Below are 144,179 nucleotides of genomic sequence, written 5' to 3'. Positions count from 1 at the left end.
GAGCTAACTCACTGCTGGAACTTTGACTCACCACCATCCAGAGCAGCAAGCATGAGTCCCTCTTGCGATTGTCTGATTTCAGCTTGTGAAATGAGCCAAGAGGCAATGAACCTAATTTTCCTTTCTGAAAGCAGGAAGGATACGAATAAAATTTTTTTTCAAAGCAAACATTTTTTTTTTAAAAGGAAAGTCTCAACCCGAGGCCCACCTTCTGTGGTCTATGGGTAGATCTCATTATTGGGCAAGATTTTTTTTTTTCTCTGCTTTTCTTATTTATTTTTTTTTAATGTTTTTTATTGATTACATTGTTACAACAGTTCCAATTTTCTCCCCCCTGCTCCCCTCCCCCCAGCACCCCCCTCCCCCAGCAATCGCCCCCAAGTCCATACCCCTGGTTCGTAAAAATCAACCATCCCCCCCCTCTCAAACACTAGGACCCTTTGCAATCTTGTAAAGGACAATGGGCGAAGGTCTCCAGCTCCTCCAGCTGCTCCAAGCTGGACATGGTCGTTGCTTTTCTTATTTATTTATTTATTTTTCATTTTTGGTTTTTCAATTACAGTTGTCCCTTTTTCCCCCAATTTCTCTCCCCCACCCAACCCACCCCCTCTCCCGCAATCATATCCCTCCCCGTTGTCCATGTCCATGAGTCATTTATACAGGTTCTTTGACTAAACCCTTCCCCTACTTATCCCCCTTCTCTCCCTCCCCCCTCCCCCCATTGACTGCTATTCTACTCTTTGTTCTATTTAGTTCTGTTGTGTTGTTCTTTAGTTTCCTGCATTAGGTGATATCATATGGTATTTTTCTTTCTTTGCCTGGCTTATTTCACTAAGCATAATTCTCTCTAGTTCCATCCATGTTGTTGCAAATGGCAGGAGTTCCTTCTTTCTTTCTGCTGCATAGTATTCCATTGTGTAAATGTACCACAGTTTTTTGATCCACTCATCTACAGATGGGCACTTAGGTTGTTTCCAGCACTTAGCTATTGTAAACAGTGCTGCAATGAACATAGGAGTGCATAAGTTCTTTTGAATTGGTGTTTCAAGATTCTTTGGGTATAATCCTAGTAGTGGAGTCGCTGGTTCAAAAGGCAGTTCCATTTTTAATCTTTTGAGGTAATTCCATACTGTTTTCCATAGTGGCTGCACCGGTCTGCATTCCCACCAACAGTGCAGTAGGGTTCCCATTTCTCCACATCCTCGCCAGCACTTGTTGTTTGTTGATTTGTTGATGATGGCCATTCTGACTGGTGTAAAATGGTATCTCATTGTGGTTTTTATTTGCATCTCCCTGATGGCCAATGATGTTGAGCATTTTTTCATGTGTCTATGGACCTTCTGTATGTCCTCTTCGGAGAAGTATTTGTTCAGGTCCTTTGCCCATTTTTTAATTGGGTTGTTTGTTTTCTTGATGTTGAGTCGTATAAGCTCTTTATATATTTTGGAAACCAGTCCCCTGTCTGTGATGTCATTGGCAAATATTTTTTCCCATATGGTTGGTTTCCTTTTCATCTTGCTGATGTTTTCTTTTGCTGAGCAGAAACTCTTTAGTTTGATGTAATCCCATTTATTTATTTTTTCCTTTATTTCTTTTGCTTTAGGAGATGTATCCGTGAAGAAATTGTTACATGAGATATCTGATATTTTCCTGCCTATGTTTTCCTCTAGGACTTTTATGGTGTCACAGCTTACATTTAAGTCTTTGATCCATCTTGAGTTTATTCTCGTGTGTGGTGTAAGCTGGTGGTCTAGTTTCATTTTTTTGCAGGTCCCTATTCAGTTCTCCCAGCACCATTTGTTAAAGAGGCTCTTCTCACTCCATTTTATGTTCCTTCCTTCTTTATCAAATATTAGTTGACCATAGAGGCCTGGGTTTATTTCTGGATTCTCTATTCTGTTCCACTGATCTGTATGTCTGTTCTTATGCCAGTACCAGACTATTTTGATTACAGTGGCCCTGTAGTATTGTTTGATATCTGGTGTTGTGATTCCTCCTGCTGTGTTCTTCTGTCTCAAGATTGCTTTTGCTATTCGGGGTCTTTTTTGGTTCCATATGAATTTATGGAGTATTTGTTCTAGGTCTGTGAAATATGTCATTGGTATTTTAATAGGGATTGCATTGAATCTGTAAATTGCTTTGGGTAGTATGGCCATTTTGATGATGTTGAGTCTTCCCATCCAAGAACATGGTATTTGCTTCCATTTATTTGTATCTTCCTTAATTTCTTTCTTCAATGTTATGTAATTTTCAGAGTACAGGTCTTTTATCTCTTTGGTTAAGTTTACTCCTAGGTACTTTATTTTTCTTGTTGCTATAGTAAGTGGTATTTTCTTTTTTGTCCCTGTCTCTGATATTTTATTGTTGGTGTACAGAAATGCCTTAGATTTCTGTATATTTATTTTGTACCCTGCTATTTTGCCAAATTCACTTATATCGAGTAGTCTTTTAGTGGAGTTTATAGGGTTTTCTAGGTATACTATCTTGTCATCTGCATATAATGAACGTTTTACTTCCTCTTTCCCAATTTGGATGCCTTTTATTTCTTTTTCTTGTCTGATTGCTGTGGCTAGGACTTCCAATACTATGTTGAATAGGAGTGGAGAGAGTGGACAACCTTGTCTAGTTCCTGAATTCAGGGGGAATGCTTTTAGTTTTTGTCCATTGAATATGATGTTGGCCTCAGGCTTCTCATATATAGCCTTAATTATGTTAAGGTATGCTCCCTCTATTCCCATTTTGCTGAGTGTTTTCATCATAAATGGGTGCTGTACTTTATCAAATGCTTTTTCTACATCTATTGATATGATCATGTGATTTTTGTCTTTCATTTTGTTTAGGTGATGTATTATATTTATTGATTTGCGAATATTAAACCATCCTTGCATCCCTGGAATGAAGCCCACTTGATCATGACATATGATCTTTTTGATGTATTGCTGGATCCTGTTTGCCAATATTTTATTGAGGATTTTAGCATCTGTGTTCATCAGTGATATTGGCCTGTAGTTTTCTTTCTTTGTTGTGTCTTGACCTGGTTTGGGGATTAGGATAATACTGGCTTCATAGAAAGAGTTTGGGATTTTCCCCTCTTCTTGGATTTTTTGGAACAGTTTGAGGAGGATAGGAGTTAGTTCTTTCCTGAATGTTTTGTAGAATTCGCCTGTGAAGCCATCCGGTCCACGGCTTTGGGCAACATTAAACACACTGGGTTTCGTAGCTGTCTATTCATGTGGCCAGATTTCTTTGAAGACGATGAGAAAATTTTATTTTATTTTGGCCAAAGTCAATCATTATTTTTGAAGTGAACCTTTATATTTACTGCTTTTAAAAAATTCCAGCAAGCTCAAAATTTAGGTGTTAAAGATGCCAATGATTTAAAAATCTACCCTTTGAAAGCATCGTGTCTCTGCATTACTGTAGATTCTGCCTCACTGCATTCTAGTTATAGCGCAGCCCAGGAAGTGTGAGCCGAACACAATCCCTCTTGCCACAAAACCTCCGGCTAACATAGAACCAAGATGATTGAAAAGTAGGCATGCACTGTTTGCATTATAAATGTGTTTATACACCATTAGAACATTTGATCTACTGTGTCAGTTTGGTGGAGAGATCAACTGGTATCATATGTAAAAATCAACAGTTTAATTGACCAAACTTTTCCAGCTCTCAATTGGTTGTATGGAATCAAGTAGACATGATAGGACAATCAGGATAAAGTATGAATGACCTTAACCACATTTAAGGAAAGATACAAATGTTTAGTGTAAGTTTTCTTATATACTTCTTTACTCAAGAGGGGTGAAATTTTATTTTCATGATTTCCTCTAAATAAATAATGATAAGATTTAATAAACTAGCATAGTTCAACTTATTAAGTTATAAATGTAACATTCTAATGTATTTCAACCTATGGCAGACATTATATATACATAAGAGAGCTGAAGTCTTCTGTACCTCCATTATACTATATTTTTGATTCAGAAATAATGCTTAGAAGGTAGAACCCAACAGTTTTTGGTTAGTTATAAACGCTGCCAAAAGAAGAAATGTTTATCAGATGTCAAATGACACAGTTATAAATTGGCAGCTGTCAGGTTTCAATGTAAAACTCCATCTTAGTAAGAGAAACTTGATTTAGAGTCAAACTAGCTGAGGAAAATTATTTCATTTATTGACTTTCTTTTATAGCGTCTTCCTTCTTTGTTGAGGTGAAAGATTGCTGCAATCCTCTGGTGTGGCACTCCTACACGTTAGTCTTTTGAAGCAGTGAATTTGGGGTTTGGAGATAATGAACTCATTGAAACAAAGGATTCCCTTTTCTGTTTGGGAGACATTTATTTTTATGAAAGATAACGTTCCTTTGGATTTGCTACCAGTTTTGACCACTGGTTTGCCTTTTCTAAATGTGAAAGACGGTTATCATACAGGCTGAGTGTCATCTTCGATGTCTCCAAGGAGGCTCAAATTCTGACTCCAAAGTTTCTATGACCAGATATTTTTCTGATTATTGATTTAGCTGCCCTTACTACTCCATCCAACAACTTCCCATTGATTACTATTGCCTGTTGATCAACCCCTGCATGTCTCCAATAATTCTCCAATTCTCACTATCCTCCATCCCTCCATATCTTGCATTTTCTGAAAGATGTTGAAATATGAAGATGGTAATATTTATGCAACTCATCGTGGAATTTCTTGAAGAATTGAGGAGTAACCCCTTTTGTTGTCTCCTGCCAATGGAGACACTTTTGAGCTTGTTGGTGTGCCTTTCTGACATCTACTTTTAAAAATATTTATGTCAGCATCGTTTTCTGAAAATACTTCTGTGCTTTGTCGGTCTTTTTGCAATCCCTCCCAAGCCTTATTTTACTTGATTTAAGGTGCAAGTATCTATGGGTGATGCTTTGTGCCTCATGAAAGGACGATTTCCATTCCTGCTCAGGTCTAAACGTAGCCCACTAACTCCACAGTGATCTGTGAGGTCAAGTTCTCAAAGATAAGATCATGCTGCGCACTGTGGTCGCTCATTGTGTTCCCAGGGTGTTAAAGCTTTACATGATGTATTCCTGTCTTCTTCCTCCGAGTTCCTTTTAGACTGGTGTTGTCTTGCATAGCAGAGTTCAATCTCTGTGCGTTTCTTGACTGACGAATGTGATGTGTTTCTTAAGAATACCAATTTCCCACTATGTGTGTTTTCCTCAGACAAACTGATCCTGGAGCTCACTGGCCCAGTACAGCGAGAAAGACGCCCAGCGTGGCAGGCGCGGCTCTGGCGGGTCCCCTCCTCTGCCATCCCTCCGCCTCCCGCACTCCTCGCGACCTCTGCCCCAGTCTCATCAGCTGACCCTCCTCCCTGTCGCTCTGCAGCAAAACGGCCCGAGGAGCTGGCCCCCGCGCCCTGTGTGCTTTAATTTGTAAATGACCAGGATATTTGCCCAACTCCAGAAGCGCACACTAGTGCGTTCTTCCTGGGGCCTCGCGCACAGGCCTGGGAGTGCTACAGTCGGAGTATGGACGTCGGCTGCCAAAGCCGGGGCCCGACGCCCAGCACAGAGCCGCCACTGAGAGGCCCCCGCCGCGGCGGCTGACCGCTAGCCCCAGCAATAGATCTCCCCGGGAAGGAGCCTGAGTCCCGGCCCCAAGGATGGAGCAACCGGGGAAAGGAGCCCAACTAGACCCGGGATGCAGCGCCCCAGGCTTGGAGCACCCTTGGGAGGAACCTGGGAGTCCAAGAGGCCCTCTCATATAAGCAGGGAGGCGGCCCATGGACTGTTCCAGAGCGCTTATGGTAACAGGACTCCAGGGCCACTAATGGGTCTTCTCCTGGCACCTCAGCCTGACTTCCCTTTGCCGCCTCATTCCTTTCTCTCTTGGTCACCCATACAGTAGACTGGACCCTCCCAACCTCCTTGCCCCTTTCCTAGTAGAAGTGGACCATATGACAAAATATGTTAAACCAATGCTAAGGACGAAACGGAATAATACCATCATTGGATAATTAACTTCAACAATCTAACATTTTATGTTTCAAACTTTAGCCAAAATTTTAGAGCTATAAAGTATGGTGGGGACAATATCTCAGAAGTGTCAGGTGTAGATTGCTCCTGTGGTATATACATTTGCCACATAAACAAGGGGCTCATGTTCACAGGTATATGTATTGATACTAACCTTAGTTCAGGAAGATTTTTCAATAAAATTTTCTAGAAGGAGCTTTGTTCCCAGGATTTATAGGATGAATAGAACAACAACAAAAACAAATAACAAACAAACAAAAATAGTTTGTGCCCTGGCTGGCGAGGCTCAGTTGGTTGGAGCAATGTCTGGTACCCCAAAAGGTTGGCTATTTGATTCCAGTCAGGGCATTTACCTGGGTTTTGGTTTGGTCCTGCTCCCTCAGAGTGGGTGTATATGAGGCAACCCATCAATGTTTTTCTCCCTCCCTTCCTCTTTTTCTAAAAATAAATAAAATCTTAAAAAAATAATAAGCACTAAAGGATAAATTAATGAGGTAAGAAACAAGACAGTAGAAATAAATCAAAATGCTGGTTCCTTGGAAAAATTAGCAAGATCAACAAGCCAATAGCTAAACTAATAAAGAAAAAAAGGAAAGAAAGCATAAAAATAAAAAATAAGAAGCATGGGGAAATACCATTGGAACACAGGAAATTAAAAAATATGAGATTATTTTGTACAACTTATGTGAATAAATTTCAAAACACAGATTAAAATGAATAATTTAAGAGGAAAATATAGTTTACCAAAATTGACCCCAGTAGAGGTTGAAAGCATTAACAGGCCAATCTCCATAAAATAATAAACTGACTATGTAAATATACCATAAATAAGGGAAATCTAGAAAACCTTTATCAGATAATGCCAATACTACATAAACTGCTCGAGACTAAAAAAAGAAGGAAAATTGCCAAATCCTTTTGTAAATCAAGTACAAAATTAGTATATAAATCTGAAGTAGCTAGCATTAAAATGAGAACTATAAATCAATTTCTCTTGAGTTAAATAAAAGATTATATTCCTAATCTAATAGCTCAAGTGGGTTGTGGAGAAAAGCAGAAATAGTTCAATATCTGGAAATCCATTGGTATAACTTGCTATATATTATCCAGGTATGCTTTAAAAAAAGCTTTTTGACAATTTAACATTTATTCTTGATCAAAACATCCAATAAAATAGTAATTAGTGGATTTTAAAAGCATGATTATATATCTATATGTCAGTTCTAGATTTAGCATCTTAGTGAGGATCATAAACAAGGCAAGGATTCCATAATCTTTACTACTATTTACTATTGTATTGGAATTACTAGCCAGTGCAATTAGACAGAAAGACAATTAGAGCATAAGAATTGGAAAAAAAAGAGGTAAAATTATTTCTATATGCAGATGACATAGCATATCTGAAAATCCCAAAAGTATTTATTTATTTATTTATTTCTCTCTGTGTTTTTTTAAGTATATTTTATTGATTATGCTAGTACAGTTGCCCCAACTTTTCCCACTTAGCCCTCCTCTCCTCGATAGCCCCCTTCCCACTAGCAATTCCCACACCTTAGTTCATGTCCATGGGTCGTGCATATAACTTCTTCAGCTTCTCCATTTCCTATATTTTTCTTAACATCCCCCTGTCTATTTTGTACCGATCAATTATGCTTCTTAGTTCTTGCACCATTTCCCCATTTCTCCCCCTCCCCCTTACCAGCTGATAACCCTCCAAATGATCCCCATACCTATGATTCTGTTCCTATTCTGGTTTACTTACTTGGATTTTGTTTTTATTTTTTAGATTCAGTTGTTGATAATTGTGAGTTTGTTGTCATTTTAGTGTTCATAGTTTTGATCTTCTTTTTCTTAAGTAAGTCCCTTTGACATTTCAGGTAATAATAGCTTGGTGATGATGAACTCCTTTAGCTTCGCTTTATCTGGGAAACACTTCATCTGCCCTTCCATTCCAAATGACAGCTTTGCTGGATAGAGTAATCTTGGTTGTAGGTTGCCTTTCATCACATTGAATACTGCTTGGCCAGTCCCTTCTTGCCTGCAAAGTTTCTTTTGGAAATCAGTTGATAGTCTTATGGGAACTCCTTTGTAGGTAACTCTTTGCTTTTTTCTTGCTGCTTTTGAAATTCTCTCTTTATCTTTAACCTTTGTCATTTTAATTATGATGTGTCTTGGTGTGGTCCTCTTTGAGCCCAATTTGGTTGGGGCTCTGTGCTTCCTGGACTTGTATGTCTATTTCCTTAGCCAAATTATGGAAGTTCTTTTTCATTGTTTTTTCAAATAAGTTTTCAATTTCTTGCTCTTTCTCTTCTCCTCTGGTATTCCTATGATTCAGATGTTGGCATGTTTGGAGGTGTCCCGAGTCTTCTTATACTATGCTCACTCTTTGTTTTGTTTTTTAAATTCTTGTTTCTTCTTTCTGTTCTGGTTGAATGTTTATTTTTTCCTTATGTTTCAAATTGTTGATTTGAATCCCAGCTTTCTTCCCTTCACTGTTGGTTCCCTATAGATTTTTCTTTATTTCACTTAGTGTAACCTTCATTTTTTCCTTCATGTTGTTGCCATACTCAGTGAGCTCTTTGAGCATCCTGATCACCAGCGTTTTGAACTCTGCATCTAATTGGTTGGCTTTCTCTGTTTTGCTTAGTTGTTTTTCTGGGGCTTTGTTCTGTTCTTTCATTTGGGTCATATTTCTTTGTCTCCTTAATTTGGCAGCCTCCCTGTGTTTGTTTCTGTGTATTAGGTAGAGCTGCTTTGATTCCCTGTTAAAGGCACCTGTAAGTTGTATGGGGTGGAGCCTTAGGTAATCGCCATGATGGGGCAACCCACTTTACCCCTTTGTGGCTTTGTGTGTGAAGGTGGGGTCAGAGATGGGACTGTGCCACTGCCTGGCTTCTAGGGGTTTTCCCAGCATTTGCCCTGTTTCCAGTCACTTGACCCACTCCCCGTATGTGACTGGCACCCATCCAGCTGTTGCCCTGGTGTGGAATCCCAGTGTATGGGTGGGTTTGTGTATGTTTTAAGACTGTGTGGCCCCTTAAAATGGAGTTTCCTGAAAACCTGGCAGTTTCTTCCACTGCACCAACACTAACTGCTTTTTACAGTCAGAAGCTATGGGGATTTATCTTCCCAGTGTTCGCACCCTGGGCTGTGTCGTCTGGCCTGGGGCTGAAATTGCTTGCTCCCAAGGCATCCCTCTCGATTTTTATCCACCTTACATGAATGGGAGATTACCTGTGCTTGTCCTGCTGCTGTAGCCGCTGCTTCTCCATGCCACACTGCATCTCCTCTTCTTTCTGCCCCGTCTCCACATCTCTGCCCCTCCTACCCATCTGGATGAATGTGGCTTCTTTAAATCTTCATTGTCTGACTCCCATACAGTTCAATTTTCTGACAGTTTGAGATTTAATTGTAATTGTTTTTGTGGTTGTGCAAGGAGGTGAAGCATATCTTGACCAAGTCTCCAAAATAATGCAATTTAAAGTTAAATCAAATAATGAAAGAATTCAGTAAAATAGCAATATACAAAATTAACACAGAAAAATCAATAGCCTTTACATATAAAAACAATAACCAGTTACAAGACAAAATGAAAGTGAAAGCCCCATTTAAAATGTAACAAGAGAAGATATTATATGTAGGAATAAACTTAACAAGAAATCTATATGAGGAAAACTTTAAAGCATCCCAAAAGATACAGAAGCAGACTTGGACAAATGGAAAATGTAGTCTTATTTTTGTATAGAGGCACTCAACAACATAAAAATATCAGTTCCAAGAAACTAAATTTAAATAAAAGTATCGACAATTTTTTGGGGGGGGCACTAGACAAGTTTATTCTAAAGTTCATATTGACCCCAAAGGCAAAGGAAGTAAAGGCAAAAATAAATTAATGGGACTATATCAAACTAAAAAGCTCTGCACAGCAAAAGAAACAGACAACAAAACCAAAAGGCAACTAATCAATGGGAGATGATATTTGCAAACAACAGCTCCAACAAGAGGTTAATATGCATTAATATAAAGAAATAATACAACTCAACTCCAAACAAACAAACAAACAAACAATCCAGTTTAAAAAATGACCAGAGTAGCCCTAGTTAAGTGGCTTAATTGGTTGGAGCATCGTTCTATGCACCAAAAAAAGGTTGAGGGTTCTTCCTTGCTGAAGACACATACCTAGGTTGTGGGTTCGATTCCCAGTTAAGGCGTGTAAGGGAGGCAATGGATCAATGTTTCTCTCTCACATTGATGTTTCTCTCTCTCTCCCTTCCTCTCTCTCTAAAATCAAAAAACATATCCTCAGGTGAAGATTAAAAAAAAATTGGGCAGAAGACCTGAACAGACTCTTCTGCCAAGAAGACATACAAATGCAAAACAGACATATGAAATGATGCTCAACTTCACTAGCTATTAGGAAAATGCAAATCAAAACTACAATCAGATACCACCTCACACCTTTTAGAATTTATCATCAACAAGACAGGTAATAACAAGTGTTGGAGAGGTTGGGGAGAAAAAGGAACCCTCATTCACTGCTGGTGGGAATGTAAATTGCAGTCTCTATGGAAAACAGTATGGTGGGTCCTAAAAAAATTAACCATAGAGTTTTCATAGGACCTAGCAAGCCTTCTTCTGGGCATCTACTGGAAAAACTCAAAAACATTTATTCTCAAAGAGATATGCACCCCTGTGTTCATTACAGCATCATTCACAGTGATCAAGACATGGAGACAACCAAAGTGTTCTTCAATAGAGGATTAGATAAAGAAGATGTAATACATATACACAGTGTAATAATACTCAGCCATAAGAAAAGATGAACTACTGCCATTCACAACGACAGGGATGGGCCTTGAGAATATTAGGCTAAGCAAAGTAAGTCAGTCAAAAAAAGCTCAGAACTCATATGTGAGATATAAAACTGAAATGCATAGACACAGACAACAGTATGGTGGTTACCAGAGGGAAGGGGGTGGGGAGATAGCAAAGGGTAAAGAAGGGAAAATATATGGTGACAGAAGATGGTTTGACTTTGGTTGGTGGGAACACAATACAACATACACACCATGTATTACAGAAATGTACACTTGAAACCTATATGACCTTATTAACCAATGTCACCCCAATAAATTTAATTTAAAAAATAAAGTTCATATAGATAAAAAAAACATAAGAGAATAGCCAGGAAACTCCCAAAAAGATCAATGAGGGTACACTAGCCCTACAGGATGTTAAAATACACTATAAATATTAATATTAAAATATACTATAAATATAAATTATTATACTATTAAAACAGTGAGGTACTGGCACATGAATAGACTAACCAGACTAGAGAGACAGAGTATGGAAATTTAATATATAACAAGGTGGCATCTCAACTTACTGGGGGAAAGATAGACATTTTTAAAAAGATTTTATTTACTTATTTTTAGAGAGAGGGGAAGGGAGGGAGAAAGAGAGAGAAACATCAATGCGTGGTTGCCTCTCATGTACCGGGGACCCAACCCACAGCCCAGGCACGTGCCATGACTGGGAATCAAACCAGCAACTCTTTGGTTTGCAGGTTGGCACTCAATCCAATGAATCACATCAGACAGGGCTAGACATTTTTAATTAATGGGTTTGAGACAACTAGAGATCGTCGTCGTCGTCGGCAGCCGTCCGTCTCGAGAGACGATGGCGTAGCTTCTTGAGAGTCTATCTGCACCGCCGAGAATGGCTGTGCAGTCCGATTCGGGAGTGACAATCCCTGCCGCACTTGTTACAGGTGAAGGCAGATGGCCGTTGTTGCTGCTGTTGACGCTGCTTCCGCCTCGATCTTTTCTGGGCCGCCTCCTCGTTGCGCGCAGCCTCCGCGCGTGACGTACCTTGCCTGACCGCGAGCCTCCAGGCTAGGCGGTCGTCTGCTTGAACTTCCCATGTGTTGAGATTGATGGAGCATTGTGTCATGTCCTTTTTGCAGATGTCTTTGAACCGCAGTTTTGGGCGCCCTGTCATCCTCTTGCCTTCTGCTAGCTCGCCGTAGAGGAGGTCTTTGGGGATACGGCCTGCATCCATTCTTTTGACATGGCCGAGCCACCTGAGGCGTCTCTCGCTAAGAACTGCATGCAAACTGCTCATATTGGCTCGCTTCAGCACCTCGGTGTTGGGGACCTTATCTTGCCAGGCGACATGCAGGACGCGTCGCAGGCACCTCATGTGGAAGCTGTTGAGTTTCCTTTCGTGCCTTGCGTAGGTGGTCCACGTCTCGCTGCCATAGAGGAGAGTGCTGAGTACGCAGGCTTGGTAGATGCGCAGTCTGGTTTTCTCAGTGAGGCTGGAATTGTTCCACGCTCGCCGGTTCAGTCTGGCCATAACTGTGGCTGCCCTGGCGATTCTCCGGTTGACCTCCAAGTCGACTGACAGAGAGCTCGAGATGGTGGACCCGAGGTAAGTGAAGTCGTTGACAACCTCCAGGGTGTATCCGTCGATGGTGATGCATGGGGGAGTCCCCGTGCCTTGAGCCATAACATTCGTCTTCGTCAGGCTGATGGCTAGTCCGAACTCCTTGCATGCGTGGGAAAGGCAAGTGACTAGCTGCTGGAGTCCCTCTTCGGAGTGTGATGTCAAAGCTGCGTCGTCGGCGAAGAGCATCTCACGGATGAGCACCTCTTTGACTTTGGTCTTGGCTCGTAGACGGGCCAGGTTGTAGAGCTTGCCATCGGATCTGGTGTGAATGAAGACACCCTCGCTGCAGTCCTTAAAGGCGTATTGGAGGAGCATGGAGAAGAAGATTCCGAACAGCGTAGGCGCGAGGACGCAGCCCTGCTTTACTCCGCTGCTGACTGGGAAGGCCTCAGAGGTTGCGCCGTTGTAGGACACCGTGCTGTGCATGTTGTCGTGAAAGGACATGACCACAGCAAGCAGATGTGGTGGGCAGCCAATCTTCCGTAGCAAGCTGAAGAGTCCGCTTCGACTGACCAGGTCAAACGCCTTCGTGAGGTCAATAAAGGCGAGGTAGAGTGGTTTATGCTGCTCGTGACACTTCTCCTGCAGCTGGCGTAGGGAGAAGATCATGTCCACTGTTGATCGGCCAGCTCTGAAGCCACACTGGGACTCTGGGTAGACGCGGGAAGCAAGGGTCTGCAGGCGGGCAAGAGCGACCCGGGCGAATACTTTGCCGACGACGCTGAGGAGAGAGATGCCCCGGTAGTTGTTGCAGTCGCTGCGGTCTCCTTTGTTCTTGTACATGGTGATAATGTTGGCATCTCTCATATCCTGGGGGATGTAACCCTCCTTCCAGCAGAGACAGAGTAGATGGTGGAGCGGCTGTAGCAGGACTGGTTTCCCGCTCTTTAGGATTTCTGGAGGGATTCCGTCGCTTCCTGGTGCTTTCCCGCAAGCGAGGCGGTCGATGGCTTTGCCGAGCTCTGCCGCAGTAGGTGGGGTGTCTAGCTCCTCCATGACTGGTAGGTCTGGGATGGCGTTAAGAGCAGTGTCTGTTACGGTGTTCCTCGTCGCGTACAGCTCGAGGTAGTGCTCGGTCCACCGCCGCATTTGCTGTTCCTGGTCAGTGATGACCTCACCTGTCTTGGACTTAAGGGGGGCGATCTTGGAGGGGATTGGGCCTGTTGCCTTCTTGATACCCTCATACATTCCTCGTGCGTTGCCTATATCGGCGGCTTCCTGAATGCTTCTGCACAGGTTTAGCCAATAGGTGTTGGCACAGTGGCGGGCGGTCTTCTGGACTTTGTTCCTGGCAGCCCGTAGAGCTTGAAGTGTACTGGGAGTGGGCGTGGCCTTGTAAGCCAGTAGGGCCTTCCTCTTAGCCTCGATCACGGGTTCCATTTCTTCCCAGTGAGCCTCGTACCAGTCAGCGTTCTTCCGCTCTTTCTTCCCGTAAGCAATAATGGCGGAGTTGTATATGGCGTCGCGGAGACGTGGCCAATTGGATTCGATAATGTCATCTGCCGCCACTCCCTCGCCGAGTGCATCTTCCATCTTGTTGATGAATTGCTGGGTCTTAACTGGGTTGCTGGCACAACTGGTGTTGATGCGTGGGCGACCCTTCATCTTGGAGTGGTGCAACCTCTTCGGCATTATGCGTACCTTGCTTACCACGAGGGCATGGTCCGTGTCGCAGTCTGCACTGTGGTAGCTGCGGGTGAGGAGGGTGCTGCCAATATCCGTTCTTCTGGTGATGACGAGGTCAAGCTGGTGCCAGTGACGGGAGCGGGGGTGCCTCCATGACACCTGGTGGATCTCTTTGCACTTGAAGAATGTGTTTGTCACGCACAGGCCGTGGTGACACAAAAGCTCAAGCAGTCGCTGACCATTCTCATTGATCTTTCCTCTCCCAAAGTTTCCAAGGCAGGTGGGCCAGGCCATGTGGTCGGCTCCTACTCTTGCGTTGAAGTCTCCAAGGAGATAGAGAGCGTTACTTCTGGGAATCTTGGATAACGCTTCGTCCAGTGCATGGTAGAACTGTTCTTTCTCTTCGGTGGTGGCGCAGAGGGTTGGGGCATACGCGCTAAGAATGCTGACTGGGCCGAAAGTTGTTGACAATCGGAGGGTAAGTAATCTCTCTGTGCCTCCTGTGGGTGGCTCTATGGAGTTAACAAGCGTGTTCTTCACAGCGAACCCAACACCGTGCTGTCTTGGTTGGTCCGGAGACTTCCCTTGCCAGTAGAAGGTGTAGTTGGTTTCTCTGATAGTTCCGTTGTCGGCCAACCGGGTCTCCTGTAGAGCCGCAATGTCGATGTTTAGTCGTGCCAGTTCCCTATCGATGACAGCGGTTTTCCTGGCACCCTTGATCCACGGAAGGTCTGCAGTAAGTCCGGGGCACATGGTCCTGATGTTCCAGCTAGCGAGGCGAAGAGCCGGAGGCTTCTTTCTTGTTGTTTGCTTGGAATTAACTGGTGCGGGTGTTTTGTGGCCCACTTTTCGAGAGGCGCCTCTCTGATCCCCACGCACCCAGTGGGGCAGGCGAGCCATGGCGAGACGGTAGCTGTCCAGTGAGGTGCGATGACCTCTCCCACCGTCAGAGGAGACCCCTGGCGCTCGTTTCCTTCGCCAATCGGATGAGCTTATAACCGGTATCTGTCTCCTCCCGTGTTGAGTCGACATCTTGTGATGACGCTGGAGTGTCCTCTCCAGTGAAGCTACAAAGCCTGGGCAGGGTGATATGGAGGGCCAGCTGTTGCCCATGCAGCAGACCCCCCCTCTCTTCGCAGCTGAAGGGTCCAAGGGAAAGACAAAGTCAATACAGCTTGGCTTCAGGTGCGCCGCAGGAGTTGCCGGTGTTGACTACAATGTCAAACCGCCTTAGGGACTCCGGCTCCGGATTTTCTGTCGGGGTTTACTCCCTTAGCCTTTCCCCTGAAGAGGTATGCCGCAAGGCAGCGGAGGTTTTTTGGAGTCAGAGTTTTCCTTCTCTGATTTTAGAGATGTCCTTCCTCTTTCCTCCTTTACAGTCTTGAGGGCAGCATTTACAGGCTAAAATAGAAAACTGGCAGTGTAACCTTCTAAGCAGATACTACCAATACCCTGCTTGGGTATACTCACCCAACAATAAACATCTCTTCAATGTCCTCCAAGTGCCATGCCTCGAATTAGTAAATGGCAGTGCAATGGCAGCCAAACATTTGGATCAGTTTCACTAAGTAAACCACCAACACAAGTAGGTTTTTAAAACAATAGAATAGTGTCTCATTTTATTAAAAATAATAACTATTTTTAAGCAACTTACCAGCAACACTGAATAAAAACCTGGCTGTGTTTCCCACTGTTTCAACTGCTCCTCAGCTGGCTTTAACACAGCAGTATCCTGACTGGTGGCCTGAGTTAAGACTTGAAGAACAACAGTGCTGGCACTATTGAGATCCATGGAAACCAATTGGCTCAGTCCGAATAGCCCGGCTCTCCAGCTTCCACTGTCCAACACGAAGTGGCGTCGGTTGGTCCCGCGCCCCACGCTTGCAAGTCCACGCGCCGCCGCCCACTGATGCCGAAAGCGGCTTCTAGGAACGCGCCATGTTCTGAGTCGCAGCTCTAAACGATGCGGACGCTAGAATATCGCGTCACAGACATCCACAGCAATAAAAAAGATCAAAATACTGATACACAAAACAACACAAATGAATCTCAAAAAGCATTACGCTAAGTGAAAGAAGCAAAGCATAAAAGTCTACATGAAGTTCTAGAAAATGCAAAATTATAGAGACAGAAAGTAGATCACTGGTTGCCTTGGGCTATGGGGCAGAGGAAAGGATGATACAACAAGACACAGGATAATTTTTAGGGAGATGGAAATGCTTTAATCTTGATTCAATAGTAGTTATGCTACCGAAAAGCAATTTGGGGTCCTGCTGCCTGCCGCCACCCTCTAGGCAAAATTCCAGAAGCAAAGGTTTGGTGATAAAGAAAGTCTATCCAGACAACTAGAGAACAATTTGGAAAAATATAAAATTTGATCTATTTTTACACCATAAACAAGAAAAATAGGCAGATGTATAAGAAATTTAAATATTAAAAAGGTAATCACACAAATAGTAGATGAAAGCATATATAAAAAAAATTCAGCCCAGGCTGGTGTAGCTCAGTGGATTGAGCACTGGCCTGTGAACTGAAAAGTTGCTAGTTTGATTCCTGGTCAAGGCACATGCCTGGGTTATAGGCCAGGTCCCCATTTGGGGGCATGCAAGAGGCAACCAGTCAATGTTTTTCTTGCACATCAATGTTTCTCTTCTTCTCTTTGACTCTCCCTCCCCTTTCTCTAAAAATAAATAAAATCTTTTAAAAAGAGAGAGAGAGAGAAATAATTCATACAACTCAATAATAAAGACAAAAGAAAAAAAAACCAATTTAAAAATAGGCAAAAGATTTTTTTCCCTTGAGACAAACATCTTTATTATAGATACTACCAAAATTTTGGCAAACATTTCAAAACAGATCTGTAAACATAATGCTTCCCTTTTTAACTGACAGCACTTTGAAAAGACAATATGGTAAGACAACACAACTTGAGTCAACATTAGTTGAAAATCCTTATATTTTTGACAAAAACTTATGTTCCCATATGATAAAATAAGTAATAGTTTAAATCAATGTCATCAGATAAACTCCATGAAATGGTAGTTTGTGCTGTTTGATGAATCACAGTATGTTATGGTTAAATATATCCGTTCTTTTTTATATTCCTGGCACCCAGGATGAAGAAAATAATCTTTGAATATATATCTCATGTAGGTACTAACTTCATAGCAATTGGAATGAGACTGCTTGATCTTCTGGTATTCTTCTAAGACTTCTTCATGAACATTCTGATACTCTTTTGAGCCTGGAGAAAGTCACTTTCATTTTGCGTCTGGTTTGATAAATCTTTTAGCTACAGTCTCTTTTCAGTGTTCAAGGCCCAGTACTCATTAAATTCTAAGTTGAAGTCATCCTTGTCATTCTGGTGTTGCCCATAGGAGACAACAGAATACATTTTATCAAGTAATCTGGGAGTTCAAGTGTTAAAGAAGACTCTGTGGAGGCAATGCAACCCTCTTTAACTCCTTCACTGTAATCCGGATGGGAGTTGCTCAGTTTGGCAATATCCTCATCTCTTTTAAGGTCCTCAGTCATCTCAATGCTGTGTTTCTTTCTTTCTTTTATTTTTTTAATAATTTATTTACTTATTTGTTTATTTTATTTTTAGAGAGAGGGGAAAGGAGAAAGAGAGGGAGAGAAAGAAACATCACTGTGTGGTTGCCTCTCACTTGCACCCCCAACTGGGGACCTGATGTGCAACCTAGTCATGTGCCCTGACTGGGAATTGAACCAGAAACACTTGGCTCACAGGCTGACGCTCAATCCACTGAGCCACAGCAGCCAGGGCTAATGTTGTGTTTCTTTATTTGGTCCTTTTCCTCATGTTTTTCAGACTTCTTTTTGGACTTTTGGTGGGACATTGCATGGTTTTCTCCCATAGGTTTAGGACTGAATCAGAGGGTAAGGTCTCCAGAGAAGTCCTCATTTGTCTTGCTGGTCCTCACAGATACTACTGTTTTGACTAAAACAGGTTGGTCTTGAGTCCTCTAGTCTTCTGAAGTGCTAGGGGAAATGGAGTTAGAATGTACAGTATGTGCAGGATTGGAGCTGGGCAGGTGACTTGAAGGAAGTGGTGGAGCGGTGGGGATGGCAGCAGCTGCAGGGGTGGCAGGCGGCCTGGCAGATTTTTCACTGGTGGAATTGATAATGACCATTTAATGTTGGTGGCATTCTGTTTGTCAGGTAAGATATTGAAGCGTTTTATTTATTTTTTAACCCAAACTCAAGGGTATGCTGACTTGGGGTGGTGGGGAGAGAAAGAGAGAAACATTGATGTGAGAGAAAAACATGGATCGGTTGTCTCCCATTTGTGCCCTGACCAGGAATCGAACCTGCAACCTTATGGTGTATGGGACAACACTGAGCCATCTGGCCAGGGCTCGAGCTTTTTTATTCATTAAAGGCTCAGTGAAATCTGAATCTAAAAGCTGTTTCTGAAGAGAAGATGCACTGTCTCTATTAAAACATACAGGAGATTTTGAATGGCTGGTGCCGGCAGCATTGAGGCAGATTTAATTTTCTGATTCTAATGGCCCTCTGTCAGTTTGTATCCTGGCCAGTCTCTGAAGTTATCTGAAAACATAACCTTTTAAGATTTAGCCTAAGGTCTTTAGGATTCAGATTGGCTACCTGTTGCAAAATTGCTCTGAGGGAGTCCTTTTTGTGTGTGATTGACACTATCTTTCTGCAGTTGAGCCAGCAGCTCAGGTTTCTTGCTGGACTTCAGGGCCAGTACATGAACCATCCTGTTCCCCTATGGTTGCTGAGAAACACTGCTGCTGCCATGGTTCATGGGGGTTCATGGGGGTTGACCTTTTCCTCTCAGGCTCTGCATCTGTTATGGAGCATTTACGAGCAAAGAGGACACGAGGCAATTTAGAAACAAATTTATGGCGTTTATTTACCTGGCCAAGGACGGTTCTTCCCACCTTCAGAAGCAGAAGATGGGAGAGCCGCCCCGCCTTACAGACTAAAAGGGTTTTTAAAGGCAAAAGAACTATACTCATGTCCTTGGGGTAGCCAGATAACAACAAAAGAAAAAAACTACACAGGCGTGAGAAACTACATATACACACACTTTCTAGTTTAGAAGGGGCTTCAGCAGATAAACACTTGGTGCAAAACTATACTCATGTCCTTGGGGTAGCCAGATAACAGCCAGGGTCAGCTAGCAAAGGGGCCTCAGGGTTGCTAGGATATGTGAGCAAAAAATAACCTGCCACTGGGGTAAAACGCAAAAATGGCAAAGAGTAAAAAAATGACCCATTACACATCTGAAACAGCTTGAGGTGCTTTCCGAGTCTGCACGCTTTTCCCACCGATGGTCCTCCAGGTGTGATAACTTTTGTGCTTGGGTTGTAGGATTCCTCCTCTGCCTGGGTCATTCTTTCTCATGCGGTCTGATAATAGGACAGCAGTCGTTTGTGGCTCTCACTGTAATATTATCTTGTATAATCCCCAGAGAAGGAAAACCCTGACTCCAAAAAACCTCCGCTGCCTTGCGGCATACCTCTTCAGGGGAAAGGCTAAGGGAGTAAACCCCGACAGAAAATCCGGAGCCGGAGTCCCTAAGGCGGTTTGACGTTGTAGTCAACACCGGCAACTCCTGGGGCGCACCTGAAGCCAAGCTGTATTGACTCCGTCTTTCCCTTGGACCCTTCAGCTGCGAAGAGAGGGGGGGTCTGCTGCATGGGCAACAGCAGACCCTCCATATCACCCTGCCCAGGCTCTGTAGCTTCAGCTTCACTGGAGAGGACACTCCAGCGTCATCACAAGATGTCGATTCAACACGGGAGGAGACAGATACCGTGTCACTCCCGAGTCGGACTGCACAGCCATTCTCGGCGGTGCAGATAGACTCTTAAGAAGCTACACCATCGTCTCTCGAGACGGACGGCTGCCGCCGCCGCCGAATCCCCAGGCAACTGAGCTGGGAGGCTCCAGAGCTGGAGAACCTCTGAGCTGGAGGCAGTCAAAGCTGCTCTGAGGCTTGTCTTTACCCACATTTGATAAATAGAAGTTAAACGTATGCACTTCATTGTCGGGATTATTTTTGAGAGTTTTGTCAAGCCCTTGGAACCCTTGGAACTGAATTAAAAGTCGAAAAGGAATTACATTCTTGTGGCGCTCGTAGGTCAAAATCGCCGTCTTGAGCTTCAGGTGCAGTACCGGGTTGTTGTTTTGCCCCCGCCGCCGGCAGGCCGGCCCATAGCGCTGTTCTTCCCGTGGGTCCGCCTCCACAGCCCCTTCGGCTGCCAGCCTAAACCCTGGGGCGACGCTGCTCAGGCAGCGAGGTAAAAAATTTGAGTAGGTATTTCACCAAAGAAATATGTAAATGACCAAAGCGCACATGAAAAGCTTCTCAATAAAAGTAGCCATCAGGAAAATGAGGATCAAAACTACAATGAGATAGCACTTCACAACTACTAGTATTGCTAGAATCAAAACATGAACAACAAGTTTGGAGAGAATATGGAGAAATTGAAACTCTTATGTATGTTGGTCAGGCAGCTCCTTTGGAAAACAGTCTGACAGTTTCTCAAAAGGTTAAACATAGAGTTACCATAGGACCCAGCAATTTCACTCTTAGGTATCTGCCCAAGAAAGGGCAACCACATGTCTACACAAAAACTTGTGTTTGAATGTTCATAGCTTTGTTCATAATAGCCAAAAGTGGAAGTGATATAAAAGTTCATAAGCTGCTGAATGGGTAAATAAAATGTGGTATATTCATACAATAAAATATTATAAGGCTATAAGTAGAAACGCAATACTGATACATGCTACAGTGTGGGTGAACCTTGAAAATATTATGTCCAGTGAAAGAAGCCAGACACAAAAGACAATCTATTATATTATCCCATTTACATCAAATGTCTAAAATATACAAATCCTTAGACAAAGGAAGTAAATAAGGTTAGGGATAGGGTGTGACTGCTAATGGGTATGGAGTTTGTGGGGTGAGGAAAATATTTTAAAATTATAAAGTGTTGATTCATGCACAATTTTATGAATATACTAAAAATCATTGAATTGTACACTTTAAAAGGGTGAATTTTATGCTTTGTGAATTATATGCCCCCAAAAGCTGTTATGTGAAAAAGTTAATAAAAGTGGAGGGAAAAAAGGAAAAAAGGACTCATGGACATGGCCAACAGTGTGGTGATTGCAGAGTAGGGGTATAAGGAGGATAATTGGTAATGGAAAAAATATAATAAAAACAAATCCACGATGAAAAAAAGTAGAGGGAAGAGAACAAGACTCTATAAGCTGATAAGGAATTCTTTCCAGTTTATATTGTTAAGATAAAAGTAAAATGCAGTCAACTGGAAGCAATTCAAATGTCCATGAACTGGAAGAGGAATAAACAAACCCTTCTGGCCACAGGACAGAATAGGATACAGCAATAAAAGGAAAGGAACGTCAGTACTTTGAACAACAATGAATGCATTACGGTCTCTGATTGGTCAGTGCTGCAGGGAGTCATTAGTCAGTACATCTGGTTCTGATGTCAGCCATGGCATTGCTGCTTTTCTGGGCCTGGAGCTGAAACACAGCTGAGGCCTAGATGTTACCTGTAGGGAGGAAAGGTCAGGGGGTCCAAACCAAATGACCAGTGATATGCTAGGGGGGGAGAAGTTACCCTAGGAGCAACTTTCTTGTTTTCCCAGTTTTGCCCCTTGCTAGGCACTGGGGCTCTCCCTTCTGATGTGTTCTGTACCTCGCCCACCATTCTTGCTCTGCTCATGTCTATTTAACTGCCTATCACAGTATGATTTCGCTTATATGAAGTACAGAAGTAATCAAAAGCATAGAGACAGAAAGGAAGGTGGTAGTGAGGGGCTGGAAGAGAGGAGAATGAGGAGTTGGTGTTTAGTGGGTATAGAATTTGTATTGGGGATGGTAAAAGTGTTCTGGAGATGGATGGTGGTGATTGCACAATGTGAATGTATTTGATGCCACTGCACTGTAAACTAGTAAGTAATTAAAACAGTAAGTTTTATGGAATGTACATTTTACAATAAAAAATAAATTTAAAAAATTGCCAAGTAAACAAAGCCAAGGGAAAATGCCACTTCAAACCAAACAACAGTAATAATTTTTCTGAAAAGCATGTGGCTGAGTCCATGTGTCAGAGGCTGACTTAGGATCCATTTGCCTACAGAAGATACTGTTTATTAAAGAGGAAGTCATTTAAAAATGTGCTACTCTGAGGAATACATATATTGTTAAAATGGTAACCGAAGCAATTGAGAGAATTTAGACCAAAACAAGTTTGCCTTCCCAAGGAGGCAGTCTGTCTGGAAGCACCCCGCTAAAAGCAGAGACCCGGGCTGCCGGGCTCTGACTTCATGTTCCCTGTTTCTGGGCAATGCTTCTCACCACTGACTCAGCAGCCAGAGTGGTGCCGCCAAAACACAGATCCCATCAGGTCACTCTCCTCCCCTTCCATTACCCTTCTTGCCCCATCTTCTCCACGTCCCAACCCCTTTTTCCCACCCAGTTGGCCCTGTCCCCCTCCTCACCTGGGCCAGGACGGCTTCTCAGGCTTGGTGCTGACAGCTCCGCCCACATGACACACTGTGCCGGGACCACCCACAGAAACCCCGCTCTTCCTTCTACAGAACACGTTAATGCAATTTAAGTGTTAATACCAGTGATAAAAAGAAATGAGCTATCACTCCATGAAAACATATGGAGGTAACTTAAATGCACATTGTTAAGTGAAAGAAGCCAACCTGAAAAGGCTACATACTGTGTGATTTTAACTGTGACATTCTGGAAAAGGCAAACTATGGAGACAGTGAAAAAAGATCAGTGGTTGCCAGGGGTTGGAGGGGAGGAAGAGATGCATAGTTGGAGCACAGAGGATTTTGAGGCGGTGAAATTACTCTATATGATACTATAATGGTGAATACATGTTATTATACATTTGTTAAAATCCATAGGATGTATGATACAAAGAGTGATCCCTACTGTAAAGGTAGACTTTAGTTTATAATTTTGTATCAATATTGGCTCATCAATCATAACAAATGTAGCACGCTAATACAGGACGTTAATAACAGGTGAAATTGGGAGCATGAGATCGTTATATAGGAACACTCAACTGTTCAATTTTTCAATAAACCTAAAACTGTTCTAAAATAAAGTTTATTAACTTAAAAACAAAAACACAAGTAACTTGGCAAATGAAAACATCTTTCCATATGCTGAGAACAAGAGAATAGATAATAAAGTATGACCCAGCAATTCCACTTCTGGGAATTTATTCAAAGAAGCCCAAAACACTAATTTGAAAGAATATAAGCACCCCTATGTTCACTGCAGCATTATTTACAATACCCAATATTTGGAAGCAGCCCAAGTGTCCATAAGTAGATGAGAGGATAAGACAACTATGGGACATTTACACAATGGGATACTACTCGGCCATTAAAAAAAATAATAATAAATTACCCTTTGTGACAGCATGGATGAACCCAGAGAGCATTATGTTAAGTGAAATAAGCCAGTCAGAGAACAACAAATACCATATGATTTCACTTATATGTGGAATCTAATGAATAGACTGAACTAAGAAGCAAAATAGAGACAGACTCATAGATAGAGAGCAGTCTGACAGCTGGGGGCTGGGGGGGATTGAGCAAAAAAGAAAAAGGACTCATGGACACGGACAACAGTGTGGTGATTGTGGGGAGAAGGGGGTGGGAGGAGGTGGAAGAGGGTATAAAGGGGATAAATGGTAATGGAAAAAGTACAATACAAATAAATTTTAAAAATAAAAAAAAAACCCACAAACAAAAGCAAAAATGTGTTAATTCACTATTTCTTTTTTGCACCATAGTATTTATTTCATGTATTCCCGTAGCAATGATATTGTTTAGAATTGCCTGTGCATAGGGATAATAATAAAATAAATAAACCAGCTGACTTTTAGCGTGGCCCTCTGCTCTGAACTGCCCGATGTCTGGGCGTGGTCCCTGTACCCAGAGCAGTGTCTGCTGAGAGCAGGGCACTCAGTGCTGGTTGTGGAGTGAGTGGATCTGAGACCTGTGGGCCATGGGCTGAGCTTTTGCTCAGGGATCCAAATGACAACATGACTTAAGAGTCCAGATGTATTTGCAGAAATGCTTCCCAGCTCATTAGGAGAGAGATAATTTCCAGGACTCTCAGTTCTTGATGAAATGGACCACAGCCTGCAATGCCGTGGAGGTATCAGTTCTCATTTGACCTTGGCCAGAACATTTTTTCCCCAACAGACTTTGATTACTAATTCAGAACTATATATTCTGTGTATTTTATTGGGAGTTCCCAGTATTCCCAAGAGGCATTTCAGTGCTCTAGTCTTCTGGTCTTTTGTGGCCTGGTGTAGCTTTCTCTATATCCTTTCATGTTAAATAGTTGTTTCCTGATTTTCTTTTGTTATTCTATTCTCTGCGCAGCAATTGTGCTTTTGGCATAGATACTAGTCTGTTTTCTAGTAATCTCCCTTTTGTTGAGTAGGTGAGATGTTCTTTTTAATCTTTTTGAAAATAGATTGCAATTACTGTCTAACTTCTTACTTCTTGCAAAGGAGTCATTGCTAGTCTTTGAATTCCTAATGTTTGTTGTTCATTATACAGTAAATGATTCTCTTTGGTGTCAGATAACTTGGCTTCCTGTTTACTCCTACTCCTTTGAGTAAAATCTTGTTGATCTTTTCGTTTTTATTGATAATTTATTTGGAGTTGTTTTATAGTTTTGTAAATATTTTAATGGATTTTAAAAGGAGTGAATTCTTGCCCTGACTGGCATGGCTCAGTGGGCTGGACATGGCTCTGCAAAATGAAAGGGCATTGGTTCTATTCCTGGTCAAAGCACATGCCTGGGTTGAGGGCCAGGTCCCAGGTTGGGGGCGTTCGAGAGGCAGCCGATTGATGTTTCTCTTACACATTGATGTTTCTCTCCCTCTCTATGTTCCTCCCTTCCCCTCTCTCTAAAAATAAATAAATAAAATATTTAAAAAAATAAAAGGAGTTCTTGCACTACCATTAGCTGGAAAGCCATTGCATATTTGAGAAGCCACTTGCCGGGGGCAGGGGCACTGAGATAATCAGAGAAAGACACCAAGTAGCCTACAGTGGTGTTAGAGGTCCAAGTAGGGGCCAGGTCCTGCAAGGCCCTATGACAAAGTTAAAATTGTACCTGATAGCGGTACCCAAAAGGAACAACTGAGGAGTGTTATAGTGACAGAGTATCATCCTGTCTGGTTTGTAGGAAGAATAGCTAGATAAGGAGAGATTGGCATTGGTGAGATGAGCAGGGAGATCAAATGGGGAGTAGAATACAGACTTCAAATATTGATGGCTGTTGCAAAAGCTCCAAAGAGCACACATCTCCTTGCCCTTCCACCTTGTTGTAACCAGTGTCTCTTGTGTCTGCAGACCTCCATGCTGCTGGCTATGCCCTAAGCCCTGCTTGTGGGTAGATTCCTGCTAGTGAGGACAATGTGTCCTTCAGGGGCAAGGCACTAAGATGCAGAAACATGGCACCAAGATGCCCTGTTTGGACAGGGCATGGGCCTTGCTGCCAGACACACCCAGGTTTGAGTGTGGGCTCTGCCATTTCTTAGCTGGATGGTCTTGAGCAAGTCACTTAATTTTTCTGAAAGGTCTCATTTTTAATTCAGTATGAGAGGCTTCTGCCTTGGGCCTCCAGCTTGCCCCTGCTCATGGGGGAGGAGAAAATGCCAATGATCAAAGCTCACATGGTGGTCTGTATGAATGGTGCCCATCCAGACTTGCGCAGTGAACAGCCTGTGAAAATGCACAGTGGGGATTCCTAATAATAGTGGCAAGGAAAGCAGGATTGAAGACATTGAGGGGATAGAATCCAGAATCAGCAGGCATCAGGATGTGACCAGAATGACGAGGCCATCAACGGCCAGAGGGAAATTTGGCAGAGTTAAGCAGTTTTAGGTGTGTTAAGACTTTGGCCCTGTCACATAGCCACCCAGAGATGTCTAGCAGCTGGAACACATGCAGGAGGTCAGGGATAGACACAGTTTTTGGAATAATCAGCACTGGGGTCATCGTCGAGGCCTGGTGGCTGAATGAGGCCTCTGAGGGGAAGCCTATAGGCCATGGCGAAGACTGAGCTGATTCTCTTGAGGGCATTTGTATAAAGGACATAAATGCACAAAGGGGCCATGAGAGGGGCAGAGTGCTTTAGGGCCCTGGGACAATGCAATGCTACTGGTGGTAGAGCCCAGGAATGGAGGGTTTCAGGGGTCCTCAGAGTCAAGGCTTTGGTGGGGGTGGCGGGGGGGTTCAGTGAGAACAGGATCCTTGGCCTAGAAGACAGCTCTTTCTGGAGAGACAAGGGCACGGTAAGTGATTGCTGTGGAAGTTGAAGCCAGGAGGTTGTCCACACCTGCAGAAATGTGGTACCAATAGGAAGGCTTGAGGAAGGTGGTGAGCATGAGAATCTCAGAGCAGGATCAGGCCCGGGGACCTGAGAGTCTCGTGAGGGGAGAGGCTTCAGAAAGCAGATGGTGGATGAAGCCCATTCCAAAGGAGACGCAAAGGGTGCAAACCAAGAGAAAACATGGGGGTTGGGGGACGTTAGCCCAGAGGAGTAAGGATCAGTGTGTGTGAAAAAATGATGAAAATATGGGAATATGTTTGAAGTGTAGGGAAGGGAAATAGGGCAACTCACTGGGTCTGAGATCGGGCTTCTTGGTAGAGTAGAGCAGGTATCTGCCAGGGTTTTCCGAGGTAGGAGTAGGGATGGGGTTGGAAGGACCTAGACTTCAATGAGCTTCAATGGTGCTCTCTGTGTGGTCCTCTTGTGTTTTCTATGGTGCTCGTGGCTTTGATGTGTGCCCTGGGTTATATGTGTTGAACGTATTTTCGCTGGAACCATCACACCTCAGGGGTATGAAAAGATTCATTTCCTCTTTACAGGATGGTGAGTGCCCATTATTTTCAGAGTTCATGGGAGACACGAAGATGATTACCAGCTCTCTGAGGTTAAGCCTACAAGAGCATCAGCAGAAGAACCTGGGATAAGGTTGTTGAGCTGGGTAGGAACAACCAATGCTGACAAAATTAGGATTCAAAACAGGAGAGGGGATGGTTAAATTTCAAGTGCTGTGTGTAGAATTAAAAACAAGATGAATTGCATAAAGGCTGGGGTTGGGGCACCTGACTTGGCAGTAGTTCACCTAAGAGGTCACTACATGTTTACAACTAGTCTTGGACACTTTAGTGCCCTAAAGTTTTCTCTGTCCTCAGTAATCACGATAGCATCTATTACCTGCTATGTCCCAAATACCTGGTACTTTTACTGCAGGTTATTATTTTTGATTGTCATGTCAATCTTATGTGGTTTCTATTAGCCTGTTTATAGGCAAAGAAAATGACATGGCCAGACGAAATGGCTCACCTCACATGACACTAAGAAGTGAGGGAGCTGTGTCCTTTCCACGGAGCCCAACAGCCCTCAACACTGACTCTGCTGCTTAAAAAGTGAAACCTTGGTATATGTTTGTAAAAATGGCATGTCTAGATTGTAGGATTCCTTGGTGTCTCTGTGCTTGGCTTAGGCCAGGCAGATCCCACCTGGAACAAATCCCTGGCTAGTGTGGCTCAGGATTGAGTGCCGAAGGGGTGCTGGTTTGATTCCCAGTCAGGGCACATGCCTGGGTTGCAGGCCCGGTCCCCTGTTGGGGGTGTGCAAGAGGCAACCAACTGATGTATGTCTCACATACTGATGTTTCTCTCCCTCTTGTTTCTCCATCCCTTCCCCTCTCTAGAAAAATAATATCTTAAAAAAAAAAAAGAGTTCATTTCTAGAAATCCCAAGATGCTCTAGGTATTAAAGCTAGGGGAATGGGGGTGGGGTCAGATAGGGTCTGGAGCTATGTCACAGAAAGGTTCAGGGAATTAAGGATGTGGCCATGTGGCTGAGGGAGTAATTGGTGTGCTTTTTAAAGTAGAAAGAAATTCAGTGGGTGGGACTCAGATGGAAGCAGATATTAGATTGGTTCAACTTATAACTGGAACAAGTTGGGATTTCAAAGTTCAGTAATGTTATGAATTAAATACTTCCATATCCATACAATGAAATATTTGGCAACTCTTTAAAAAGATGCAGTTCTAGCCCTGGCCGAGTAGCTGTTAGAGCATCGAACCAATATGCCAAGGTTGTGAGTTCGATCCCTGGCCAGGACACATAGAATGAACTAATGAATGCATAAATAAGTGGAACAACAAATAAATATTTCCTTCTCTCTCTCTCTCAAAAAAAAAAATTAATAAAAAGATGTAGTTCTGTATCACTGGTATTTACAGATATATGAAATGAAAAAAAGATTACAAAAAAGTATTATTCCATTTTAAAATGTATGTACACATATGGTTATATTTACACACTCAGAAAATGTTTGCAACCAATATGTGGTTCTCTTGTAGTGGAATTTCAAACTTTTAAAAAACTTGGACGTCCTAATTCTTCTATCTTTAACATGGAATTTGTGTAAGAAAATAAAGTGTATTTATAGTTGCCCAAGAAATGGGGACTAGTGCTCTTTCAACTCAGAGGTGTCAAAGAAGCAGTTTACCATACACAGCATGACCCCACTTTGTATAGATCTGTATGAGGATCCTGGATAGCCACATGTGCTCAGGCATTTCCAGGGGTTCCATTGCAAGGGACACAAAATGCAGATGAAAGCCTAGGAGCCTGTCATCTGATGCCCTGTTAGGATTGTGGGGTTTTCACTCCAACGCACTCAGAGAGGCACTCTCCTGTCTAGTGACCTAACAAGATGTTGACATCAACTAGAAAGAATGCTGAGGTCTTCATGGATGGCTGGGTGGCTTGTCTCTGAGATGCTGAGTCCATTTCAGCCCCATGTTTTGAGTAGGAGGGGATGGTTCCCTCTCTCAAGTATCTTCCTCTCTTTTGCTTTCCTTGATTTATAGTCCCTTTTCAAGACCAGCCACCACAATTGGCAATCTGAACGAAGAGTGGCAGCCCCAAGTGTGGGACCTTATGGGAAAGCTCCTCGCCCCAAGGACAGCAGAAACTAGGCCCCATATTCTCACCCCACCCCACCCCACCCCTGCCCCCAGACATGAGTTCAGGCCATCAGACTGGAACAGGATCAGCGACCCTATAGCAAACACCAGAAGTGAACAACTTGAATAGGGGGAGGGGGGAGCTTTGGTCTCCAAATTCAATGAAAGAAAGAGAACAAAGATAAAAGGGAAAGAAAGTAAAAGGAGGAACACATGAGAAAAAGGCCACCTCTGTTTCCCCCTTGATGGCCAGTTTTAACAGCTGATAGCCTTTGAACATTACTTTTTGCAGGTGGCAGAACGGGACAAGGATAGGCTCAATCACTGCTATTATTAGTAAGGGCTTCGTCTGTCCACCTACAATCTACAGATGAGAGGGGGTTTAGGGTGAATACTAACTACCCCAGTCGGGGCCTGCCTCAAGAGGGGGTGTGGAAAGAAGGACCCACACTGAATTTGAGTGCAAAAAATAAATATAAAATTTATTAAAACACCCACAATATTTTAAAGATACCAGGAGTAATACAGTTCACAAACCCAGTTGTTTGTGTAAATTATAATAAAATACAAATCAAAAAAGATACATACTTGCAATTTCTAGGCACCCTAAATTAAATTTACTGAAACACTGGGGAGAAGGGAGGGTCAGGAGGGGTAGCTCAGGAGGCAAACCAATAGAGTGGGAGGAGAAATATTAACAGAAAGGTAAAAATTATACAAAATAAAATTATCAGCATAAATTTACTGTACTAAGAATATCTACAGTTTAATAATACACATCCTATTGCCTTGAGACATTGCAAAAATCTACCATTCATCCATCAACCCCAGATAAACTTCATTTCAAGTAGCCACAGTTACAAAGTCAAGACGGAATATTCAAGTATGGTTGTTAAGTTCACCTCCATTGGAAGCCAAGTAACCAAACAGGAATTCAAAGAGAGAAGAAATAAAACACATCAAAAAGCTACAGGGGTTTGAGATTAAATCTAATGCATTTATATGCCACAATACGACCTGCCCTTGTTTCTTTTTAAATTGGAGTACATGAAAAAGAAACATCACTCCTGTTTTTCTCCTTGGGGGAAAAAAGAAGTATTGGAACCAAGAAAATATGGATGTTCAAATCAGTCAAATGGTATTTTTTAAATCCCCACATGAATAGTGACAAGTTATCCCTGAATGACGGGTAGTCGAAATAAGAAGAGAGCAAATAATACCGCTACAAAAAGCATCCCTGATATCAGAATAGAAGCAAATGAGGAAGTAGGCCAAATCACTCACTGATTCTTAGGCTAAAAGCAACGTTAGACCTTGCATTTCTGTGCTGCAGTCTCTGCTCAGGAGAGAAGCCTATTGCTTTGCTCTTGCCAGCAGCTCTGCGGGAAGAAGGGCAGAGAGTGCCAAGACAGGGGCCTCACCCATAGGAAAAACCTTTGCAGGTGAAGAGTGTGGGACTGTATAACCTATGCTGGGAGTACGCACCTCAAAAAGTGTTCGTTTTGGTCCAGGGTATGTTGAAATGGGCCATGAGCTACCACAGAGGCAGCTGGCTAATAAAACTAGGTTTTGAGGGAGTCATTTCGAATGACAGCAACAATGACTGAAAAAGCTCAATGAGATGGACACAGGAAATTCACATTCTGTTGAAGAGCAAAACTTAAGAAGAAAATGAAATTAAGTCAACCATGCTCCTTTCTTTAGGTGGTCTGTCATTTGCTGAATGAAAAATTAAGTGACCCCAAGATTCTTCAAGGTCAAGTACATCATCAAATGAACAAGCTGTAGGTATCAGACCCACACGGAATCTACTTTACCGAAGTTGTCATAATGTCCTGTTTTTGAGGTATTAAAAAAAATTATTGTGACAGTGGATGAAACAAATGGAGCTTTCCTGTTGAGTTTTTAAAACATCAACTTTTGTGGACCCAAGAAGAAATTTAGAATAGCACCAACTAAAAAGCAGCCTCAGTGGCACTGAGTGAGCAAAGAAAGCCCCTTCCATTCATTTGAACACGAGTGGTTACCAATGAAGGGCCGAAGCAACACTGAGGCAAAGGCTGTGAGGAGCCAAGGAAGGAGCCCCTGCCCACCATGGCCCTGGCCAGTGCCAGTGAGGAAGGAGATCCTGTGGTCCACCTTGGTATGCAGAGCACCTTTGGGACTCTCAAGAGAGGTCTACTTGGCACCCTGGGCTGCAGGAGAACGTGTGTCCTTGGCTATGAGAATGCCTGCCATGTTAGAAGAGGCAGGAGAACCTGACTCCCCTTCCTAACACAAACAAACAAACAAAATCTCCCAAAACCCTTCACCCTTCCTTTCTCACTAGGCCTGAGACAACACATAAGATAACAAGAGCACCAGCCACTCCCAGCAGCACCACTCCCATTTACATCCTGAGAGCCAGCTGCCTTTGTGACTTGCCTTTCTGCGTTTGGCCACCAAGGGAAGAACAATAAAACAAAACGGAAACACTGCTCAGAGCAGGTGACAGCACGGTAAACAAGGGTCTAAGGAGACAGCACCAAAATGGGGGGGGGGGGCAAGAGAGATGGGAGTCCACCTTGTTTTTGGTTGGTTGTGGTTTCAGAACCTCAATAGCACCTCAGCAGGAACAGGATCAAGGACAGTCACATTAAAACACCATAGCACCATTTGATTTAGACTATTTCAATTCGTAAAAATGCTTCCTAGTCCATGAAACACACTTCAGTAACAAAAGGAAAGAAATTGGTCGAGGCACGTCAGGGATGTCATTGTAACTCCACCAGCTTTGTCTTGGTTTGCGACCTGGACATGGTTAACTGTCACAAAGCCTGGCTGGATTTCTCTCAATGAAATCAGATTACTATCTAGTCATTCTCAACCGTCCTACTTGCTGCTAAGTACCAAACAATTAAGCCCTGCTGCTTCATTCCTTGCTGTAGCACTTGAAAAACCCCTTGCTGTGCACAGTATGGTACCCAAGAGAGGCTGATGGAAGGACCAGGTTGGGGCAGGGTATACCTCTCTCCACGCACACCACTGTCATCTCAGTGAGAAGGCAAAGCAGTGCCCATGAAGCCGGTGAGTGGGAAACCGAGGCCCTACCAAAAAACAAGCCAAACAACAATGAAAACAAAACACCTCAAAATCCATGAAACACCTTTAGTCAAGATTTCTGATGTGTAGATAATGGTTTCTTAAGCTAGCACCAGTTATTTTGTGAGAACCTGCCAAGAAGCAATTTTTACTTTAAAAATCTCTTAGCACGGAACTTTGCAAGCACTTCCCTTGCACACGAAAGGCAGGGAAAACAGAACAAAACAAGAGGAACCAATTGTCAGCGCTGCATGTGGACGGTGTCTGTGGGCGGGCACACTGGGGAGATGACTATATGACTCCATCGTTTCTGTTGCTATAATAATATTACTCTTAAAACTTGGTCATGCTGTTAGGTTCTTTAGTTGCAATGGCTTTATTTTTCTTCTCATGATAAAAATGTCTGTTAACCATCTTTAGGACTTAAAAAATGATAGTGCCAGTAAAAAATAAAAATTTGATTTTTCTCTTTAAGAAACCTTCAGCAGCAAGGGGGAGATAAAGAGCTGTGCATAGTTACTTTTTAAATATATGTCTAAAGCATGCTAATTTTAATGACTGAGATTTGAGGTAGGTTATACATGTAGTGTGTACAAATCCGCATGGGCTTGAGCATGGCAACAGCACCACCTAACTTCTGCAACACCATTCTGAGGGGATGGGGATGTTCGATGGAGTCTGCCTCCTGACTCTCCTTTCAGCAGCCTGTTTTCTAATCCAGAAATTTATGCACCAAAGGCTGTTTGAGCTTGGGGGTAGGGGGGACAGATACCACATGCTTTGAGCTTGTATTGGATTCTCTTTTCATCTAATGGCTTTGCTACCATAGGGTGATGAGGGAAAGAGTATATTTAACACACATCAGGAAGACTCACACACGCCAAGTATCAGAATCACCTGGGTTACACTCGGGACCTTCCAAACCAACAGTCAACCTGGGGCTTTCCCACGCCATACAGACGGTCACATTCTCCAAATGTTTCGTAAAATATTGTATTTCTTGCTTAAGATCATTTAAAATGAAGTTTTCAAGGCACCCCCGTATCTACCTAAGCACGGAGTCAAATGAGACCTGCATAAAAGTACTGATGCGATAAGCAAAATAGCATTTAAAGGACCCAACTTTTCCTCAAAACTAGAAAATTCGCATGCTCTTAAAGACTCTGCTTCCTTTAGCTTGTCAAACTGAAGGTCAGAGGTTTTCCTATAATTCTGAGTTCTGAATAATTCTAAATCCTGATAAGCTCTTGGGTATTTATTTCAAAAGCAATAATATTTCATTTTTGTCCTGTAAAATAAATGCAACTTTACAGAATATGGTAAAAGTGAAGGATAGACAAAGCACGTTAAATATTCAGCTACTATTTACAATTTCTCCCACAATTACATGTTAAAACATACTTTATTTTTTCAAGTTGCTGTTTAAATCTAGGCAAAAGTGCTTAAAAAAATCTTTCACTATTTACAGTTAAAACCAGACCACACAAATGCTCAGGACATCTCACAGCGACCCTCCGCCAGTGCTTCTGGACCAGTTACAGTAAACAACCAGCGGGGCGGTTCTCAGCTCTTACACAAGGCACCTGGAAGCTCAGGAACTTGCCTTCAGCATCATCATCTGATTGTTAAACTCGGTTTAGGAAGACCCACATCTGAATAAAACTGCTCAATAAATATCTGACGTTAATCTCAGGGCTTGGTGTGACATCCCCCTCTGCGTGTCCCACTGAGGCCTCCCGTTTACCACAACATCCACGCGGCCAGCATTGCTGCTAATACCACAGGGAAAACAAACACGCCAAGAAGTGTGATTTACTGTCCATGAATGCTGCTCCCACCTGTCAGGCCCAACTTCTCTTGACAATGTTGTGAAAATTAAGCACCACATTCTTATTTCAAAGAACTGAACGAATGCACCAGAATTTTTGAACGAGTGTGTTGAAGTGGGTGGAGAGGAGAGGGAGGAAGGAAAAGAGAAAATGACCGAATAGAGAAATGGCACCAATTAGGAAGGAAAATCATAGCTACCAGCTGAAAACGTTTGACTCTTGCATTTTATAATTGTTTTAAGTGTAGGCCCACTCTCCAAATGATAGCATAGAGGGGGTGGGCTCAAGTGTGAGGCATGCACCATTATCCAATGCGAAAATCCAGGAATAAGCAGAGATGCGCTAACTGCTGTTACACTGGTGTGCGGGGCTCCTGCAGGAGGCGACCTGCCGGAAAGTCAAGGAGTCCCAGCACAATACTACAGCACCAGGCTCTGCACAGCGCTGCACACGGGGCAATGCTGGCTTTTCACAGCTTGGGTTCAACTTCTTGTTTTTAAAGATACAGTAGCCCTTTCGATATCAGCATGGACTTAGGGGCATTTTTAAAAAATTGCCAATAAGACAAATTCCTTAAGCCCAGTATCATTCATTGGCTTGTTGACTTGGTGGAAAGAGGCTCCTAAAGAGCCTCTCAACTCCAGCTCCATCACGCGGTGCTGCCTAGGGAACCATGACATCACGGGGCTTGATAAATAATGGACAGAGAGGATTCAGTGTGGAGACTAGCAAGCTTGAAGCTGCCTACTTCCAGCCTGGGTTCTGGGGAAATCTACGTCAGCCTCCCAGGTGCCTGGCCTGTGGTGCACCTGCCCCCTCCCCCCAAGTCCAAGCGGTGCCTGGAAAAGGGATCCCAGATGTTCTACAGATGCTTCCATCCTTTCGGAGAGGACAAAAGCCATCCTGAGGGCTCCCTCCCCTGAAGGGAAGGTGAATCTGTCCAGAGGGATGGACTGGGTAGCTACACTCCGCTCTTGGCTCATGAGGGGCAGGTGGCTGAGAGAACCTCGTCAGCTCCCAAGAGGGCCAGGCTCGCCGGGCCCAGCAAGACTGGGCAGGATTGAGCACTTGCGGCCTATCCTGACCATCCTTTACCATTACTATTGTCGCTTTAAAAAAATCCAATAAATACACATTTTTAAATGGAATTTAAAACTACTCCTTTGTGAAAGGACACTATAAACTTTCTTTCCATTATTGTGATATACAAGGATAAAGTTTTAAAAACAAGAGAAAATAAAAGTCCCCCCTAACAAGGGGGGAAAAAAGCCAATGTGGAGATATAAATATTAAATTCCCGAAAAAAATCACCCGACAGCCGTAGCTTCTTCTTCAAAGTGCTGGGGAAGTGGGGGGAAGAGAGGGGCGGGTCAGTTCTGAGGTTTGGACCATAAATACATATATATGCATATCTATATATGTATATATAAAAAGACTTCTGCACCCCCAACCCGCCCCCAGGTGTGAGGGCAAAAGCACCACAGAGGCAGCTCGGGCCGGGCCCGACGCTGAGGTACGCTGGCACCCTGGCACCTAGATCCAGCGGCTGTAGGGACCAGTGACCTTCGTGTAGGCGTAGGAGGACACGGTGACCGCTGAGTCTGTGGGCACAGCCAGCGCCTGCCGGGTCGGGACAATCCCCTTCTCCTTATGCTGGGACTCGGTGACCACGGCACCCCCCCACTTGCGCTTCTTCCCATAGAGCTTGGCCTCCTGCTGGCCCAGGCCCAGCCTGGCAGCCTCCTCCTGCCGCGCCCGCGCCCTCTCTGCCAGCTGCTTCATCTTGGCCTCCCAAAGGGCCAGCCCGTGGTTGGGCTGGTTGAGGTTCTTGTGCTGGTAGAAGACCAGCGAGATGCGGGTGGGGTGGCAGCGATTGGGTTTCTTGAGGGGTGTGGTGGCGTGCAGCTCCCGTCGGGCACACTCGATAAGGATGGAGCCGTGGGCGGGCGCCACAGCCACGCCGCCGATGTTCTCGTCCAGGAAGTTGTGTTCACTGTCAGACCACAGCTCCTCCTCTTCCTCCTCCACACCGCCCTTCTCCTCCTTCACCACTCCCTTGCTGGGGGGCTCCTCAGCTGTCCCCTCCTCCAGGCCGAAGGGATCCCACAGCTTCTCCTCGGATTTCAGGGCCCCAAACAGCTTCTCACTGGAGCCCAGGGGCATGCCGAAGGACTGCCAGGCTTTGTCCAACTGGCTTGCCCCTGGGGTTGAAATCCGTCCCTCCTCCCCTTTCAGGGGGCTCCACAACTTGTCTTGGAACCCAGCACCGCCTTTCAGGGCAGAATTGAAATCCCCTGCCCCCAGCCCCCATGGCTTCTCAGTCAGGCTGGGCCTGGCCAAGGCCGAGGTGCTGTTCCCAAACTTGCAGGGGCTCCATGGTTTGCCTTGCAGCCGTCCTCCAGTCTGGGAAGCTGGCTGCTGCCCCTCACCAGGGAACAGCCCCCACTGGCCATCTGGGAAGGGGGAGGGAGTCAGGCAGCCAGCTCCAAAGGAACCGATCTTATCGGGGATGATGGCAGGGCTCTCCCCTGGAGGGAACACACCCCAGCTGCCACCCACACTGTTAGTCCTCTTGGGGGACATGCTTGGTCCTCCTGAGTACTGTCCCCATAGGTGATTGGGTCCCCCATTCTGAGCTGCCTCGGGCAAAGGTGTTTTGCCCATCTTACCAGGGTCTCTAGGTACAGATTCAGCCTGGACCAGTGGGTCTACTGGCTCTTGTTTGATGGATCTGTTGTAGCAGTTGGAGCTCTGTGCAAAGGGAGAGGGGTCCCTGGACACTGGGTGGATCTGGGGGGCCTTGGGAAGCAGATACTCCTTGGGGCCTGGATAAGCAGGCTGCTGGTGGTGAGGAGTGGGGTGGTGGGTGTCTGTGGAAACAGCCTGGCCAGGCAGCTCGGCAAACTCAGCACCACCGTAGGCCGGGCTCAGGCTGTTGTGCAGAGCGTGAAGGTCTGGCTTCTTCTCGAAACTGCAGCTGCTGCCACTGTGTCCCCAGGTGCCAGGCCCCAGGAACTGAGAGGGGAAGATGGGGTTGCTGGATGGAAAGCTGTAGTAGCCGAATGACGGAAGAGCGTACTTGGAGTGGAAGCCATTGACGGAGGTCAGGCTGGGCTGTGCATAGTAGGAGTGGTAGGAGTACACGCTGTTCATGCTATACGGGTCCGAAGGTCGGCAGTTGCCCAGCACTGAGTAGCTCTCCACCACCGTGTTGCTGTTGTACTTGAAGGAGCTAAAGTGGTTCTGCGGCTCTACCTTGAGTGAGGGCTTCAGGCTCTGCTGGGACAACCCGCCCTTCAGAGACAGGCCTGGGGAGAACAGGAGGCAAGGCAGAGAAGAAGCAGATAGAACCACAGCTGACTAAGGCCCTGGGCAGGAGGACTGGGGATGGAACCCTCCCCCTGCCTGAGGTTCCCTCTGCAAGTGAGGCTGCACTTGCTCTGGGTGCTGCTCATCACGCCCCCCACACCCAGACCCACTGAAGCCCTCCGAGAAATGGCTCATAGAGCCCACAGTCCCCTCTGCGTCACTCCTCCTCCCTACCCCTTTGAATGCACAAGTCCTCACTGAAGCCCCTCCCCTCCTGTTGGCCACTGCAGGGACAAGGGCCAGGAGAAAGGAGAGCTGGCCCACTCTGCTGCCCCACTGTAGCCCATGCGCCTGAAGCCATGGTACCCTCCACAGACTCTCAGGGAGGGAGCAGGCAAGCTGGAGGCGAAGCCCAGCTCCTCTTTGGGAAGATAAGACAAGCCCCTTGCACTGGCTCCCCAGGTATCTCCTACCAGGTTTGGTGTTCTGGGACTGCTGTGGCTAGCACCCTGACTGGTGAAATTAAGACAATGGAATGGTCCAGGTGGCTGAGAGGGACCCCAGGACTTTACTGTCTGGACTTTGGTCTTGAGGCAGGAAGGGGGTAGTGAGGGAGATGTCCAGGTCCCCCACCCAATAATACCAATGCCACCCCCGGTGCATGCCGGCTCCCCACACACCTGAGTCAGTGGGGATGCCAGCCAGCTCCAGGGCCTCCTGTTTGATCTTCTCTGGGGTGCTTAGCTTCTCCTTCTGAATCTTCTTCTTCTCAGCCGCCGCCCTTCTGGCTTCCAGCTGCCGCTGGCGGCAGGACTTGGCTGGTTCGGGCAGGCGCCGGACCTCGCGGGGAAAGGCGGTGAGCACCTGGATGGCCCCACTGCCCACCTTGGCATTCTGGTTCTCCTCACTGCCGAACTCATCTGTGGTGGCCATCTTGTACAGGGGTAGCACGTGTAACTGCTCGTCCTCGGGAATCTTGCCCACGCAGCGATTGTCTTCCTTGGTCAGGGTGCAGACCTGCCTCAGCAGAGGGAGGGGCACGGAGTTGGGGGCGCCCAGCACTGGAAGGAGGGGCTAAGCACCCCTTCCCCACGCAGCCCCAGCACCAGCCATCCACTCGGCCCTAATGCTTCCTCTTACCCCTTGGAGTGTCTAAAGAGCACTTCTTTCCTGATTCACAGAGTACAGTAGTCCCTCTCTATATTGCAGTTCACTTATCGCGGCCTCACTGTATCGCGGGATTTTAAAAAATATTATATTTAATTATTTATTGCGGATTTTTCGCTATATCATGGGATTTTGTGGGACTGTATATGTATGATGGTAAAGTTACGTAGGTTTAAGAGTGTAGAATATGTTTAAGAACATAAGTAGTGTTTATAAAAGTGGGCAAAAGGTTAATAAGGGAGTGGAAAAGGTTAATAAGGGACTGGGAACAGTTTTTAAGGGTGTGGGAAGGGTTTATAAAGCCTTAAAATATATATAAATACTAAAGTAAATGTAAGGCTCCTACTTTGTGGATTTTCACCTATCGCGTGGGGGTCTAGAACATAATACTCACGATAAGTGAGGGAATACTGTAACAGTATCACTAACATTTAGTCTGCATGTCCATTCACACTGTCTCATGTGATCTTAATAAGGCTGAGAGAGGGAGAGGCGATTAGCCCTGGGTCACATGGCTGGCAGAGGACCAGGTCAGGGTTAGGAGACAGGCTCCGCCCTCCAGACGGTGTTACTGCCCTTGTACTAAATCTCGTAACCTCAGACCTCCCACCATTATCCTTTGTGCCCTGAACACTCCACCTCTTTTGGTTCTTAAAATAATTTTCCTTTTTATTAAAAACTGCATATGCTGGTTGTATAAAACTTAGGCCAGCAAAAAGGAAATAAAAATTATCTCCCTAATCCCACCACCCAATATAATCACTGTGAACACTTTCATATTATGCATGTGGTTCTATAACTACATTTAAAAAATGTAGTACACCCTGGCTCGTGTTGCTCAGTGGATTGAGTGCCGGCCTGTGAACCAAAAGGTCTCTGGTTTGACTCCCAGTCAGGGCACATGCCTGGGTTGCTGGCCAGGCGCCCAGTTGGGGGTGCACAAGAGGCAACCATTCATTGATGTTTCTCTCACTCTCTTTCTCTCTCCCTTCCCCTTTCTCTAAAAATAAATAAAATTAAAAAAAATATATATGTGTGTATATATATGCTCCTTTAATATGATTTAAGAGCTGATTCTATTGTATCAACGCATTAATTTCTTTAGCCTTCATTACCATTTAAACTTGTTTCCATTTTTTCCCTATCATAAATAATACCTTATCCTTTGGCTAAAAATTTTAAGATACTTAAGTCCTTAGTTAAGTAGAACTGCCACATACTGCTAAACTACCCAAAATAATTGTCATCAGTGTTTAACCAATATTGGCAGAATGTGTTTCAATATTCCTATACTTTTGCTGATAATTTTGCCATCAATTTCTTAAACTTTTTGTTATCAGAATGTATCTCGTTAGTTTACATTCCTCTGATCACTAGTAAGATTCAATTTTCTCCCTCAAATTTACTTTTTTTTCTTTCATAATTAAGATTTTAAAAAAAATCTTGAACCTTTTGACATTTTAATTATGATGTGTCTTGGTGTGGTCCTTTTTGGATCTAGCTTGTTTGGGACTCTCTATGCTTCCTGGACTTGTATGTCTATCTCCTTCACCAAATTTGGGAAGTTTTCCTTCATTATTTTCTCACATAAGCTTTTAATTTCTTGCTCTTCCTCTTCTCCTTCTGGCACTCCTATGATTTGGATGTTGGCACATTTAAAGTTGTTCCAAAGGTTCCTAAGCCTCTCCTCATTTTTTTCAATTCTTGTTTCCTCATTCTGTACTGGTTGACTGTTTATTTCCTCCTTATATTCCAAATCATTGATTTGAACCCTGGTTTCCTTCCCTTCACCATTGGTTTCATGTGGATTTTCCTTCGTTTCACTTACTATAGCCTTCACTTCTTCGCTTTTGCATTTTCCATATTCAATCACATCTTTGAGGTCTGGGAGCATTATTATCACCAGTGTTTTAAATTCCGCGTCTGTTAGGTTGGTTATCTCCTCATTACTTATTTCTCCCACTGGTACCTTGATCTGTTCCCTCCTTTGGGCCATACTTCTTTGTCTCAATTTGACAGGCTTCTGTGTTTGCCTCTGTGTCTTAGGTAGAGCTGTCACATCTGTAAGGGGCGGAGCCTTAGGTATTCGTCAGTGTAGGGTGACCCATTTCCCCACTCTGTGGTGGCGCTGTATGTGGGGGAGGGGTCCAAGAGGGAACAATGTCACTTGCTCAGCACTTGCCCCTTCTCCAATTACTTCACCCACTTCCCATATGGGACTGGTGCCTCTCTAGCTATTGCCCTGGCCGTGGTTTCCTGAGTGAAATGTTCTAGGACCATTGAGCCTCTAAACAAATGGACTCTGCTGAGAGACCGACAGTTTCCTCCTCTGCTCCAACCCCCACTGGTTTGCACAGTCAGAAGCAATGAGGCTTTATTTTCCCTGGCGCTGAAACTGTGAGCTGCACAGTCTGGTCTGGTGCTGGGAGCGCTCCCCAGGTGTCCCTCCCTACTTTTTAAAATGTGTTTCTGCATTTTCCGCTGGCCAGCCACAGCCACTGTTACCGCCATTGCCGCCGTTGCCTCCACACTGCCTCCTCTCTGCCCCAGCTCCGCCCCTCCTACCTGTCTGGATGAGTATTTCTCTTCTTTATATCTTTGTCTGCTGGACTTACATGCAGCTCCATTTCTGGAACTTCTGATTGTCTCCAATTTTGAGGTAGTTGTATTCCTTCTTAGTTGTGGAGGGAGATGTGGCATGTCTACCTATGCCTCCATCTTGGCAGGAAGTCCCTCTAATTTGTACAAAACTCTTTTCAACATCGGTCGGTTGCCTCTTGTATGCACCCTGACTGGGGATCGAACCTGCAACCTAGGCATGTGCCCTGACTGGGAATTAAACCCATTACCTTTTGGTTTGCTGCAACCAATTGAGCCACACTGACCAGGGCTCAATTTGTGCACAATTCTTTTTTTATTTTTAAACTTTATTTATTCATTTATTTTTATTTAGACAGGAGAATGGAGGGAGAAAGAGGATCCCATTTGTGTGAAATTTCTATAGCTGTATGTGCACACACACACACACACCAGACACACACTCAGGTGTCTGAATAGCCATCAAAATGTTAACACTGGTTATTTCTATGGGATTTCAGACAATTTTTACTTTATAATTTCTTATGTTATTTAAATGTTTTTACAATGAATAGTTGTTCAATTAGTAAAATATACTATTCAGTTTAGAAAAAGTTTACCTTTTTCCACTCCAAACTCTAGAGGCTCTGAGATCCAAATAACCTCCTTTTGCTTCTTTCTCATGGTGCCCTGTCCTCCTCTCCACCCCTCTCCTAATCCTGGAGGGCCCTTCCTTTCTCTCTCTTTCAGCTAGAAACCCCCACAATAGAGTGTAGACAGAAGCCTGCCCCATCTTGCTTCTGGGCCTTCAACATGGAGAAGGAAGACAGGTGGTGAAATGAAATCCTAGGGCTGGCTCATCAGTCTCCATGGGGCCACAAGGTACACCAGATCTGGGAGCCCCTTTTTAGATGAATATGCCAGTGCCCTTGCCTCTTGCTCAGCTGCTCAGGAGCCCTGTCTGCCCAGGACCTAGTTAAAACACAGAGAAGAGAGCTGCTCTCACCCCTTTGAGGGTGTCCCACCCAAGTCCAAACCTCCTCTCTACACTCACTCTCCTGTTGACTGCATCTAGCCTTGTGTCTCTAACCATGAACTATACGCTCTCCAGTCCCAAATTCATTTCTCCAGATTCTTCCTCTCCCCTATTCCACATCTCCACCCAACATCTATCAAGTATCTCAAAACAGAATTCTTGACTTTTTCACCCCCAAACTGGTCTTCCTCCATTATTCTATATCTCGTTAAATAACACCAACACGTGTCCAGTTGTTCACACTAAAAACCTTGGAGTGGTCCTCCAGTCTTTTCTCTTTCTCATCCTATATCCAGTCCATCAGCAAATCCTCTCAGCCGTATCTTCGAAATCATCTAAAATCTGTCTACTTATTCCCCACTCCCCACCCTCATTCCTGCCCAAGCCCTGTCACGTCTGGCCTAGACTATTGTCCCAGCCTCCTACATGATCTTCTTCCTGATTCTCTCTCACCCTCCCCTCCCCCAACCCTACCTGCAGGAGCAAGAGAAGGTGTCTAACTTTATAAATGAGATCTTACCACTCCCAGCTGAAGAGCCCTCCACGGACTTCCCATCACACTTGGAGCACAACCCACAGCCCTGCCGGGCCTCCTGGGCTCCCTGCCTGCCCCTCTCCCCTCACTCCCCCAAGCCTTGGCCTGCGCGGCTCCTTCTGCCTGGAGCACTCCATCCTCCCCAGACATTCAGTTCCTTTACTCTCTCACTTCATTCACATCTTCGCTCAGGTGCCTCTCCTCAGAGAGGCCCCTCTGCCTGTAAAATATCTCCTTCACTTCATTCCTTGCCTGTCTTTTCCTCATAGCCTTCATCCCTACTGGACAGTAGATCATAAACCTGGGAAGGACTTTGTAAACCTCATTCTCTGGCACCTAAAGCCGTACTTGGGCACAGTCAACATTTGCTCAGTTAATGAATTGAGAGGGTATTTGGATTTAAGTCAAGGTTCACAGAGATGTGGGGCGGCTCTGTGCCCAAGGGGCTGCATTCTGTAGCAATCACCTAATCACGGAAAACAAGGCGAGCCCGGTATATGGGTTTGGTGAGTGTTTTCTCAGAAAGGTGGGCAGCAGCAGGCAATCTGGCAAGGCAGTCCGAGTGTCTGAGAATCTGTCTCGGTCTCTCCCTGCTCAAGCCCACCTATCCACACAGACTAGTCAGCCCATCCCAGGATGGTCCCATGGGTGAGGCTGTTGACAGGACTCAGGCTTCCTTACCACTGTGCAGCCATTGTAGAGGTTATGCTGGTCCTTGTGGGCGTGGGCACAGAAGTCCATGCAGGCTGTGACCCCCGAGAAGGGCCGCCCTTCCTTCAGCCCCAGGCGGCAGTCGATCGCTATTTCCTCATTGGTCACCTGTGTGGAGGACCAAGGAGAGCTGCTCACGTGAATTGGGGTAAGTGGCCCTGATTATTTACCTGGGTAGGTCAGGTCTTGGGCAAGGGAAGTTAAGGATCACAGTCGCCTTCCCTTTGGGCTGCGGAATGGAGGTTTTCTGGCTGAGGCCCCTATAGGAATTACTTCCTCCTGGGTTGTCTCAAGCTCCCCTCGCCTCGTCTGGAGGGGGACTTGATGTGCCACTCAGATACATAAAAACGGTTCTTGCTTTTGAGTGCTCCACACCCTAGGTTAGAGGTGTGGTACAAGTGACAGGGAAGAGAAACTCAAGCCTCACCAACAGAAACCAGACCAGAGGTGGAGGAGGGGGCTGAAGACCAGAGACGGAGGAGAGAGAGACTGGGAGGCAGTCAATGTGGTGTGAAGCAGGGGTCTTATCAAAGAACTACATCCCTGCTGCATCTCTGGCTGGGCCTTTCCTGTAAGGAGAATGGAGGAGGAGCTCACCCCCCAGTTTCCTATCTTGGGGAGCATGGGCAGAGGAAAGCCCAGGACTCAGTACCTGGTTCTGGTAGGCCTGGGGGGCCAGTTGCTTGTACAGGGGAGCAACTTCAGTAGCCAGGTCCTGGAAACTCTTCCGGAGCACTTCTTCCTGTGGAGAGAAGAGCAGTGACATGTCCAGAGCAGCCCAGCTGGCCAACTCTACATGCTGGAAATCAGCCACCACTCCAGAACCACCCTGGGTTTCCACCGGGGAGACAGGAAGCAAGGTGCCACCAGATGTTTTTACAGCGTTCCTTCTGTGAGGCGTATGTTGTGCCATGTCTGATTTAAAGTTAGAGACACAAGTGCACCAGGAAAAGCCCCTGGCAGTCATCCTGCCTGCTAAGCTACTGTTCTTCCAGCACAGTGCTGCTCAGACCACCTCAGAACAGCTAGCTCCTGCTTGCAAGAGCCCCGCATCCTGGGTCAGAGGGTGGTATGGCAGCGGGCAAAGGTATAAGTGGTGAGTGTGGATTCTCCTTCCCATGTTACAGACAGGTGAATACCGGCTGAGAGGTGTGGTCAAGGTCTAGGCTAGAAGTTCCACAGCTACCCAGGCCCAGAGCCTGTCCTGAGCCAGGTACAGACAGATTTCAAAGCTCCATTCTCTATACCCACACCATTGGTGTGTTAGTCACAAGCCACATGTGGCTATTGAAATATAAATGAGTTTTAATTCAAATTATGTAAAATTAAAATTCAGGCCCCATTCAAATGCCCAAGAGCTACATGTGTTTCCTGTGGCTACTGTACTAGATAGCAGAGAACATTTCTATCACTGCAGAAAGTTGCAGTGGACAAGGCTGCCCTAAACGAAGCAGCAGCCCCTCCCACCCCCAGCGACATTTGGTGAAGTTTCAGGCATCCACAGCCCACTTCTGGCCCTCCAAGGGTAGTACTCAGGGTTGTAGAAGCTCCTAGTGGGCCTCTACAACCAGAGAAGGCATGAGGAGTTTCATAAAAGACTGCAAGAGAAAGAGGGAAGAAAAAAAGAAACAAGTTCACAGGATTAGAATGGAAGGAGCGAGATCGATGGCAGCCACCCACGACTGCACCTCCCTGGCTGCCACCCCGATGCAGCCTCCAGCACCACAGGCCCAAAGTCAGGACAGCACAAAGGGAGGCTCCTGCACTCTGGGGAGACACAGGCCTGAACTTAAGCCGTGGCTTCACCATTACTGCCATATGGCCTTGGGCAAGCCATGTGCCTCACCTGGAAAGTAAGGAGTAATGTGCCTAGGTCATAAGGGTGTCATGAATTAACTGAGATACCTGTGAGGCACTGGGCAGAGTACCCAGCACTTAGTAAGTGCACAGGAAATGGCAGCTGATGGAACAAGGGAAGTGTTTGTAAGACATTCAACCAATGCATTTTCATTCCTGGTAACTCCTTGCTCTTGGTGGCCCTGAGGCTCCTGCATTCATTGAAGCAACTGCATTTGCTGTTTCAGGGAGAGCAGATGCTGTCCTAAATAAAATTCCAGTGTCAAACCAGGCTATTAGACTAGCTCACACAACAGTTTAACAGTCAGGCTTTGGGGGAAAAAAGGACTCTAGATTTGAAGATGCTTCCTTGTACTTCTGAAAAGCAGAGCTGGAAGTATGAGCATAGAAGTTTACTTGTGTAGTACAAGTGTGCCCCAGAGAAGTCTCTGCATGTGTAAAAGGAGGAAGCTCCTCTGGTTTGAGGAGCTTGGAGAGATTTGAGACATGGTGGCTGGGGTCAAGATGTTGCCTGGAACCTAGCAAAGGGGCCCAGGATACCCTCCTTGCAGGAGCTCAGGCAGGAGAGAGGCAGGGAGGCGGGAGGGAAAATGACAGGCAGCTGAGACAGACCTGCACCTTCTTTGCATTTGGAACTCCAAGTGGAGACTGAATCCCAGATGGCCACCATCACATGGGCAACAGAGGGGAACTAGAAGAGTGGGAGGTGGCCTGACCTGATGCTCCTGGTTGCCACAGCCTGAGCAAGGCCAGCAGTGTAGACCCAGAGGACTCTTGTCCTATTGTTCACTGGGTTGGGAAGGAGGCCTGGCCTCCAATGAGGAGACTGCAGAGAGGAGGCCTCGGACCTAGAGGCCATACCTTGTGGACAACAGCTCAGTGCCCCAGAGGCAGGCCAGGCCCCTCGTAAGAAGAAAACCAGACAACTGCACAGAGACGTCCTCCCAGCAACCAGACAGGATGAGGGATGCCTTGGGAAGTCCGGCACTGGCCCAGAGCCTGGGCCAAGGACCAGGGGCCCTCTTCCTGACACCTCCCAAACCCAGAAGGAGGTCTTGGGAAGAATGGAGGAAAGAAATTACCCTTTAAAATCACAACTATCAACAACAGAAGCTAAAAAATAAAAACAAAAACAAAAACAAACTAAAAGCAGACAACCAGAGTGGGAACAGAATCATAGGTATGGGGAGTATGTGGAAGGTTATCAGCTAGGAAGGGGAAGAGGGGAGAAGGAGGGAAATGGTGCAGGAATTAAGAAGCATAGTAAGAGGGTGCAGAACAGAAGGGGATGTTAATATCATAGGAAAGGGTAAAGTCAAGGAACTTATATGCATGAACCATGGACATGAACTAAGGGCTGTGGGACTGATGTGGGGGGGTTGAGCTGGGTGGAGGGGAGCAAAGGGAAAAGAAATTGGGACAACTGTAACAGCATAATCAATAAAACATACCAAAAAAAAAAAAAAAGGAAAAAAGAAAAAAAATTACCCTTTAAAAGGGTCAAATTCTGATGAGAAATTTAAATATTTACTTTAAAGAGATGGTTTTAAACTGAAAGAGCCTAAAGTACTTGTAATTGGGAAGCCTAATTTTTCACTCACTCCCCTCCTCCACGTATTTCCCACATAAACTTATTTCGCAATAAGGTCAGTTAAGAAAAATAAAGCAAGCTCCATTTTCTGTTCATCTGAGTTGTGGTGTGTCCACCACCCAACTTAGACAAGTAAAGACACCAGGTGCAATAGGATGAGTGGAAGGGTCCTGCTGCTCCCATGGGTTCCTCACCTCTTTGGGGTTGTCCCCTGCAAGGCGGAACTTGCGAGGTGTCTTGCTTCGAGCATATTTGCAGCCGTTGAAGTACATGCTCCAGGAACAACCAAAGGAGAAGGAGGCGCCACAGGTGTTGGGGTCTTTGCCTTGGCAAGCACAGGTCCGGCTGCAACACACATCACGTGTTAGGCATAGATACATTTTTTTTTTCTGTTCTAGGATCTTCCTCCTCCCTCAGAGGTAGGCCCTGCTGAGGTCTGGCATCCAGTGGACTCCCAGTGATGGGGCCATCCCTTCTCACTCTCAACTCCTTTCTCAAATTTCCTTGAGAGGCAGCTCTCTGAAGCCTGTTCTGTTCCCACTCCTGAGCCTGGAGGTCTGAGAGTCTGTTGTTGGGTGGAGCTCACTGGTTGTCTGAGACAGGTGGGAAGAATGTACTAAAAATCCAATAAGGTCTTTGCCTTAATCTAGTATCTTGACCAGCTCTTAACACAGACCACACAGACAGGGGAATGACATGAACCACAGGGTGTGAACACACCTGCTTCCTGCAGGCCTACGTACTGACAGACTTTTAAACAAACACCGACATTACAATTCAACCCTGAATGAAATCCAGAAACAACTGATATGCTCCTCAACAGGGGGAATGGACAAACTGTGATACAACCATGCAGTGGTATACTACTCAGCAGTGAAAAGGGATTGGCTATTGATGCACATCCACAGATGATGTTTGGAAATACTGTGCTCAGGGAAAGAAGAGAGACTCCAAAGGCTACACACTGTAAGGGTCCATTTATATAACATTCTTGAAAAGGACAGGAAACAAGATTGGTGGTTGCTGCGGTGGAGGAGACAGCCTGTCTATAAAGGGGTATAGGGAATATTTTTAGATGTTCTATATCTTGGTTATGATGGTCAATGCTACATGACTGTAAACATTTGCCAAACTCTTCAAACTGTGTACCTCAAAGGATAAATTTTATGGTAAGTAAAAATACCTTAATTTAAAAAATGGAAAAAAAAAAGAAAAAGAAAAACCTCTCAGGGTAGGTTTTGTGTGTACCATTGATGCCCTATATTAGTGGGACACTTACACACACTTTTCCACATTTGTTACCATCATTAGAGCCTCAGATTTGATTGGGGCACAACAGCAAAGCTGAGTCACATCAATAGACCCTCCCCAGCCAGGTCCAGAACCCAGGTCAGGGTCCATGGGGAAGCATTCTTTTCACCCCAGGCAAAGAGGGCCCTGGATGGGACAAGTGCTTTTCCCAGACTGCCCAGAGTCCCTGCATCTGCTGCCCAGGGCCCTGCCCACGTACTCGTCATTGAGGCCACATCTCCGGCTGGTTGGGTTCCCATACTTCCGGAGGGTGTCAGTGAGCTCCTGGTAAAGGGTGTCTCCAAGGCTGCGGGGGATGCCCTCCCAAGCCAGGATGAGGATGACGATCACGGCGTTCTGGCAGTGGTGGCCCGCCCGGTGCCGCACCAGGCAGAGCAGCTTCTCCTCCAGGGTGTGCCTGCGGATCACCTGCAGGGATGCAGGGCAGGGTGGGTGCCTTTAACCACAGGGAGCTAGGCATCCACGTTCCTCTGCACAAGAGGCCACACACCCCTCACCTCTGCACCTGGGGTGCAGGTCTTTAGGGCAGTGTCCTGAGGGTGTCACCGCCACAGAGGCTGAGACCGTTATAATTAGGGAATGAAAAACACAAAAGTTACCTTTTTTAAGAGGAAAATAATTATTACAAAAGCTAAGCTATTAATGATTTATGTAGACACAGGAATACAAATAGAGATAAAATTGTAAGCCAACATATATCTGGAGAACTTTATGTTGTCCTAAAACACCTGCAGAGACAATGCTGCACATCTGTGTGTTTTTGGTTAAAAAGCAAGGACCTTGGTGCCACGGAAATGAGTTTCTGGCAGTTCCTCAAAAAGCTAAATATACAATTACCATACACCTAGTCAAGTCCTCTCTTAGGAATATAACCAAGGGAACTGAGGGCAGGGGCTCCAGCAGATACTTGTAGCCTCATGCTCTGAGCAGCATTATTTGCAACAGCCAGTATCCATCAACTGATGAATGTAAAAGCACAATGTGGCACATCTGTACAATAGAATATTAATCTATCTTAAAAAGGAATGAAATTCTGACACATGACACAGCATGGATGAATCTTGAGAACGTTATGCTAAGTGAAAGAAGCCAGACACAGCAGGGCAAATATTCTATGGTTCCACTTAAATGAGGTACCTAGAACAGGTAAATTCTACAGAGTAGAGAATGGTAGTTGCCAGGTGCTGAGAGAGAAGAGGGGATGTGGGGTGCTTGTTCTTTTTCTTATTTTAAGTATATTTTATTGATTACACTATTTCAGTTGTCCCAATTTTATTTACCCCTTTGCCGTCCTCCCCCCAGTAAGTCCTTTCCCTCCAGCAACCCCTGCCCCCTTAGTTCATGTCCACGGGTCATGCATATAAGTTCTTAGGCTTCTCCATTTACTTTATTATTCTTAATGTCCCCACTCTGTTTCGTACCTACCAATTATGCTTTAAAAAAAAAAGTGCTTTATTGATTATGCTGTTACAGTTGTCCCAATTTCCTTTTGTTCCCCTCCATCCAGTGACCCCCCCTCCCTCCAGTTGTCCCCTCCTTAGTCCATGCCCATTGGTTGTGCAGATAGTTCTTCTCAACATCTTCCTGTCTACTCCACTACCTCCTACTACGCTTCTTAATTCCTGTACTATCAACCTTTCTCCCCTTCCCCCTCCCTGCTGACCTCCCCTCATAATGTTCCCCATACCTATAATTCTTTTCCCACTCTCGTTACCTACTTAGTTTGCCTTTGTTTCAATTCCCTAGCTTCTATTGTTGGTTGTTGTGATACAGTTTTCATTTTAATATTCATAGTTTTGATCCTCTTTCTCCTAAACAAGTCCCTTTAACATTTCATATAACAGTGGTTTGGATCTGATGAACTCCTTCACTTTACTTTGTCCTGGAAGCACCTTCTCTGCCCTTCTATTCTGAATGACAGCTTCACTGGATAGAGTTATCGTGGTTGTAGGGTTTTGCTTTTCATTACTTTGAATATTTCTTGCCAGTCCCTTCTTGCCTGCAGTGTTTCTTTTGAGAAATCAGCTGACAGTCTTATTGGGACCCCTTTGTATGTAATTCTCTTCTCTCTTGCTGCTTTTAAGATTCTCTCTTTATCCTTAATTTTTGACATTTTGATGATAATGTGTCTTGGTGTGGTTCTCCCTGGGTCCAGTTATTTTGGAACTCTCTGTTCTTCCTGGACCTGTAAGTCTATTTCCTTCCCCAAGTTAGGGAAGTTCTGCTTCATTATTTTTTCACATAATTTTTCAATTTCTAGTTCTTTTTCACCTTCTGGTGAAGCGGATGTTGGCCCGCTTACAGCTATCCCATAGGTTTCTGAGCCTCTCCTCATTTTCCTCACTTTTTGTTTCCTCTTTCTGCACTGGTTGACTGTTTGTTCCTTCCCTATGTTCCGATTTGTTGATTTGATCCCTGGTTTTCTTTTCCTCACCACTTGTTTCATATGTGTTTTCATTCATTTCAGCAGGACTAGACTTCGTTCCTTCCCTGTCTTGTTTAAGATCTGCTGTCAGGTCTGTAAGCTTTCTTATAACCAGAGCTCTGAAATGTGCCTCCGAAAAATTTCCTACCTGCTGATCCGTTAGATCAGAGATTTGCTGGCTGGTCAGCTGCGTGATTGGGATCTCTATCATGATCTATGCCATCCTGACAGTTTTATGTTTACCTTTGCTTCCTGGGCGGGGCTGTCACACCTCCTACGCAATAGTGGGCAGAGTCCCATACACTTGTCACTACCTGGCAACCCTTCTCACCATGCTGTGGTGTTTTGTGGGAGGGCAGGGGTCCAAGAAGGATTCTTGCCATTTACTCTCCGCTGAGAGACCAGGAGCTTCCTTCTCTGTCCCCACCCCCTCCGGCCTTCACAGTCTGAGGCAACGGGGAGGTCTGCCTTCCCAGCATTGGAATTGCGAGCTGATGGGTCTGGTCTGCAGCTGGGCGTGCTCCCCACGTGTTTCTCACCTCTTTTTAAATACGGGTGTCTGTGCTTACCGCTGTCCCACTGCTGTCACCGTAGCTGTCACAGCTTGACCTCTCTGTCCCGGCTTTACCCCTCTTACCTGTCCTGATGAGCACCACTTCCTTATAACTTCATACATTGGACTTCCATGTAGCTTTATTTTCTGGAACTTCTGGTTATTTCTGGTTTTGAGGTAGATGTATCCCTTCTTAGTTGTGGAGGGAGACAGAGTGTGTCAGTCTAGGCCTCCATCTTGGCTAGAAGTTCCAATTATGCTTCTTGATCTCTGCAACTTCCTCTCCTACTTTCACTCTTCCCCCTCCCTGTTGATAATCCTCCATATGAGCTCCATATCTATGGCTCTGTTCCTGTTCTAGCTGTTTGCTTAGTTTGGTTTTGTTTTTTAGATTCATTTGTTGATAGCTGTGAGTCTGTTGTCATTTTAATGTTCATCGTTTTGATCTTTTCCTTTTTCTTAAGTAAGTCCCTTTAACATTTCATACAATAAGGGCTTGGTGATGATGAACTCCTTTAGCTTTACCTTGTCTTGGAAGCACTTTATCTGCCCTTCCATTCTACATGATAGCTTTGCTGGGTAGAGTCAATCTAGGTTCTAGGTCCTTGCTTTTCATCACATTGAATACTTCTTGCCAGCCTCTTCTTGCCTGCAAAGCTTCTTTTGAGAAATCAGCTGACTGTCTTATGGGAACTCCTTTGTAGGCAATTCTCTTTTTGTTTCTTGCTGCTTTTAAGATTCTCTCTTTATCTTTCACCTTTGGCATTTTAATTATGATGTGTCTTGGTGTAGTCCTCTTTACATCCAACTTGTTTGGGACTCTCTGTGCTTCCTGGATTTGTATGTCTATTTCCTTCACCCAATCTGGGGAGTTTTCCTTCGTTATTTTTTCAAATAAGTTTTCAATTTCTTGCTCTTCCTCTTCTCCATCTGATATCCCTATGATTTGGATGCTGGTATGTTTAAAGTTGTTTTAGAGGTTCCTAAGCCTCTCCTCACTTTTTTTCAATTCTTGTTTCTTCATTCTGTATTGGCTGACTGTTTATTTCTTCCTTATGTTGTAATATGTTGATTTGAACCCTAGCTTCCTTCCCTTCACTATTTGTTTCATGTGGATTTGCCTTAATTTCACTCAGTGTAGCCTTCACTTCTTCCCTTATGCATTTACTGTACTCAATCATTTCTGTGAGCATTGTTATCACCAGTATTTTGAACTCTGTGTCTATTAAGTTGGCTACTTCCTCATCACTTAGTTCTCCCTCTGGAGCCTTGATCTGCTCCCTCTTTTGGGCCATACTTCTTTGTCTCCTCTGCTTGACAGCCTCCTGTGTTTGTCCTTGTGTCTTAGTTAGAGCTGCTGCACCTGTTACATTGTAAGTGGTGGAGCCTTAGGTACTTGTCAGTGCTGGGTGACCCACTTCACTGTTTTGTGGTGCTGAGTGTGGGGAAGGGGTCAGAGAGGGAACAGTGCTGCCTGCTTGACACTTGCTCCTTTTCCAGTCACTTCCCTTGCTTCCTGTATGCAACTGGAGCCCCACTAGCTGTTGTCCTGGTGATGGTTTCAGAGTGGGTAGGCTTGTGGATGTTCTGGGACCATGGGTCCCTCTAAACAGACTCTCCTGAGAGACAGGCAGTTCCTACTGTCACCCCAACCTCCACTGGTTTTCACAGCCAGGAGCAATGAGGCTTTTATTTTCCTGGTGCTAGAACTGTGAGCTGTGCCGTCTGTCCTGGCGCTGGGATTGCTCTCCAGCTGTCCCTCCCAGCTTTTATTATGTGTGATCACTTGTTCCATCACAGGATGCAGCCGCTGCCTTGCCACTACCACCTATGCCACCACACCGTGTCCTCTCTGCCCCAGGTCCCTGGCTCTGCCCTTCCTACCCATCTGGATGAGTATTACTACTTTATATCTTTGTCTGTTGGACTTACATAGTTAGATTTTCTAGCAGTTCTGGTTGTTTTTTTATTTTGTTTTGTGGCAGTTGTAACCCTTATGATTGTGCACGAAGGCAAAGAATGTCTACCTATACCTCATCTTGGCAGGAAAAAGGGGAGTACTTGTTTAATGGACAGAGTTTCAGTATGGGACAATGGAAAAGTTTTGGAACTAGATTGTGGTGATAGTTGCATCACAATGTGCATGCACTTGATGTCATTGAACTGTATACTTAAAAATGGCAAAAATGGATCAACTTCCGGCCAAGATGGATACCTAGACAGACACACTGTGTCTCACTCCACACCTAAGAAGGAATACAACTACCTCAAAACTAGAGACAACCAGAAGTTCCAGAATATCGAGCTGTGTGGAAGTCCAACAAAGAAAGATATAAAAAAGAAATACTCATCCAGACCAGGTAGGAGGGGCAGACCTAGGGCAGAAAGGACGGGGTGTGGTGGCGGCAGCAGGAGGCCAGCAGAAAGCACAGTCAAACATTTTAAAAAGTTGAGAGGAGAGGGAAACCTGGGGAGTGCTCCCAGCACCAGACCAGCCAGCACAACTCACAGTTCCAGCACCGAGGATAATAAAGCCTCATTGCTTCTGACTGTGCAAACCAGTGGGGGTTGGGGTGGAGGCAGAAACTACCAGTCTCTCAGCAGAGTCCATTTGTTTAAAGGGCCCCCACAGTCCTAGAACGTCCGCGGACCCACCCACTCTGGGAACAATGGCCAGGGCAATAAAATATACTTAGAAAAAATAAATGGCAAAAATGGCAAATTTTATGTTCTATCTATTTTAATACAATTAAAAAATTAGTACTGTAATAAACCAAAACCCACTGAATTATGTACTTTAAATGGCTCAGTAGTATATGAGTTATACCTCAATCAAGCTGCTGATTCAAAAGCAAGGGCCTTGACCCTATGCTGCTCTGCTTCTCAGGATCTGGCCATTTCCCCCCCCAGGTTCTCCCCTCACTCCTCAAACACTGGGCTGGCTCACAAGGCATAGGGTCCTGGGAGCTGGAGAATGATCCCGTGTAATTCTGTAACTAGGTAAGATGGTGTGGATGAAGGGGGGAAATTGGGAAGGGCTCTCAGCGGCAGACTGAGGGACAAGGACTCAAGTAGGGGGTTCTAAGGACTATAAGCAGGGGGCTTACTTATGTAAATGGCTTCATGCTATAGAATGGGGGGGGCAGATGGCTGAAAGACCAGACATGACACAAGCACAAAGTCCTGAACTAGGTCAGTGGGGAATGAAATAGGAAAAGAAATGAATTCTGAGATATTTAGGAGAAAGGTGATTTGGGGACGACCTGAATATAGGAATTGAGGGACAGGGAAAAGTCTTAAGTGACTTCCACATTTTGTGCTGTAAACGCGTGAGTAGTCGTGTTTACTGGTTGTGTCACTGGTCAGTGTTGTTAACGGGAACATGCAGGACTGAGGCCCTTTGCAACACCCAAGTGCCTGTTTCCAGTAGGCCCAAGAGAGGGGTTTGGGGGATAGGAGACATCAGAGCTGGGGACAAACTTGGTCACGAGTATGTCAGTGTCAAAGGGGTATCCAGGCAGGTGACAGGCCTGCTGTGAGACTAGGGAGTGGCGTGGACCACAGTACAGTGAAAAGCACTTGCATCTTCAAAAGGAAGAAACAAGTCCTCTTCATCAACTGCTGCTTACAGGAAATTCCAGCCTAATGTAGCTATCTCTTGCAATTTTGCAAGAAGAAAATAGAAATTCAGATTATTACTTGTAATCTCCCCTTAAAAATATGTGAGCACAAAATTCAATTTCTTTTATTGTGGTAAAATATACCTGACATAAAATTTACCATTTTAGCTCTTTTTAAGTGTACAGTTCAGAGGCACTAAGTACATTCACATCGTTGTGCAACCATCACCAGAATTTTTCCATCTCCAGAACTTTTCCATCTCCAGAACTTTTCCAGCTTCCAAAACAAACTCTGTATCGTTAAACACGAACTTTCCACTGTCCCCCAAATGCAGCCCCTGGTAACTGCTCCTACCTTCTCTCCCCATGAATTTGACTACTTTGGGGACTCATGTAAGTGGAATCATATAATATTTGTCCTTTTATGACTGGCTTATTTCATTTAGCATAATGTGTTCAAGGTTCATCCCTGTTGTGGCATGTGTCAGAATTTCCTTCAAAATTTTAAAGGAAACCTTACATGCTAAACAAAACCCATTGCTGGGCCATGAGTTCCTTCTTTGAACCTTCATTAAATACAAAGGTGTGAAGGCATGGGTTAGATACCAGATAAGAACAGGCATGTGCACAGATAGACACAGGCTGACAAAGGTCATTTACCACTGTACCTCACTCTGAGTGAGCCATGTGTGCGTTCACTCTGCCTTTCTGTCTTAGCCCACATGACTCTCCTCACCAGGAATGCTTCTGCTCTCTCTTCTGCCCGTTTGATATGGCCCTGTACTCACAACCCCATGCACGTCCACATTCTCTGGGAGGCCTGGCCTGACATTCCTCTCGTCACTCATGTCCCTGCCCCTGAACCCTGCAGCACCAAGTCTGCCTCTCCATGTGAAAACATGATTATTCATGCCTCTGTGATGTTATTTTGTGTGTCTCGACATCATAAGCCGCTGGAACATAGGGACAGAGTTTTCTTTCCATTTTCTCTGCATGTCCCCCTTCCGTGTGCCCAGCACAGCCACCCAATGACCTTGCTGCTGCTGCTGTTCATGCTGCAGTGGTTCTAGAAATCTCTTTGTGGACTGGACGTAGAAGGTCAGAAAACTGTTTGGGTGAAATTGGGGTCTGAGTCACTGCCAGCTCCCTGCTGAGACACCTAGGATGCCCTATAAGAAACTGGTTCAAAAGCAAGGCAGGGGCAAGGCTGTCCCTGACCCTGCCTAACCTAGCCCTTTCCAGATAGGAGACAAAAACATCAGAAACTCTGGGCACACAGAGCGTGCAGTGGAGTCTCTCTGCAGTTGGCCACAGTGGGGCCCAGACTTCAGTTAGAGGTCTTCTCTGGCCTCAAACACGAGGACAGTATGAGCTGGGCATAATGACTTGAGTAGTTCCAGGGCCCGCCTAAGATGCCAGGGGCTGGCATTTAAGCAAAAGGAGGTCAAATAGCTGAGACTAGGGGAAAAGGACCCTAACTAAGCACCAGAGGCCAGCTCCAAGGTTCCCTAGACAGGGAATGTGTCTGCTCCCTCCACACAGCCCAGCCCTGGAGAGTGAGGCACAGCCCAGGCTGCAGAGCCACAACACTCACCCACTTCGCGATGGGGCAGCCGCGTGAGCTCTTCCCCTCCTTCCCGGTGTAGATGACCTTCTCGATTCGGATGGCTTTCCCCTTCTCTCCATACCTGGAGAGGGAGACAGAAGCACCCTTCGCTCAGAGGGACCCAAAGGAGAGCAACTTACAGTAAGAAGGCAAGCCTCAGTGGGTTTCTAGTTACTGTGGGGGCAACAGAGAAGAAAGAGAAAAGTGTAAATGTTTATTCTGTGCTAAGAGCTTCTGGGGCACAGTGGCCACTTCCCGGTTCTTGGGGCCTCTGGTCCATCTGGCCCAACTCTGCCCCAGGGAGAAGTCCAGCAGAATGTCCCTGTTTATTGCCTCTGAGCCTCCAGGAAGGTGGTCAAATCAAAGGCCAAACACAAGCATTTATGTCTAGTCCTGTTAGCTGAGTCACCCTGGGAGCTACTTATAAATTCAATTAAATAAAGAAAATAGATGGGGAAATCCTTATTGTTCTCTTTCAACCATCCCCAGCTGACATTTGAACATGATAAGGGCAGCTGAGGCCAGGGAGAAGTGACCCTACAAAGCACAAACTGGCTCCGAGATTCCATTGGATAGCAAACACATCTGGTTCCCACACCATACTTCTGCCCTGGCCCACAGACATGTGCACACACCCAGGGATCCTGAGATCAGATAATTAACCAAAGTACTTCTGGGTGATGAAACTACAGCCCCCAGAGCTGAAGTGGCCTGCTCAAGGCCACACAACTACCTGGGGGTAATGATGCTTAAAGTCCAGCCCAGTGGACAAGGACTGTAGCCAAATGACTGAACTTTTCCAAGCCTCAGTTTCCTCATCTGTAAAATGGAGATAAAAACGATTTCTTCCTCCTAGCCTTGGAAAAAAGATCAAATGAAGTAATCCACATGGAGTGCATTATTTAAAGTGCTTTGAAGTTCTTGGCATGAGGGAAGAGTCCAACAGACATTAATTATTCTTAGTAACATAAACAGTCATCTTACTGAACTATCTTATTTTTAATAGCTTTTTACTTTCATGTACAGTACCAGATCACCTGCGAATAATGGTCGTTTGCCACCTCCCCCTTTTTAACTCTTTATGCCTCTATTTCAGCCTCTTGTCTCTGTACTGACCAGCGCTGCCAAAGTACTACCAGGCATCTTGGCTTACTTCCTGACTTAACCGGAAATGTTCCCAACTACTCATCACTGAGCATGAAGCTCACTGACTTTGGGATAGTTACTTTGAAAGGGTCTCCTGTTCTAAGGATTTTTAATCAAGAATTGACTAACTTTATTAACCAGGGTCACCCCAATAAATGTAATACATTTTTTTTAATGTTAAAAAATTGATGACTTTTATCAAATACATTTTTAGCATCTAAGGAGACAGATAAGTGAATGATTTTTCTCAATTGGTCAATTAACATGATATGCTATTTTAACAGACTTTCTAAAGATAAACTATCCTTGGATTTCTAGAGTGAATCCAATTTGGTCTCAGCATATTATTTTAATAGACTATTTAATAGAGGGTAATGTTATCATAGCTATTACAGTTATACATGTTAGCATACGTATACAGTTACACAAATGCTCTCTCTCACTCCACTTCTGGAAATCTCTACCTGAAATAACTGTGTAAATACACCAAGATTTAGGAACAAGATATGCATTGTTGCATCAATAACAGAAAAATCAGAAACGACTTAAGTGTCCAGCATAGGACTGGCTAAATAAAATATAATACATTTTCATAAATGAAAAACATGTAGCCATCTAAAAGGATTCGACAGAATTACATGTACTGACATGGATGAAATTAAGGGGGAGGAAAGCAGTTGCAAACAGTGGGTAGAGGTGACTGATCCCATTTGGTTCAAAATTTCTTTATAACCATATGTAGATCTTTGTAAATGCTTACAAAAAATTTAAAGGTAAGCACGGTTTTTCTTAAAGTTTCTTCTGCGAAGGTGAATTGCTACAGAGCTTTATTCACTCTAAACTTCTTTGAAAAGGCCTCTTGTAGAAATGTTTTATTTTTGTAATTGGAAAAGAGAACTAATATTTTTTAAATGCTGATCTAAGGTTTCTCCGAGTTCTCTGTTTCACTCAAGGTCTCAGTGAAGAGGTGCAAACTGTTTCTGATAATTAGCACATTAAAATTCTAAGGCTGTGTGAGTCCCGTATAGAATGTGCTTGCAGACAGCACCCTGGGAGTTTCCACAGCATGGTTTGGCTCAAGGGGACAAGACCAGATAGTGCTGCTTTTGTCTGGGTCCCGGAAAACATGCAATTCTACAAGATTTATCAGGAAGTGGCCCATGAGGGCAGAGGCTGGGCACTTTGTGAGTGCTGGCGTTGCTGTGGGAAGAACAGCCGGAGGTGACTGCACCGCTTTCACTTGAACGGACAGGATATCGTGTTCCCCACAGGAGGGTGAGCTGAGGACACTGACTCGGGCTTCCTGAGTAGGACCTTCACCACCATCCCACCCTTGAGAGAAAAGCTTCCTGCAGTGAACTTCATATTCCAGAGCAAATAAAAGGGCCAAGCCCTGAATGATCAGCTAGACATTGCTTGTTAAACCAGAACTCAGTGTTTAAAGACAACCAGCCAACTCAAGATTTCTTTTTTCTTAAATGTCTTACTTTCTGGCCTATCATTAAGAATCTCTTTTAGAACACAGATGAATTCCTAGACCCTAAACTAAGTCTGCAAGAATGGACTGATACCTTATCCGCAAGGGTAACCTAATCATCCTAGCCAGTGGTTCTTCAAGGGTGGTGACAGGGCCAGCGTCACCTAGAAACCTGGGAGGAGTGCACACTCCAGGTCACCCCCAGACCGGCTAGGTCACAGACTCGGGGCTGTGGGCCCATAATCTGTGCCGTCACAAGCCCTCCAGGAGACTGAAGCACACTCACGTTTGAGAACCACTGATCTAAAGTGGTGCTTCTTTGGGTTTACCTCTATCAAACAGTAATGAGACCAGCTCCCCAACACTCAGAGGAACAGTGCTGGTTCTTCATGTCTAGAATGAACTTTTAATGCACTCCTCATAGGCAGAGAATCCTCTTCCAGCTAGAGGCCACATGGCTCTGAGCAGCACATCATTCTCAGATATGCCTTAGAACAACTGATTCTAATTAAAAGTGTCAATGAGGAGGTGGGTCACCAGGAGGGATGGAACACCTAATAAATTGGGATGATATTTTAGGATTCCGTTTCAACTACTCTTCCTTTCTCCAAATCTTTCCCAGGTAAGCTAAAAGCACCAGTGTCTCCTTGATTTGTTTGCTTCCCCTCCTGCCTTTAGCCAACTCCTGAGAGTGGAGTGGTCCTGCATTGGAAGGGGCAGGTCTAGGGAAAGAGACAGCCTGAATCACTCACAAACTAGACGCCCAGCCGGGTTCTTTTCATCAATTGTTCATTCCCCTTCTTGTTCCAAAAGGAACTTAAAGACATGTCTATGATAAAAATGGCAGGTGATGGAATCAGAGAAAAAGTGGAAACAGAGAGACATGATGTTGGTACACAAAAGGCAAACAGTAGGGTCTTGGGTGTATTTTGAGATGAACCTGCAACATTTCATCATATAAGAAATCAAGGAAGCTAATGGAGACTCCTTAGGGTCACGTCAAAAGGGATCAGGAGTGAACCTGAATAGGCTCTCATTGGCTGAAGAAGAAAAATTACATTCCTCCTAACGGGGGGTACACAAATCTGGCTCTAAGCTTACAAGCAGCCAACAAAGATGCAAACGCAATCTGTTACATGATTTACAAGTTCCTCAAGGTAAAAATAGATCAGTCACTGAGGAAAAACACAAGTATTCCTGGTCTTGAGAGAAACTCCTTCCTTGATTCAGTTTCTGAAGAATCTATATTTGGCTATTATTTTTAAAGCAATGAGGAAGAGAGAGATGAAACCTCAACTTTATTATTATCTCTTCATCCTTGTTTAAAAACATAGTCTTCTATAACTAGAAGTTATTTAGACAGCTATCTAGATATCTCATAAAACTGTGACCAAGAAACACACACACACACACACACACACACACACACAGTATCCCAGATCATACATTTGACTCCCCAACAGCCCTCAATCTGCAAATATTAGTGAGAATCCCTAACAAAAATCAATGGCCAAAATGATGCCCCTCCCAACCTTGGAACTGCAACACCCAGGCATGCACGTACAACACACACCCTGTTTTAAATATGTTGCATTCTCATTGACTCAGAGGTGCCCCTTCAACCAGGCTTGAATGTACAGACTGGGTCTTTGATCAACTGTTTTTCTGATGGGCTACTTTGAATACACATGTTTCCAGATGGTACAGGAGAATGAAGAGTGATTACAGCAGATCCCTGTCTTCCATCCACCTTACCTTTTATTCATTCAGGGGTGCTCTGAGTTATTCAGTTAAAAATCATGTTTCCTGCTACATTAATGAAAGGGTTAGTCTGATTCCCCCAGTCAGACAAAATCTGGTTCCCAAATTCGTGGAAACTTGGAGCCACTCAGCCTTCCACACATGTATGAACAAACATGTTTATGTCTATATAATCTTTGCCTTTACTATTAAAATACTAATGCTTATTATAAAATAATGCAGTCATTACACGGGTATATGAGGTAGACACTCTCTATGTAGTAGATACTAGTAAACACTAAGTGTTTTACACATAATCAATTCAGTTTATCCTCACAACTCTCCTATAATGTGTGCACTTCTATCACTCCATTTTGCAGATAAGAAAACTGAGTCACAGAGAATCTGAGTGGCTCAGCAGTAAGTGGGTAGACCAGGACTGACTGGACCTTAGTTTAGCTTCAGTGTCCATGTGCTCTCAGCCACTGAGCTATTTTACCTCTCCATATACTGGAATTCATAGCATTTAATAGCTGCTGTGGACATATATACAGGTTTTAAAATCTCTATCATACAAACTGCTTTAAAAAACCAAAAGAGAGCTATTAAGTAAATTGAGTTTGAATTAAAGTGTCAATATAAACTCACAATGTATTTAATCACTAAATAATAACAAAAATAAAAAACCTACACACACATTTTCGCTCTTTCTACTTAAATGGTCTAGAAACAATGAGCGACCCAATGGCAATCAGCATGCCCAGCACCCAGAGTCTGTTTTCTAAATGCTTTTTCCCATAATAAAAGGAACCAGGACTTCTTGGATAAGTGTACAATGTGAGCCCAGAACACTGTGTCATGAGAAATCAAGAAGCTAGTATAGATTCCTAGGGTCATGTAAAAAGGATTCAGGAGGCAACCACTGGCCAAAGATGAGACAATGCAATCCTCCCAGATGAAGTACAAAATATCACCTATAAAGTAGTTTTGAAAAAAAAAGAAAGGAAAAACAATCTGATTCTTATCAAGTGTTCAGCTCAAACTAAAAAAAGAAAAAAAAATCTGATTCTGATCAAGCCTTTAGATCTAACTACCAATTTATAGGATGTAGGGCAGAAGACATGTTAAACATACTACAGGAAATCTAGCAACAAAATTCACACCATGAGAAACTCTATAGGATATATAACCATTTAACCACATTTGGCAGACCTACAGATTGAAAGAACCCCAGAAACAACAGGAGTAAGAATCCCACATTCAACAGTCTGAATATTAATATTTCTTTCTGTATGTTGTCAGGTACAAGGCAGTAAGAACGAGAGGTGTTTAAAATCCCTGTTCTAATAACAACTTGTCCATTTCTCCTTGAACATCTGTGCATCACTCACCGCTCCTCCATGAGTTCCCGGATAGAGGCTACGGTGGGGCCAGATCCCAGGTGAGTGTAATACGGACCTTCATCTTTCTCCACTATTTGTTCTGCAGAAATACAGAGGAAACATTAATTGGAGAAGGCAATTCATCAACATTCATTTGGAAAGGCAAACCAATAGGAAAATTAATGGGCGCAGTATAAAACAGAAAATTCAAATGGCTTATAAACATGTGACAATGTGTTCAACCCCATTAGAAATCAGGAAATACAGGGGACTTCCGCCCAAGATGGAGACCTAGACAGACATGCTGTGTCTCCCTCCACAACTAAGAAGGAATACAACTACCGCAAAACTAGAGACAACCAGAAGTTCCAGAAAATCAAGCTGCATGGAAGTCCAACAAGCAAAGATATAAAGAAGAAATACTCATCCAGACAGGTAGGAGGGGTGGAGCCAGGGCAGACAGGATGCGGTACGGCAGTAGCAGGCCAGCAGAAAGTGCAGCCACACGTTTTAAAAAGTAGGGAGGGACACCTGGGGAGCACTCCCAGCACCAGACCAGACCGCACAGCTCACGGTCCCAGCACTGGGGAAAATAAAGTCTCATTGCTTCTGACTGTGCAAACCAGTGGGGCTGGGGCGGAGGAAAAAACTGCAGGTCTCTCAGCAGAGTCCATTTGTTTAAAGGGTCCCCAAAGTCCCAGAACATCTGCAGACCCACCCACTCTGGGAACAATGGCCAGGGCAACAGCTAGAGAGGTGCCAGTCTCATACGAAAGTGGAAAAGGGGGTGAGTGCTGAGCAAGCGGTATTATTCCCTCTCAGACTGCTCCCTCACATAATGTGCCATAACGTGGTGAACTGGGTCATCCATACTGATGAATACCTAAGGCTCTGCCCCTTACAACATAACAGGTGCAACTGCTCTGCCTAAGACACAGAAGTAAACAAACACAGGAGCCTGTCAAGATGCGTAGACAGAGAAGTATGGCCCCAAATGGGGAATGCATCGAGGTTCCAGTGGGAAAACAAAGCGATGAGGAGACAGCCATCCTAACAGACGAAGAGACAGACAACCTAACAGATGCAGAGCTCAAAACACTGGTGATAGAGATGCTCACAGGGTTGACAGATATGCTTGAGTACAGCAAACGCATAAGGAAAGAAGTGAAGCCTATGGTAAATGAAATGAAGGAAGATTCACACAAAATCAATGGTGAGGGGAAGGACACTGGGGTTCAAATCAATGATTTGAAACATAAGGAAGAAAAAAACAGTCAACCAATACAGAATGAGGAAACAAGAATGGAAAAAAATGAGGAGAGGCTTAGGAACCTCTGGGACAACTTTAAACGTGCCAACATCCAAATCATAGGGGTGCCATAAGGAGAAGAGGAAGAGCAAGAAATTGAAAGCTTATGTGAAAAAATAACGATGGAAAGCTTCCATAATTTGGTGAAGGAAATAGACAGACAAGTCTAGGAAGCACAGAGAGTCCCAAACAAGCTAGACCCAAGGAGGATCACACCAAGACACATCATATTAAAATGCTAAAGTTTCAAGCTAAAGAGAGAATCTTAAAAGCAGCAAGAGAAAAGCAGGGAGTTACCTACAAAGAAGTGCCAGTAAGATTATCAGCTGATTTCTCAAAAGAAAATTTGCAGGCAAGAAGAGATTGGCAAGAAGTTTTGAATGTGATGAAAAACAAGAACCTCCAACCAAGATTACTCTACCCAGCAAAGCTATCATTTAGAATGGAAGGGCAGAGAAAGTGGTTCCCAGACAACGTAAAGCAAAAGGAGTTCATCATCACCAAGCCCTTATTATATGAAATGGTAAAGGGACTTATTTAAGAAAAGGAAGATCAAAACTATGAACACTAAAATTACAACAAACTCACAACTATCAACATCTGAATCTAAAAAATAAAGACAAAATCCAACTATCTGAATCTAAAAAATAAAAACAAAATCCAACTAAGCAAACCAGAATAGGAACAGAATCATAGGCATGGGGATCATTTGGAGGCTTATCAGCTGGGAGGGGGGAGAGGAAGAAATGGGGATATGGTGCAGGGATTAAGAAGCATAATCAGTTGGTACAAAATAGACAGGGGGAAGTTAAGAATAATATAGGAAAGGGTGAAGCCAAAGAACTTATATGCATGACCCATGGACATGAACTAAGTGGGGTGGGATTGCTGGAGGGAAGTGGGGTACTGGGCAGAGGGGAGAAAAGGGGAAAAAACTTGGAACTACTGTAACAACATAATCAATAAAATATACTTAAAAGAAATCAGGAAATACAAATTGAATGAAATACCATTACATATAAGCAAAATTGGCAAAATTTTAAAAATATAATAAAACCATGTGTTGTCAAGACTGTGGTCCAACTACACTGGGACTTAATTTATCATCATACATATTATAGACCAGGGGTCGGCGAACAACTCCATTCCAGGTATCCACACAAATGGACTGAAAACTAGGACTCAACAGTACTTGTATGCTCATGTTCATAGCAGCATTATTTATAAGAGCCAAAGGTGAAAACAACACAAGTGCCCAGCAACAAACAAATAAAATGTGGTCCAGCCATGCAATGTTAGTCTACCCCCCAAAAAATATCAAGTCTGGCACCTGTTACAACATAGATGAACCTTGAAAATATTAGGCTAAGTGAAATAAGTCAGACGCAGAAGGACAAATATTGCATGATTCCACTTATATGAATTATCTAGAATAGGCACATTTTTTGAGATAAAAATTATAGAGATTATCAGGCCTGGGAGGATTGGAGAAATGGAGTTATTACTTAATGGATGCAGAGTTTCTGTTTAGGGTGATGAAAAGGTTTTGGAAATAGAAAGTGGTGATTACTGCACAATATTGTAAATGTAATTAACACTACTTCCCCCTGGCTGGTTTGGCTCAGTGGATTGAGCGTCGGCCTGCGAGCTAAGTGTCGCTGGTTCGATCTTCCAGTCAGGGCACATCAGAGAAGGAAAACTCTGATTTCAAAAACCTCCGCTGCCTTGCTGCATACCTCTTCGGGGGAAAGGCTAAGGGAGTAAACCCCGACAGAAAATCCGGAGCCGGAGTCCCTAAGGCGGTTTGACGTTGTAGTCAACACCGGCAACTCCTGCGGCGCACCTGAAGCCAAGCTGTATTGACTCCGTCTTTCCCTTGGACCCTTCAGCTGCGAAGAGAGGGGGGGTCTGCTGCATGGGCAACAGCAGACCCTCCATATCACCCTGCCCAGGCTCTGTAGCTTCAGCTTCACTGGAGAGGACACTCCAGCGTCATCGTAAGATGTCGATTCAACACGGGAGGAGACAGATACCGTGTCACTCCCGAGTCGGACTGCACAGCCATTCTCGGCGGTGCAGATAGACTCTTAAGAAGCTACACCATCGTCTCTCGAGACGGACGGCTGCCGCTGCCGCCGCCACCGCCGCCACCGACGAATTAACACTACTACACTGTACAATTAAAAATGGTGAAAATGCAAATTTTATGTGATATATATTTTACTATAATTTTAAAAAGAAAGGAATGATGTACTGATTCATACTACAATGTGGCTGACCCTCAAAAACATTATACTAAGTCAAAGAATCCAGACATAAAAGATCACATATTGTATGATTCGATTCATATAAAATATCCAGAATAAGTAAATTCATAGAAACAGGAAGCAGATTGGTGGTTGCCAGAGGCCAGGAGGAGAGAGAAGCAGAAAGTAACTACTTAATGGGTTTTATTTTGGAGTGATGAAAACTTTTTTGGAACTAGACAGGTGGTGGTTGCACAACATCGTGAATGTACTAAATGCCATTGAATTATTCACTTTAAAATGATTAATTTTATGTTATGTATAATTTCCTAAAACCTTTTAAGAAAGGGGGCAACTACCGATTCACATAACTACATGGATAGGTTTTAAAAAACTTTATACAAATACTGTACTACAGGTTGAAAGTTTGTTTCATGCCTAAGAAGGCATGACAACTAAAAGCAATGTGGTGTCCTGCACTGGGTCTCAGAACAGAAAAGAGACATTAGTGGAAAAAGGTTTTTAAATGTACCATAATTGTGTAAGACATTTATGTTAGGGGAAGCTGGGTAAAGAGAATACAGGAACTCTCTCTACCAACTTTATAACTCTACTATAAATGTAAAGTTATTTCAAAATAAAAAGTTAAAAAATTTTTTAAAAGACAAAAACAAAAAACTACACAGGGGGTCCTAACTTGCTGATCCTGTCTGTCCTAGGTGAAATCTTGGCCACATGTATCGAAATATATACAAGAATTTTCATAGCAACATTATTTGCCGTTGTCAAACATGGCAACAACACACAACCCAGTAACAGTGGCACAGGTAAATGCAATGTAGCAGAGTCATATAATGGCATACATCCAGCCTGAGAACTGACACCCTGCAGGAGCACAGTGAATACTACACCATGGTGAGTGGAAGAAGAACAGCAGAGAATAAATAAAGCAAGATTACATTGAAATAATGTTCAAAATCAGGCTCAACTGAACTATATTGTTTAGAGAGCCACAGGTGGTAAAATTACTAGGCTGACATCTAAAATTGCAGATATTCAACAATTTTTTTCCTACCAAAAAAAAAAAAAAAAGGCTATTTCATATGGTTCAACCTCTAGCTAAAGAAAAACAAGGAGATCATTGTCACAAGTTAAGAGAACGATTACCTCTGAAGGATGGGAGAGGAATGTGTTCAGAAAAGCATATAGGGGACATCTGGGAAACTAAAAATGGTCTACTTCTTGGTCTAGGTGGTGGTTACACAAGTGTTTATCTTATATATTTTCATTATACAGTGTATGAGTGTTTTGTGTATTTTTCTATATAGTATTGCAATTCACTATTTTTTAAATGTAAAAAGAATTTATGTATCTATTCTGTTCAGAACAGAATGCTCAGCTTTATGGGGGCAACAAAACAGGATAATAACCAACTGAGCCCTGATAAAGTCTACCATGTGGCTGGGTAGATAAGACCCACACATAAGAAGGTATCTTATGGCATTTCAAGTCAATAGGCAAGATCAATTTTTTAATGCATGGTTTTGGGATAACTGGGGGAAAAGTCTGATCCATACTTAACACCCTATCCCAAAACAATTCCAAATGGTTGAAAGGTTTACATTAAAAAAATAAATAAATAAATAAATAAATAAAACTATTCAAATATCTGGAAGAAATAAAAGATTTAAAAAAATAATCATGAAGTGGTATACATAGAGATGTATAACATGAAGTTCAGAAGCCACATACATTCAACAAAAATACCCTGATAGATTTAACCAAAAAAAAATTAATATAAGATGGAGACATAGGTAGACACATTTCGCCTGCTCAAACAACCATAAAAAGGATTACAACTATTTCAAAACAAAGGGCAACCAGAACTGCCAGAAAATTGAATTGTACGGAAGTCTGACACCAAGGATTTAAGAAGACATATTTATCCAGATGGGTAGGAGGGGCAGAGACAAGGAGCAGGGTGGAGAGGACACGGTGTGGCAGAGGTGAGGCAGCGGTAGCAAGGCAGCAGCTGTGGCTGGGGGGAACAAGTAGTCACCCATTCATATGTGGTGGATAAACACTGGGAGGGACACCTGGGAAGCGATCCCAGCCCCACGCTAGACCACACAGCTGACAGTTCCAGTGCCAGGAAAATAAAGCCTCGTTGCTTCTGGCTGTGAAAACCAGCGTTGGTTGGGGTGGCAGAAGAAAACTGCTGATCTCTCAACAGAGTCTGTTTAGAGGACGCCCCACTGTCCTTAAACGTACACACAGCCAGCCACTCTGGGAACCATCATAAGGGCAGGAGCTAGAAGGGTGCCAGTTGTATACTGGAAGTGGGTGTAGTGACTGGAAAAGGGGCAAGTGCTGAGTCAGACAGCATTATTCCCCTCTGACCCCTCCCTCATATACAGGGGCACAAAGCAGTGAAACGGGTCGCCCCGCACTGATGAATACCTAAGACTCCGCCCTTTACAACATAACAGGTGCTCCAAGACTGGGAATCAAAGCAGCTCTACCTAACACACAGAAGCAAACATGGGGAGGCTGTCAAATTGAAGAGTCAAAGAAGTATGATTCAAATGAAAGGACAGATCAAAACTCCAGAAAAAGAACTAAGTGGAAAGAAGACAGTCAACCCGTGAGGTGCAGAGCTCAAAACACTGGTGATAAGGATGCTCCAAGACATGTGAGTATGGCAAACGCATAAGGGAAGAAATGAAGGCTACATTAAGTGAAATAAAGAAAAATCCACAGGAAACTAACAGTGAAGGGAAAGAAGCCAGGGTTCAAATCACTTAATTGGGACATAAGAAAGACATAAACAGTCAACCACTACAGAATGAAGAAACAAGAATTCAAAAAAACAAGAGGAGAATAAGACTCTGGGACATCTAAAAAGTGCCAACATCTGAATCACAGGGATGCCAGAGGGAGAAGAGGAAGAGCAAGAAATTGAAAACTTATCTGAAAAAATAGTGAAAGAAAACTTTCATAATTTGGTGAAGGAAATAAACATACAAGTCCAGGAAGCACAGAGAGTCCCAAACAAGATGGACCCAAAGATGACTACACCAAGACATATCATAATTAAAATGCCAAACATTAAAGATAAAGTGAGAATCTTAAAAGAAGCAAGAGAAAAGAAGAAAGTTACCAACAAACGGGTGCCTATAAGACTATCAGCAGATTTCTCAAAAGAAACTTTGCAGGCAAGAAGGAACTGGCAAGAAGTATTCAAAGGGATGAAAAGCAAGGACCTACAACCAAGACTACTCTACCCAGCAAAGCTATATTTAGAATGGAAGGGCAGATAAAGTGCTTCCCAGACAAGATAAAGCTAAAGGAGTTCATCATCACCAAGCCCTTATTATATTAAATGCTAAAGGGACTTATTTAAGAAACAGAAGATCAAAACTATGAGCATTAAAATGACAGCAAACTCACAACTGTCCACAACTGAATCTAAAAAATAAAAACAAAAATAAACTAAGCAAACAACTAGAACAGAATCAGAATCATAGATATGGAGCTCATATAAAGGGTTATCAGTTGGGAGGGGAAAGGGTAGGAATGGAGGAAAAGGTATAGGGATGAAGCATTAATTGGGATGTACAAAATAGACAGGGGGATGTTAAGAATAGTAAAAGGGAGAAGCCAAAGAACTTGCATGCATGGCCCATGGACATGAACTAAAGGGGCAGGGATTGCTGAAGGGAAGGGGCTACCAGTCTGAGGGAGGCAATGGGGGACAAACTGGGACAACTGTAATAACATAATCAATAAAATATACTTAAAAAAAGAAAATTTTATAGTAATTACTACCAAAAGTCAAGCCAAAAGATAAATACCACAATGGGAAGAAATATCTGAAACTCACACCAGACAAAAGGGTAATTTCCTTACTATATCAAGAGCTCCTGTAGCTAAATAAGGTCAATAATACAACAGAAAAATGAAAATAAGATAAAAAATGGTTCTTTAAAACAGAAATGAGCCCTGGCTGGTGTGGCTCAGTGGATTGAGCACTGGCCTGTGAACCAAAGGGTCACTGGTTCGATTCCCAGTTAGGGGACATGCCTGGGTTGCAGGCCAGGTCCCAAGTTTGGGGTGCATGAAAGGCAACCACACACTGATGTTTCTCTCCCTCTCTTTCTTCCTTTAATTCTCTCTAAAAATAAATAAATATTTAAATAAATAAATAAATATAAAGGGTAATGTAATATATAAATTAAATGAAATAAATGAATAAAACAAAAAAACATTTTTAAAGGAAATGAAAATGGCTCTAACACATGTAAAGGTACCAGTTTTACCTTTCAGATAAGTTACCATCAAAGTCTGATAACTCCTTGTGTTGGTGAGGGTATAGGAAAACAGGGAGTATGGAATGTAATTTAGCAACATAGTAAAAGTACAACTGCCCAATCCATTTGACTCAGCAATTTCAAAGAAGTCAAATCCTTTTAAGAATTTATTTCTAGGAACCTGGATATACTTTCAGATGTGCAAAATATGTACATATAAGAATACTCAATGCATCATTTGTAATGACACAATATCAGAAATGTAAATGTCCATCATAATACATTGTGTTATAAAAACATTACGGCACATCCATATAATAAAACACTAAGGAGTTATCAAAAGGAATCAGGTGGCTCCAGATTTACTGATAAAAATAACTTCCAAGTATTTTAAGTGGGAAAACAAGCAAGTTTCGGTACAGCATGTATAATATGCTAGTGAGTGTACACACAATCATAAATACATCAGCATATATGCACACACATGTAAGCATGAAGGTGTATTAAGCCATTACACACACTAACAATAAGTGTAAGAGCAAGTCTGGCAATAGTGTGTGCAGCCCAAATTGATGGAAGTTGCCTAATACTTAGGGCTTCTGCTCATGGAGGCTCTTCATCACCCCCTAAGGTCCTGGGTCAGGCTCTTGCCTGAATTATTGTCATAGTCTCCTAGCTGGTCTCAGTCCTCCTAGGTCATCCTACCCAACAGCACCATGTATATACTCCCCCAAACAGAAATCCAATCATGTCACTTCCTGCTGATGACTCCATGCTAAACAGAAGACAGAACCTAAATTCCAGAGCACAGTCCCCAAGGCCCCGTGGAGGCATTTCCACATATGGCCACCACAGCCTTACATCCTGCAACGGCCACCACAGCTCCTTCCACAACCCTGTGTCTTTAAATATGTCTTTTCATTGACAAGTGTCTTCCTTTCTTTCTCTCTTTGGAAAACTCATCTTTTTTCAATGCCTCTTTTTCTGTGAAATCCTACTGGACCTCTTAGGTTCATTTTTCCTCTGGATTTCCAGAGCACATTGCATACAACAAAAATATCAAAGCACGTATAACAGTTCATTTTAATTGTTAACATGGAACAGCAGAATGAATATGTATTTTGCAGAGACCTGGGCAACTGTGAAGAGTTACCTTCCCAGCCTCTAATCCTCATGTCTTTCAAGTCTAAGTGCAGTGCCTGATGCATTACATGAACTCAATAGGTAGCTGCTGTCCAGACTCTGCCAAACAAATCGTGTGACTGTAGTCAGGTTACTACAACCCTTATGATCCTCAATGCAGTCAACTAATGCCTCTACGTTACATTTAGGATTGTTGATTATTAGATGAGATATAAGGTACCTAGTATAGTTCAACCTATCAATGCTTAAATAGTTCATGAATATTCTCAACTAGAGGATTAAAAATGACTCACTCCAAACAGACACCATTTTGAACAGTGAGACAGAGAACTACAGAGGAAGCATGTGAAGCGGGAGCGGGGAGGAGACGAGGGGGTTGGGGAAAGAGAACGCAAGAATGCGTATGTTGGAAGTAGTGGTCTGAAAGCTTTTTACAGGCGCTAAGATATCACACGGCACACAGAAAATAAAACATGGGAACATGCCAGAACTTCTGGGCCCTATTCCAGTGTCTGTTGTCTTGAGAAAAGTTGAAGTAATGGATTAACCGCAGGGTCTTACACTGGAACTAGAACGTAATGTAGCTTTTGGTGACTACCTTGTGCCCCAAATCAGAAAAACTCAAAATTTACATAGTTAAGGGCAGAGAAAGGACAATTTTCAAGGAGATGCAAACCAAACCTTGGCAATTCCATCCCAGAAGTTAGGGAAAAGGTATGAAAATCCAAAACCAAGCCAACCCAGAAACTGAAGGCCTTGAAAACACAAAGGGCAGACACAGCCCCAAGAGCCAAACAAAACCAATCACTTTCTCCCTTTTAGCAGTGTACAAGACAGCCCAAGGAGTCTTATAGAAGTATTGTTTCCTTTCACTACATCCCTTTCTCTAATATATATGTATTAAGAAAAGGGATATGTGTATATATACATACACACACACACACACACACACATATATAAAATTATATGTATCAGAGAAGATATTCTATGGGAAGAAACTGGACTTACAACCAAGTATGCTTAGTTATAAAACTAATACACATTTACAAATTTAATTATCCTAATTTTTATACATATCCTTATATATATATACATATATATAATATATATACACACACACACACATAACATATACTGCATATATTATATATGATGCTCTCAATCAGTGACTAATATGTGTTTCTGTTTTCCCATAGTGAAATAAGGTTTATTAACCTTCTTGGTGCTGTTTAATACTATTAATCTTAAAATTAATAAGTGAGTTTACCCTACTTAACATTAATTATTGTAATATATATATGGTGTTCTGTCGTTTTATTTTCCATATTTATATTTCCTTGTTTTCTTTCTTTCCTAACTTTCGTTATAAATTTTGTATTTTCTTTTGACCCCTCCCCCTAGTAATTTGAAAAGTCTATAGTATATTTTTAGTGATGGTAATGGTACTTTTGGAGAGAAAGAAGTTAGCACCCTTACAATTTCTCCCACCTCTTCCTTCACTTTACCTCCTGCTTTTTGTTAGTATCCTCATGAACATGTTTGTTTCCTCTCTATTATAAAAGAGATTTAATATAAAAATAAATTTATTTCAACTATAGTGTAATAAACATACTACCTCTTGTTTTGGAAAAAATAATTATCATCATTATTTAAATTTACTTTATATTTGAATACATTTAGTGTTCCCTGCCAGTCCCTTCACACCACAATTTCCCCAATCTGTTACTTATTTGATTCATCTCCAGAAAATCTGAGTTCTCGTTTATTTGGAAATGCTTTTATGAAGGCTTTACACGTAAATATCAACTTTATTGGGCAGAGAATTCTTAAGGCAAACTTTTTACCTCAATATTCTGAGAACTGCAATACATATATCCAACAGACAACTCCTGTCTAGAATAAATATAAAACAGTTACCAAGCAGTTAGAAAAAGACAGAAATACAAAAGAGAAATGGGCAAACGGCTTGCACAGGTACTCCACAAGAGAGGACACATGAAAAGCTGCTGAACCTTGTTAGTCATCAGGGAAATGTAAAATTAAAGCCACAATGAGATGGGATTATACACCTACCACAGTGGCAGAGAGACTGTTCATACCACCTGCTGGTGAGGGTGGGGAGCACTGCTGACAGGAGTTTCAACTGTTATAACCACTTTGGAAAGTCGACAGTCCCTGCTAAAGCTGAACATACAATTTCCATCCTAGGTATACCCTACATAAAACACGTAAGTGGATATATACATGTACCAAGAGATGTTTATAAGAACCTCTTATATCAACACGACTTATAAGAACCCCAAATTGGGAACAATCCAAAGGACTATAAACCATCTAATGGATAAACGATGGGATATTCATAAAATAAAATAGAATGAACATAAAATATGTTCATTCTCACTGAGAATGAACAAACTACTGGTACCACTACATACACATAGTTGAATCTACAAATACAACATTGAACAAAAGAAGACAGAGTATGAAAAAGTATGTATATATATGGTTCCATACATACGGAGTTCAAGGACAGGCAAAACTGAACAACAGTAGTTACCTTAGGACAGGGGTCAGCAAACTTTACATGTTAAGGGCCAGATGGCAACCAGTTAAGGCTCTGCAGGGACTGCAGCCTCCGTGGCAACTACTCATCTTTGCTGATACAGTGCAAAGGCAGCTGTGGCGAAGGCGTAAATAAATGAGCATGGCTGTGTTGCGTTAAAACTCATGGGCACTGAAATTTGGACTCTGTATAATTTTCACGAGTCTTGAGGTATTTTTCTTTTGATTTTTAAAAACCAGTTAAAAACATAAAATTCGCCCTTAGCTCACAAATGTGGGCCAGATTTGGTCTGCAAGCCACAGTTTGCTTGAGGGGGTCAGGTGCTGTGACTGGGTAGGGGCCTGAGGGAACCTCTGAGGGGCTGGTAAAGTTTCTTGATCTAGATGCGGTTACACAAGCATGAGCTTTTTGTAAAACCATATTGAGCTGTACGCTTAAGATTTACATATCTCCCTATATATGTATTTCAATTAAAAGAATGTTTTTAAAGAGGAAAAATGTTTGAAAAACTAAGTATTGTGATCAACTTAATTTTTTGATTAATTTATTTGTAGGCAGACTGCTTCATTCTTGAAATTCAGTAACTTCATCAGGATCATTATTGGTCACTTTTTCTTCATTTTAGAAAAGTTTTATTCTTTGACTCTTGCCTTTGTTTCAAGGTTTGTTCTATGCTCTTAGCTGGAAACCAGTGGACGATCCCAACATTCCTACAGACTGAACCTGTGGCGGTGTTCCCTCTGCATCCTTCCCTTATCTCCACTCTAATGATGCTCATTTCTATTTTCTTTTCCTATTTTAGAGTGCTTTTTTCAAGCCTATCTCTCCTTTTTACTGATCTTCTATTTCTGTAAAACCGATTCTGCCTTTTGCAGCTTCTGTACAGTTGCAAGTGCTCCGTATGATGGCATGCTTCTCCTGGAATTCAATTGATACCTCTTGTCACTTCTGTGTAACTTTATTCTAGCGCCCCATCATTCATTTCCGGCTTCCCTGTGAACATTCTACTCTACTTCTTTGAAGGTATAAAAGAAGTTGTTCACACTCTTATTTTCTAATGTAAACCTTCATTTTAAATGTTATATTAATCCCTCTACTTTCCCCTCAGAATCTGAATGGGTTGCATGTTGGATTTTGTGTTTGTTTGCTTATTAACTAATCTTTCAAGGGAGGAAATTTATTGTCAGGATTTCTGCTCAGCACTCCTGACATTTTGGACTGGGTAATTTATTATGGGGGCTGTCCTGTGCACTGTTGAAGGCTGAATCGCATCCCTAGCTCTATCCACTAGATGCCAGTAGTACCACACAGGTTGTGACAGTGAAAAATGTTCTCAGTGTCCAGTGTCCTCTGAGGAGAAGAGAGGTAAAATAGCCCCCAATGGAAAGTCACTGGTCTAGACTCATTTGCCCAGAAATAGAATGAGTAGAATCTTCTCATTCCTCTCCACCTGGACACTGCTCAAATTCTTCTCTTAGAAATTAAGCTAGAGAATTGGATGTTATAGACATTTCAATTATTAGTTCAAAAGCTCAGCAGCCTGAGGTGGGTGGGAGGAACTGGGACTGGCTGTGGACAGTTGCAACTAGGTAATTTCATCTCTATGCTTTCTGTTTGTCAAGGCCAACACCTCTAAGTTAGTGTGTTGAGGGTTGGGTTGTACTCTGTCCTGACGTTAGGATTCTGGTTTATTTCCTCATATGGGAATGAGCTGGTCGTTCTGATAAGAACTCGAGTTAAAATAAAGCCCTACGGTTTGCAGGATTTTTGTCAAGTATTTCTCTCTGCACTGTGGCCTTTGTTTGGTGCTGCTGGCCCTTGGTTACAAAGCTAGATCTTAGGATACGGTTTCCCATCTCTCTAGCCAACCATCCTCTCCCCACACCTTATCCCCATCAGAAGCTGGAGCAAAGAGGAAAAGGGGGCCTGCCTGCAATCCTGATTTTCCAAAGAGCATGCCTTCTAGATGGGTGGTCTCCAGCCTCTCTCTCCCAGCTGTGGGGTCCCTCTGAGCCTCCACTATTGTGCTGCTCAGCACTGGGAGCTGTATATCCCACTTTCCACCTTTCCCTCTTTCTACACAGAGAATGGGGCATTCACACTTCCTAGTGGGGACCCTCATGCCAGATATAGATATACGCTGAGAAATTTTTTCTCTATCAGGAAGTTGATAACTGGCAGACAATTAATACATAGGTGTCTAGATCACACAAAAGCTTTATTGCAGCTATCTTCTTTTTCAAAACAATCCTATATAATGCCTAAGTTTCCTCATGCAATATTAGTAGACTTAAAGCCAAGCTTAAGCTTATATGGCTAATTAGGTTCTACTTGCATGATGGTCAATGATTGCTAGCACAATACCTCCTGGCAGTCACAAGTCCACACAGAGGGAAGGTAGGTGATTGGGTCGGGTCCTACCCTGGTTCAGGTGTGCCAGATGAACTTTTTTTTTTTTTAATTAAAATCTCACATCAGTGGCCTGTAAGTTCATGGGTAGCATGCTCGGACTGCAGACAATAGGCAGAAATACCTTTATAATGATGGGCATATTCAGTGATGACAAAGATTAAAGGTAAGGGGATCATGCCTAAACCAATGTGATGTCTTTGTAGAGTTTAAATATAGAGGTAAAATAAAGTTGACCAGTTAACCAAAAAGTACAAGGTGGGGCAAAAGTAGATTTACAGTTGCTTGTATGAAAAATAATACAATAATTAAGAAATAATAATACAAGAGTAAATTCTGTGTCTTGCACTCCCAACTGTAAACCTACTTTTGCCCCACCCTATATAGGAGAACTTACCATATGTTCAGCACCAGTCTGGATGCTTAGAAATACAATATTCAGTCCCTACTTTTAAGGAACATGGATTTAATGGAAAAGACTACTGCACATATGCATATAATAAACAATGTAAGACAGAAGAATCCAGCATTAAATCTTGACCCCTCTTCAGTACTGGTGCTGCCAGCCCTCTCAACCTCCCAGACTATCTGCTAGTTCTCTAACCTGCGCTCTCAATTTCTTTCCACATCTCGTGCGCACCTCCTTCATAGCCTCCTGTTTGAGATTCTCTCTCCTGCATGTTAGTATCCTGCTTTTCCAGCTCTCTTCTCCATCTACATATTCAGCCTGGTGAAACGACTCTAATTAAAACTTCAACTACCATCAGTTTGCTGAAGAATCTCCAATTCGCAGGTCCAACAACAAATACACCTCCAGACACCTCAAAGTCTGCATGCCCAAACTTGCTTCCCTTCCAGTATTTCAAAGCTTGGAGAACGGCACCACCGTCCCACTCAGTCACCCAACCTGGAAGCTCAAAAGGCACCTGTGACTCCTTCTTCCTCCTTACTCCCAAATCCAACTGGTCATTGAACCAATTAATTCTTTTTCTTATTCTTTCTCTTATCCACCCCCTCCACTCCTCCCTCCTACTCAATGTCCTTTTTAGTTCAGGTACCTATTATTTCTTGCCTGAACTTCGCCTGAGCTTGCAAACTGGTTTCTCTGCCTTTGGTACCATCCCCGCTTACCCCGAAACTTTCCTCTTCGGCCACTCCCAATCTTTCATCTAACACACTGGTCACGGTGGAATGACTTGTATGTATTTCCCCATGTTTTCTCATCTCCGTATCTCTAGGTCCCTTTCCCTGGAACACTCTACCTTCTCCCCCCTGATTTATTAAACTTCTACTTATCCTTTAAAACTCAGATCAGACATCACCTCCTCCAGGAAGGTCTCTCTGATACCCTCCCACCCAGAGGCAGATTTCCCCACCTTTATACTGGTGTCCAAATATTCCACTGCTGTTAAAAAGAAAAAAAAAAAATTTAATGATGGCATTCCTCTTTATCTCAAATTGAAAGCAAGGGCAGAAATACATTCTCATAAAAACTGCAGGAAGTAGATGTTACATGACTGTAAACAGATGAGTCTCTGTGTCCCCCAGACAGTGGTCCACACTGAGGTCACCCAGTGGATCCTGCTGTCAGCCACGTTTGCAGGGCAACATCCCTCCCTCAGCCAAACTTTCATCACATTCCAAGCAAAGGAGGTATTTTTCTTGTACTGGTCTTTGGCTGCTATTTTAGGGCAGGATGATCAACCAGATAAAAATATAGCATTTCTATGAAGGCAACCCCTAACATCTCTGTCTCCTGATCTTACAGCTGCCTGTAAACGGGGCCTCAGAGACATCAGGACAAAACTTAAAAGTAAACACAGACCTACTTCCTTATCTATAAAATGTTAAGCAGATGATCTCAAAGAATGCTTTTCCCACTTAAAGGTCCTCTGGATCCTTTCCCTGCCCCAAACTGGCTCTCTTTGGGAATGTTCCCACTTCTGAGAATAGATAAAACACAAAAGGGCCTCGCCAACAGTCGCACAGCTCACTGCCCTGTGTCTGAGAGTGGTTTTAGGATGGTTGAGGGTGGCTAGCAGGGTCTTCAATGTGTGCCTCAGAACAGTAGAACTCTATCAATACTCTTCCCCGAATAACTCAGTGTGGGACTTCAACCTGGGCTAAGTTTTCTCAAAACTGCACATATTATACTACCTTCTGGAGTGAGGCACTTCCTTTCTTGACTTCTAAATTTATTATTTTTTAAAGCTTCCCAGGGTGCCTTTAAGTCTAGGTTCACAGGACAAGTCCATAATGAATCCTACCCATTTCTTCAGAAACCCATGGTCTTAATTCAAGGACAAAACGATGCTCTTGGTGTCTGGGTTTTTGGTTACCTGGTGATGTCCATATTGGCGAAAATTGTGTATTTGGCAAAAATCACTAGAGACCTTGAATATTATGTTTCTTTTGCTATAAAACATTTTTATGCTTTTATAAAGTTGCTTTATAGTACACATCAATCATTTATTGTGAAGCTTTAATGGCATCTCCAAATTTCACGGTCACTTCTAAGAAGATTCTTCCTTCCACTGGCAAGCAATCTGCACCCCTCTACCTATCACTGCTGAGGCGTGAGTTTCTGGAAGAGAAGATGGTTCCCATCTGATGCGAATCCCGGAGTGAGCAGCTTTATTCCTAACCTTTGTTCTGAGCCCAAGTTCACAAAGGCACTTCTGCCACACCAGCTGATGGAAGCACCTGTCCAGACGTGGGGTCCAGACATTTCTGGAACCTAGAATGGCTTTCCTTAACGCAAACTCTGGCACCTCTAGAAACTGTTTCCAAGTGAATCCCTTCTTCTTTGGCCCTCTTCATTCCTAATAACACTGTTGAAGTTAGGACTCATTTCTCAACTAAACAATCTCAGTCATTGTATGACATGGGTTAAGAGTCTAACTGTCGAGGTTCAAATCCCATTTCCACCATGTGCTAGCTTTCTGGCCTGGGTCAATTACTTAATCTAACTTTATTTTCTTCATCATGAGATGGAACTGCAGTACTGACTGTACCCACCTCTTATGGATGTTGTGAGACTTGAATGAGGTGGTGACTGTAAAGTACTTGACACCATGCCTGGAAGAAGGCAAGGTTTTATTACATCATCATCATCATCATCTTCCTAATTGGTCCCTAGCAACAAGATCATTAACCTCCACCAATCCATCTTCCATGCTATCTCTAGGATGTACTTTCAAAAATATTTCCTGATTATAAAGTACATCTATTTCACTACAGAAAATCCAGAAACCCAATGAAGGAAACGTCACCCATAGTCTGACCACTATTTCCTTCTAGTCTTTTCTCTGTATTTTTTTCACAAGGTAGATTTGGTTCTAATTCTTATTTAGCATTAGACATGATTGGAGCTGTAAATCTTTGGCAGTGGGAATCTCTGCTCCTTTTACCTCTTGCTCCATCTGCCAGCATTGCCTCTTCTGAGTTTTACTGCCTGCACTTTTGCTTACTAGCTTCAAAGCTGAGACCTGTCATCTCAGGGTGGGGGTAAGGGCCTCTGGTCCAAGGAACACAGGAGAACGCTCAGAGTTCAGGTCTACCCCTGTGCTACTGGTCTTACCTCCTGCTAGCTTGCTCCTTGCTACCCCTAAGACTGTGCTTGTGCATTCCTTGGTCTGGAGGGGTCCCCTTCTCGTCTCTCCCCATCTGTGTTCACTGCATTTTTCAAGACTCTGAACAAGAATTTGTTAAATAAAACATTACCCTCCATAATGACAACCAAGCCTGGTGCTTCAGAGTGCTCTTACAGTTCAGGCCATTTCCATATGATAGCACAGGTACCTGGCAGACACCTGTTGAACGGGCAACTGAATATTTTATTGTTTATATTGTCTCTTCAAACAAACCATAAAGTCCTTCAGAGATTAACTATTTCCCTAGCACAGAGCGAGGTATTAAATAAATGATTGATGAATCAAGCAACAGCCAACACTTTTCTTCTTTTATAATATTGGGTTGGCCAAAAGTTAGTTTAGTTTTTCTTTTTTTTTTTCCAGATTTAATGTGTTTTATTGATTAAAATATTACATTTGTGCCAATTTCCCTTCCCTCTGCTCCCCTACACCTGGTGGCCCCCCTCCCTCCAGTTGTCCCCCCCTTTTAGATTATGTCCATTAGTTGTGCATACAGTTCCTCCCAATCTCTCTCCATCTATTCCATTCCCTCCTACCATGATCCCCAATTCCTATATCATCTCCCTCCCTCTCCCCACTCCCCCTCCCTGTTGACCTCCCCCCACTATGCTTCCCTTACCCACAGTTCCTTTTCCACTCTCGTTGCCTGTTTAGTTTGCCTTTGTTTCATCTCCCTAGCTTCTGTTTTTTAAACCAGTCCCTTTAACATCTCATATAACAGTGGTTTGGATCTAATGAACTCTTTCAGTTTTATTTTGTCCTGGAAACACTTTCTCTGTCCTTCTATTCTGAATGACAATTTCGCTGGATAGAGTATTCGTGGTTGTAGGTTTTGGATTTTCATTACTTTGAATATTTCTTGCCAGTTCCTTCTTGCCTGTAGTGTTTCCCTTGAGAAGTCAGCTGATAGTGTAATTGGGACCCCTTTGTACATAATTCTTTTCTTCTCTCTTGCTGCTTTTAAGATTCTCTCTTTATCCTTAATTTTTGACATTTTGATTATAATGTGTCTTGGAGTGGTTCTCCCTGGGTCCAGTCTCTTGGGAACTCTCCTTGCTTCCTGGATCTGCATGTCTATTCCCTTCCCCAAGTCTGGGAAGTTCTCCTTTATTATATTTTCACTCAATTTTTCAAGTTCTAGTTCATCTTCCTCATTCTCTGGCAAACCAATGATTCTTATGTTGGGCCTTTTATAGCTGTCCCAGAGGTTTCTGATCCTCTCATTGTTGCTTCCTATTTCCTCTCGCTGCATTGGTTGACTGCTTGTTCCTTCTCCATATTCCAGTTTGTTGAAATGAACTCTGGATTCCTCACCATCTGTCTCGTATGTGGTTTTGTTCCTTTCGTTATGAAAGTTTTTCGCTTCTTTCATATCTTTTTCCTGCTCTTTTGTGAATTCTGTAAGCCACCTGATAACAATGGCCCAGAACTGAGCCTCTGACAGGTTTCTTATCTGTTCATCTGTCAGGTTCTCTATCTGCTGTCTGGTGAGTTGTGCCACCGGGATCTCTATATTTGTCTGCCACATTTTGACAGATGCGTTTTGTTTTCCTGGGCTGGCTGTCCGGGGCGGTGCCTGTGTACGCGTCACAAATTAGCGACCAGTGCCTGTCTGCGACCTATTTCGCAGCCCTGTGGTGCTTTCTGTGGGGGCGGGGGTCCAAGATGGATTCACACAGTTATTCAGCTAGGAGACTGGGATCCGTCCTCCCGCCCCCCTGGGCCTCACTGTTCAAGGCGATGCTGCGGCTGCTCTCCCCAGCGCCCGGAGTCGCGCAAGCCAGGGGCTTGATTGGAGTCGCGCACGCCAGGGGCTTGATTGCCTCCGGGATTTTTCGCCCCCCCGCCCGCCGCTCCGCAAACAGCTTTGCCTTCTTTAACTCTTACCTGCCCAAATGGCACCGCTGGTTTATAACTTCATATGTTGGGCTTCCGTGTAGTTTTATTTTCTGGAATTTCTAGTTATCCTTTGTTTTGAAGTAGTTGTATTCCTCTATAGTTGTTGAGGGAGACCTAGCGTGTCCGTCTAAGCCTCCATCTTGGCCGGAAGTCCAGTTTAGTTTTTCTGTATGATGGCTCTAGTAGCGCTTAGTTGTAACTTCATTTGAGAAAATTTTGTTAGACTGTATTGTGACAGCTGTCACATCAGCCTGCATTTTTTTAAAAAGTATCAAAATTGGTGAATTTCTGTGCAGCCATTTTAATATTGAAGATGGAAGAAAATAAGCATTTTCATCATATTATGCTTTATTATGTCAAGAAAGGTAAAAACGCAACTGAAATGCAAAAAAAAGATTTATGCAGTGTACGGAGAAGGTGCTATGACTGGTCGAACATGTCAAAAGTGGTTTGTGAAGTTTCTTGGTACTATTGACATTTTGGCCAAATAAGTCTTTGCTGTGGGACTGTCTTACGCACTGGAAGATGTTTAGCAGCACCCCTGGCCTCTGCCCACTAGAAGCCAATAGCGGGAGATAGTCGTCATACTCAAAATATCCAAACCAATGAAGTTATTGATGAAAATGAAAAATGTGTCTTTGCTTTATGGAAAAAACTAAACAGACTTTTTGGCCCACCCAATATATGTATTTTTACTTCTTACCTTATTGCATTCTACAGGCTTGATAATGGTGAACCCTTTTAGAGTGCATACTAAGTTCCAGACAAGGTTCTAAGTGCTTCACACATATTAACTAATGTTCTCCTCACAACAGCCCTGGAAAGGGGGTACTATTATCATTTTTACTTTATACATGAGGAAATGATGGAATTAGAATTGAAGTTAAAAAAACAAAACTAGTCTGATCAAACATAACACCCATATAACTGAATCCAACAATTAAAATATTTATTAAGGGTCAACTATATCCTAAGTACTAGGTAAGGATACGTCCTGTCCTAGAGGGGGAGACACACCTAATAATGCACTAAACACAAGGCAGATGGGACAGACACACACAAACAAAGGGAGAAGGCGGCAAAGGGAGCCCAATGCCTATGATCGGAACAAGCCTCTCCCAAATGCTGGGAAATAAGGGGCCCTCAAAGTCATACCATTATTAGTCAGACCCAGGATTAGTCCTCAGTGGGAATCATAATTCCACAGCATGTCTGTGAGCATCTGGCAGGGCCCTGCACATTTGTTCACCCCCAGAAAGAAGCCCTGGGGCCAACTCTTTCTTGCTCCCCAAGTGATTCCTTGTCACTGATCCTTTGCTCTGCACTCCAGGAGTCTGGGGTAGCTGGACTGGGCAGGACCGCCCAGCTCCTCCCCATTGACAGGGACACAAAGTCTCAACAGATCACACAAGGGACCTGACACTAACGTTATTTTACAAGCAGAGAAGTCAGCCTTTTTTGTAGAGCCTGTCTGTACATCATAAAATTTCAAAAATTCAACAGGCTCATCACCAGCATCAACGTGGTTTTTGGTCAACATCAGGAACACACATAAATACCAGAGAGCTGGAGTCTAAAGGATCCCTGGAGCCAATGCATCAATGACAACCCCCACCTGCAACTCACCCCCTGCCCTCTGCCTGCCCCAGACAGAGAAGTCCAGGGGGGCAGCCCTCACAGGCCCAGGCTGCTTCTAGTCTGGAAGGCAAGAAATGGACCCCATTCCTCAGTGCTTTCACCCACACCACAGCTTCAACTATCGCCTGGATGCTAATACGTCTCAACCTGTAACCCAGACTCTAGTCTCTCAGCCCCTTCAAACTCAGGTTGTCCCAACAGAAATCATCACCTCTCCTTCAAGCCTATATTCTCAGTGACCATTGCCACCAAGGTAGAGACCTGAGTTGTCCTCATCCTACCTTCCCTCCTCCTTGGAGGCCCTCAAACCCACTCACTCTGAACCCCTCACCCACCCACTCTTTCAGTCCAGACCCTTGTGATTTCTTGCCGGGCTCAAGATATCTTTCTTAGAGGTCCTCCACCAATTTGTCCTCTCCACCAGAGGTCATGAGAGTCCGTCAGAAGCTTTAAACCCCTCAAAAGCTCACCATTACCTAAGAGATCAAGTCAAACTCCCAACCACAGCTCACTGGGCCCTGCAAGATCTGGCCCCTGCCTGCCTCTCACCTTTTGTTCATCCCCACACATACCCCTCCCTTTTTGCTCTCCCCAGACCAAGATCAGTCTCAGCCACCAAGCTCAGGTCTCAGCACAAGCACCACCTCCTACAGGAAGGCCTCCATAATGCCTTTACCTCAATCTGTGTGACAGAACACCTGTGCCCACCTCTACTGACATGCTGCGTACCACAAAGTGTCGTTAGTTTCCTTCAATATCTTTTCCATTGGATTGTGAGCTCATTTCTGTGTCCCCAGACCCCAGAGCGGTGGCTGGCACACAGTAACCATTTGACAGATGAAAGACAGCACCCTAGGAGCCCAAGCCCACTGGGCCACATCCCTTTGCCCTTCCCTGCCACCCAGGAGGAATTACCGACACAGTCGCAGGTGGGGAACTCGGCCTGGGCTCTCTTGGCAGGTGTGTCCAGCAGACTCTTGGTGGGTGTGTCCAGGTACTTAAGAGGTGACTCCAGAAAACCACTGAGGGTGGGTGTGAGTGGGTTCTCGGCCTTGGTGGGTGTGGCCTCCTGGCCTCCCTCCTCTGAATGGAAGCAGGTGGTTGAGAGCACGGTCACAGCTCCTGAAGACTCAATCTTGATTTGCTTGGGGGAGCGAGTAGCAAAAGGGCTCTCAGAGGCTGGGAGACATGTTGGCTGGTTCTCAGGATCCTGAATGGGCACAGACAGGGGGCCAGGAAGCCCAAAGCTATCCCCAAATTCGGCTTCAAACTGCCGGATGAGCTCTTCCAACTTGTCATCGGTAGGGGGGAGAGGGCCAGCAGAGCCTGACTGAAGGGTTGCCATGGGGCTGGGGGACCTCATTTCCTGAGTAGGGGGCAGCAGGCTGTCCCCAGAGGGACTAGGTGCAAATAGCGCAAGAGAAGGTTCTGGGGGCAGGGGGACAGCAGAGCCCTGTGAGGCAGGGACAGGGGCAGGTGGATGTGCCTGCGCATCCTCGGGGGCTGGGGTCCTCAGCCCTTCTAGGACGATTTGCCGCAGAGGTGGGAAGAGAGGCTGTGCTTCCCGTGGCCTAGACTTCTTGATCTGAATGGGCTTCCGGACAGTGGGCTTGATCCCAGGAGTGGCTTTCTCGGCTCCCAGAGGACCTGCAGCTGGTGTCAGGGGCTTCTTCTTTTTCTCCTTGGGTGGTCTGTCCAGAGGCCGCGGGACGGGTGAGCTTGAGGGTGTCCACCAGCCGGGAGCAGGAGACTTTGCAGGAGCCGGGAAGGAGGCATCGTGGGCCTGGTCCAGGAAGAGACTACGCTTATGGTGGAGGTGCTGCTGCAGGGCGGCCTGGGCCTTCTGGTGCGTGTTGGGCTCCACAGATGGCGTGGGAGCCTCTCTCTGGAGAATGGGGGCTGGGGCTGGGGAAGAAGAGGGTGCCTCAACCTTGACTTTGGGCTTCATGGGCAGGGCCTCGGGCCGCTTGAATACTGACTGGATGTAATCACTGGCAGTGCCCAGCAACTGCTCCAGTTCCGCCATGGGGTCAGGGCTTGGGCGGGGCATGGGCCAAGAGCTCCGGGGAGCTGCTGGTGGGGTATCAGTGCCCCAGGCTTCGGGAAACTCTGTTCTGGGAGTGGCTGGGGGTAAGGCAGGGCTGTCAGGAACAAAGGACGGGGGCTCTTCAGGGGGGACCGCAGGCCACGAGGGGGCCCGGAGGTAGGATTGGGGAGATCTGAATGGGGCGGGAGGGGACAAGGCCTCAGGAAGGGGGCGAGAAGCCTGGGGGGTGCAGTGGGAAGGCTGGGGCAGGGCAGAGGACAGCTGGGTGAGGGCTTCGATGGCGATGGCAGTCTGCAGGCTTATGTTTCTTTCCTTGGCGATACTCAGGGCGCTCTGGGACAGGGGCAGGCCCTCTGGGGGAGGGGGAGGCACCTGGGGGACCTCTGAGTTGAGGAGTGGCCTGTTGCTTGGTGCTGGGAGGCCAGCCTCACTAGGAGGCGGAGTCCCTGGGAGCCGGGGCCGGTCCTCCCCTCCCTCCACGACCACGGACTTGATCTTCCCCTCCAGCCATTCGAGGTAGTCAGGGCACTCTGGGCCATCGCAGTTGCAGTTGGGCGGTTTCATGCCGTGCCGCGCGAGGGCCAGGGCTGCCTGCAGCGTGTCCAGGTCTTCGCCGCCAGCAGCACAGCTCTCAGGCCCTGACCGAGGGCCCCTGCTGTTGTTCCCGGCCTCGCGACTCATCTCACGGTTGAAGGTTTCATAGAGCCGGGTGCTAAGGGCCCCGTAAGAGGACACAGCTTCGGCCACAGCCGAAAAGGCCACCAGATCGTGGGCATCTTCCAGGCGAGCAGTGTGAGCTGGGCCTGGGGCACCGTCCCAGTCGGGCTTCTGGTCTACTCGCCAAGGACCTGCAGCCGCCAGCAGACTGGGTCCAGCGGGCTCTCTAGCACCATTGACCGGCGCCCCTGAGGTGCTTAGCTGCCTTGAGTCCCCATGGTACACTGGCCCTGAGTCCATCTGACCTGGAACAGGTCCATCAACTGGGCTGAGCTCTGAGCCTGTCTGGAGAGAGAGGGAGAGAAAGAGAGAAAAGGAAAAAGATGAGCCATAATATTTGAAAAGCTTGTCCTGCTTCACACCACTAAGATGAACACCTAATTCCTGTTTTCCTGGTAAACCTTCTCTGTCTCTCATAGAGCTTGAACCTCAGCTCACCTTCCCATGTCTCCTTTCCCAGCTAGTTGCATGAGCAGAAATGGAAGGCAGATTTAAGAGCTCCTAGTGCCGAATTCTGATTGCTGCTCAGACGTTTTAGAGCCTCAGACTAATCACACTGACGAGGGTCTCCTGAAACTAAGTATTTATTAAGGATACACAGAAAAAGGCCTTGGAACTTGCAATGACCAAGGTGACAGGAGAACCATGTTGATTTTTTTGTGTGTCAGAAGAGAAAGAAAGCTATCCAAGCGCACCAAGTAACAATATGTCATAAGTGTAAAACAGGTATGACAAATTTGATTAGATTAACAAATTGAACCAGGACAAGGGGTCATCTACAGCTTCGCAGTGGGAAGGAACCCACAGTTCTTTCCTTTGCCCATTACTGTCCTCACTTAAGCCAGGCTGAGTGCAGAGTCTGGGACAGGGCAATGGTCCCAGCCCCAGGCCTGAGGGAAACATGGAGGATCTGACACAACATGTGTTTTGCCTCATGCTGAGCCAGTCTTGTTAATGTCAAGCCCATTACAGCTTGGAAGAAGATCCAGGCCCCTCCCCAAACCCAGGGAGCCAATGTCCACCAAAGCACACAGCGGAGGGAGGGTATGAGAGGAAAGGGGGCCATGTCCAGCAAGTTAAAAGCTAACACAAAGATGCAGAATTGAGTTTGCAAGATTCATCCCTCCAGAAAGGAAAGCTCTTCTTTTCAGTAGAACACCAATTTAAACAATATATAGAAGGGATGATGGATTTAGAAAGTCGTCAGTGGATATACAACAAGCAGGTGAAAGTCTGACAAAGGCACAGGATACACACATGGTCTCAAAACATGTCCTCAAAAGTTACTTCATTACAACAGTAATTTCAAAATGGAAAAACCTGGGAAACACCACCTTTACCGAATGATCCAAGTTATCATCATCACAAATATCAAGACAAACCAACATCATATGCCTCTTGTTATGATGCATAGCAAAGGCTATAACTCCAGTTACATACAACTTCAGCCAAGACCTATAACCTGAACCTAATCATGAGAAAACATCAGATAAACCCAAACTGAAGTACGCTAGAAAGTACCTGGGTTGCCCCTTTCACCAATTTCAAAGACGAGGAAGACTAACATCTCTCTCAGCTTACACAAGACTAAGAAGACAGGATAGCAAAATACATGCTCATGGGTTAGACCTGGGACTGAGGAAAAATAGCTATAAAATACCTCATTGAGACAACTGATGAAATTTGAATATGATATCGATAAGATCATATTGTGCCCATCTTAGTTTTCTTGACTTGGATCATCATACTATGGTTATGTAAAAGAATGTCCTTGCCCTTAGGACACACACACACACTGAAGTATTTAGGGGTAAATGTTCATAGTTATCTCCAACTTAATTTCAAGTGGTTCAGAAAAAGTTATAGTCATGCGCTGTTTAATGACTGGGATATATCCTGAGAAATATGTCATTAGGCGATTTTGTCATTGTGCAAACATCATAGTGTGCACTTACACAAACCTAGATGGTATAGCCTATTACACACCTGGGCTATATGTTATACCACCACTGCATGTGTGGTCCGTTGTTAACTGAAATGTCATTATGCAGCAAATAACTGTCCATGCATATGTAAATATATGCATATTTGGGGAAAAGCAGCCCTAGCTGGTGTGGCTCAGTGGATTGAGTGCCGGCCTCCCGGTTTGATTCCCAGTCAGGGCACATGCCTGGGTTGTGAGCCAGGTCCCCAGTTGGGGGTGTATGAAAGGCAATCACACACTGATGTTCTTCTCCCTCTCTTTCTCTCTCTGTTCCCCTCTCTCTAAAAATAAATAAATATTTAAAAAAAGAAAAAAGCAAATAAGGCAAAATGTAAAAAAAATGGGTATGTGGGAGTCCCAGGTACTCTTCTTGCAACTTTTTTGTAAGTTTAAAAATTCTATTGAAATAAGTTTAAAAAAGAAATTGGTCCCTCAGGTAGAACATAAGGGTATTAAACAGGTAACCAAAATGATACGAGTCCCCAGTCTGTCAACCATAGCAATCATGGGTCCCAAAGCAGTGTTGGGAACTGGGATTTGGGATTAGCCCGGTAGGAGGTGAGCAGAGGCCCCAGCCTGTGGTTGCTGCCCCATCCTTGTCACTGCCCCAACTGTGAACACAAAGGACCTTCATGCTTTTCCCCTATTTTTCTGAGCCTTGCCAATGCAATCCTCATTGCCTTGAATGCCTTTCCCAACCTCTGTGAGCTTACTTTGGTTTATCCTACAATGTCACCCCACCTTGACCTGGTTGGCAGAATTACCTGTGGCTCTTCCCCCTGGATTCCCATGGCACCCGAGAGATGTCTCTATTAGCACTTATCATATGCCACTACTATTATTCAAGCAGCTGCCTCCCTCACTAGTTGGTGGTTCCTTCGAGGCAACGTCCAGATCTTCCTGCCTTCTGCCTGTAGCTGCTCAGTAACACATTCTCAGTCCAGTGAAAGGCCTTCCACCCCCACTAGCCACAAAATATGCCAGCCTCTCCCGGACCCTGGTGGAAGACTAGGAACACACACCGTTCCTCTAGAAGTGTGGCTGATCACCCAGTACTCCCTTCCTTCCTTCTTAGAAACCTAAACTAATATGGCTGCAAAGGCTACAAAACCCAAGGTGGTCAAAGCTGACTTGCTCACGATTAAAGCCCAAATGAGCACTCATAAGCAAGAAGAAACATGAGAGAGAACTGTGAATTTACAGAAACACTACCAGGAAAAACAATGCTATGTGACCTGAGGCTTCCCCAAAATGGCCAAGACAACAAAAAGGATTGAAAAAGTTATTTTGGTGTGTGAATGAGAATAAGGAAGGGGCTAAGCCTGCTCTCGTGCCTCTAAATTCCCTGGGAAGGAAAATGCTGAAGAAGGAAAAAGAAAAGAAGGAAGAAAGAAAGAAGAAGGATGAGGAAGAAGGAAGAAAGAAGGAGGAGGAAGAAGGAAGAAAGAAGAAGAAGGAGGGAGGGAGAAGGAGGGAGGGAGGGAGAAGGAGAATAGGAAGAAGAGGAAGAAGAAGAAAGGGAAGGGTATACACAGGTATGAGGGAAGTGAAGCCAGGATAGGTGGGAGACTAAGGAATTCTAAATTCCAGTTTCCTGGCCAGGGGAGCCCACTCATACACTCCTCACACTTGCTGGTGATCCCGGAGGAAACTTGCCATCAGGGGAAGGTGCCAAAAGGTGGGTAAAGGACAAGTGTTGTCTCAACTTTCAAGACACTGAGTGAGGACAGCCCTAGGTAAGATTTCTGAGTGGGTAACTAAAGAAACTACAGGAGACAGGTTAAACAAAGGCCATCAATCAACCCATTAATGTTGAACTAATCTTACGGCTTTGTGTCATGTGGTTATTGGAGCAGAAGATGAGGAGACATCCTGGCTGACAGGTCACAAAGTCAAGTGCTGAGGGCCAAATCTGCCACAGATCTGTTTTGTTTTGCCTATAAGGGTACCCTCTGCTTTTCGAAAGTTTGCATTATGCTGCTTTGTTTTTATTAAAGACTGACATGAGTATGTGTTTTTGCTTAACTGGAAGAAAACCACAGGGGATTTTAACTTTTACAAAAAAAGGCAAAGAGTGAGAACAGCACTCAGAATTTGTTTTGCAGTGAGTCACTACAGAGGCAGCATGCACCAAGTGGCAGGAGTGGCACCTCCACCCTCCTTCTCCAGAGTCTCAGTATCAAGTCGCAATAACTTTGAATTGTGTCTGTGAGAATCAATGCTTTATCTAGATTTGTTCTGTGCATCCCTCAGCAAGATGTGGCCTAAAGTATCAGAAAAGCTTACGAAAACGCTTAAGGATGTTATGCTTAATATAAAACTGGACATAAATCAGTGTATTTGGTATGATTTGGGAGTTTATTTATTGGAGCTGGGAACGCTCAATTATTTTTCAATAAAAAATAATAGTAATTCTACACTTTATGCCACTTCAGTTTACAATAGGTTTCAAAGAAACATTCTAGACTTCTGGCCAAGATAGAGGTGTAGGTAGACACAATTCGCCTCCCTCCACAACCATAAGGAATAAACGAACTCAAAACTAAAAACAACCAGAACTACCAGAAAATCGAACTGCATGGTAATTCTCATCCAGACACGCAGGAGGAGCAGAGCCAGGGCAGAGAGGATGCAGTGTGGCAGCGGTGGTGGCTGTAGCCAGCCGGCAGAGAGTGCAGTCAGTCACACAATATAAAAGTCAGAAGGGACACCTGGAGAGTGACCCCTGCCCCTGACCAGACCGTGCAGCTCATGGTTCCAGTGCTGGGGAAAATAAAGCCTCATTGCTTCTGACTGTGAAAACCAGTGGGTATTAAGGCGGCAGAAGAAGCTACCAGTCTCTCAGCAGAGCCCGCTTGTTTAGAGGGCCCCCAGAGTCCTCAAACATCTGCAAACCCACCCACCCTGGGAACCACGGCCAGGGCAACAGCTGGAGGGGTGCCAGTCTAATATGGGAAGCAGGAGAAGTGCATGGAAAAGGGGCGAGAGCTGAGCAAGAGGTATTGTTCCTTCTCAGATCCCTCCCCCACATGTAGCGCCACAATGTGGAGAAACAGATCACCGTGCCCTGACTAGTACCTAAGGCTCCGCCCCTTACAATGTAACAGGTGCAACAGCTCTACCTAAGACACATAGGCAAATACAGGAGCCTGTCAAGTTGAGGAGACAGAAAAGTATGGCCCAAAAGAGGGAGCAGATCAAGGTTCAGTGGGATAACTAAGCAATGAGAAGACAGCCAACCTAACAGATGCAGAATTCAAAACAATGGTGATAACGATGCTCACAGACTTAACAGACATGCTTGAGTATGGCAAATGCATAAGGGAAGAAATGAAGGCTAAGGAAAATCCATATGAAACCAAGGTGAAGGGAAGGAGGTGGAGTTTCAAATCAACAATTTGGAACAAAAGGAACACATAAACAGTCAACCAGTACAAAATGAAGAAACAAGAATTGAAAAAAATAAGGAGAGGCTTAGGAACCTTTGAGACAACTTTAAATGTGCCAACATCCAAATCATAGGGGTGCCAGAAGGATAAGAGGAAGAGCAAGAAATTGAAAACTTATGTGAGAAAATAATGAAGGAAAACTCCCCAAATTTGGTGAAGGAAATAGATGTACAAGTCCAGAAAGCACAGAGAATCCCAAACAAGATGGACCCAAAGACGACCACACCAAGACACATCATAATTAGAATGCCAAAGGTTCAAGATAAAGAAAGAATCTTAAAAGTAGCAAGAGAAAAGAAGAGAGTTACCTAAAAGGGGTTCCTATAAGACTATAAGCAGATTTCTCAAAAGAAACTTTTCAGGCAAGAAGGGACTGGCAAGAAGTATTCAAACTGATAAAAAGCAAGGACTTACAACCAAGATTACTCTATCTAGCAAAGCTGTCATTTAGAATGGAAGGACAGATAAAGTGCTTTCCAGACAAGGTAAAGCTAAAGGAGTTCATCATCACCAAGCCATTATTACATGAAATGTTAAAGGGACTTATTGAAGGAAAAAAACACAACTACGAGCAGTAAAATGACAACAAATTCACAACTATCAACAACAGAATCTAAAAAAATAAAAACGAACACAAACCAAGCAAACCACCAGAATAAATACAGAACCATAGATGTAGTGATCATTTGGAGGGTTATCAGCTGTGAGGGAGAAGAGGGAGAAACAGGGAAATGGTGCAGAGATTAAGAAGCATAATTGGGAGATTTCCAGCCAATATGGAGGTGTAGACAGACACACTGCGTCTCCCTCCACAACTAAGAAGAAATTCAACTACCTCAAAACTAGAAAGAACCAGAAGTTCCAGAAAGTCAAACTGCATGGAAGTCCAGCAAACAAAGATATAAAAAAGAAATACTCATCCAGACAGGTAGGAAGGGCGGAGCTGAGGCGGAGAGGATGCGGTGTAGTGGCAGCAGCAGCAGCAAGGGCAGGCTGGTGGAAAGTGCAGTCACACATTTTAAAAAGTCAGGAGCGACACCTGGGGAGCGTTCTCAGCTCCTCACTAGACCTAGCAGCTCACGGTCCCAGCACTGGGGTAAATCAAGCCTCATTGCTTCTGATTGTGCTGACCAGTGGGGATTGGGGTGAAGGCAGAAACTGCCGGTCTCAGCGGAGTCCGCAGACCCACCCACTCTGGGAATGACAGCCAGGGCAGCAGCTAGAAAGGCACCAGTCTGGTGTACAAAATGTGAGAGTGCCTGGAAAAGGGGCGAGTACTGGGAAGGTGGCATTGTTCCCTCTTGGACCCCTCCCCCACATACAGCGCCACAACGTGGTGAATCAGGTCACCCTGTACTTTTGAATCCCTAAGGCTTCGACCCTTTCAACGTAACAGGAGCGACAGCTCTACCTGGGATGCGGAGGCAAACAAACACAGGAGCCTGTCACAATGAGGAGATAGAGAAGTATGACCCAAAAGGGGAAACGGATCAAGGTTCCAGTGGGAGAACTAAGCCATGAGGAGATAGCCAACTTAACAGATGAGGAGATAGAAACCTAACAGACACAGAATTCAAAACACTGGTGATAAAGATGCTCACAGGCTTGACAGATATGCTTGAGTATGGCAAACACATAAGAGAAGAAGTGAAGGCTATGCTAAGTGAAACGAAGGAAAATCCACACAGAACCAATGGTGAAGGGAAGGAAACCAGGGTTCAAATCAATGATTTGGAACATAAGGAAGAAAAGAACCATCAACCAGTGCAGAATGAGGAAGCAAGAATTGAAAAAATGAGGAAAACTTCCCAAATTTTGCAAAGGAGATGGACATACAGGTCTGGGAAGCACAGAGGGTCCTGGCCGAGTTCGACCCAGAGGGGACCACACCAGGACACATCATGATTGAGATGCCAAAAGTGAAAGATAAAGAGAGTCCTGGGGGAAGCAAGAGAGAGGCGGAGAGTTGTCTACAGGGAGTTGCCTCTGATTTCTCAGAGGAAACTTTGCAGGCAGGAAGGGGCTGGCAAGCAGTATTCAATGTGATAAAAGGCAACCTGCAACTAGGATTACTCTATCCAGCAAAGCTATCATTTGGAATGGAAGGGCAGATGAAGTGCTTCCCAAACAAGGTAAAGCTAAAGGAGTTCATCATCACCAAGCCATTATTATATGAAATGTCAAAGGACTTTACTTAAGAAAAAGAAGATCAAAACTATGAACACTAAAATGACAACAAACTCACAACTATCAACAACTGAATCTAAAAATAAAAACAAAATCCAACTAAAACCAGAACAGGAACAGAATCATAGGTATGGGGATCATTTGGAGGGTTATAAGCTGGGAGGGAGGAGGGAGAGAAATGGGGAAATGGTGCAGGGATTAAGAAGCATAATCGGTTGGTACAAAATAGACAGAGGGAAGTTAAGAATAATATAGGAAAAGGTGAAGCCAAAGAACTTATATGCATGACCCATGGACATGAACTAAGTGGTGAGGGACTGTGGGAAGGAACAGGAGTACTGGGCAGAGCAGAGCAAAGGGGAAAAAAAAATTGGGACAACTGTAACAGCATAATCAAAATATACTTTGCCAATGTTAAAATCAAATTTCACATGAAACTGAGATTTTCTTCAAGGTCCACATGTCTGCCTGGCAACTCTGTCTACCACTCCAGCTCACACCAGCCTCATCATTCCACACTGACTCTCTGAAACCAAGGCCAGGGGTTAGGAATTATTTATCAACTGCCTGAATTATCGCTTTGTTCACCTGTGTTACTTGCCAAGCCCTATACGCGTTGGGCTTTGTGACTCGGGCTATATACATTCACGTTTTACAAGGTCGGCTGTGATCCCTCTGTGGGCCAGCTACAGAGAATTACAGGCTAAGCAGGCTGGCTCACCACGGGCTGCACAGACATATCTCAAGTACAGTCGAGTCCCTGTGAGTCTCTGTAAGGCTACAGGTGATGCATCAACCAGGGGAAGTCTGCCACACTGCTCTGTCCTCAGAATTTCCCTGTTCAACAGTTATCAATAATGATAGCAAGGCATGTTTACCAAATAGACAGATGCTGAAAACGGGAGGGATAAACCTATGTTAAGTGACAGGACCAGGTCTGAAAAGTCAACAACCTGGAGAGAAAAACAATCTAACAGGGTAAATAGGGTCCTAGGCTGGGGCTCCAAACCACACCTGTGCAAATGAAAGATGGAAGAAATGCATCACAATGACTATAATCTACAGTGAGAATTACATTTTATACCATGAGCTATTATATACTTATATAAGTGACTACTCTGCAAAACAGTATTTCTCCTTACTAGATCAATGACTCCCCCCACCCTCCTTCTTGCAAGTTGCATTCTATAGTCCACTAACGAGCCCCGACCTGTAGTTAGACACACAGACCTGACCAGAACAGGACCTGTGGCAGAGGCCGCAATGGCCCTGCTCTGCCCAGACAGTCCCTGCCTGAAACATGGGCTTCTCTTTGGGGCTGCACCCTCTGAGGGGACAGAGAGGAGAGCAAACCGGACAGTTCAAAACCATCAAAGGAACAGGTTCCTTTGGTTCTGAAGAAGACAAAACTCAAGGTTTTTAAGCATCTGAAGGTCTGTTGTTTCAGGAAAGAATTCAACTTGTTTTGAGTGGTGCTAAAAGTGGAATTAGGAAATGGGTAAAGGGGACTTGTGGCCAAGATGGAAGCCTAGACTGACACGCTCCATCTCCCTCCACAACTAAGAAAGAATACAACTACCGCAAAACCAGAAATAACCAGAAGTTCCAGAAAATAAAGCTACATGGAAGTCCAACGTATGAAGTTATAAAGAAGTGGTGCTTGTCCGGACAGGTAGGAGGGGCGAAGCCGGGGCGAAGAGGTCAAGCTGTGCTGGTGGCAGCGGTTGCAGCGACGGCGGCAGGACGGTGATAATCACAGACACCCGTATATAAGGGGAGGCGAGAAGCGCCTGGGGAGCACCCCTGGCTGCAGACCAAACCTGTCAGCTTGCGATTCCAACGCCGGGGAAGGCAGACCCCCCATTGCCTCGGACTGTGAGGGCCAGAGGGCGTGAAGACGGAGGAGGAGGATTCCAGTCTCTCAGAAGAGTGAACCGCAGGAATCCATCTTGGACCCCCGCCCCCACACAAAGCGCCACAGTGTGGTGAGAAGGGTCACCCAGTAGTGAGGTGTGCAGGGGGCTCTGCCCCCTATAGTGTAGGAGGTGTGACAGCCCCGCCAAGGAAGCAAAGGTAAACACAAAATGGTCAGGATGGCACTGATCATGATAGAGATCCCAATCACACAGCTGACCAGCGAGCAAATATCTAATCTAACGGCTCAGGAGATAGGAAATCTTTCTGAGGCACAGTTCAGAGCTTTGGTTATACGAATGTTTACAGACCTAACAACAGATCTTAAACAAGATGGGGAAGGAATGAAGGCTAGTCCTGCTGAAATGAATGAAAACACATACAAAACTAGTAGTGAGGGAGAGAAAGCCAGGGATCAAATCAACAAATTGGAACATAGGGAAGGAACAAACAGTCAAACAGTGCAGAAAGAGGAAATGAAAAGTGAGGAAAATGAGGAGAGGCTCAGAAACCTATGGGACAGCTATAAGCGGGCAAACATCCAAACCACAGGGTTACCAGAAGGTGAAGAAGAACAACTAGAAATTGAAAAATTATGCAAAAAGATATTGAACTTCCCTAACTTGGGGAAGGAACTAGACTTACAGGTCCAGGAAGCACAGAGAGTTCCAAAAAGTCTGGACCCAGGGATAACCACACCAAGACACATTATAATCAAAATGTCAAAAATTAAGGATAAAGAGAGAATCTTAAAAGCAGCAAGAGAGAAGAAGAGAATTACGTACAAAGGGGTCCCAATAAGACTATCAGATGATTTCTTAAAAGAAACTCTGCAGGAAAGAAGGGACTGGCAAGAAATATTCAAAGTAATGAAAAGCAAAACCCTACAACCACGATAACTCTATCCAGTGAAGCTGTCATTCAGAATAGAAGGGCAGAGAAGGTGCTTCCAGGACAAAGTAAAGTGAAGGAGTTCATCAGATCCAAAGCACTGTTATATGAAATGTTAAAGGGACTTGTTTAGGAGAAAGAGGATCAAAACTATGAACATTAAAATGAAAACTGTATCACAACAACCAACAACAGAAGCTAGGGAACTGAAACAAAGGCAAACTAAGTAGGCAACAAAAGTGGGAAATGAATTATAGGTATGGGGAACATATTGGGGGGAGATGGTACAGGAATTAAGCATACTAGGAGGGAGTAGCGTAGATAGGAAGATGTTGAGAAGAACTACATGCACAAACAATGGGCATGGACTAAGGGGGGGCGGGAAACTGGAGAGAAGGGAGTCACTGGGTGGAGGGGAACAAAGGGAATAGAAATTGGGACAACTGTAACAGCATAATCAATAAAGCATATTAAAAAAAAAAAGAAAATGGGTAAAGCTTTAGAGATTACTTTAGCTCATTTATGGAAGAGTTTTAATATTTAGGGATACTTAAAATGTACCGAACACCCTCTAACAACCAGGAGGTAGCAAGCTCTGATCAATGGAGGTGTCAAAAAGAAAACCAAGCAGCCCTGGCTGGTGTGGCTCAGTGGACTGAGTGCCGGCCTGCAAACCAAAGGGTCGCCAATTCGATTCCCCGTCAGGGCACATGCCTGGGTTGTGGGCCAGGCCCCCAACGGGGGCATATGAAAGGCAACCACACATCAATGTTTCTGTCCCTCTCTTTCTCCCTCCCTTCCCCTTCCTCTAAAAATAAATTCTTTATAAAAAAAGAAAAGAAAAAGAAAACCAAGCAGTTATGTGGTGACTGTTGACAGGCAATGCTAGAAGAGGGTGGGGGCTGTTTAGGCTCTTTCAAATTCCCAGCTCAGATGTGCCCCAACACTAAAACCCTCCAGTTTCTCCCTCAATTGTCACCCCACTCTGGGCGTCGGCAACCACCACACTCTGAGGATGCTTCTCAATGTCTGCCCTTTGTCTGAACCTCTCAGCTGACCTCCAGCTAACCCCCACCCCTGGAACATGAGTCAGCAGTCTAACATGGAACTGAATTCCCCCTCCCCACCTCCAACTGCTCCTTCTCCAGTTCTCCTATTTTTGTGAGTGTTCTTGCACTTACCAATCTCTCCAACTCAAACATCATCCACGTTCTTCCAATACTCAGTCCCCAGATCCAAACAACTCTAAACATGGATGCCTCTCTATCCCATCTCCTCCCTTTCTGTTCTTGCTCTCCTAATTTGAACCTTGGTGTGTGTATACATTTTTAAATTTTCCAACCTGACAGTGGCTCATTTAAGCAACTCTATACACCCCAAGTCCCTTTCCTCATCATATATGTATGTGCACCCACACACACAATCTTTTCTCCACCCTACGATCTCTGTTGTTGATCACATCTCGCCCTCCCTCAAGACTCCTGGCCACCAACTTCATAACTCTTCCTTGCTCAACCTTCATGTTTTAAGAATGCCACGTACATGCACCCAGTGCTTAGCATGTGTGACAGATTTTGTTTTTCAAAGATGGTCACTAAAATCCTTCTATCCCACATGCATTTCTGCCATGGAGAGGTGGGGGTCTACATTCCCTCCCCCTGACTCCAGCTGGGCTTGTGATGGTGGCGGAAGTGATGCTAAGTGGCTTTAAAAGCTAGATTACACAAGGCAATACAGCTTCTGCCTGGTTCTCTTGGGACACTTACTCTTGGAGCCCAGCCACCACACTGTGAGGAAGCCCAGGTCACATGGAAAGACCGTGTGTAGGTGCCCAGTTGAGGTCCTAGCTAACAGCTGGCATCACCTGTTAAATATGTGAGGCAAGATGGCCTTTGAGGATTCCAGTCCAGTCATCAAGCTACCTCTAGCTTTTAAGGGTTCCCATTTGATGCCATAAACATCAAGGAAGAGAGACAAGCTACCCATGCTCTGTAGCTTCTGGACCTGTAGACCCTGTGAGCATAATAAAATTACTGCTGTTTTATGCCACTAAATTCTGGGGTGGCTTCTTACCAACAATAAACCAGACTGTTTATTTTAGGAACATCAAGAAGTTTATAAGGTGGAAGGCAAGAAACAGACCTATAAACAAACAAATGCCCCTAAAGCATATCAGCGCCGTGAAAACAGTCTATACACGGTGGTAGGGGTCACTTCTCTCTGGGCAGGTGAACATGTGTGTCAGGAAAGTTTTCACCTTCAGGATGAGGCTCAAAAGATGGGCAGGTGCTTTGGAGGAGGGGGAAGGAGGAGGAATTCCAGATGGAGGGACTAGCATTGCAAAGGCACAGACTCATAAGAAGGCCTGGCAGACTGGGGAAGGGTAAACTACTGGCAGGGAAGGGTAAGCTGTTGAGCATGTCTTGAGCATCAAGTGTGGGGAGGGCAGGTGTGTGACGCACAGCATGAACACAATAGAGCAGATTTACATTCCAGGATGGGCACTCAAGTATTCCAGCAGAGCAAGGACTGCAGAGTCTAAGGCTGGTGGCCTGAAGACCATTTGGGAGATGAATGCCACTATCCGGATCAGTGATAACAAGGGCCTGAACTAAGGCAATCACAGAGAGTCAGGGATAAGGCATGGTTCTGGAGGTAAATGATTCAATGTAGAGGGTGAGGTGAGGAATGAAATCAATCCCTCCTGGTCAAGTCCCCCATGGCCATCCTGCCCAGCACAGGGTCTGAACCAGATCCCACAGTCAGCACACTTTCTGCTGGGCATCTTTTCCTTAGATTGTATTACCAACTACACTGTGAGCTCCTAGGGGATGAGGCTCCCACCACAGCTTCAGAACCTAGCAGAGAGAGCTCAGTATGTGTTCAGAAAAGAACTGCTACTTCTTCCTCCCCAGACTTGGCTGGTACAAGCCTCTTCATCCCACGACTTTGAGAGGTTGGAGAAGTGAGGAACTCCACTCCTCAGACACCTCATTTGGTCCGTAACACAGCTGGAGGTACAGAATCACCACCAGGTTTTCCAGGTCTTTCCCAACTCTTAGAGGGTGAACACCCATCAAAACCAGATTAACAATCCTCTAAGAAAGAGCAACAGAAGGGCTGTGTGAAGATAAAGACTATTTATCTTGAGACAGCAAAGTTCTCATTGACCATGTAGCGCCTCTAGGAAAGGGGAAATCAGAGGAGCAGAGTCCCTACGGCTGTCCTGTTGACTCTCAGCAGTTAAGTATCAATTTAGAAGACACAGGTCCAAGAAGGTACTTTCATCCAGGATGAAAAGTCTGCAGTCAACCTCCCAGTGGCCAGGAAGCAGGCCAATGCCAGGCACATCCTCCAAAGTGGAATCTCTAAGAATGGATTCTCAGGGGATGGCTGCTCCCTAACCAGCTGGCCAATAAATCCCACCCAGTACTTTCCAGGCCACCAGCACCACCAGCTCAGCTGTTCCATTTCTCCAGCCACTGGCCAAGGAACTGGACTTTCCAGCTCCACCCTCTGCCCAAGTCCTGGAGCTCAGTGTCCACCTCCATGCAAATTCCACTCCTTCTTCCCCTCCCCACTGATGGACAGCTCCCCTCCTCTAGTAACACATGGGTTGTATTCACAGCATGTTCTGTCTAGATGTGATCAATTACTCATCTCCTAAGAGGATCTCCCCTCTTCGATTTTTTATAAGATGTTATTTATTTATTTTTAGAAAGAGGGGAAGGGAGGGAGGAAGGGAGAGAAACATCCATGTGTGGTTGCCTTTCACACGTCCTCCCCTCTTGGGATTTATTAATGAAAAAACGGAGTGAGGAAAGAGACTTTTAGGGAAAGCCTTGGAGAGAATGTGCACACTGGCCAGTTGTTTTGCAAGTGAGAGAGAGAGAGAGAGAGAGAGACAGACAGACAGAGACAGAGTCAGAGTCAGAGAGTGTGTGTGTGTGTGTACACACTGTCTAGCTGGTCCTGTGACTGTACTCTGCAGACAGCAAATCTTGGAGGGTTACGTCTAACTTCTTGAGACTATCGTGTGTTGGCAGAGGGTATTCTTGTGTTAGGTGAGGGATGTACTGGTTCTTGTGGTTACTGTGTACATATTAAGTAAGACATTTTCCTCCTACAAAATGGACAGACAGCCCTGGCTGGTGTGGCTCAGTGGATTGAGTGCCTGTCTGCAAAAGGAAAGGTCACCGGTTCAATTCCCAATCAGGGCACACGCCTGGGTTGCCAGCGAGGTCCCTGGTTGAGTGTGCGCGAGAGGCAACAGATCAACGTTATCTCTTGTACATAGATGTTTCTCTCCCTCTCTTTCTTCCTCCCTCCTCCTATCTCTAAAAATAAAATTTAAAAATCTTAAAAAAAAAAATGGACAGACAGAGCAAATCTCTCAACAGCTGGGGTGATTGATGCTCAGGAAAAAGCTGAACTGAGGCCAAATTCCCTGAGGTCATCATATCTGGCAGAAGTGTGGGACTATGACTATTCATGCCCTCTCACCCAATAATAATTAATGTAGCTTCAGGGAAGAAAGGAAAAGAACAGGAGGAACTAAGAAGAGTCTTCACATAACTCTAATGGAACACTCTTGTGATGTACTGAATATCATGCTAATCACTGCACACTCATTTAGCTCCTCCAATCATCACTAACTCCTACAAGGTAGAGACTTATCTCCATTGATGAGGACACAACACAGAGAGGTTGAATAACTTTCCCAAGATCAAACAGCAATCCAGAAGGGCACAACTATTTTTAACCACTAAGTACTACCCTTAATCTTATTTCAGGAAATTAAAACAAAATATATAAGACAACAGAAGAAGTAAAAAGTTACGTGTGCTGAAGATTTTCCCAGAAGTATTAATAGTAAAGAATTACAAGTAACCTAAGCACCCTACAATAGTGGAATGGTTTTAAAATGTTATAATAGTTCATGAAAAGATGATAAGAAATAAATATATGAAAAATACTCAACTTCATTAGTAATCAGAGAAATACAAAATAAAACCACTGTGAGTTCCATTTTATATCTAGTATACAGAATTTAAGAACAACAATGCTTAGTTCAAATCTTGCCCCCACCGCTTACTAGCTCTGTGATCTTAGGCAAGTAACTTAACCTCTCTGTGCCTCATTTCTTCATCTGTAAATGTGTGGTTAACAGTTGACCTCTCTGTGCCTTATTTCCTCATCTATAAATTGGGGGTTAATAACAGTACCTAACCTCACTGGGTTATCATGAGGATTAAACAAGTTAATATATGAAGAACACTTCCAACAATACCAGGTACATTGGGTGGTAAAAAGTACCATAAAGAGAATTTTAGTTTAACACCAAGTGCTGGTGGCATTTAGCAGAAAGTTTTCTAATACACCACTGGCAGACGACATAACAGAACCACCATTCTAGAAAGGTCTTATGGTGCTACCTTTCAACGTTGAATATACATGTATCCAACAGTTCTGCAATTCCACTTATAGAGAAACTTTGCACACATGCATCCAGAGACGTGTACACAATGTTCACAGCAGCATGATACATCAAAACCAAAATGCAGAAATATTCTAAGTGCCCAGCAATCACAGAATGGACAATGGAATATTTTACAGCAGTGCAAATGAATGAACTGCAGGAACATGAATGAATCTCAGAAACTACACTCAGTAAAAATAAATAAACAAATAAATAAATAAATAAATAATAAAATAAATAGCAAGCTTCAAAAGATTATATTCTACCAATTCAATTTTTAAAACTCAAACAAAAAATTAAATGTACCATATAAGAATAAAACACGTAATTAAAACTTTTAAAACTGATTTGAGATTTTCCTTGTTCCTTAGACGAAGAGTGTGGCAAAAGTCATAGTAGTGGTTATCTCTGGAGGTGACAAAGAGGTACAGGATTGGGGAAAACACCCAGGTAGGCTGGCAACATTCTAATTCTTAACTTGGTTAGAGAATTCACATGTGTTTATTATTATGCTTCATCTGTTTAACATACAGGCATTTGTCGGAGATATTGCAGGTTTGGTTCCACACCACTGCAATAAAGTGAGTCATAATCTTTCTGATGGTGGAGAATCTTGCCTTCAATCTGTTAAAAAGAAAAAGAAAAAAGACACAAAAACAAAACCAAAAAAAGAAAAACAAGCAACATCTGTGAAGCTCAGTAAAGCAAAGTACAATAAAATGAGGTATGCCTGTATATAAAATTCTAGGTCAAGTATGTGTTTCAAATTTTATATAAGAAAAATTACAATATTTCATCAGTAGATGTAGAACTGCTTAAAATATATAGAATGAGAATGTATAAAAACAGGGAACTGCCTTAAATATAAAAATGAAACTCAGGAATATATTTGTACTCATAAAAAAATGCTGAGGATTTTCATGACAGGGTAAGAGGTTATACTATTTGAAGTGGAAAAAAAGAAACAGGATTCAAAATGTTGCCCAATTTAAGAATTCAATTACATTAACAATGCGCACACACAGAGGGGGGATTTTCATAAACGTCAACAGGACTCATTCCACAGTCTTCAGAATTTATTGTAGGTATTACATTTTTATTGGGGGTGTTGGTTAAGAAGAGAGTAACTACAACACACCTGAAACTCACAAACTATGCCTTGAACAAGGACTGGAAGGGAGCCTCAGGGCAAGGAATTTTGGGTGCATTTTCTTTCTTGCTATTTCTGTTGCTAGAGTTGTTACAACACACATACACAAAATCACACGTGTGCGCAAAGCAAGAAAAATTCTACAAGATGAACAGCTCACTGGGAAGGAAGACAGGGTCTGGTTGAGGTGGAGTGCTGAACCGGAAGCCCCCCCTCCCCCCAAAAAAGTGCTCTGTGACTTGCTGGGCTCCAGAGTAAAGCCCTACAACTCCGACCCACGCAGAACTCCCCCTCCCCCGCCGCTTGGTCCTCCCCTAAGGCAAGCCGTGGCAGGAAGGGTGAGGGTGAGGGTGGGGGTGGGGGTGGGGTGGGGGTGGGGGTGGGGGGAACCGAGCCGCAGGCTCTGCAGGCTCCCCACCCCCAGCCGTAGAGCTGCGCCCAGGAGCGGGAGCCAGCGCTCTGACGGAAGCCCCTGCCTCAAGCAGCCGGTGCTGGCGGCCGGCGGCGGCGGCCAGCGTGAGGAAACTGAGCCGACCACATCTGACGCCTGGCGCAAGGAGCGGCAGCTGCCTCCAAAGCCGCCCGCATACGAGAAGCAGGTCAGGACGCTGACGCTGACACAGCTCCTGAGCCAGACAGCAAGAGCCCTGACTCCCTAACACACACACGGATACACACGCACGTGCGCGCACACACGTGCATACACACACGGGCCCTGCTCCGACAGCGCTCGCTCGGTACAGGGCCCAAGCCACGCAGTGCACGTCTCAGGGCCAGAAAAGCCCCCATGGTTCCCAGCGAGGGCGGGGATTCCCACAGCTCCACCCACTCTGGCTCACACCCAGTTCTCACCACTCACCTCCTACCCCAAAGCCTAAAATGCTAAGGACAGGAGAAAGGGAACACCGCAAACGTCAAGTCCACTGACCTTGGCTAATGGTCCCATGCACTCTCCCTAAAGGTGCTCCGAGACCCCACATAACCCACTTACCGTTTGAGCATGTCCAAAGGGCAGGGGCTGGAGAACCACCATGACGACAGCGGCTAACAGTTTTGCGTGCCGGATGCTAAACTCTGGAACTACGGATTAAGTAGGCACTTTTTATGTATATATGTAACCTTTCAATTCTTCCAACAAGCCAACAACCATTTTAATGGGTCAACGAATGAAGCAGAGAGAGGTTAACTAACATACTCGAAGGCTCACAATTACCAAGTGGCAAAAGCTGAATCTAACATCTGAGTTGATAGTGGATACCCACGGCCTCCCAGCTGCCAGGGTGCTCATCTTTTGGAGAATAAGCTCTCTCGTTCACAGGGGACTCAGTAACTATGGATTTCAGCTTCTCACTTGGACCCCTGGAGAGTGAGTTTGCCTCCCTGCATTCCTTTCTCAAGGACTCAAGAAGACTTAAATTTCTTTCAAAGAAATTAAATCTTTAAGCCACCACCCAAATATCTGGAGAAAAAGATATTTTTTATTGGAGGAAGCTTCACCCATCAGTCATAAAACCAATTTCACTAGGAAATGGAAAAGGGGGAAGCTGCCATTTAGGGAAGCCTGGTGCTGTCCAGAAGGCAGCAAATTAGGAAATGCGGATAATTCTATTTATCCTAAACCTCTGGAAAAAAAAACACACACAACCCCGTGTAAAGTCTCATTATCGACAGTCACTGCTAGTCTGTTAGTCCAGAAAATTGAAAGATGCCACTAATTTGGGTTCTTGTACATGTCTGTCTCAAAGTCTTGTCTGCAATGTTGGAGAAAGAACAGTCGTCTTCCTTCCAGCCTCTCTGTGGCAGACCCCCACTCTCCTGCCCACCCCACACGTCCCTCCAACCGATCCGGGTCCTCCACCATTCTCTCAGTGTCCTCCCATACAGCCCCTCAACAGAGCTGGTCTCCACCCCTCCCCCCTCGCCCTCACAGCTCTTCAGGAAACCTCACTTCCACCCAACACTCCATTGCTCAGCCCACACCAACAGCAAAGCTTCCTTTCCGCTGGACTGCTTCTCCAGCTACGGACACTTTTCTACTTGGGTGCAACTAAACCCAACATATTTAAAACCTAACTTAACACCTGTCCCCCTTTTCTGGGCATCCTGAGAATGCCCTTCCGTCACCTTGGATGTCTTCCTCTTTATGCTTCCATATGCAAGCAGACCCTAGCCCTGCCCACTGCTCTTCTTTAGAGTATTTCAGATCTGCCTTCTTTTGGTTTTCTCCTTAATTCCTGCGGAGACAAATTGCAGTAGATGAGATGGCTCGCTCACTGACCATCCCCCTCTGCTTTCACCCCAGCACTCCACTGTTGGACACATATTCAACCCACTGAACCTCAAACCCACGTCCCCCAACTCTCAGGCCAGGGTGCCTGCTAATTCACATCTCCAATCTTCTCTTTTGGCTCAAACAGTAAAAATAAACAAATAAAGAGGTAAGCAAATAGACAAATGTATCAAAGGCAATAAAGACCTTTCTATCTTGTAGTGAGACTCCTAGAAACTTAGGTTTATATTTGCACTTCAAAAAATCTTTTCTACACATTAGTGAAAGCTGAAAACTCAGGATGATGGCAACAGTTTGATAAATGGTGATACAACTCATAGACCATTATACCGTCATCTAAACCCACACAAATCATAAACACTAAGGGAAAATATTGAATAAGATGGGAAGTAAAAATAGCAGAATACCACACTGTACGTGAAGGTTATTACAACTATGTAAAACTATGCATGCAAATGACAAAAGAGGGAAAGTAATTTTAAGTGGAAATAGCTGTAGAAGCCCCATAGAATCATGAAATTTCACCTACTGATGCTACCAGCACATTATGGCAATCATACCTTTCATATATGACACATATAATTGTGTATTCATTCATTTATTTCTTCAACAAATAGGTATCGAGCGTCTACTACTTCAGTGTCACTTTTAGGCATTGGGGATACACCAGTGAGCGAGCAGTCCCTGCCTCATGGACAGAGACTTTCCAGATACTTAGATCTGTCCTGGGTCCCATTCAAAAACAGGTTCCTTTAGGTAGACAGTAAAACACTATCTCTAAACGTGCTTGGCAGCATGAATGTTATGTACTCTGTGGCTTTGAGTATGTGATGAATTCAATGAAATTCATATTAACTGTGAGTTGATCTCTGAGTGAGCTGCCCTTTGTGTAGTTACTGATATAGAATATCAAAGGCAGACAAAAACTCATTACAGCCAGGGAAAACCCTGGTGGATGGATGACCCAGCATGATAAAGGTCATAAGAATAGAATAAGGTGTAAAAAAAAAAAAAAAAAGTTTCAATAGAAGATGCTGAGAGAGATGGGAGAACAGAAAGTTCTGTCACTGCAAAGTGAAAAATGAAGTAAAAACAAGAATCTGACTTCCCCAAGTTTACATTTGGCGCCTTTTCTTTCCTATGCAACACAGACTTCATTTACAAAACTGAGGTCACTGAGTATATTCGGGGTGGTGGTGGTATGAATTTGTATTTATTATTGAAATTAGGTTTTCACAATCAAAGTTGTCTTATTTGGGATTTTTTTAAAATGCCAATTCCCTCCCTTTTTGTACCATAAGTGTTTTCCATAGTATCAACTCTTCAAGAGTTTCATTTTTAATAGCTGCAATGCTTTTCCTGGTATGTATATAGCATACATATAGCTCCTGAGGTTGAATGTCTAGTTTCTGTCATTTTTTTTTGCTACATTCTCATGGCACATAGTAACTACTGAAATGGTTTCTTTCCTCTTTATCCCACATCTACTTGGGCCCTTGATTTTTCTGAGGACAGGGATAAAAAACATGGCACAAAGTCAGGGTTCTGCTTGGCTGAATAGATGGGCTCTACCAGCCCCAAAGACTGTAGGTAACAACCTGGATAACAACAGGTAGTACTTTAAGCACATCAGTACAAACATTTTTCATCTCATTTGAATGACAACTTAGATGTCTCAAGCCTGCCTTGGAGAGGAATATTATGCAGCCATAAAAAAGAATGAAGTATTGATACATGCTACAGCATAGATGAACCTTGAACACATTATGTTAAGTGAAAGAAATCAGACACTAAAGGCTACATATTGTATGATTCCATTTATATGAAATGGTCCGATGAGGCAAATCCATAGAGACAAAAAGATTATTGGTTGCCTAAGGCTGAGGGGATTGGAGGGACGAGGAAGGGTGAATGCTACTAGGTAGTTTCTTTTTTGGAGCAAAGGAAATGTTCTGAAATTCATTGTGGTGATGGTTGTACAGCTCTGTGAATATACTAAAAACCACTGAACTGTACACTTTAAATGGGTAAATTGTATGTTTTGTGAATTACATCTCAATTTAAAACATCTTTAGAGTAAGCCTTCGTCTCCATCTCCACCTTGGTAAGAAGCCTTAAGACAAAAGCAGAAACTAAACACTTGCTCAAGGAGGGGCTGGCCAAGCTGGCAGCCCCCACCCCAAAGGTGGAGGGAGAAGGACAAAAGGAGTGACAAGCACATCAGTGAAAAACTCTTCTCCATACCTCCATCACAAGTGTTTATCATCCCCTTATATTCCCACTGACTGAGTTACAAGTGAAAGTGAGAAAGTGAAAGCAAGAGAGGCCTTACCCGGGGCAGGTGGTGGTGGCTCAAGTGGGACACCACTTCCCACTGTCCGCTGCTGAGCTGGACAGCAGGGCGTGCGTGTGGCCATGAGCTCTGGGATAAAGAAGAAAAAGATGAGCTCTGAAAATCACAGGCAGGGGGTCCCTAAATCCAAGCAAGAAACAATGACCTAAAACCTGCTAATCAGCTAAGTTGGTTCAAAAGATCCTTATTATTAAAAAAAAAAAAAAAAAAAAAAAAAAAAAAATTGGGGAGGGGAGTTTCACAAGAGATTCAGTAAACTAAAAACAACAGAGACAATAATATGTATTAAGCGATTAGCATACCCTTAAAAAGATACACGCAAATAATTTTGCTAAAAAAATCATGTTTTTAACGCCCACTATACAAGAGGATGCTGATGCTGCAAGATAACTCAATAGTCAATTAGCTCTTCAGTGTCCCGCTTGTAATGCAAATGACTGCTCCAGAACCTGCTGCACAGGAGGACCTGGGGCAGGTGCGCAGGTGACCTGCTTACTCTGGACCAGCCTAGAGACCTATCGCGGGCTCCCACTCCTGAGTTGAGATGAACAAGTCCCAGCCACTAACCCTAAAACTGCCCAGGGGGGGTTGATACCCACACACCCCTAACCCGTGGGTGTCACTCCTCAGAAAGCAGCAGCCCAGCCCTACCCAAGGCAGTGATCCCTGTTCCTCAGCACGGTTCTCAAGGGAGAGGCAGTAGCTAGACCAGTTTTAAAGTCCCTCTCTCTCCCCAGCTATAGCCTTGATCCCCTGCCAACACCTAACCACCAAGGGAAGGGGTGGAGGTGAGGTGCTGTGGCCTGGCATTGCAGACAGAGGGGCAAATGGGAAGGGCTGGGGAAAGCAGTTCCCTAGGGAACTGGGTCTGCCTCACCTCTCTGCCTGAGGAGTTGGCTGATAAAGACCTAGGAACTAAGCGTTCACCTGGGAGAGGGAGGGGAGAGAAGAGGAGTGTAAGTAGGAGAGCACTTCTGTGGAGATCAGATTCGCAGCCCAGCTCTTGTAAGGCTGTTCTGCTGTAAGCCCTGGGCAAGCCATTTTTTACCTATCTGGGCTTCAAATTCATCGTCTGCTTTTTTTTTTTTTTTTTTTTTAAATCCCCACTTGAGGTTATTTTTATTGATTTTACACAGAGAGGAAGCAGGGCAGGGAGACAGGGAGAGAGAGAGGGAAAAAAAAGCAACACTGACCGGTTGCTTCCTGACTGGAGACCAAACCTGCAACTTTTTTTGGTGTATGGGACAACACACCAACCGAGCCACCTGGCCAGGGCCTTCATCTGCTTTTTAAAAATTATTGTAAAATGTCAGGAAAAATTGAGGCTCTGCCCCAGAGTAAAGAAGACAAAAAGCCTGACCACTGAATAAGTGTGACTACAAAGAGGTGGTGACAATGGGCAAAATATGAATAAGGTCTGTGAATAGTGACATTTGTTCATAGGGTCTGTAGAGATGCTGTGTCTATGTTAATTTCCTGATTTTGATCATTGCACTGTGGTTATTTATGTGATTTTAGAAAGTCCACAGTCAGCTCTGATCAGTGTTGTTCAGTTGGTTGAGTGCGTCCCACGAAGTGAAAGGTTGCTGGTTCAATTCCTGGTCAGAGCACATACCTGGGTTGTGGGCTGGGTCCCTGGTTGGGGGGAGTACAAGAGACAGCAAATCAATGTTCATCTCTCTCACATCAATGTTTTTCTCCCTCTCTTTCTCCTTCCCTTCCCCTCTAAAAATAAATAAAATCTTTAAAAAAGAAAGAAAGAGATAAAGTCCATTCTCAAGTATTCAGAAATAAAGGACATCACATCTGCTACCTACTTTTAAATGGGTCAAGTAAAAACTATAGAGAAAGATATAGAAAACAAAGTAAATGCAATAAAATATTACTATTTGGGAATTTGAGTGAAGAGAATTCTTTGTCCTATTCCTGCAACTTTTCTGAAACTCTGAAATTATGCCAAAATGAAAAAAAAATTTAAGAGTTACACTACTGGATGATCTCGGACTCTTCCAGTTTCTGTGAAAACAGTAATATTATCTGCATTTTACAGATGAGGACGAGGAAACAGCAGCAGCAGTCAGGGTCCCTGACTCCCCCAGACCCCAGCTCTTCCAATCAGCGTGGGACAAGGAGTCCCAGGCACAACCCCAGGCCCTGGACAAGAACAGAAGAACAATGGGCAAGTATGAAACGGGCCATCTGGACAGTGTCCCCACTGGCTGCCGTCAAGAGAAGCCAAGAGCCTCAGTACAGGGATCATCCTACTCTTCTCCCAAGACCCCTTCCCTCCACCTGCGCAAGGCATGGGCAGCTCTTCATGCACACCCCAGGAGGCTAACCTGAAGCTGCGATGACCCACATGCACAAGCTCCGCCAGAGCAAGCAGGCCCATGTGGAGCCCAAGATCACATCCTGGAATGACCTGGAAGAGCCCTCTCTAACCAAAAGAAACACAACATCTGGAAATCCTAAATCAGTCTCCTAAATCACTCCAGGGTCAAGGGGGAAAACAATCACAATTATATTTATTTTCAATCTGTTTATGTTAGCTGTTATTTGTTATGGTAATTACACACTTTAAATATCATTAATATATAAAGTAATATGAGTATAAAAATAGAGTTGTTTCTGTGGGAAAAAAGTCACACAGATTTGAAGATTTATGTCAATGAAAACAATAAGTATTAACAGAGGGGGAAAAAAAATCATGCTTCTAAAATGCTTTTGTTAAATAAGAAGGAAAAAATGGCGGTTTCCATCCAAGAAGCTAGAAAATAAAAACTGAGAAAGGCAGGAAAAAGAAATCCGTAAAGATAAAGACAGAAGTATTTGATTTAAAACAAAATGTAGTGGTATTTATAAATGAATCTAAGACCATTATTTTATTGGTCTCCAAAAGACCAATAAAATAAACTTCTGGCAAGGATGAGCATCTTAAAAAGATAAATAAACAGTATTAGAAATGCAAAAAGGAAAATAATCATTGCCAGTATAAATAAGGCTTGAAGTTCATTGCTAAAAACTTTAAAAATATGGATGAAAGAACAATTTTCTAGAAACATTTACTCGAGAAGAAGTAGAAATATTGAAAATAGCAATCACCAGAGAAGTAGAGATTTGTCATAGAGAATTAACCCTCCAAAAAGGCACCAGGCCCAGTAATTGTATATTACATTATTTTTCTTGCTCATAAGAAATGTTGATCTTTTTTTATTCTTTCATTTAATTCTCCCAGATCCTCCTGAGGTAAGCACTGTCTCTCCATTTTATAGACAAGAAATTCAAGGGTTCAGAAGGGCCAAGGCATTGTCTCTAAGTCACCCAGCCAGATGTGGCCAAGCTGTGATTCAGTTCCATAGCCAGCTATCTCCAGTTATGACCCAGAAAACTTTGTGCTCCAAATGCTCCTCAAGTACCTCTGTGATCATCCATATTTGGAAACTCTGGTCCCCTTACTACTTAGTCCAAATGACCAGCACCAACAGCATCACTTAAGAGCTGGTTAGAAATGCAGATTCTCAGGCCCCACCCAGATGTGCTGATTGGAAAATGTATTATATAGAGATCCTAGGTGTTCTAGATGAACATTAAAATGTGAGATGCACTGGTCTGGCCTTTAATTGTCCGATCTCTTTCAGTTCCTCTTAAATTTACAAAAGCAGTGCCTGTTTTATTTGGCCAACCCCCCCACAAAAAAAACAACTTGATAAACTATTAGAAGTAGATTTGAGCCCTGGCCAGTGTGGCTCAGTTGGTTGGAGCACCATCTCATAAAACAAAAGGTCTCGGGATGGATTCCCAGTCAGGGCACATGCCTGGGTTGCAGGTTCAGTCCCCAGTCGGGATGCATGTGAGAGGCAACTAATTGCTGTTTCTCTCCCTCTCTCTCTTTCTCCCTTCCCCTCTAAGCATGTCCTCAGGTGAGGATTAAAATAAATAAGTAAACAAATAACTAAATTAAAAAAACCTAAATTAGATTGTATAAACATGTAAAAGAACTTTTGGCAAAAAACCCTCAAAACATACATTAAAAAATTAAAAGACATTTGTAATATTTGCCAAGGTATGATAGAGTTAATGCCACTAGCATATAAAGTTCTCTTATGAATTCATAAGAAAAATCACACAAAAGTAGAATAGACAAATCAAATAAAAATATACCACAAAGAAATGCAGATCACAACTAAACACAGCAATGAAAGATTTGCAAATCAAAACATTTTACACCAATTTCATACCAATTAAAAAATAAATTATTTTTACAATAAATATGCATTATTTTGATAACCAGGGGAAAAATGAATAGACATTTAAAATTTTAAAATACATATAATTATTCTAAAAAGACCAAAATATTAACAGGAGTTCTGAGTAGTAAAATTATGGATGTTTTATTTTCTCTATTTGCTCACATGAACTTCCTGATTTTTCTGCAATGAATTTGCATTCTTTGTAATATACAACAAAAACATTTAACTATTTCCTAGAGTTCGAGCTTATCTGAAACTTAACAGCTTTTATTTATTTAATCTCTTGGTTTTTCACAAGTGTTTGCATAACGCCTGGCCTTTTCACAAATCATGGCAGCTCTGTAAGGCATGTCTTTTCAGTCCTCACCGACCATTGGGAACCCCAAATAAACAGAGCCCTTCTACATTACTCCACAGACTGGCAATTCTCACATTCCAGTGGGCAGGGGAATCACCTGTAGGGAGCTGGAGACAGATGCAGCTTCCTGGTCCCACCCCAAGAGCTCAACCCTGTGTGTCTGTGGTCGTCCCTGGACTGCCCTTTAAGAGCCCTTTTCCAATAACCTCATGAGGCTTAGGGTGAACAGAGGAAAGGGGAAAACCAACTGGTTCAGAAATTGGGTGAAGTGAGGGTCTTTGGGGCTGACAGGGGACAGCAGTCCTTCCTTCAACCCACCCACCCAGCCCGGTGTGCTCATGGGTTCAACCAGTCAGTGGTGAGTTCCTCTGCTCTTTGAAAGAGGGCAACAAGTGGGCAGGGAGGCCGGAGTGAAAAAGGCTTTCTGCAACAGGCGGGCTGAAGCCCTGAGCAGCCCAGCATCACAGCTTCCCTGCCACAGCTCGCTCTGCTCTGGGAGAAATCGTTTGGAACAGCTCCATGGGATCACAGAGGTCCATCTGTCAAGAGTTTCTGCTGGGCACCCTGTGAAGGCGGTTCCTCCAGAGCTGGCGGAGATCCAGCCGTGGCTGCCATGAGGGGCCTGAGGACTTGACACTTTGCAGGCAGGGCCCATGGTGACCATCCCCAGCCTGGGGCTGCTCCCAGCCCCAGGTGGGCACTAGGAGAGGGAATAAGACATGGATGGGGTGGGAGCCCAACCTCTTGGTTGTACCCTTGGCTCTGCTCTTTCCCTGGTGGGTTTAAGTAAACTAGAAGAGGAGCCAGAGAAAATGTTTCTATCTCCTCTGCTGCCCTGAGCATCAAAGGGAAGGGGAAGTACAGACCACAGGCTAAATGAAACTGTTCGTGGCCACAGTCAAACACAACCTGGTGACATAATGAACCAGATGCATGAGGACCATGACAGAGGGACTGGGAAGCAGCCCACAGCCCACCTCTAATCGGTATTTCTTTTATACACACACAAGCCCAGTTGATCTCCTTTCTCCACTTTCTTTTTGGGCAGGACTCCTGCCCTCTACTTCACAGCAGCAGGGATTCTCACATCTCCAGGTCTGTAGCCCCTGCGCCCCAGAGATGAGGGGTTCCTTGTTCACAAGTCCTGTTAGACCCAGCCTTCCTAGGCAGACAGAGATCTCCATCTACGTCCTAGCTCTTGTGGCAACAGAGATAGAGACCTGCAGGATGGCAGGGGAAAAGGCCCAGGGACTTGCACTGGACAGCTCCTTCAAGAAATAGGGTCTTTCATTCCCCAGTTACAAGTACAGGCTTAAAATGCAAACACCGTGAGGAGGATTAGTACATTGATAAGAATAAACTTAACCTAGAAATCACTTGGGGGCAGGGGGAGGCCATAGACTCTGGAGAACAGTAGGGAGAAGGAGAAAGCCACTACCTTTGAGAAAGAAGATCCGGCACACAGATGTGGAGCCAATGTCCCCAGCGGTCTTGACAAGCTCTGCTTCAGACTCGATGACTCCTCATCCCCAAAGAGCAGCTGCAGGTAAGTCTGTGCTGCTTTCAGGTGTCTGGGAAGCAAGAAGGCAGCTCTCCCTACTAGTTAGTACTAATGAGTGGGCTGTCAGTCCCAGGGTAATTACAAGGTATCAGATCAGAGGGCTCCTCCCTGATGTCTCCCTGTGGGAAAATGGCCCAGGACCTTCTTTTTACTGTGGGAGCAGGGCAGGTGCCTCATCTCTGTTGTCTAGCTCACAGCCCCCAGGCTTGGAGCCAGGGTTGTTTTAGATTCTGTCCTTGCAATGGCCTAGGCTGTCACACAGGGGAGGTGAAGTTCGTTGTCCCTCTCATCAACCTGATTCCACAGCATTTATTACAAGGATTTACTGCATGCTAGGTTTGGGCCAGGTACTGGGAATGAAATTGAGTAAGATGAACCCTGCACCAACTAGGAACTCATACCAGGCCCTAAAGAGCTGCTACGGAGGTACAGACAACATATGTGGGGACTGAGAGAGCAATGGGCTGCTGGGGCCCAGAGATAGCATCACAGAGCAGCTGTCAAAAAACCAGAGCATTTCTAATATACCTGCAGTAACAGGTTAAAAAATTTAAAAGCAAAGACCTCAGTCACTGCAGCAACAACGAAACCTACAATATCCTAGAAATAAATGTAATGAGAAATACGTAAGAGCCATATGAAGAAGACTTTAAGACTCTAATGGATATACAGAAAGACTAGAATAAACAGAAAGATATACTTCCTATTTCCTGGACGGGAAGACTTATTATAAAGCTGTCCATTCTGCTCCAAATAATCTATAATATTCCATGTGATTTCATTTCAAATATCTAAACATTTTTCATAGAACTTGACAAGTTGTTTATAAGCTTAGTTGGAAAAGGAAATACAAAAGAAAAGCCAAAATAATGTGGTGGAAAAAATGAGTTTTTGAGTTTGTTTTTTTTAACCAAACTATTATATAAAAACTGCAATAACTAAAACAATGAAATACTGACATAGAATCAGACAAATAATTCAGTGGAACTGAAGAAAGTCTCTAAAACACCCATGAATATATGAGTATTTATAAAATGCATAGGGTAGAATGATAAATCTTTTGGGAAATAACAAATATTTAATAAATAGACAGGACACAATAGGTCTTCTATTTGGGAAAAATTCAATCCCTATCTTATACCATATGCAAAATAAGTCTCAGCTTAGAGATCTAAGTACCTGAAATAAAACCATTAATTAAAAACTTGGGTGCCAAAATGTTGATAAATCCCAATTGCATAAAAATCAAATTTCTATATGACAGACACAATGAAATGAGATGCCACAAATTTTTCAAAACATAACAGAGGTTAATATTGATAATATATGAGAACTTTATATGTCAATAAAAAGATAGGCTAATTAACAGTGAGTAATGTATATGTGATACACAGATAAATGCAAAATGGTTACATTTAAAACATTCTCAAGTTCACTAATAAAATAATGAGATATCTTTTCTACCTGCCAAATTGGAAAAAATTAAAAACTGGTATTTCCTCACTCAGTGTAGATGGGACAGTAAATTTGATAGATATTATCAAATTACTCTTGCGGAGGGTAATTTGGTAATGTCAATTAAAATTCTATTTGTATGATTTTGTCCTATACAAATACTTAAATAACCAAAAATATATTTATAAATATGTAAATTACCACATCATTTATAATTGCAAAACATTGAAACTGTAAACGTCCATCAATAAGAAACAAATTACAATAAACCTATAAAATCAAAGACTCCATAGTCATTTAAAAGGCTAAGATAGGTATACTGACAGGGAAAGATGTCCTCAAAAAATTAATGAGTAAAAGTAAAAAAAGTATGGTACAAACACATTTCTGTGGGAAAGAGAGGAAGTTCATGTACTCATTTTAAAGTCTGGAAAGATATGTATACAGTAGTCCCTCCCTCTCTATATTGCAGTTCACTTATCGCGGCCTCAATGTATCACGGGATTTTATAAAAATATTATATTTATTTATTGTGGATTTTTCACTATATCGCAGGATTCTGCAGTACTGTATACATATGTTGTTAAAGTTACATAGGTTTAAGAGTATAGAATATGTTTAAGAACATAAGTAGTGTTTATACAAGTGGAAAAGGTTAATAAGGGAGAGGGAAAGGTTAATAAGGGACTGGGAACGGTTTATAAGTGTGTGGGAAGGGTTTATAAAGCCTTAAAATATATATAAATACTAAAATAAATGTAAGGTTCCTACTTCATGGATTTTCACCTATCGTGGGGGGTGGGGTCTAGAACTTAATTCCCACGATAAGTGAGGGAATACTGTAAATTGTTCAGAGACTGCACTGGGATGAAGAAACAGGGATTTTCAGATTCCAATTTATATACTTTTATATTATTTTATGTCTTTAAATGGGTATGTATTACTTTTACTTAATGTCCAAAAGTTTCTCTTCCATTTTTGGGGAAAAAAAAAAACGGAGATGAATATTGTTACTGGTTCCTAGGTCAAACTCAAAATCCATCCTTTCTCTGTCCTCTCTGCTCCATACCCTTCCCAGGCCTTCAAGGCCTTCACTGCTCTTTGGAGTCACGATAAAGGGTAAAAAAATCTATCCCTCAAGGTGCCCTCCACCACACCAGGCCCTGCTGGACCCAGACAGGGGAGACCATGCCTTTCCAATTGGGATCATTGTTTCCCTACACCCGGTGCTCTGGGGAATACAGAAATGGATTTTCAGTGGAGCGCTGCAGGCTGTGCCCAAGAGATGCCCACCATGTTTGCCTGGCACTATGATCACTCTCTCTGTCCTCTCCATCCTAGGACACAGTTCCCAGCTTCAGGGACATCAGCAGAGTTGTATCTTCTAGAGGTGCATGAAAGACACAGGGAACCTGGGGGCCTAAACCAGCTCAGCTAGGCCAGCTGAGTCAAATGCTTCTCGAAATGCGTACCCACCCCCCCACACACAATGCCTTTAGCTTCTAGCTTCATTTCCTCTGGTGCTAATGCGTGAGGCTCTTCTAAATACTATTAAAACTTCCATTTGGGCTTAGGAGATGCTCTGGTCCTAGGCAATAAATTCAAATTGAGTTTGCTTTATTTAGGTTTAAAAAAAAGTTTCCGCCTTGGCTGGTGTGGTTCAGTGGATTGAACATCGGCCTGTGAACCAAAGGGTTGCAGGTTCGATTCCCAGTCAGGGCACATGCTTGGGCTGTGTGCCAGGTCCCAAGTTGGGGGCGTGTGAGAGGCAACCACACATTGATGTTTCTCTCCCTCTCTCTCTCCCTCCCTTCCCCTCTAAAGATTAAATAAAATTTTTTAAAAAAGGTTTCCACAGGTCCTGGTTGCTAAGCTGGTAAGCTATTACTAGGTCCTTACCCAAGGGTTTGGAGACAAAGCTCCCAAGAGTAACTAAGCACTACACTCTCTGGTCTTGTACTGTCCCAAGTACAGGGATTCTCCATGGGGCTGTAGTTGGGAGGGAGGGGGAGTCATGTTAAATCAGGACTTGGCATTCATTTATACGGTAGGTAGGCCATCAGCATATCCCCAAAAGCTCTAGCAGACATAAAATATCAAACCCTGGGCAATAAGGCCACAGTAGAACTTAGAGAAACAGTCATAGTTTTAAATGTGTCTGTGATTAAAGAAGAAAAAAGTCGAAAAAACAGTGTCCTAGGGATCCATCTGAGACTCTAAAAGAAGCACGTACCAAATGGACCTAAGGAAAAGCCAATAAACACTAAAGCAGAAATTACTGCTTTAGAAAACAGAACGCACAACTGACAAATCTATGCACTTTCAAGTCACATAAAACTCTGGCAAAGCTAATTAAGGAAAAGAGAAAAAATTAACACACATTAGAAATTAAGAAAGTGAAAAAATCAGATACTAAGAGAACTGAAAAGCAGTATCTACACATTCTGCTAATAAATTTGAAAGTAGCTCACTTTCACAGGAAACACAAAGTACACATTTTATACCAAAAGCCACCGGAAAAAAATCAGAAAGCTGCAAAGACCCATCCCTCAAAAAAAGGTGCCAGGCTCAGTTTCACCGGCAGATTATTTTTTCAAATCCTTACAGAATAAAATTATTTAAACTTTATTATTTAAATTGTTCCATACTATAAAGAAAGAATCAAAGCTTCACTACCCATTATATGATGTTACTACTACTCTAATACCAACATCTGATAATGAAAACACAAAAGGAAAATTATAGGTTAATCTCATTAACAAATATAGATGCAAAACTACCACATTATCAGTTCAAATTAAACAGCATGTTTAAAAAAACACCCCATTACTAAGTATGGTATATTCAAAGGATGCGAAGATAGTACAATATTAAGAAAGGTATTAATATAATTCATCTTAATAACAGGCAAAGAAAAATATAATTTCATTTTCAAATCATGCTGTCATGGGAATTAAGGGAGCAAACAATGAAAACTTTGCCCCTTGTTCCCCACAGAGTAAGTGCTCCACAAAAAGCATTACAGCTAGTCATTACACAGGGAAAAGCGGGCTCCAACGTGGCATAACTCCATTTGTATAAACAGCACCAAACAAGTGCATGTATGCAGAGAATCAAGTCTGGAGGGGCGCTCCAGATAACGGTGGTTAAGAGGGTTGCAAAACTATGGGCAAAATCCTCCACTATTTCAACTTCCTAATTTTTCTTTCTTTTAAAAAAAAATCTTCTTCTATTTCCCAATTATTTCAAAGAACTTGTACAATCAAAAAAGAGACTACCTGGCTGCTGTGGCTCTGTGGATTGAGCACTGGCCAGCGAACCAAAGGGTCGCCAGTTTGATTCCCAGTCAGGGCACATGCCTGGGTCCTGGGCCAGGTCCCCAGTTGGGGGCGTGTGAGAGGCAACCACACATTGATGTTTCTTTTCCTTTCTCCCTCCCTTCCCCTTTCTAAAAATAAATAAATTCTTTTAAAAAGAGAGAATAAAAAGCCAAAAGAAAAAAGAAAGAAACAGATGCTTGGATATAGCCAACAGCATTGGCAAACTTAAAAGCGAAGGTGGAAAAGGAACTAAAGGTGACCGGGAACTGGATAACACCAGGGAGGGGGCTTTGCAGGATTCCTCTGCCTTGCGTCCTGGGGCTGTAAAACCCATCAGCTTCAGGAACACCCACACACGTGCAGACAGATGTTCCTGGTGGAAGACACACTGAAGTCCTCTGGGCTCAAAGCCAGCACACAGTACTATATCGCACACTACCTGACCTGACTTTGCCCAAAGGCTATAGAAATTGTGGACAATGGGAATGGGGTGAGGGTACTCATTTCTTGATCCCAGTGCTGGTTACACAGGTGTGATTACTTTGGGAAAACTCACCAAGCTGTACGCAGCGGGTGCTTTTTTGTGTGTATGCTATACTTCAATAAAAAGTTTTTAAAGAATTAAAAATTGAGAGGAGAATACTGAGCTTCTATCATCTGCTCAGTTTCCCTCAAATTATTGTTTTAATAAATCTGAACTCAATGATCAGTCTCAAGGAACAAGACATTCAACCCAGTATTTTGTTGGACATATCTCACTGCCTTGACTTTTCTAGATTCTGTATTATCACTAAAATTATCCATGGATGGGAAAAAAAAACTCTGGGGCAACCCAGGGGCATGGGAGACACAGGGAAAGCCTACTTGGAAGAGGGCAGTGGCTTCTCAATCCTGAGGGCACATTCAGATCACCTACGGAGCTTTGAAAAATGCTGGGGCCCAGCTTTACTCCAGACCAATTACATCAGACTCTCTGGGGCGTGGGCCCAGGCATTGATATTTTCTTTTTTAAAAACTCCCAGATGATTCTAATATGCAGTGGGACTGAAAACTACTAAACCAGTTAAACCAGAGGGACTGGCCACTGGAAACTCCAGGCAAGTTGAAGCATGCATGCGCGCAGCGGCTCCTGCCTGTCCTGGTGGAGGCTGTGAGAGTGGGAGCTTGTGTTTAGGGCAGCAGTGCCCTGGCACCCATCCCCATCCTCCTCCACACTTCTCTTCCCCCGAACCTCGAGGTGCAGGGGGACATCCAGCGGGGAACGATGCCCCCCACAGCAGGAGGCAGCCTCTGGAAAGTGAGGGGAGGGTCTTCCCAGGGGTTGGGCATAGAACCCTGGGCCCTCGCTCCCAGCGGATATTCAGGCTGCTCTGGACCACTTGCCAGAACAACCCCAAGACATACACCACTCCAACCACACAACCCCAGAGCTAAGCCCTAAATACTACCCAGGGTCCAAATGACAGCACTGGGAACCCACAGCTAGAAAACAGGAAACCAAGAAGAAATAATAGTGGGAAGAAAGGCCACAGGGCAGAGGTCAGCATATAGCTCAATCATCAGGTAGGACCTGGCTCAGGGACAAGTGGCAGGAGGGCCAGTGAGGAGGGGGATGCCACATGGCCCACCTGCCCAGAGCTTCCAACACTAATCCCTGGGGCCCCCACACCACCCTCATCCTGCATCCACTCTACCTCGCTGTGTGAAGGGCACCCATGGGTCCAACCCCAGCAGACACTGTCTGGCCAGCAGCCCTGCAGCATTTTATACACTCCCAAGCAATTCTGACACAAGGAGCCCTTGGGCCACGCCCCACAAAGCAGGGCCCTCTGAGGCCCTTGCTGCTAGAGGAGCAAGAGTGAGGGTGGGCTGAGGCCATGAAGAGTGTCCTAGGATGGAGAGCATAGAGAAGAGGGAGGGATCCTAATGCCAGGAAAATGGAGAAAGAGGGGGCATCTCTTGGGCACAGCCTCCAGCACTGCACTGAAAATCCATTTCTGTATCCCCTCAGAGCGCAGGGTGTAGGACAACAATGGGAGGGCACTATGGGTCCACAAGGCCTGATGTAGTCAGGGGATACCCTCTGCACCCATCCTGAACTTGTTCAAGCCAGCAGAGAAGTGACTTGGCCCAGGGGCCCCACTCAAGGGAGAAGGTGCAGCACAGGGAGTCAGTCTGGGGATCCAGCCTGGGCTCCCGGCCAGAACCCTCCAGGGTGTCTGCCTCTGCCAGGAGTCAGTGGCCTCCCTGCTTCTTCACCCTTCTGCAGAGTGGCCAGCAGGAATCAGAGATGGGCCTTCCTAAGGTACAGGAAGGAGGACTGGCAGGAACTGGCTCCTTCTGTGAACACCATCTGCTTAGCAGGGCTGGGACCCAAGGCCCACGGGCTGAGAGCAAACTCCTGGGGAGGGGCGTATCATGCTCCAGAGAAAGCCAAGCAGGAAAACTCAGTCCACAGGGCAGGGAGTGGAGGAGCTCACTGTCAGGGACAAGTTGCAAACCCTTTCAATGTCTTTGTTTCCTTCGCAAAGCCCATGAGGTTAGGATTACACGGAAAAATGCTTGGAGGCGGGGTTGAGAAATCCAATTACTTAAGCACCAAGGGCACAAGAGTTCCAGGCCACAGAGGTAACCAGGATTTACTCAGGCTCTAATCTTACTGTCCTTGGGATGTCTGCCTCTTAAGGAATACTTTTGTGGCACAGCCCCTCCCCATACTCCTCTCCGATGAGGCAGCCAGGGTAGAAGGGACTTACTATTTTTATCTTTTTGTCTCATCTTTAGCAGATCCTCAGCAGAAAAGACTTTGCAGGTGGGGGTGAGCATGGAGAGGGCATAGAATTGGGATAAAGTAGGAAGAAGATGCCCAAACTCATGCCATCAAAAATATTGGGATGTCTGTGATCAGCCCTCAGAGGAAAACAGCTCTAGTTCTATGTTGCTGACAGCCACTGAATGAATGGGAAACGCCCTTGAATTTTGGCCCTGCCAGAGGCAACAGAGCTTCAGTGTCTTGCAGGGCCCAAGTATACTCGAGCATCTACCAGAGACCTGGCCTCCGCCTTAACTATCCCTTCCCTCTATATCATGCAGTTCACACACACACACACACTCTCTCTCTCTCTCTCTCTCTCTCTCTCTCTCTCACACACACACACACACACACACACTCCTGCCCTTCACAGGGGCTCTGCAGGTTCTGACACTTTTCCATCAGAATAATGAGAGTTGCAGAGATGAAAGGGTAAACAGAAGGCATCCTTATCTAGAAAGGCTGAGAGGCAAGTGCTCTTTCAAGGGACTCAGAGGATCTCTGAGATAGGAAGATCTCTACTCTTCCAAGTAGAGATCTATCCCAAAGATAGACAATACAGGAGAGGAGAAGTCATGTCCAAAATGGGGTGGGGAGGTCAAAACAGAGATCCTCTACTCTCCCAGAAGAAAAGTTCAAAAGCAGTGTTGTTCAGGGTATGGCCCCTAAGCTGTTTATTACCAGTTCACCACAACAGAAAGGCAGGAGCCAACAACGCACCTCCGGAAGCCGGCACAGCGACTTGAACCCGCATGGACATGTAGAAGCGAGCTCACCAGACTCGCCTCCTTCAGCGGCTCCCAGACCATTCTGGGCGGTGCTGAACTTTCAAGTCATGCATAGTGCAAGCTGTGAATTACTAGTACAAAGTAGGACTATGTATTGGCCTGCAACAACCTGGAACTTAAGTATTAAATTTAAAAAAAGAAAGAAAGAAAGAAAGAAAGGAAGAAAGGAAGAAAGGAAGAAAGAAAGAAAGAAAGAAAGAAAGAAAGAAAGAAAGAAAGAAAGAAAGAAAGAAAGAAAAGGAAGAAAAGAAAGAAAGAAAGAAAGAAAGAAAGAAAGAAAGAAACCTGGCCTTTTGCCACATTTAATTTGAGAAAATTAACTTTGGAAGGCAACCCCTTCATTTTACAGAAGAAACTGAAGACCTTCTCATGACTAATGACAGAACTCAAGTAGTAGAGGTGGGAGTAGGGAGGAAAAGAAACGGGACGACTGCACTTTCTCACCCTCCTCATCTCAGCCGGAGGTCTCCGTGGGCGCCCCCAAGCAGTCAAGGTTGCAGGGCTCTTACACGCACAATGCGTAGAAGGCAATGTTGGGTTCCAGGTAAAATGCCCAGCACGGTATTTCTATCCAGCCTTACCTGAATCTCAAACCCAACACATCAAATGCTAACACTTTCCTTTCAAAACAAAGCTCTTTCCAGCTGTTCCATTTCTGACCCCACTACCCTAATCTGTAATGACCAGATCACAGAAATGTTAATTTACTGAAAACATGCCTGGCACGCTGATTCTTCCTTCAAAGTCCCTTGTGGTCCACTGAGCCAGTGCTGAAAGCAAAGGTAAAGAGCTAGGCCCAGTTGGGGGCAAGGGTTTCGTCTGGCACAAGCACATTCACAGCCCCAAACACAAAGATCAAAAGCGTTCACTGTACAAAAAACAAAAGCTGCCAGTACTGGTTTGCCCACATAGAATTATGATTTTAGGTAATTCAGTCAATGTTTCTTGACTCCAGTGGTATTGTAAAGATCAAATAACAATGATTTCTCTTATTTTCCAGGACCAGGTACTGTGCTTGGAACATGGTAAATCTCAGTAAATGCTGAAAGACAAAGGGAGGAAGAAAGGGAGAGAAAGTGAATGGGGATGGGGTCATGGTCCTGGACAGCATGAAAATCTATAGATTCTAACTGCCTGAGCCATCCCTGTCCTCTGTCTGCGTAAAGGCTTCCTAAACTCACCCACAAGGAAGCCATCTCCTTCTCAGATGCTGCAGACATGCTGGGGACAAAGGGGGAATCCTTGTCTGACTGCCAGACTCTCAAGTGCGAGCTGGCAGGAGGGCTGCTGGAGCCCAGCAGTGAACCCTGTGGGCACTACAGTGTGCAGGAGGGCGCCCTTGGGCCCACTCACCTGTCTATCCTGCAAAGTCCTTTACCTCCCCCAGGACCTTCAAAAATGAGTCGGAGTCACCAAGGAGGTGGAGCAGAGCCTTGAGACTCCAACTCCAGTTCTTGTTATGACTGGAGAAGCCCTCTCTCTCCCTCTGTCCTCAAACTCAACTTAAAATCCTCCCCATTGGCTCATTTCCCATTCTAGCCTGACATGCTCACCTGCTGCCCTATCTCCCCAAGTTCACAACTGCTTGTAAACGCACCTCAGAGATAGAGTTCCTGCTGGACCCTCACAAAGGGCTGGAGAATGGGAAGAGCAAGCAAAGCATGCAAGAAGCTAGCAGGAGTCACCCACGGTGTATGGAAAGTCAAGGATCACAGATCCTCCACAAAGGGGCGTTTCTGCAGTGGTCAAAAGCAGAGACAGAAGGTAAAGATTCTGGACAGAGTCCCAAAATAGTTTCCAGCCATCTTCAGCCAATTGAGGATTCCCATGAGGCAGCGCATGGGAGTCTGAAAGTCGGGCGGCATGATGCTCTCGGCACTGGGCACTCACTCCTGTCCAGGCTGCCAAGAAGGAGGCAACAGCAACAGTGTGTGCTCTGGCTTGGTCCTCAGCATATCGTAGACACAAGACACACTGGACAGCAAAGTGACAACCTGTGTTTATCAAGCTCAACTCCACACACCCTACATCATGGATGTTCTTGAAACTCTGGCAGGACTCAGCACACAGTCGATGAGCATATTCCCACTGGCAACTGGATATCATGCACTCTGGGTTTCTCCCGGCCTGCACCCATCCCATGAGAACAGACAGTGAGACCCCTTGTTGCGTCCCAGAGTCATGGCCTGATCTCAGAGTGAGCTCATGCACCTGCCTTTCTACACCATGACCTGCTTATGGAAGAGGATCTGGCCAAACTGCCTCATCCAGGGTATGTAGGACACTGCGCTGTACTGGTCACCCAAGATAACTTGGTTTGGCACCAGAACAGGGGACTCAGATCCCAGTGCTTCCTGGCAGTGCCCAAGGCGGGCAAAGTAGACGCAGTGATTCTTCAATGGAGAACTTAATAAAAGCAAGCACAGACACAACCTCAGAGGTTTAAACACATAACCAGCTCAGGCTCCACTCTGAGCAGGGGGAAGGAAGAAGATGTCTTTGAAGGGCCTCCTCTGGTTTTCAGGTAGCCCTGACACATGCCTACACCATTAAGGGTGAAGGTATTAGGCTGGAGGCTTCTAGCAGGACTGCAGGGCCAGGAGAATATTCGCAGGCAGGAAGAAATGGGAACACACTTGGAAAGAGCTAAAGAGAAACCACCACGCACTGAAGGGGACGTTTTCGGGAGTAAACAAACCTGCCAGCAGTCCTTCCTCCCAGCAGAGAGGGAAACTCTGGCCCACAAGCCGCAGGAGACACAGAGGAGGGAGGGAGCTGCCCCCTCTCTGAGCCCATCTGTCCTCATCCCCTTGTCCCGCTTTCCCCAGGGCGGGGGACAGAACAGGCGCACTCCATGATCTCCATGCCCACAGACCTCAGCAGCACACTGGGTGATTCCAGCTTCCTTGCTAGCAGTGGGAGACCAGGGGAGGAAGTGGAGGCGGAACCCGGGGGTTCTGCTCTGGAGAAGAGCATGTGCAGTGAGCTCACAGCTTTCTCCTCCCCACCTACAGCATGGCCAGTGTCAGCCACCCTCTGCTCGCCTCAGGGACCTCTCACGGTCTGGTCCCAGGTGATCATCCACATCTCCCAACTTAACCACAGCACGCCCAGCGCCCCAGGGAAGCCAGTGCCACCTGGCTCTTCTCCCTACGCCAGAAGCTGCTCCAGAAGCAAAATTTCTGCCCTCCCCCAAGTACTTCCTGGCCTCAAGTTCCTTGGAAGAAGGCCAAGGAACCACCCTGGCTTCTGATCCACCCTGCTGCCTCACCCAAGAGCCCCCAACCCACGTAGGGAAGCAGAGCCCCTCCCTGCCACTGTCCCCAACCAGATAGAGTGCGACTTCCAGCACCTCACAGAACTTCCCACAGTTTTCCCAGGAAGCAGGCAGAGGAGCGTCTGGGGACAGGAACAGCTCATCCACCTGCTACCCAAGCAATCAGATTCCCCCAGCTCCCCATAGGTTCCAGGGGGCCAAGGGGAAGGTGGGGCTGAGAAGGGCTAGAATGGGCTCCCTCCCTCCTATGAGAAGTCCCTTCTGGTCCTGTCCCTGCCCACCTGTCCCCAGCCTTCCCTGGTCTCTCTGCTTGGAACTAGACAGAGAGCCACATGGAGCTGCCTCCCGCTTTGTTTTCTCTGCCCTGGGCCAGCAGAGGACACTGCTGAGTAATCCCCAAATCACCAAGGGTCCCCAGCACTGAAAACAGGGGCAAAGCCCAAGGAAACCTACTAATCCTGGTCCTTGTCAATCTGGGAGAAATATCTGTGTTTCCTAGCAATGACTGATACCCCACCAGACCTTGCCCTACCCCAAATACCCAAGCCCTGACCTTCAGACAACTGCATGGAGAAGCTCAGTGCCCCCTCTCAGCTTCCCATTCACCTGGTAACATTCCCTTCCCGGTTCCCCAGACACCAAGCCAGAGTAACAGCGGCTGCCTGCCAGATTCCCAGTCATGATGTTGCATCAGCCCCCACCCTACCCAAAATATCCTCATCCCCACCACCTCCTCTCCCCTCCAGCCATCTCCATGGTGACAGCAGCATGACTAATGACACCCTATCAGCTTCAGACTCCAGAGCACAATTTACCCTCCCCGTTACCCCACCCCCCCACCCCACCCAGGGATTTCTGCAGATTGGATGCAAACCAATAGTGCCAGGGACATTCTCAAGAGATTTTCAGGGGCAAGGGTGGGGAATGGGCTGCATGTCTTTAAAGGAAACAGTTCAACAAATCCAATTCTAACTGCACCCAAACCGTCCAGCTGAGAAAGCAAAAAGAATCCAAACAAAACCCACACAGGCCTGAGAATTCATTGGCCGCCCACACCCCCGCCACCCCTCCCCCTCAGCTGCTGCTACACACAGTGGGAGATTAAGGGATCACCCGAGGAGACCCTTTATTTTTATCCAATCCACTCAGACACTTCACCCCCACCGCGCGCGCGCGTGCGCGCCCGCGCGCACACATACACTTTCGCTCGCTCGCGCGCTCTCTCTCACACACACACACACACACACACACACACACACACACACACAAGGTACCTTGACAGCAGCCCCTTGTCCCCACGGCGGGGCTCCTTCACCAGCCTTTATTTCCACCTGCAAAAGAAGCCAGAGAAACTGATGAGCCAGGCTGACAGCAAGAAAGACGCAAAGTCCTTCTGCTGCACCGCCAGCACCGCTGCAGGGGAAACGGGAGGACGAGAGGGAGGGGGCCTCGGAAAGAAAGGGCAGCGGGGACCATCTCCCTGACTCCAGCTGCCGCCCAGACGCGCGGGGAAGGGGCTCATTCGCCTTTCAGTGTGTTTTTGTTTTCATTTCTCCTTTTTCCACCCTCCTGAGATCCAGAAGGCCATTGCCCCTCCTCCTGCATCCGGGCTGGCCTGTCCCTCCCTGCCCTGCGCGACCTACCTCTGCCGGCCTCCTCTGGTGCATGGGCCGGCGGGCCTCCCATTATCCCCGCCGGAGCGCACGGAGGGAGGCACTGCAGAGGAGGCGGCGGCCAGCTGCCGGCTTGGCTCCCCTCCCTGCCGCCGGCCGAGGCTGGTGTGCAGGGGGCGGCGCGCTCTCCAGCCAATCCCCGAGGCCGGCCGGGCGGGGGCAGGCCGGCCGGAGGCTGGACCTGCCCAGCCGGGAGGCGGGGGCACAGCTGAGGGTGCCTCGGGCCGCGTCGGCCGCACGGCTGCGGCCCAGGCCCACTGCCGGCCCTTGGCTGGCCGGGGATCCCGGGGCGCCCGTCTCCTCCGAGTAGGCGACCCCGAAGGTAATACCAGAAGCATCCTCTGCATTTCCAGGGTCAAATGACAGGCGGTGGGGTCCAGCAGTCGCTGATGGGATTTCCCCTCCCTTCATTGTCTAACCCCAGGACACCAGCCTCTCCCAGTGCCAGCGCTATAACAGGGAAGGAGCAACAGCCCCTGCAATCTTCGAAGAAAAATATAAAGCCTTGGCTATAGGAACCTTTCTTTACACTACTTTGCAGGTGAGTAAACAAGGCAAGTCAAGTGAAGTAACTCACCCAAGATGACACAGCCAGGTAACAGCAGACCTGGGACTCCACACCAGGTCTGTCGGACCAGGCTCTTAACCATAAGCAGCCCTGCTCCTCCCTCACTCCAGCTCCCACCTCAGAAACGAGACTTCCTGAAGCCCACACTGCCTGTGGCTCAAAGCCTCACCAAGCCAGCCTGGCCCTCCCCGTGCACAGGAACACCCACGCCTCACCCTAGGATAGCTCATCCCTGCCTGAATACACCCCACCTCATGCAGGCAGCCTCCCCACCTCCCGCCGCCCCCTGCCACCACCACTTGACATGCTTTCTCTGCTCTTAGAAGGGCCAGAGGAGTGCCCCCCCCAACAAGCATCAGGGCTTCCCATTCCTGGCTGAGGAGGGGAAGTGGGTACAGACCCCAAGAGCTCCAACCTCTAGTTTCCAGACTCCGAGCCTTCGAAAGCTGCAATGCCCGGGACACTGCAGAAGAACAGAGCAGGGGGAGGAAGGCCCTGTACTCCACTCCTGGATTTAGTTCCTGGCCTTCCTGGGCACATCCTGATCTACCCCATCCCCTCCCTATAGCTGAACACCCACAGCCTCCACCTCCCAGGAAGCAGGTGTCACAGAGTCTGGTCCTCACATATCTGGTTGTGCTCCTGGCTCCACCACGACCTAGCTGGAGGGCCCTGGTGATGGAACCTTACTTAGCCTCACTCTGCTCATCTGTAAAAGAAACTACAAAGTGCAGTGACCTCATACACAGACGTGATGGTTCCAGGTAGAAATGTAGCACATTGCCTGCACAGTGTGGGTGCTGCTAGCTACCATCGCTCTTAGGTTCTGGGAGAACTGATTCTGTGCTACTCCTCATCTCACAGATGAAGAAGCTGAGACCAGTGGGAAGTGACTCAGAGCCAGTCAGGACGTGTGACAGCCTGTGTCAGGGATGTGCTCCGCTACCAGCTGCACCACAGCTGCCCCTCCCTAGGGCCCCAAAGGGACAGTAGGCCAGGATAAGCTGCCTTAGGAGAGACAGCAAAGCTTGCCTCTGGGAAGGAGATTCCAGGAGGTATAGGACCCACACCTTCATCACCCCTGGGGACAAAGGGCAGCACTGCTAGGCTCCTCTCCAGGAAAGGGGACAAGCAGGGCACAGAGCAGGGTCCTGAGGAATGGCTCAAGATGGAATAAATGGGCTCCTGCTCCCCTTAGCTCTTACTCCTGCCAGGCCAAGTGAAGTCCCTCCTTTTCCCTGGTCCCCAAAACCCTGGCCCCACCCACCCAGCCAACACACAGTCTGTTGCTGGATTAGAGCAACTAACACCACTTGGATGCTACAATTAATACCCTTGCTGCTGCGGCTGCCACAGTTTATCAAGCCCCTGCTATGTACCAGGCTCTGCGCCAACCAAGTCAGTAGGAGCATCTCATTTGAATTACTCCACACACCATCTTTTCTCTTCTGGGGAAATGGACTTAAGAGATAGATGTTGATTATTTGCTCACATACATAACACACAGCTGGTGAGTGGTAGGCTAGAATTCCAATCTAGGCCTTCCTCCTCCCAGTTCTCTAAACCCAGGGAAATGAAAAGAAAGACGGGGTCACTTGAACTCAACCACTTACCTTTAAGCTATGGGTCTCAGAACAGAACCTGAGACTTCGAGATACTTACTGCTTCTTGCCTGGGATCCCCAACCCCACCCCTAACGTGGTACAAGGAGCAAGGCTTAATCTGAAAGTTACCCCCCTCTGCCACTCTCTAGTTCATCTAGCCTCTACAAGCATCACCCACTTCTGCCAGGGCCTTAGCAGAGCAGTGCAGGGCCTCTTCCAGAGCACCAATCACAACCAAGTTGTTATTTATTTACATGGCAGTCTTCCCCACGTGGGCGGGGGCCCCATCTTCCCCACGTTACTAGGCTCTGCACAGAGCTGGAATGTGCTGAGTTTCTACACAAGGAGGGAGGAGAGGCAGGGGGCTGGGCAATACTGAGGCCACGTTCCTTGGTGGCTTTCTCTGAGGTCCCCAAGAATCAGGGGGACACCTCTTCTCCTGGGAGGGCAGGACCTGCCACAACTGAACGAGAGCTGAGTCGAAGCCTGTTCAGCTCAGCCCACATCTTCCTCCTCAGCCTACCGGAGCCACCTTGACTTTCTGCTTCACCAACCCCCCACTGATAACTCAGTCCTACCTCAATCACAATTCCTGGCCCACTCCCCTGCAGATACCCTAAAAGGAGCCCATGGTCCCTGAGGACTCCACCTGCTCCTATTGCTGTCCCACCCTGGCATCCTGCCTTTTCTAAGACACCTGGAATGCTGAGGCTCCAAGGAGTCACAAAGGCACATGCTGGGGATACTCTCTACACCCGACCCTGTCCCGTCTCTATCTGTTCCTCTACATTTGGAGCTTCACAGTGATCGACACAGAGGTATCTGGGACCCTTCTGTATGGGGGCCAAGGGTCCCTATGCACCTTCCATCATGACGCCTAGTTCCCACAGCACCCTCAGCAGGAGGAACGGGGCCACAGTCCTCGCCACCAGGGAGAGGTGGATAAATCACTCACTCTCAAATACACAAAACACCCAACACTGAGAACCTCAAAAACACAGATACATACCCACAGGCCAGAACCCATAAAGATACACAAAGACTAGGGTATGGAGGTACGTTCAGACACAGACCAAGCACCAACCCCATGTCAGGCCATGTAGTAAAATGTACCACATTTTATTTAACCCCCCAAAAAAACCCAAATGAGAGAGAAATTTTCATGCCCATTCTACAGATGGAAAAATCACAACACAGAGAGGCTAAGCACCTTGCTCAAGGTAACAAAGCTAGAAAATGAGTAGGGTTCTTACTACCTCCTCACTTGTAGCTATCCAGAGCTGCTCTGCGTAGCCCTATGATTTTCATGTCTACCTACCTCTTCTGGAGTTGGCAGTGGGTAGATGGACTTCTCCTCCCTGGCCATGGCTGTGGCCTGAACGAGGTCACTCCCCACAAAGCTTTATTTCAAAGCCCAGTTCAAGCCCACTTCCTCCAGGAAGCCTTCTCGAGTTACTACAGCTGACAGCACTTCTAATGTTTCTCACTTGACACTTGGTACTGCTATTTGTCTCTCTGGTGTCCTCCCTCTCCAACCAGAATGGCTGGAGACGTGCCTTTCCAAAGCCCCTGTGGGGTTTTGCCCAACATTCCACACACTGAAAGCACTTAGAATTGACTGCGGGGGAAGTGTGACCTCTTTCCCTTCCTTCTTCATCACACAAAGGATCCTGCCAAAGAAACCCAACACCCCCCCTCCACCTTCAGAGCCTATGTTTGAAGTCCCTGGTGTCCACGCATCAATTTCCACCCAAGTAATTGCAGCCCATCACACACATCATTCCTTATATTTGAAACTCTTCGCAGTTGTCATGGGAACTGCCTTTGCCTTCATTCACTGATCAGGCCTCACAATTAGCTTTGGCAGCGGAAGTCTGTGTCAACAGTAATCTCAGGGAGGAGGATGAGGAGAAGGAGGCGGAGAAGGAGCAGCAGCAATAGAAGAAAGGGTGTTCCTCCTTGGAGATACAGCAGACACCCAGGCCCCACAGGCTGACAGGTAGCAGTTGTGGCTCTGCCCATACGCTACATGCCCTCCTACATGCTTGTGAGGGGGTCTTCTGGTCTTTGAACCTCATTAGGGTCTCCCCAGACCACATTCAACAGCCTCAGACCACCAAATGTTCCAGAACTCAAGTAATACGGGACCTTAAGAGCAGGGATGGGAAACTGAGTGGTTTAGAAACCTGGGAGGAGCCTCTAGGAAAACTTCCAAGAGGAATTAACACAAAGAATCTTACTTTCCACCTGAAGGATCCAGGATCACATGCAGGTGGCCCCCTGCGACCTGTGTCCTTCCACACCCATGCCACCAGCGATGGGCATTCAAGCATTCCTGTAGCATCTCTACACATCGCAGGCTCAGAGGAGATGCCTTCCTCCTCCTGAAGTCCCCCCACTCCCCGCCCCCACCGCATCCTTCACATATTGCTATACTGAAACTCTCAAAACATGTCCCTTTCCCTTCCCACTAGGCTCGCTGAGCCCCAAGATGACTAAAGGCTGGTCTCTGCCCTCAAGGCATCTCTCCCCCGTAGCCCTACCAGACTGCACTGTAATTATTCGTTTCCACGCTCATCTCCCTCCACAGACTGGGAGCTCATTAGGGACAGAAAACATGCTGCCTCCTCTTTACCCATAGCTCAGGCTCAGTCTCAGCCTTGCACACAGCCTGTCCCAGGTGAGACTTGCTGAATGACGCTGGGAAAGGCACTCCTGGGTCTACAAGCTAAAGCAGATGATGTCCTGCCTTGGGAAACTGGAATAACGCTGGAGGGAGGCGCTGCCCTCCCCCAGCACAGGGGGAACTGTAGGTCCTGGGATGGAAAAAACATTCTAGGAAGGTACCTCTCCTCCCCTCCCCAATGGCTCCCCGTCCAAAAGCTGGAACACGGTCCAGACAGGACCCAGTCCGCACAGTGACAGTCTGCCATCCCTCTCTCTTCTAGGACTCTAGGGTCATTCCCAGCATCCACGAGGGAACTAGGACACTCAAAGCTTGCCCTTCAAGGTCACAGCAATCAATAAAAAGAAAGAAAAGAAAAAAAACGAGACGAAGAGAGTCAGCCAATGTCCTTCTCACAAAGAATGGCTAGAAGTGGAATGGACTCTAGTCAGTACCTTGTTACTTGTTTTCGACCCAGCCTTTCCACACCCTTTCCTGAGGCTTCCTGGCTGTACTTAGGACAGGTAGAAAGCTATGGGGCACACGCAGCCTGGCAAATACTCCCTAATGACTCCACCCAATGTAACTACCCTTCCATTTGGAGAATCTGGAAATTGCTGTCTTGCAATGTACCTGGTGGCAGGTACATTAATCTGTCCAAGAACTCTCTGGTTGGGTGCAGGAATGTGAGGCACAATGGAGTTGGAACTTGTATGGGTCAGAGCAAGCATGGCAGGAACAGAGCTTGTGCAGCCTGAAGCAAGTGGATAACCCCCAAACCTGCCGTCACCTGGACACCAGCCAGTCACCCCATACTGGGCTCTGGCTTTCTTTTTTCCCTCCCTTAGTGATTAATAAAAGCTTAGGTTATCAGATTTCTTATGCAAATAACAGGAGGCAAGGCCACGGAGGGGCGTGAGCCCTCCAGGGGCTCCTGCAGACAGGCCCTACACAGACTCTCAGGCAGAAGTTTCCACAACCTTCAAGGACTCTCTCCAAAACAGCCATGAGACTGCAGCAGGGCTCAAGGTAGATGACGAGGTCCCTCCCTGAGTTTCCTGCCCTCAATCCACAAGAGAGCTATAAAGAAGTGATGGGGAGGTGAGTGGGGAATTAGTGACAATTCCTGAGACCCCTGATGATGTCTTCCAACTCCCCCAGTCACCTCACTACCTTCTAGAATAAGAGGCCCTAGGCACAGAGATGACAACCAACTCTGGGTGGGTCTGTGCATAGGTAAGTCTGGGGCCAAAACTAAACATGGTCAAGTTTCACCAGGGCCTCTGATCAAGTCTGTGGGCGGGAGAGGCCACTTTCCAATAGGGAGCTTTGGAGAGGGCCACTGGGTGGAGAGCCACGCCTCACTTCTTTCTATTCTTTCCCTGTAGCAGATAATCAAAACGTGGCCATGGCTGCAAGGAGAAGCAATGAGCTTCATGGTGCGTTAGAATCCAGGAAACCACCGTCCCCTCCCACACCTCTCACCTCTTACCTTGGGGTGGGGACAGGGATCCTAACCCAAAATATCCTGCTGAGAGCAGCCAACCAGGACAGCTATTCTGCCCAACCCAGAAATGTTATTTGTATGTTCAACTCAAAAGTCGCTCCCAAACACTTGAAAGGCAGCTAGCACAACTCAGTTACTGAATGTTATTTTATATAATTTTAATTAGAACTTTACTTACTTTTTAGAGAGGGGGAAAGGAGGGAGAAAGAGAGAGAGAGAAATATGATGCGAGAGAGAAACATCCATCTGTTGCCTCTCATACACACCCTGACCTGGGACCAAACCTGCAACCTAGGCATGTACCTTGACCGAGATGAGAATTGGCGACCATTCACTTTGTGGGACAATGCCCCACCAACAGAGCCACAATGGTCAGGGCCTAATTAATCTCAATTTATATAGCCTCACATGGCTAATGGCTACCATACTGGACAGCTCAGGTAGAGCAGAATGCTTGTTAAATTTGGGGAGGTCATGAATACTCTTGAGAATCTACTCAAAACCACAGACATTTTCCCCGAGAAAAGATACCCCTGCACACTCACAGCATGTGGCTGAAGTTTTCAGAAAGTTTGCCAATTCTCTTTCAACCTAGGTCTGAAAGCCGGTCTATGTATTAGATTGTCTAGAACTTGACAAAAACTTTATGGTCTAAAGGAGATGTTTCTTCTGCAATGTAGTTACTTGAGGAATATGAAAATAAACTTGGTATTATACTTGACATAGTTTTAGCAAGAGACACCAAATGTGGAAGCCTCCACCCTGTAGAGGATATCCTCATAACAGGCCTGCCAGTTAGCACCCAGCCTCTGCCCAAACGCAGGAAATGCACCACTGCTTATGGCTTGCTCTTCAGTTCTGGAACAGCTACAAATGTTAGACAATTCTTTTTTTCTAACATGGGTTCAGTGTACCTGCTTATAACTTCCACCCACTAAAAAACAGTCTGCACACTCCTCTGCATGACGGAATTGGCTCCCTCTTCCATTCAAGTGGTGCCGTAGCCTACGTTCCTCTACCCATTTCCAAACTGAAAAGGCCAGTTTCCTTCAATTGTTTCTAATGTGATGACCACTTTGACAGATCTCCTCAATAGAGGCTATCAACATTGCTTTTAGAGTTTCAGCTCTTCCCATCTGCTAGGAAGGCAGCATTCTGCATTTATTTCTCTTCTTTTTTAAAGCAAGTCTGGGACTTTAGATTTACCCTAGTTAAAGTCCATCAAGTTTGGTTGGGGTCCCTTATTCCAGACTGCCCCAATCTCCTTAACCCCTTGAGCTATTATTCAGCTTAATACCTGCACCACCACCACCACCTCCACCTACTCACAGATCTGACACACCCACTCCCTACCTACATTTGATGAAGAAGGCACACATGCCTTCAGCTGCATAAGCCTCCAGGTCCTTCCTTGAGTCCCAAGAATCTATGAATACACCCTTCCTCTTCCCAACCACTATCAGCTACTGCTTTCCCAGGGGCCTTCAACGCCCTGAGTCAGGCTACTGAGCAGCAGACATCTGAGAGCCCTTTCCTGACTATTTTCAGAACACACACAGGTTCCTAAAGGGTTTTACTGATAACTCACTAGACTAGCAGGAAATGGACTCCAGAAGAGCAAGAATAAACCTGGAATAAATCTCAAGAGGTTCTGGTCTCCCTGGCCTACAGAGTAAAGAAACGGGTTGGGTCATCCTCTTTAACCTTGTTGGCAACTGGGGTTCTTTTACCTGTTTATCAAGACTTATTTCTGTCCTCTTCTCCATGCCCCACTCCCTTTTCCCAGTTTCCAGCTCCTCAAAATCTCATGGACATATAGATCACCTAGGAGTCTGGTGAAAGGGGAGATTCTGGCTCACTAGGTCTAAGGTAGGGCCAAGTGATGTCACTGCTGCTGGCCCATTGATGAGCAAGGTGAGAGTATGGGTGTGAACCATTCAGGTGCCCTAAGGCTCAGGTAAGCAGTTTGCAGAAGAGTCCAGGCAGGTGCCCATCACCTCAGCTTTCATCTGCATCAGAGGACTTACCACTCTAACTACACAGTAGATGCACCTGGGAGCCCCAGCCCACTTGGGTCCACCCAGACCAATTAAATCTGATGGGGGAGGCGGGTGGGGCCCAGGTGATTCCAATGTGGAACCCCATAGTCCACGTGGTTGAAAAAAGATTGAACCAAATAAATAAATTTGAAAAAGTAAATAAAATTAAAACAGGAAAGGAAAAAAAAGAGAGAAACAGCATGCCCTGACCAGTTGGTTACAGCACTGTCCCGATACACCAAAGGCACATACAAGTATCAACCAATGAATGCATAAATAAGTGGAACAACAAATCCATGTTTCTCTCTTTCTCCCTCCCTCCCTCTCTCTCTCTTAAAAAAAAAAAGAAGAAAGAAGAAAGAAGAAAGAAGAAGAAGAAGAAAGGAGGAGAAAGAAGGAGAAGGAGAAAGAAGGAGAAGGAGAAAGAAGGAGAAGGAGGAAGAAGGAGAAGGAGGAAGAAGAAGAAGAAGAGGAAGAAGAAGAAGAGGAAGAAGAAGAAGAAGAGGAAGAAGAAGAGGAAGAAGAAGAAGAAGAAGAAGAAGAAGAAGAAGAAGAAGAAGAAGAAGAAGAAGAAGAAGAAGAAGAAGAAGAAGAAGAAGAAGGAAGAAGAAGAAGAAGAAAGAAGAAGAAGAAGAAGAAGAAGAAGAAGAAGAAGAAGAAGAAGAAGAAGAAGAAGAAGAAGAAGAAGAAAGAAGAAAGAAGAAGAAAGAAGAAAGAAGAAGAAGAAAAGAAGAAGGAGAAGGAGAAGGAGAAGGAGAAGGAGAAAGAAGAAGAAAAAGGAAGAAGAAGAAGGAAGAAGAAGAAGAAGAAGAAGAAGAAGAAGAAGAAGGAGAAGAAGAAGAAAAGAACAAGGAAGAAGAAGAAGAAGGAAGAAGAAGAAGATTGAACCAGGGCAATTATACCAGTGCCATCTCTTCAGGATGACTTTAAATAAAAAACTGGCCCTCTGAGCTGTCAGGAATCTGGCAGGAAATACCATCATTTATTTGCAGAAATCCAGATATGTTAGTTTGACCAGGCTGCTTTGCAAAGAACTACAGGGAACCCCAAAGCTCACCACCTGCCTTTGAAGCTTCGCAAACCACCTTCTTAACAATCTGCTCTAGAACTATCAAAAATTGACGTCAAACTTACAATTTATAATTTCCAAAATCTCTTTGAAAAATTGAACTTTTTGCCCGGCTCTGGTCTTTTGGCCTCCTTTCAATCATCATAATTCATAAAAATGTCATCCCACAAACATATCTTAAGGTGTTTAGGAGGGAGCAAGGAAGCGAATGACTCAGACTCAGGCCAGGCAGCCGGCTGGCTCTGCTTTCCTAACCAAACATGCTTCGCTTCTTCTCAGTTTATATCTCTTAACGTGACAGGGACCCAATGGCTACTGTCTCTGTGTCATTCATTGGTTATCCTCCCTGAAATTGTAAGCCCACCCCTTCCTTCTCATTCTTGCTGGGAGTATATAAAAGGCTTTTATTGTCTTGAGCATTTCCCACCAGCCTCAGACATTCTGGCCACTGGAGTTCCTGATGCTCCTCTTAGGGGTCAGACCACTCTTGAATCTGCTTTTGGGGTCATGCACCCCTGTTCCACACAAGGAGCATGGTCTCTTACCCCTGCACTCACTAGACAGCAGCTGGGCAGCACACAGTCAGTTCAGTTCTTCCTCTCCCCCCTTCCTCCCTAGGGCACTGTTCAGGGCTGCTCCGTCAGCATTTCCTTTTTAAAGGGCCATCTTAGCCCTCCAGCAAACTTCCCTTTTAGAGTCAGTGGCCATGGGGTTAAAAACTTTTGTGAAAACAATTGAGTAAAGTCTATGGTAAACACCTCTCCTTACCTAGCCTTCTCTCTGGCCTCACCACCACTAAAGACTGAGTCTCTTTCTCTAAAATTTCATCACTTCTACTTCACCTGATTCTCCCTTTGTTGGATGAAAGAATCCCTCCTCATAGCCTCTATCTTCAGAAAGACAGATCTAACAGCAGGTGAGGCAAGAATCCATCAGGTGTTCTAATACTGTTGAGAGATCCCTAATTCAGAGGCATCTTGTCTCCAAACTGGCACAGCGCTGATTCAACCACTTGGCTGAGGGTTAGACAGTATCTCACACCACGTATGTTCCAATTTCTTTCCATTTTCACTGATAACATTCTCAGTCGTGCTTCCACGCTTATGCACACATCTTCCTATACAGGGACACCACCACCCCCCCAACACACAAAGGATTTTTTCCTCCTACCCCATCAGGTGTTCATTTCCCTTGCTCGTGAGCAACTTTTCAGTCAGACTCAGGAACAGAGTGGCTCCTTGTTCCTGGTGTTGAGGCAGACACACTCCTCCCTCCCTCTGTCTGGCACCACGATTCTTACATGAGCATGCTATGGAATGTCTTGAGATAAACACTTAATTTGAATTGCATCTTTACAATAACCCAGAGGCTCACGAATGCATATTTGTTTATGCATAATGATTCTTTTCTAGATGTTCTAGGAATGTTCTATGACCAGGCACTGATAATTCACTACCTGTTAGACATTATGCATAGTTTATCTCAATTTTCACAACAACCCTGCAAAAAAGGGTTACCACAGCTGACAAATGAGAGAACAGATACTTGGGAGAGTAAGCAGCACAGGGCTTACTTTGGGTTCTGAGACCACTGTGTGTCTACATGGACCAAACCTGACTTTTCTGATCCGCTGTCTTGTACTACAAGCCACCACTCAGGTAAAAAGAAATGTGGCGGTCCAACAGCCTCGGGCATCAGCCAGGATCTAAATACTTTCTGGAACTAGGAAGGAAGACTATGGTATAGAAATGAACCTCTTCAGGTGTATTACTGCACTTTAGGACCCACAGAAGAAGCCACCTGCCTCTGGTGGTAGGGCCCCCTCTGGGAGCTGTCTCTAGCCTTAAAATGCTGAACTTACCCTTGGAGTAGAGGGGCTTTGCAGCACCACCACCCACTCCGTCCACTGGGAAAAGAGTGAGCAGCAGAGAAGGAAGCCAGTTAACTCGGGATGATATTTACCTGCTTACAGGATGATACAGAGCAGCTGTCAACAGTTCAAAGGAAGGCGGGGGGCCGGGGGTGGGGGGGTGGAGACAGGATGGAAGTAAGGAAAGGGTGCCTGGAAGAGGAAATACCAGGGAGCGGGTATGCAAAGAGATGGTCTGATTTCCAAGAGACTCCTGGGATACTGCGTCTTGTTCCACCTGAAGAGTCGGGGCCATATTCTAAAGTTCTATTCCTAAACCAAAACCAAAGACAACTCAGACGTCAGGAATGCATCTCCTCCTTTCCCAACTTCCCCAATCCTGGGACTTGTTCCTCTGCTACCCGATGCTCAGATCTAATGGTTAAGGTCCCAGCAGTCCCCTGGGGCTGGTAAATGCTAATTCTGGAGCTCCTTCACTCAGACAGAGTCTCTAGTAGGCATGTCAGCTCTGCTAGAGGTGCATCCATTAAATGCAATGTAGTCTGGACGGTGGTTCCCACGCTTCCAGCCTCAGACTGATAAAAAAAGTTATGGAGGCAGATACTAGTTATCATTTTGCACTCTGCTAAGACTTCTTAAAAAAAAAAATCAACATTCTATCAACACCTTCATTTCATAGAAGAAACTAATGTCACACCAATAAGTTCAATTTTTAAAAAAGAGCACATTTTAAATATTAAGTAGTAGATAGGAACTATTATTAAGACAAAGTACTTCTCTTTAAGTCATAGAAAATTAGCTTTAAGAAAAACCTCACTCCATTGTCTCCTTTCCGTTGTTTCTCCAGAAACTGAGAGACACTGTCATGAGCCATCATGTGGACCTTCTGTCCTGGGATCCTGCAGGCCACCAACTGCACTTTCCCTGACCCTGGGCACCTGGAGGAGCAGCGGACCATGGCAAGGCCTGTTGGGATGCAGATATCTCTCAGCAGGGCTGTCTCTAACCCTCAGCTGACCCAAATCCCAGGTGTCTTAACCACGACCACCCAGCAGCCCAGGCCTGTGGCTCACACACAAGGATGACACGACCCTGGCCTCGCTCCAGCCCCTTGCACTCAGGTATGCCTCATTGCTGCCGAAAGAACAGCTTACACGTGTTTCACAAGGGCCACTAGTTCCCGGAACATCCAGCCTGGAAAGCTCAGCCCTCCACCCCTCAGGTTTGATCGTGGGAGGAATGGAATGAGACAACGGGTGGAGCAGGGGATGAATGCTGGAAGGAAGGAAGCAAAGGAACCCAGCTTTACAAACTAGGCAAGTTCTCCTCATCCCAAAACACCAGATCTCAAGCCCAGGAGTAAAGCTCACCCCTGATCTCACCCCCTTTCAGCAATGATCCACGAGACACTGGTCCAGAGAGATGCCAACTCCCCCCAACACCAGCAACAGAAAGGGGCTGTACACTTCTCCCAAGTTGGGGTGGGAGCTGCAGATGTGATCCAGATGTCTGCTTTAACCAGAGACCGGGAAAATAGGGCACCGAGTCTGTGATCCCCACATCATGATATGCTACTTCCACTGGGAGTGGACAAGAGAAGGCAAGAGGGGGCAGAAACAATACTCAACTTCCCTGCCCCCAACACTTGTATCATTCTATCTAGCCAGGGGACCACAGCCCAACTGAGCCCATGGCACAGCTCTGCACTCAGCAGTCAGGAAAACCCAAGCACCAGCCACCAAGTCCATTGAAGCCACAGGTGCCCTAGCCCTGTGGCTCACAGCTGGAAAGAACTTCAAAGACCACCAAGCACAACCCCTCCATTCCCCCAGAGAGAAGACAGGCCCAGAGAGGGGGCCCAGTTTTCTAGCCCCCTGGACAAATCAGTGGCAGAGCGAGGGAGCCCCACAGACAGCACAGGTCTCCGTCTCTGTCCAGCATCAATTCCACTGCCTGGAGCGACCTCAGCTGCTACACCACACCTCCTGAGCTACTCAACTTCACTTGTCCTTACTCCTGCCAACTCTCCGCTGTCACGGCTGCCACCAACATCACGGAAGGGAAAGATGGCCAAAGCAGGGTCAGGTCCTCTTCACTTCCCTCCTTTGATTTCATTCCAACTCCTCCTTCCCTCCCTCTACCCTGCTACTCCAAACAAAGGGAGTACTCCTCCCTGAGATTGTCACTGTCTCAGAAACACACCATTCATTCATTCATTCATTCATTCATTCAATTAGTATCTGAGTGCTTCTGATACACGAAGGAACTGAGCCAGGTCCTGAAACACAGAGATAAACAGTCTCTGACTTCAGGAAGTACTTAGTAGGAAACCCAAATCCTGGGTTTCTCATTAATTTCCCAAGCAATTTCAACTGGCTCTCTGCCATCTTTCTCAGAAAAACGATGGTACCCAATAAAAGGTTTACGGAAAGAAATATCCCACTCCATCAGGGCAGCATAAAATCACTCCAAATTTTTCTTTCCAAACCCCATCAGCCTCCATCCCTTACCTGACACCATCACTTCTCACATCACCCAAGCATTAGTATGACCTTGAAATACACCTGAGGCTTCCAGCAGGACAAGAAACTTCAAGAGATAAAGCTGGATATCACTGTCCAGGAACAAATGCAGACATCAGAGATGAGAGTGCTAGCTCAGAGTCCTTTGTGACCCAGTTGCTCTTATAAATTATCAGCCTGGCGAAGGAGCCCACACCAGCTTCCAATGACATGAATACTCAAAGTTAGACCAAAAGGCTCAGAATGAGGGGATGGGCTTCACTGTCTTTAACAAGAACCCTGGGAATACAGCACCCTCAAGGAAGGGAAAGGGTAGCCAAGCAACAGGCCAGCTTACCTCCTTGAGAAGCCCCACTTTTTTCTTCAGCACCTCACACTTGCGCAGTTTGCAGATTTGGTGCGTGCGGCGGTTGGTACAACTGGTGCAAGCCCCACAGTTTTCCAGCCGCCGGCAGGGCTCACAAGTCCCACACCGTTTTCGTTTTTTCCGCCCATCTCCACCCCCACGGAGTTGATGTTCACTCCCAGCCATTGGGAGCCCAGACTCCTGGAAGCCCCCGACCATTACCTGGCCCTGAGGGAAGTCATAAAGGCCTGGCAGGTCCTGCTGGACTGCCAGGGGCACCTGAAACTGGCTCATGACGCTGCCAGAAGTGGGGGCATAGGTGCTGGGGCTGAGCCACAGTCTAGCTTCCTGTCTGCAACAAAAGCCACCAACTGGCCCTTCTTTCCTAAAACAGTCAACAGTCTACAAGGTGAAGGCAAGTAGCTCCAGTCTCTGGGGTGGGTGGGCACCTCTTCTCAAGCCTTCTTCACCTCCTCTGCAGCAGTCTGATAGGGCTCAGCTGGGGGCCACTCTCCCACTTGCTGGGGCCCCGAGTCTGGGGGAGAACAGCAGCAGTAGTACCCAGAGAAGGGATCATCTTGATTGGGTGGGCTCTTCACCCTCACCCACCCTGGACCCAGGCATGAGATGATCAGGTGTGTAATAGGGACAGAGCAGGGTGAGGAGTTTCTCCTGATATTTTCTCCTCCCAGGTCAGGATCATGAAGGCAACGCTGCCTGAAAAAGACAGAAAGGGGAAGCGCATCACTCAGGGCTCTGGGACAACTTCCACGTGTTAACCTCTTCCTGTTGCTGGGAAAAGAGAAAATGGGGGAAGAGAAAGGGCTTGTTCAATGAAGTTCTGCCCAGAACTCCTGGCAGGGCGCACTAGCACCCACTCACTGCCTGAGGGAGGAGGCTAAGGGCCTAATGGGTTGTTAAAGGAATGTAGACGATGAATTGAAGGAGGTGGTCAAGGTAACTTACAAGAAAGTTGCCTTCTGTCCCACCCCCACGCTGCTGGAAGAGTTGCACCCAAATTCCCACACACACGCCTCACTGGAGGTCGCTGGGGCCTCCCCAACCAAGGAGGGCTTTCAAAATAAAGTTTGCTGAGAGCTGCACTCGGCGGGGCTGCCCGGGCGTCCCCAACACGGAAACGGCCTGGAAGGGGGTCGCGCCTGGGGAAGCCCTCACTGGCCGCCCAGCCGCGCCCCCCACCCCCGCCCACGGGTCAGACGCGGAGGACGGCCCGCTCCGCCTAGGGGGCGCGGGGAGGGGGCGCGCTCCAGCTCGGCCCGGGCCGCGCGCGCGCCGCCGCTCTGGCTCCTTTGTTCTGGGGCCTCGGCCGCTCGGCTCCCGCGGCTCCGCAGCCCCCGCCCCGCCGTCCCCGCCCGGCTCCGCTACTCTGTGACCCGTGGCACTCCAGCCCCGTCCCCCGCAACAAAGTAGCGCCCCCCCTCCATGGCCGGCCCTCGGGCCGTCCCCTCCTCCGGGGCTGGGCCCCTCACGCCTCCCCGCCGCCCCTCCCCCACCCCGGAGCCGGAAAAGCACCGACTGCACCGACCTGCCCGCCGCCTCCGGGGCGGAGCGCACAAAGGGGCAAAGTTTCCCGGCCCGCGCTGCTGCCACCACCGTCGCGGCCGCCGCGGCCGCCGCCGCCGCCGCCTGGGGCGCCCGCCTCCTGGAGCGCCTGGCCCAGCCAAGCTCGGCGCGCGGAGCCCCCCGCCCAGACCGAGGAGGGGACGGCTCAGGAGGAAGGAAGAGGCAGCGGCGGCCGCGGCGGCAGCAGCAGCAGCAATGAAGGCGTCCGCGGGACTCCCCGCCCCCCGCGCGCCGCGGCACGTGCTCGCCCGGGGACTCCCCCGCCCGGGAGGGCGCGCACGTGCGGCCCCGCGGAGCCCCGCCGGCCTCGCCGCAGCCCCCTCAGCCGGCCCTGGGGCTGCGCGAAGGGGAAGTTCCCGTGGAGGTGGAGGCGACGGAGCGGACTACCCATCAGCGGGTGGGGGCAGGGTCCCGTGCTGCCGCACCTTTGCACCTGCAGAACCTTTCCACCCCCGCGGTCGGCCCTTCCTAGACCCGGCCACCCCTATGGGGTGGCCGTCCCCACCCTCCGGTGCTTCTGCAGCCCCGGCGGGCGAGGCGGGCCGCATGGGGTGGGGCACACGGACCTCCCAGCCTAGGCCCTTTCTGAGCCGGCCAGATGTCCCCACTTCCTGCCACTCCCTGCGGGCCGGAGCGGTCTGTGATGACCCCGGCACACTCGGGAGCCCCAAGCTCCCGACCCGACTGACCCCCGGCTCCCGACTGCTGCTCGCTCATTTCGAGGCAGGACAATGGGGGACATCGCGCGTTTGCGTACCGAGTCAGCCTGGCCGGCAAAGAGGGGTTACCCGGGGATAGAGGCCGCGCGGGCCGGCTGTGGGGCACCTTCGCGGGGGTCACTGCCGAGCGTCTTGCCCAGGCGGACCCCAGGACCCTGCCATCTCGAGCCTCCCCCGCGCGGCGCTTGGCTCTTTCGCGTCGAAAACAAAGACTAATCCGATACCCCTGCCCTGCCTCTAAGAGGAGGGGGAACGGGCGCGTCGCGGAGGGTAACCGAGGAGGACAGCGTTCAGGAGGGGCTCGGACAGCTCGGAGGGGACCATGGCGCAACCGAGCCCTGTAACCAGGCACAGACACTTTGAAAAGTCACCCCCGGGATATTCTGCAGGCTGGGGGCAAGAGGCAAGGCACAAGAATATTTCCAAGTTGCCAAACAGCCCTTT

The 144,179-nt window shown here is 45.4% G+C and overlaps 1 protein-coding gene and 2 pseudogenes across 3 annotated transcripts; all 3 read right to left on the bottom strand.

Moving 5' to 3' along the window:
• Positions 1–5,223: 5,223 nt before the first annotated feature.
• LOC150006233 (RNA polymerase II elongation factor ELL2-like) lies at positions 5,224–19,232 on the bottom strand (annotated as a pseudogene).
• LOC150006232 (RNA polymerase II elongation factor ELL2 pseudogene) lies at positions 18,997–20,402 on the bottom strand (annotated as a pseudogene).
• An 11,299-nt stretch (positions 20,403–31,701) lies between these two features.
• TET3 (tet methylcytosine dioxygenase 3) lies at positions 31,702–143,026 on the bottom strand. 3 transcript variants are annotated; one of them, XM_090281526.1, is made up of 12 exons: positions 142,979–143,026; positions 141,424–142,149; positions 126,844–126,900; positions 84,203–86,336; positions 62,127–62,217; positions 56,361–56,454; positions 48,368–48,576; positions 47,052–47,202; positions 44,062–44,151; positions 43,380–43,517; positions 38,064–38,400; positions 31,702–37,382 (listed from the first exon to the last, which is right to left on the bottom strand). In XM_090281526.1, exons 2-12 carry the CDS (start codon positions 141,724–141,726, stop codon positions 35,608–35,610), a joined length of 5,379 nt encoding a protein of 1,792 aa, XP_090137652.1. In that variant the 5' UTR covers positions 141,727–142,149; positions 142,979–143,026; the 3' UTR covers positions 31,702–35,607. The 3 variants fall into 3 exon arrangements, with proteins under 3 accessions (XP_090137652.1, XP_090137653.1, XP_090137654.1); XM_090281527.1 differs by lacking the exons at positions 141,424–142,149; positions 142,979–143,026 and adding an exon at positions 127,213–127,316; XM_090281528.1 differs by lacking the exons at positions 126,844–126,900; positions 141,424–142,149; positions 142,979–143,026 and adding an exon at positions 113,795–113,908.
• Between the last annotated feature and the right edge of the window lie 1,153 nt (positions 143,027–144,179).

The sequence above is a fragment of the Furipterus horrens genome, unplaced genomic scaffold, assembly GCF_987537825.1.
Source record: "Furipterus horrens unplaced genomic scaffold, mFurHor1.1.pri manual_scaffold_6, whole genome shotgun sequence".
NCBI classification, from domain to species: Eukaryota; Metazoa; Chordata; class Mammalia; order Chiroptera; family Furipteridae; genus Furipterus; species Furipterus horrens.
The sequence above is the reverse complement of the archived record's forward strand: the minus strand, read 5'-3'. Positions and strand labels throughout refer to the sequence as shown.

What these genes read in the sequence shown, in the direction of transcription:
- TET3 (XM_090281526.1), bottom strand. Translation starts at nt 141,726, where the DNA reads ATGAGCCAGTTTCAGGTGCCCCTGGCAGTCCAGCAGGACCTGCCAGGC. An exon ending in CCCCACCTGCGACTGTGTCG is followed by an intron (nt 62,218 to 84,202) that starts GTAATTCCTCCT and finishes GTATTTCTGCAG; the next exon opens with AACAAATAGTGGAGAAAGAT. An exon ending in CGGGAACTCATGGAGGAGCG is followed by an intron (nt 56,455 to 62,126) that starts GTGAGTGATGCA and finishes CTCCCTCTCCAG; the next exon opens with GTATGGAGAGAAGGGGAAAG.